Consider the following 128,223-nt stretch of genomic DNA (forward strand, 5'->3'; position numbering starts at 1 on the left):
TTAGATCCCTAGCCTGGGAACCTCCATATGCTGTGGGTGCAGCCCTAAAAAAGAAAGAAAGAAAGAAAGAAAGAAAGGAAAGAAGGAAGGAAGGAAGGAAGGAAGGAAGGAAGGAAGGAAGAAAGAAAGAAAGAAAGAAAGAAAGAAAGAAAGAAAGAAAGAAAGAAAGAAAGAAAGAAAGAAAGAAAGAAAGAAAATCCCTGCTGTCCCCCTTTCTATTTCTTATTCTTGTTCCTCAGAATTACCTTTAATTCATTTATCTATATAATTTATTTAGTTTTCAATTCATTTACTTTTTCTTTATACGTCATATTACAAGTATTTGATGCTTTTTGTTTAATTCACAACACATTTCTTTTTGCCAGCTACAGGGGAATAAGTGATTTAACTTAAAAAAAAAAATTCACCTCCTCCACATCATGCACATACACCTGATATTTTTTAATACTCTGAGACAGACAAATGATTAGAGTTTATTTTGGAGTATAAAATTATAATCAATAGCTGAGCCAAACTCCACTGATTGCATCTCTTTTATTTGATAAACAATCTCTTATAGACAAAAAACTTTTCCTTTTTTAAATGTGTTTCATTGGTTTCTTTGTTCTTATCAGTGATTTTTTTCCTCCAACTCTCTACCAGAAGTGATATCAGCTACCGAAATATTTTAACGCATTAGGTAAACAAAAATTACACTCTGTGTGTGTGTGTATGTACCTTCTCTCTTGAACTATGCTTCATTCAGCTACCTAGCTGGCTGATATATAGGCAGAGCTCGTATTTTGAGATATACTGTATGATTTCCTTTGCTTCTCAGCTGTTTGATCTTTACATTCCCAATCTTGGAGTTCCCACTGTGGCTCAGCAGGTTACAAACCTGACTAGTATCCATGAGGATGTGGGTTTGATCCCTGGCCTCACTGAGTGGGTTAAGGATCTGGCATTGCCATGAGCTGCAGTGTAGTTCACAGACACTGCTTGGATCCTGCATTGTTGTGGTTGTGGTGTAGGCCTGCAGCTGTAGCTCTGACTTGACCCCTAGCCTGGCAACTTCCATGTGACTCAGGTGTAGCCCTAAAAAGCAAAAAACAAACAAATAAAAAACATAAAAACTATCCCAATCTTGTTTAATTCCCTCATTTTAGTGGAACCTCTATCCAGTGAATTTCTGATAAAATGGGCCCAAAAGTAATAATTTTTTTGATACCCAAATATCTGGAAAAATCTTCCTTCTTCTCTAAGACTCTTCTACATATCTATTTCACCCTATATTCTGTTTCCTTAAATTGCTCTATCCCTACGTTCAGATGGTGATAACTGATTCATACCTCACTGAGAAGACTGAAACAATCAGAAGAAACTTTCCGTAGCCTTCATACCCCATCTATCTATCAACTTGAATCTCAGCTCACATACTGTTCATTCTCTCCTGTTACTAAAGATGCATTGTCTTTGTTCAAAGCAAAAGCTAAACTCCCCATAATTGCTTGATAAGCCTTAGATCCCATTCCATCTCAAATTCTTAAGGACATTGCTCCATAAATTTTCCCGTATTTTATCATCATTACTTTTTCTCTCTCTCTTCTGGATCATTTTTATCAGCATACAACCATGCTATTATTTCTCCCATCCAAAAGAAAAATCACTCTCTTTTTTCAACTACTATCTCATTTTTCATCTCTTCGTTATAGCAAAACCTGCTATTTTTAGAAAGTTATCTCAGCCTGTTTCCTCTCGAACCATCTCCAATTAGGTTTCTGCCCCATCAGTTCAAATTTACCATCGATAAACTTCCTCTATCAAATTAAAAAAGTATTTCTTGTTGTGAAATATAATGGACTTATTTCAGCCTTCCTTTATTGGCCATCAGTGGCATTTAACATACTGGATCACCCTCTCTTTCTGAAACACTTTCTTCTCTTGGCTTCTGTGACATTCTTCCAATCTAGTTTTTCTCCTACCTTTCTGGTCATTTCTTTAGCTAGTCAGTCTCCTTAGTTGGTTCATCTCACCAATCTAAAAATGTGTTTCTGGCATTGGTTCTTGAACTTTTTTTTTCTCCATGCTCATTTTCCAGTCAATCTTATATAATTCTCTTGTCGCTAACTGCCGTGTAGATGGTGAGGAAATTGATGCAGCAATATTTTCAAAAAAGGAGATGGGATAGGGTCTAGAGCATATCAAGCAGTTATGGAGAATTTAGATTTTGCTTGGAACAAGGATAATGCATCTTTTTTCCTATTCCCACTACCTACTGAGATCAGCTCAGCAGCTCAGCAGGTGAGGGCTGAAGAATGGGTGCTGTGAAAGTTAAAAAAAAGTTAACATAAAACAAGACACAGAGACATTTATCTTAATTAAAGGTGGGAACTGGAGGAATCAAGGTCTCAGGGACCAAGAGCCCCACCTCAAGAAACCACACTGCTTTTATTGTGCTCTTTAGGATCACATCAAGTGAGGAGGGGGTTGTAGGTGCAGGACATAGTTTTTTTATTATTATTTTAAAAGTCACTTAGCTGGTTAAGCTTTTATTCTGACCTTTAGGCATTTAACAATCATTAGCATTGAGGAAGCTTGGCTTCAGCTACCTATGCATAGCATTCTAGAGACTCACCATTCTCCTTGCTAATGCATATCCTTCTAATGACCCCTCAGAAACCCCTTGGGGCCCTGAGGCTCATCTTGCTCTTATTCTTTAGAGGACACATCATGCTGTGCAAATGGTGTGCCTATCTGCACAGGTCCGGCATGCCTAGACCAATGCATGATGTCCTCATTCAGCTGAACACATGAATAACTTATGCCTTTAGGTCTTTGTTTTTAAGCATAAGTCATTTGCCAGCACTGCAACTGTCTTTCAAGCAGGAATATAGGGTAAAGTAAAGCAGGTCAAGATGGAGTTTTCAGCATAGAAAATAGAAACAAAGAGGCTAAGAAAATATTGTAGAAACATGTCTCCCAACAGCTACCTATGCAATCGTGTATATTTTTTGTCTTCAACTACCCTGTACTTGATTGATGTTGACTATATCAGAACTTCTCTTCTGAATTCCATGTCTACATTTATGATGACCTCCTTGACATATCCTCTTCCATGATGATCAGGCTTCTCACATGTAACATTTCTTAAATGGATATTGTGATGGCTCAACAAACACATACACACTGTGATTTTTTTCCATTTCACTGAAAGATAACTCTTATTTCAGTTGTTCAAGTTAAAAATCTTGGCATTATTCTTAATAACTTTCTTGTTTTCATACTCTACATCCAGTCCATCATCAAATTTCAAGAGCTTTACTTTCAAAATTGCCAGGTCTCACCTATTTTTCGTCACTCACATTGCCATCACTCAGTCCAAACCACCTTCTTCTCTTGCCTGGACTATTACTACAGGCTCTTAATTGATGTTCTTGATTCCTTCCTTGCCATATGATTTATGCAAAAGTCTATATCTAAAATGCTCAAATTCTTCTGCTGGCTTTCCATTTCCCTCAGAGTTTACCCAGAGTCTTCACTATGATCTTCAATATTGAACACAACTCCACTTCCACCCTTAGCTTTCCAGTCTCTTGCCTTAAGCCTCTCTTCTTTTTATGGCTTCAAGCACACCGGCTTCTTCCTATAGCTTGAATACACTCTGTATGTGCAGTTCAAGTTCAAAACTTGTGTTCACTGTAGGATACCTTGGAATAGACTTATCCAAGAAAGTCTATTTCTAGACTACTCCCTTTAATTTTTTACTCATAAATATACTTTCAGGGAGATTTTATTGGTTGTCTTCAGCACTTATCGAGGTCCAAAATTCTCTATTTTTATTTATTTGTCTTCACTATTAAAATATAAGCTACATTAGAAAGATTTTGTCTATTTTAGATATATTTTCTCCTTACTTAGAACAATGCCTGAAGTCAACAGGTACTCAAACATACTTGAGTAAAGGATAAATGAATGAGTAATTTGGGTTGATACACTGCCCATATAAATAATTATAGATTGGGAATGTAACCCATCAAAATTTTGAAGAAAGTGCCTTACTATCTTCTAACTTATGGTATTGGTGTAAAGAAATAAAATGTGCCCCACCCCCCATTCTTTAGATAATATAAGGGCTTTCTCCTAAAACTTGAATGATTTTAGGATTTTAATCCTAATGTTCTAATGTTTTATATCACTGTGGGATTTTGTTTATCCACAGCTTGACACTTAGTGGTAGGCAATTTCAATCAAGAAGCAAATATATTTTAATTATGGTAAGTAAAATGCAATCCCTTGAAAATGTCTTCCTGGCACTTCCTCTACTCCCTGTCTCTAGAACTCTTAATAGCAAAATAGCACAATTCCAGTACTAGTTTCCTAATTTTTCTGTCTCTTCTATTTTCAATTTCTTGGTAGTTTTGTTCTCTAATATGACCTATTTTTTCAACTTTATATCCCAATACTTATCTTGATTTTTTTTGTTACTGTTATCATATTTTTTATTATCAAAGATGTCTTACATGGTCTTTGAAATTTTACTTTATATATTCTTTAAAATAGATAGAATATCATGGGTTTTTGTTCCTTTCATCAGAATGTTGAATATAGTTTTGTTTTTTTTTTTTTAAGGATCTTTTCTACTTCATTCATTGTCTGATCCACTGTGGTTCTTCCTTGTGTTAATTAGTCTTTCATGTTAGAAGATCTCAAATGTCTAGTGATTCCTGGTTCTCCAGCCATAATTGATAGTTTAGAGCTCTAAAATCCACCAGAATCTCTGCGAGGGTAACAGAGATTTAGATGGGAACATTTCTATAGACTAATCTGGCTGGGTCCCTGACTAAAAATACCTGAAATTCATTTTCTCTGATTAATTTCCTAAAGAGAAATCTTTCATTGTCCTTTCTGTGCTCAAGGATGAGGGTGTCTAAACCTTCTAGGAGGAACTGAGCATACTAATGCTGAGCTCTCTCAACTTTCAATGTGCAGGTTTCCACTCATCTCTGTTTTCAGCATGTGTTACTGCCATCAAATGTGTTTAGTGCCTTCAACATGATGCCTGTTCAAACATTCCAGATAGTAAACTTCCAGCCTAGATGCACCAAACAGGGAAATTTTAGCTCCAGATACATCCCCACTTTCAAGATTATCAGTGTGGATTTCTAGGTTACTGCCCGGCACATGGGTTTATTCCTAGGCCTTTTTTCCTGCCAGTTTAAGTCTCAGCTTTTTCTTAACTGATAAATCAGTTGCTACTTGTGCATTTATCACCAGCTTCCAGCGTTTTATTTACACTGCTTGTTACGTTGACCATGTGAGTTTTGTCTCCCCATCCCCCCTACTTTTTACTCTTCTTTTTCTTACATTATCCAACTTTCAGGAGGCTGTAGATAAAGCCTATGTATTAATTGGCTACGTTTCCCTACAGTTTGTATCACTTATAATCAGGAGACAAAAATGCTTATTCCCTGCCCCCATGCCCAAAAGAAAGCAGTGGTCATACAAAAGAAAGTTAGCGAAGCTGAAAGTTATATTTTAAAATCTGAATTCAAATAAAGTTTATACTTGAAGAGATGACCCTGTCCCTTTGTTCAGCATTATGGTAAATTTACGTAAATGTTTATACTATATTTAGTCAATATAAAACAACAAAAACAAATTGATAAAACATCCAAACAAACAAAAAACAATAGTATGGGTTAATGTTAACAATATATTATGAAAAAGCAGAATCTGAGAGTATAAAAAAAAGTTTTTAGAAAATCTTTTTTTATTTGTTCCCCAAATAGTAAATAAGGGCCTTTATAATAGGTCCTCAAGTGACACTCTTCCTTCCCCCAGAGAGATTAAAATAAAAGCCCATTTTATAGCACACTTTGTTATGGTATTACCTTAGATAGTGTGTCTTTTTGTAAATTGGCTTTAATTTTGGGAATCGATCCCATTAATGCATTAATGACTAAGCAGAATTCAAAATGTTAATTCAGTGCCAAATGTTCTGACTGTGTTAAATCTAAGTTGGCACATTATTTTCTTTACATACTGGGAACAATTTTTAAAATTAAATATGAAGGTCCTTTGGTAACTGTGTGAGAGTTCTTACACTGAACAAAATCTGAATGCTGTTACAGATTATAGGAACTTGCTTTTCAACAGTGTCGTCAGAAAAAAATTATGCTCTTTACTTCCATAGAGTGCCAAACTGGATTTTCTGATGTAATAATCCAGCTTATTATATGAGGCCTTATGCTACATCAATATTATTATGAACAAATAAACCAATTAAGGAAATAAATATAGAAGGTAAAAAAGCAGGAAAAGGAAAAAGAGAAGGTCTAATTTTATTTTTTCTATGAATTTTTACACGTCCTTGTAACAGGACAGCCCATTTCAAAGTGCACTGGCATGACATCATTTTCACTTTGTCCTTAAGAAGACTCCGTGGTTGGCAGAATATTATATGTCCTAATTTATAGAAATAGATATAAGGAAAACAAATAATAATATATGAGGAAAACATTGCTAAATTTGTATTCAATACAAACTTTTAAAAAACTAATTAGGTTTTTTCAGTAATGTGTACACATTCCTTTTTATGTATTTTAATTTGAACATCCTGTAATTTTAGATTTTAATACACAAAGGATGTTATTCTTTTAAAATCTTAAATATTTCTCAGTTTCCTAAATATCCACATTTATATGCTTAGCAGTTTGGTTTTTAACTATATCTGCTTTGGTCATCAGCATTTCAAGCATTTAAAACAAGAACTATTCTGATGTGTCTTAAAAGGTAGGATTTTAAGCCAATGGTTTTTAAAATTTCATTGAAGCAGGTAGTATAAGTTTCATTTTCCTCCCTGAACACCTACATTATTGCTATTCTAAAGTAGCTTAAAAGGCAGGGTGAAAACATTTTCCCACTGGTCTAGTGAAAGATTTATTTGAATTCTTTTTTTATTTGTAATTTTTAATACCTATAGTAGCAGTGACACACCTAGGCTTCCCATAGAGGCTGAAGCCTTGGGTCAGTCACATCTTTTGATGTGGAAACAGCTTCCTTAGGATCAAATAGAAGCGGCTCAGCCTTGAGTTCTGATATTTGTGCCTTTCTCCTACTGAAAAGTCCCTTTATGAAATAGCTATAGTTCAGAAGGGATTTGGGGGAAATACAGAACATTTGTTTTAACACAAGCACTTAGCCTGACACACTTGACTAGCTCTAAGGGACTGAAGAGTCAGCCAATGGAGGAATTTGCAATGTGAGTTATTTAGGGAAGCTTAGAAAAGAACACAGAGGATAGAAACCATTTTGGCTTTACTGAAGTCCTGCTTAGTCTAAAATACTTTCTATCATCTGGGTGAAAAATAGTTCAGGGTGAGTCAAGGAAAGGATAGTAAATAAACAAACAAAAGGCAAGGGCTCAGGAACGCATACCCAAGATCGGCTGAGATAGAAAACCCAATATGTGTGCCAATACGATCCTCTGAGTCTCAGTGAAAAAATGTTTAACTTAGGTCAGCAATTCCATCAGTAGTTGCTATTTTTCTCTAGCCACAAGCTACCTGACATAAATGCAGTGAAGTCCATCAAACATTCTTGAAAAGCTAAAACTTCAAAAGAGAACTGACAAAAAAAATATGAAACTTCATTTTGCAGGTGGATTTAAAAAGCCTGAACAGGGGTTGGAGGTAGACCTCCCATGTTGCATTGAAAAGCTTAAACAGGAGAAGAGAAAACAATTTGAGACTAAAATGGAATCATCACAGATGTCTTAGTTATTTAATGTTTTCTCCAATATAAATCATTTAAACTAATTCACCGTTGGTTATTCCTAAAATTCACTGTTTTGGAATAAGTTAAGAGCGAGACAGAGAGTGTCCACTTTGCTTTATTTCTCTCGCTTTTGTTGTTGTTGTTGTTTTTGCCATTCCTCATATATATGATGCGAGAAATTTGTTAAGGTTTTTGGTTTTCCAAAATGCCTCCTTATTTTCCCACCATTTTTTATCTGAAGGTTACAAAGTGTTGAAGCCAGTGTTTGTATTGATTTAGTTAATCAAAAAATTTATCTTCAATTTCCATTTGAATTTTAATGGATCAGTTAAAATAATTCTCATTCCTAATCTAAAAAGTCTTATTGTCAAGGTTACAACCACACAGATTTCTATTATAAATTTTTGCAACATCACATAATTAAATGATTATAAAATTCTGATTTATTGATGTAGCTTAATTCCAAACTCTTTACATCTTTGTTAAGGTAATACAGTTTATATTTCAAAACCTTTTAATCTTTCCAAGTGTTTGTTCCTAGGCTAGAATTATTATAAATGCCAGTTCCACTTCCTTTTGAAAGATAAGAATATTCACATTTTTTAATCAATCATTAGTTATCCTCTGGTAATGTGTCCATTTTATAATGATGGCTTGGAAAAGCTCATTTCATTAGTATCAGGAAAGTCTCAGAAGCACTTTCAGTGTCATAGTTCTTTACCTATTATCAAATAAAAGGAAAAAAATGCCATATTTTCCCTTGGGTTTTTCCTTTCTTTTTGTTGTATTGTTGATTGTATTTTTGTGTGAATGTGTGGCTTCAGGCATGCTGAACCTTGTTAATTTCAAAAAAAAAAACAGATTCCTTGGTAAGTCAGGTGGCTCAAATGGAGCAACTCAAGGAAGTGAAAAATGTTCATGTTTTATTTGATGCTTTTGAAATTTTCTATGTCAAGATGGTTTGCCCAAGGATATATTTTTCCACTTTCAGTAAGTTGTTTTGCCCCAACTGCCAACTTATTCCTTAGACACATTTCTCTTTATGGTGCTTTTTTCAAAATGCTTTGCTTAGTTCAGTTGAAGCTTGTGAAACCTCTTATATTTTTTTAAGTAATCATCCTTTAACTTGATTTTTAGAGTAAAAAAAACCTGATATATCACTTGAGATATTTCAGATGTTATCCAGCAGAAATTCTGTGCTTCCTTCATGATAACACGAGTTCACTAATCTAATTGTTGCATTTCAAAAAGCAAGTGATGATCCTAGGATTTTTCTTTCTTCCTTTTTTATTTTTTTCAAATTTACCCTTAAGAAATCTAAGTCAGTTATAATTTAAGTTTTAAAATTTTAGCAAAGTATACTTTGTTTCCTGTGGTAGTGTTTTCTGTATTGTCCCTTTAATAAATATCATGTATTTTTACCATGTACGAGAAAGTATAGCATATATTTACTGCCTACTCTGTGTCAGGTACCCTAAATGATTTAAAATACACATTCTCATTAAATCCTAAGGACATCATTGCAATATATTATGCCTATTTAACAATTTATCGACTATATTATTACTGATGTAGTTCAACCTATATGACACTGAATCAACTACATGTGAACATTTTCTAAGCACCAAAGGGAGTAGATGCTTAGTGGTGATATGGAGAAGTGATGTTGTGCATTAGTAAAGTAACTTTTTCAGCTTAGACAACAATGAGAAACTGATTCTTCTCCTTAAAATTTCATTTAAACATTTTCTTCTTATGTCAAATCACCACGAAGAAGACACACACATAAATATCAAGAAGGCAAAAAAAAGTGAGCATTTGAATAAAAGACAATTCAATTTCTAAGTAAAGAGTCATTCTAGGGATAATAAGTAAAACAGGTACAGTGGATCCTCATTTTTTCATCAATTCTGTATTTGAGAATTCTTTTCACTAAAATTTCTGTGTGACTCCTTAGGTCAATACTCATGCTTGTCTTACTGATTCTTTAGAGACATGTACAGAATGGCAAAAAGTTCAAATTACATGGCACACATTTCCAGCTAATGTCAAATAAGATAATCATTTACCTTTTTGTTTTAGTGCTCATGCTATAAACAAGTGACTTTTTTGTGATCTATTTAAGTGCCACAATTCTTTCATTTTTGTGCTTTTTGTTGATTATTTCACTTTTTAAATGTTCCCCAAGCCTAGTGCCAAAGTGCTGTCCATTGTCTCTAGGTCCAAGAAAGCTCTGATGTACCTTCTGGAGAAAATACATGTGTTAAATAAGCTTCATTCAGGCATGAGTTATAGTGATATTAGCTATGAGTTCGATGTTAATAAATCAACACTATATTAAATAAGATGTTTTAAAAGAAAGACACATAAAACAAAGTTATGTGTTGATTTGACAAAAATGTTATGACTAGAAATTTATAGGAACCTAATTCTGTATTTCTCCTAGGAACAATGTTTCAGTATTCACTATTGAAACAGCTTTTGTAGAGACTTTGTAGAACATAACTACTGGGAATAACAATAATTGACTATAGTTGGCATTCTTCCAAAACATCACAGTGGGTAAATATAGGTTTAAATGTACTCAAATAAAGAAACAGAACCTTGAGATTAGGCATCTTTTCAGTCTCCCCCACCAAATACTTTTTATCACTTGTTATACCCTCTAAAATGAGAAAACTTCACAGTAGGATTTTTTTTTTTTTTTTTTTTAAGAAAGATAAAGATCAAGGAGTTCCTGTCATGACGCTGTGGTTAACGAATCCGACTAGGAACCATGAGGTTGCGGGTTTGATCCCTGGCCTTGCTTAGTGGGTTAAGGATCCAGTGTTGCTGTGAACTGTGGTGTAGTCACAGATGCGGCTTGGATCCTGTGTTGCTGTGGCTCTGGCGTAGGCCAGCGGCTACAGCTCCAATTAGACACCTAGCCTGGGAACTTCCATATGCCTCAGGAAGTGGCCCTAGAAAAGGCAAAAAGACAAAAGAAGATAAAGAACAGCTGAATCTCGAGGAAGAAAATTCCAAATCAGATCAATAATTAAATAATGATATGGTCTTATTACTCAGTCTCTGCTTCTATTTTCTTTTTCTCCTCATTCTTATCATTTTTCTCCATCTCATGGCATCAGTATGCATCAGAACTTATTGATTATTCTTTGATAACGTCCCTCTTTTTCCTACTTGATCTTACTGTATAAGCTAGTCTTCACTATTTCACATATAGATTATAAGCAATCATAAAGATAATTTTCCATGAGCATAATATAGGTGATAATTTACAAGTACCTTTGAATTGTTTTCTTTGGTTTATCTGTTAATTATATTCTCATTTATACTATTTGTTTGTAAGTGAAATTATTTTAACATATATTTTTATAATAAAACATTAACTAAATTTAGTAAATTAACATAAGCAATGCTATATAAAAAGGTAACTCCCCATCTATGCATCTATGACAGAAATGGTTTATTGATGCTTCCTTTGCCAATTGTGGTTGAAGAAGGTAATAAAATTCAATAACATATTTCCCTCTAGTTCTGTTAGTGAAACAAAATATTTAGGACAAATATATTGTGATACATTAAATGTGTAGCACTGGTGCTATTTTAGATAATCTAGTCTAGATCCATTTTGGTAACTGCATTATATTAACCATCTATTTATTCTTGGTTCTCTTCATTGTGTTATGGAAAATTGACTAAAGAGAAGGATTAGATAATGACTTGCAGAAGGATGAACTATTTTTGGGAAATTTCAATCATGAAAACTATTTGGAGAAATAATAAATGTATACAGGGACTTTACATAATTTAGGTACCAGATTTATTTATCTAATAATAACATCCATGCTTTTTTATTTGTAAAAATTCCAAACCAATATATTTTGAGGCAAAGCCTTTGAACAATCACAAAGAGTTGTTTCATATTCTTTCTAAGTCCTGAGGAAAATACAAAAAGGTACATTTTTTTTTTCCTTTTAAAGTATATACTCTCTGGTTGAGGTAAGGCACAGTACAACAATTACTGGCAAGGCTTTTAAAGCTAGATCCACAAACAGTCATGTTTTTGGAAAGTCCCCACATTTCTCTGAATTTTTGTTTTCTCATCTATAAAATGGAGATAATAATCATAACTATTTCACTGTGCTATGGGGAGTTAATTGATAATCACAATGCCTAATATTTAATAGTTGCTTTAAAAGCATTTTATATTATAAGCTATTCTACTGTTGTTATCAACACTGGATGTTCTACAAACCAAAAGAAATTTAAATTTATCAGAATAATGTAATTATTCTATAAGAGGTAGAGAAGATGACTATTAAATATTGAGTGTTGAGCTGTGCTTTAAAATATAACCAGCTGAGGAGTGAATTGGAAATGTAATTTTACATTAAGTACAGGTATTTGCAGTTATGATGATTATGATTATTTTACCTAGGAATGAAACTGAAGATGGCTTTTAATCTAGAAAGAAATGAAGCATTTTTGGAAATTATTATCTTTATCCATTATGGCTCCTTGACCATATTGTATGAAATTGTATCTTGAAAGATAAAAAGAAAGTTGAAAGGGTTGAAAAGAGTAAAATTGATTATTCATATGTATATATCTTGAGATGTATATAGATATAGATATAGATATCCAGAAACCGCTGATTAAGGAAGGAAAGACTAATATACAGAAATGTTAGTAGTATATACTTCATAACTTTGCATTGCAGGAATATCAGTAGTTAAACCATTTTTCCTCTCTGTATGGAAAGGAGATTTTTCAACGTATCTAACTGATTGCCATCTCAAAAATAATGGAACTACATAAGCTCCATTTTTATATTTCTGTAGGAAAGCTGGCTAAAGACACTCTGGCATGAACATATGTGACTGACAGGTTATTGCACTCCATGGGCCTTATGACAAAATGAAATGATGACAAAGATGTAAAATAATAGGATATTTTGTTCAGCTTATGAAGCTATGCAAATTATATAAGCAGCAATGCTTCTCAAACCTTTATACTTATGAATCAAATGGAGATGTTGCTAAAATGCAGCAGGTATGGTTTGGGATCTGAAAATGTGCATTTTTTCACAAGTTCCCAGTTGGTGCAAATGTTGGGCTGTGAACCAACATTGTGATTAGCAAAAGCTTAGGAAATAGCATCAAGAAGTGGAATCAGACTAGTCTGTACCATATTCTTTTCTCATTCACATACTTAGCATAAATATATTCTCATATTTTGAAATCATTTACAAATATTTTTAGTTTTTGTTTTTCTTGATTACCAAAAAAAAAAGTGACCTTAAACTGGTAACTTCCCAGGTTGCTAAAGATAGTGGTAAGTGAACCAAATTACTAACTACATTAGCCAAGTATATTTTAGAGTAAAAGTTACATGTAGTTGTCTTAAACACACTTTGGAATAAGCAGAATGTTACGTAATAAATAGAGTTATTTGCTGCATTTTTAAATAATTCAAATCACGTTTCAAATCTATTTTAAGAAAATCCATGGTGGTGTTTTAAATCCTACTAATTGATAGAGTTTGGAACAATCAATGATACAGCTGAGCTGGAATTTGAGGAAGGACCATAAAAATAAGCAGCTATGTCCCAGAAGAAGCTAGAGTTAATCTATAAAATGAATGCTTGGTCATGGTTTCCAGACATTTCAATTCTAGTTCTTCTGCCAAATAGGCAATTGAAAGTAGGATTGTTTAGGTATTACTTTTTCTTATTTTAGGACAAGGAAGTCTAAGCTTAAATAGATTAACTCATTTGTCTAAGACCCAAAGCTAGCAGGAACAAATTTTGGATTCAAATCCAGGTAGGATAATTCCAAGTCCCTTACTCTTTTGACAAATGTGCTGGAGGTTATTGAAAAGGCTTCTGATACACTTATGCATTGAATTAGGCATTTGTAGCTTCCAATCTGATTTCTTTGAGAAATTTGGGGCCAAAGTGTATGCTTGTATTAGGTATCTCTCCTAAAATTCTATCTTCTGATACAACTCTTCCTCTTAATTTGTGACCACTTAAATAATATAATTTATTTTTTAGTAAAACATTTTAATTTTATATCCCTTTTATTGCATCCCACATCAAATCCTGGCAAATTTACATTGGTAAATAAATATTTGTTTTAAATTTCATTTTCACAATCAACGTATAATAATATATTCCCTGAATTCTTTTTTTATATATATAATGATCTTTATTTTTTTCCATTATAGCTGGTTTACAGTATTCTGTCAATTTTCTGCTGTACAGCATTGCGACCCAGTTACACGTACACGTATACATTCTTTTTTCTCACATTATCATGCTCCATCATAAGCGACCAGAATTCCCTGAATTATTGATCTCCTTTTTGTACTATCCATGATAGGTCAGTATTGACAAAGATAAATTTTAACTTTAAATGAAGTGAAAAATTAAAATAAATTCATTTTCTTTATATTTCATATTACATTAAAATATTTGGGGAGTGTTTAAAGAAAATAAAACTACCTTCTAAAACTATTCTATCCCCATTATGTAATATTCATGTTATTTTACATAAAGTAACATACTAGTTTTCCGTCTCCTTTTATATTTCATTAACAGTAATTAAATCAGTAATATAAGTATTAGAATTCTACCTATTTACCATTGTTAACAGTGATGGATTTCCCCTTTATCTCACAATGTAAAGAGAGTTACACAGTGAAAAAGAAACTTTGCTGCAGTGCAACAGAGCTCTACTTTTTTTTTCCTTTCCATTTGTTCAGAAGGGATTTTATTCAAAGCTCATTCTCTAATGTGGAAAGGAAAAATATAATAGTCATTTCCCACATATCTGACCCAGAAAATTAAAAATCTGATCTTTAGTGTGCAGTCAGGAAAAGGAAAAAAAAAATCTGTAGTTATTGACAAAGCCAAAATCATTCAGAATTCATATGTTTTTACATAGTAATTGGAGTTGTGACCTTAGCATAGAGTGAGAGATAAATATATTGACTTTCATCCATGGAAAATGTTGGCTTCTAACATAGACTATTTCTAAGTAGTATCGGCTATCTTTAAATGCCTACTTTTCTCTAGCAGCAGCATTAGCCCTGCTAGAAGTGTTCCTTAATGCGGTCTAATTGACAGTCTGAATGTGAGGCTGAGCCACCTCACTGCCTCTTATACTAACCATCCAAGCTGCTGTCCCTGGCCAGAGAACAGTTGACTGTTTCAATTACTCTGGGGTCATAAGATCATTGCCTGGTTACTTTTCAAATGATCACAATCACGTTTCCAAAGGTTCATTCTTATTGCTTTCTATGGGAAGTCATCACTTACATATGAAAGTAAAACAGTCTTTTTATGAAGCTAAAAATCTCTAAAGATATTAAAAATTTGATCAACTTATAACATCTGATAAAACAGGAATCATACAAGTTATCTATTTGGGGCATAATTATGTTTGATCAGGAAAGCATTTGTCACCATAGTATTTTCATTTTTATTGTATTCATCCTATTTGTATATCCATTTATGTAATAAAAATTTGTTTTTAAGAAGTAAGGCATAAAAGATAGGTAAATCTTTTTTTATAGAAATAGATATGTAAAAATTTTCTGTATTATTGGATATATACATGTACATTAAGTCCTAAAATTAAAAATTTAAACATAAGGTTGAAAAATTTATGAGAGACATTTTAAAAACCTTTATTTATATTCTCTTCATGAATCAGTCTTTTTATAATATTATATTGGCCAATATCTTTAAATTAACTTTAAATTAAGTATCATAGGTAGTTAACACTGGTAGGTAGTAGGGAAAATCTCAACTTTGTATATGAGGAGGGGATGGAAAACTTGCTTATTTCACATAATAAATTATTTACAAAACACATGTATTCCTAGTTGAAAAAAAACCCATTTATCACAGTCTAAATTTAGAGTGCCATCTAGTGATGAATAAGAGTTCACCAGCTATAGAATTAAGGAATATTGCTGCTTATATAATGTTAACTTCAATACAGATTTCTGTCTTAACCTGAACAATATGACTTAGGATATTCAATATTAATTTAGTGTACAGCATGATGATTTAATAAACTGTATGTAAATTCTAATACGTTTTTAACTTGAAAAAGATTTAAAACACATACAACATGTTTAACCTTAGCAACAGAAAAAATATTTTCATGTGAATTAAGAATCAAGTAGATCCCCATTGGCATTTGCATTAAAATACTTCCAATTAATTAACACTAACTAACCATATTAAGGGTCACCGATAATCCCCAACAAATGTTTGTTGATGGATTAAATCAGGGAATGAATAAAGAATAAATGTTTCAAAACTTATTGTTTCAAATGTCAATATAAAGCAGTAACAATGATAGTTTTAAGAATAAAACTCCTCTCTTTCAAAATTGGTCAGGTCAGCTTTGAGTGTTTTTTCCTTTTATTGGGTGATTAAGTGATTTTTTTTCCCCTAGAGTATTAAACTATATGATGTTTTTGAAATTAAACATCATTCACGAAAAGGAAAGCAAGGGATGTAAAGGTTGGCAAAGGAAAGGAAGAAAGGGGAAATGAGAATGAAATAAAGATCAAGGAAGAGAGAGCAGGAAAAGTCTGGGAAGGGAAGACAGCTTTATTGATGACTGCTCTGTGCCAGCTATTGTAACAGATGCTATAACATATATAACTCCATTTCTTTCCACCCCATTTGAGTAGGAGGGCAACTGAGACTTAGGAACTTACCCAACTGTTTCAAAATTTTATTTTTATCCTAACTTTATTATTCTTTGCAAGTGTTAAGTATTGTTCATTGTCAAAATCTATACCATAAATGTTTTTTAAAAGTTTACTAATATTTTGCAAGTTTTACTTATTTGGAGGTCTCAATTAGGTTTCAGATAGACATTTAGATCATAAGTTTATTATTTATATATTTTTCATGGGATTTTGGCAGTTAATTACAGGATTTGGGAAAAATAACAAAGGTGACAATTTTCAACCATGTATCTACTTCATATCTAGTTTATTATATTAAATTAGTATTTAAGCCCATTCATTTTGGTCTTGTTTACCTCATGCTGCTTGATTATGATATTTGTCCACAAATAAAATGATGTATTTTTACTATAGATTAAAATTGATGAACTAACCAAACAAATAAAAAAACACATAAACCATCCTAAAAGAGTCAAGTCCTTAAGCTATAGGATCCTCCAGTAGCCAGTGTCTGCTTCCCTTTAAAATCACTCAAAATGTTATGTAGGAAAGAGCAGTAGGTGTCAGAGAACTTCTAAGGTATAAGTGACTCCGCTGCCGCATAATCTCACTTGACACAGTAGCCATGTCCTAAATCACTATAATTAGTGAGATTTTACTGCTCATTCATGGATTCTGTTCAATGTAAAAGGCATTTTTCTTAACCTAATTAACGTGTTTTAAATAAATGACATGGGGTTCACATTATGCCCTAAATGAAAAAATAAACTTATATCTTATTTAATTTATTTTATTTTTTTAATTTTTAATTTTTTGGCCACACCCAAGGCATATGTAAGTTCCCAGGCTAAGGACAGAATCTGATCCAGAGCTGCAACCTACACCACAGCTGCAGTAACACTGGATCCTTAATCCACTGCACTGAGCAGGGGATCCAACCTGTGTCTCCTCAGAGACAAGCCAGATCATTAACTCACTTGTGCCACAGCAGGAACTCTCCCTTATATTTTAAAAGAGTTCTTTATCTGACCAAGTTTCTGAAAAAAATAATATAGTTGATGATTTCAGGGCAGTTTATTGAAGGGTACCAATAGGGTACCAATATCTATTTATACGCCAGAAAAATGGCTTCCACTCCTATCAAGCCAAATAGCATTGTTCTAATTTAGTATCAACCTCAATGTGATGATATTTCTGTGGAGATTTGCCAATAACCTGCTGTCATCATAGGAAGTAACTTTGGCTCAAGAATTTAGTCAGTGAGCAAGTCACGGGGGACATTCCAAAATGAGCAAGGCAGTCTCTGCCTTCAAGGATATGGAGAATTTTCTGTAGGCTATTACTTTATTCATTTCTCCTTGAGAAGAGGAAAAAGGAAGGTCATGCTAAATATGTTTTGTCTTAAAATGCACTTTTTCAGTAAATGAATCAGGGATATCTTGTACTTGTCAGTAAAAGATCGCCTTGAGCAAATTTTATTCCCTAGCAATAGTTGATATTTGTTGTGTTTCAGTTCTCATTTCTACCTATAATTGCCTTTTGGAGAATCACTGCTTCCCAATTTGTGTAACCTTGATAGAGCTGTTAATTTAGGTGCCTGTCCTCACAGTGCAGAATCTTAGGGGAGTCCCCAAAAGGTCCCTCCGTTAGATCAACTTTTTTCCCAACGTTTTCTCCACCTCCGGGGATAATTAATACCTAGTCAATCAGATGCTCTAGCCAAGGATCTTGAACATTTACCATGTAACCACGAACAGGGAAAAGGAAATGGCTTTGAGTTCATTCTTTGCAACAAGAAATTCAGCAAGCTTTCTGTCTCAACTGCATGATCATGAGTCCTTGCTAATCACAGTGTTAACAAGAGGATTGAGACTTGGGGATGATGCTTTGTACTTCATATTTAATCAGAAAATGACTCACTTGAACCCATGGAACCTCATTTGAATAAATTGTGGAGTTCCTGAAAGCAAGCAATACAGCTTCTAAGGGAAGGGAACGGATATTAATAAGAAAGCCATTTTCAGAGAGGTGGTTTTAAGAATTGCCTCCCACTCCAGATATGATATGACTGTATTCCTTGGCCCCTTTAGAGTTGAATGGGGCCTTGTGACTAAGTAAGACTGGGTGTGAGCAGAAGAGATAAGTGCTAGTTCTGGGTCACAATCTTGCTAATGCAAGATCCTCCAGGACATGCTTCGCCTGTCACTTAGTAACCAGCAAAGCTGAAATGTTAGCTCTTCTGTCAGTTCAGGTCCCTCAGGGATTATGTTGACGTATCATGACACCTCATGAAGACCATGTTAACTGAGTGTGGAGTAATCTTTTATTGTTGTGGCTACTGAGATTTAGGGGGTGGCATTTCAATATAAAACACCGTAACAAAACATACCCTGACAAACAAAATCAGCTACCTTCACTATCAACGTATGTCAGGGGCTCAGTTGAGCTGGAGAGAAAGCCCTGAGTTCTCAGCTGTCAATTAAAACAACAAGCCAAAATGAGAGTAACAGTCAAGGCTTTAATCACTTACCTTGAAACTATAAGCAAGAGGCTAAACCAGAGAAAGCTCTGCCTCTTCTTCCCTTTTTCCCCTATGGCTTAGATCAGCCCAATCGTGAACATGATATCACCCATGTGAGAACCTGGAACAAAAAAATTTTAGGAACTCAGGGGCCAGGGGTGAGAGAGAGGGAATGGCTAGGAGTGGAAAAGCACTGAGAACTGAGTCAGAGTGGACAAAAGTTTTCCCTCCCGTTACCGCAGTTAGAAAGCCTCAGCAGAGGACCTGAGGAAGGTTTTGGCCTAAGGCCCAGATAAAGAGGCTCAGAATAAGGCGACTGAGTTAGGAATGTAGATATACATCAGTGTAGTATGGCAGGCCAGGAGGTCTGAGTCCTTGCCTGCAACTCCCTTCAGGAACTGCAGTACACTGATTATGCACCAAGCCAATGTGGAGAGGGCAGCTTTCCTTCATGAAGCTGTCAGGAAAGATTTCCTAATTGTCTTTATTAGGTCTGAAAAATCACATACAGGATTTTTGGCTTGCAGCCAAACTCCTCACTATATATTTACAAGACCAGGAATGTATCTGCTTTGACACCAGAAGTAGGAATTGGTAATTATTATTAATTTCTAATGATTAGAGGTTTTTTTTTTTTTTTTTGGTGGCTTAAACAATCATTTTAATTTGCTCACAATTTTGAGGGTAAGGAATCTGGAAAGGGCTAACCTGAGTAGTTTACCTATGACTTTGTTGGTATCAGCTGGGGTAGCTGTGAAGCTGTGACTGAAGGATGTCCTCCCAAGAGGGTGTCTCCATTCACATATCTGTTGCCTCAGTTTTTGTTAATCTCTCTCTCTCTTTTTCTCTGCAAATTAAATTTAATAGTTATGGTATCACATTTTCTAGGGCCTTTGCATGTGCTGGGATTTCTAAAGTCTCTTACAACTTGGTGATCCCAGGGTAGTTACAATTTTTCTTCATGGTGGGTGGCTTCCAAGAGGCCGGAAGTAGAAGCTAACAGATCAGGGAAGGAAAACATCTAGAACTAACACAGAATCACACCTGCTATTTTTTTTTTTCTTTCTTTTTTGGCTGCGTTCCAAGGCGTGGAGAAGTTCAAGCCAGGAATCAAACTCAAGCCACAGCAATGACAATGCCAAATCCGAAATTGCTAGGCCACTAGGGAACTCCTTTTTTTTCCTTTTTTTTTGGGGGGGGGGAGTCAGTGCAGTCACAAAACTCACCCAGTTTTAAGTGGTTAGGGATTAAACTTTACCTCTTGCTGGAGGAATGGCAAATCACATTGTAATAACACATATGGAAACGGAGATATTGTTGTGGTTACCTTTGGAAAACAAATCTGCCGTGTATCCCACGTTGGTGAGTTTAGGAAGACTGGAATACTAACTAGCTCAAAGAACATCTGTAGCAAAGCATTTATATGTCCTAGGAGCAAAAATATATACACATTAACATAATGTAACATATACATATAATATGTTGTGTAAGAAGAAATAGGATGAAATGTTTATTTTAAGGGATAATGTTTATTTCTAAGGGAGGCTTTATTTTAATTTTCTATTGCTACTATAACAAATTCCTACAAAGTCAGTAGCCAATAAGAGTTCCTATTTTTTATCTCACGGATCTAGCTCAGAAGTCTAGGTGCAGAGTTCCTGCCATGGCTCAACGGAAATGAGTCTGACTAGCATCCATGCGAAGGCAGGTTTGATCCCTGGCCTTGCTCAGTGAGTTAAGGATCTGGTGTTGCCATGAGCTGCAGTGCAGGTCACAGATTCGGCTCAGATCCACAGTGCTGTGGCTGTAGTGTAGGCCAGCCGCTGTAACTCCCATTCGACCCCCGTTCTGGGAATCTCCATATGCCGGGGGTTTAGCCCTAAAAAAGACAAAAAAAAAAAAAAAAAAAAAAAAAAAAAGACGAAGAAGAAGAAGTCTAGGTGGATTTAACTAGTTTCTCTGCTCCAGGTCTTACAAGGCTGGAATCAAATTACCACAGATCTGAGTTGCCTACTAGACAATGGGGCAGGATCTATTTCTAAACTTATTCAGGTTTGTTGACTGAATTCAGTCTTTTGTATTTGTCAGATTGAAGCCTCTGTTCCCTTGCTGACTATTAGTTGGGGCCAATTTTTGCTCCCAGAAGCCGCACATGTTCCTTCTACTTTTTATGTGGATCACTCAAGCAACAAGAAATTGAATCATTGTTGTGCTTTCAACCTCTCTGACTCATTCTTTTTCCATCTCTCTCCAATTCCAGGTAGAAATGTATTTGTCTTTTAGGGACTCATGTGATTATAGTGCATCTATCCAAATAAACCAGAATGATCTCACTATCTTAAGGTCTGTAAATGTTAAGTATGTTTGCAAAATCCTTTTGCCTTATAACATATTCTTAGGTTACAGAGAGCAGGGTATGAATATATTTAGGGAGATATTCTACCTATCATAGAAATCGCCGGAGTTCCCGTTGTGGCACAGTGGTTAATGAATCCGACTAGGAACCATGAGGTTTCAGGTTCGATCCCTGGCCTCACCCAGTGGGTTAAGGACCTGGCGTTGCTGTGAGCTGTGTAGGTTGTAGACGCGGCTCGGATCCTGTGTTGCTGTGGCTCTGGTGTAGGCCAGTGGCTACAGCTCCAATTGGACCCCTAGCCTGGGAACCTCCATATGCCACAGGAGCGGCCCTAGAAAAAGGGAAAAAGACCAAAAAAAAAAAAAATCACAAAAATTTTTGATCTGTGTCCTGAGATGAAAAGGATATTTTAGTGCTATAGAAGTTGAAGATATGGTAGAATATGGACTGTATGTGAAGAAGTTTGAACTAAATTTGCTTTTCCAGGAAATAACATGATATTCTTTGTATTTTGAAGAGATACATTTACTGTGGATGTGAAGTATCTTTAGAGGAAACTGATTCAAGGCTTAAATATCAGAAAGAAATAATGTTATATATTACAGCTTACTCATAAGGTTAACAGAAAAAGAACAATTTCAATGGGTGGGAATGAAAGTATTTGGTGATCAAATTTTTCTTATAAAAAGATCTTGATTATATATGTAAGTTTATCTAAACATATGGGGAAGACATGGAAAAACAATACTTTTGGTTGGAATTATGATGACTTTGAAATGTAGTTAGGCTATCTTTAAAGAGATTATTTGAGGTAACCAGATGAATTAATAGCTCTTGAGTTCAAGAGAGAGATAAAATTTACAGAGGTACTGAAATTTTCTATTTCCTTTTAAAAAACATAATTTTTTAAAAAAAATTAAAAGACCCATATCTTCTAGAAGTCTAAAAGAAAATTTGGAAAGCATTATCCACTTTGCCTTAGTCCATCCAGGTTGCTAAAAGGAAACACTATAGACTGGGCAGCTTATAAGTGACAGGAATTTTTTTCTCATGGTTCTCGATGCAGGAAAATCCAAGATAAGGCAGCAGCCTGGTCAGGTGAGGGCACTCTTCCTCACAAGCTGGAAGGGGCAAGGGAACTCTCTAGGATTTTTTTTTTTTTTTTTTTTTAAGTACTAATCCAATTTATAAAGGCTCCACTCTTAAGGCCTAATAGATTTCCAAAGGCCTCATCTACCACTACCATCACTTTGAGGGTTAGAATTTCAATATATGAATTTTGAGAGGCCATGAACCTCCAGACCATAGCACACCTCTTCCCTGAACATATCCTTAGGGACACATTATATACTTTTTCTTGCTATAATAATTGTATTTTCTTCTAAGTGGTTGGTTTTAATAATGCTTGAACAAAAGCATGTCTTGAGGTCTTAATAATTCATCTTTTTAGCATTTAAATCCTCTTCTTAATTGCTGACTAATATTTTGGCTATACAAAATCCACAGTCTCTAGGTGTCTATTTTGCAGCATAAATAGAACTTGTTGTCTATCAGAATTTATTCCAAAATGGAAATAGCACTTTTAAGTGGAATGAGCCTACATACTTGGTAGAGTTTAAAGGGTAAAAAAAAAATTTAGTGAAATAAAATTTTATATCATACTTAAACACACTCACACACACACACACACACACCCTCATTTGAGTTTAAAATTGTGAAGAAGTAATAAAAAGATGTCATAGAATTAAAGAAAAGCCAAATATATTTATGTGGTCAATAGAATTTTGCAGTAGGGAAATTTTTTTCACCCTTCTTGCCTACTCAACTGCTCTCTGACTTCAGGGTTGTTCTGGTATAGATGCTCAAAAGAAATATCCTAAACTAGGGTGTTGCATTTTTATAACTAATAATATTATTTCCATTCCCCATTATTCTGTTTGCCAGTTTCCACATTTATGGAGCAATTATTTATGAATTTGCTAAACTTTTCCACAAAACTTTCTTTTTGAAAAGAATATACTGAATCTAAAAATGGACTGTATTCTAAGACCTGATATATGTGTATATAAAGATTTGAGCCTTTATAGGACAGTTTTGTCTCAGAAAATACATGCTAAAATATAGGTTATTATGGGAATTGTTTTATAGTAGGTGCATTTGATTTCTTTTTTCTTTTTCTTTTTCTTTTTCCTTTTTTTCTTTTTTTTTTTTTTTTTTTTTTGGCTTTTCTAGGGCTGCACCTGCGGCATATGGAGATTCCCAGGCTAGGGGTCTAATTGGAGCTGTAGCTGCCGGCCTACACCACAGCTACAGCAACACAGGATTCGAGCTGTGTCTGTGACCTACACCACAGCTCATGGCAACGCTGGATCCTTAACCCACTGAGAGAGGCCAGGGATCGAAACTGCAACCTCATGGTTCCTAGTCAGATTCGTTAACCACTGAGCCATAATGGGAACTCCAAATTTCTTTTTATACTTGTTTAGTTTTGGTAAATTTCTTTATTTCTTTTTTCTTCTAATTTTTTTTTTCTTTTTTAGGGCCACACTAGTGGCATATGGAAGTTCCCAGGCTAAGGGTCAAATCAGAGCCACAGCTGATGGGCTACATCACAGCTACAGCAATGCCAGATCCCCCACCTACTGAGCTAGACCAGGCATCGAACCTGTGTCCTCATGGATACTAGTTGGGTTTGTTACCACTGAGCCACCATGGGAACTCCTAGTTTTGGTTAATTCTGATTTTATTTGGATTTGTTTGTTTTCTTGCTGGTGTTTGTATGTTTTTGTCTTAGAGAATTACTATTTTGCAATGTGAAGAATATCAAAAAGAATGCTATGAAGTTTATAAACAACAATAAATAAAAAATTTGATTTATTATTTTGAATTAATAAAATTAATATTTGTAAAATTGGAACTTAATAGATAAGGTCTCCAGGGGCACAGAAGAAAAACCATGTGGACATTATCCACTGATAAACCTGTTATCATTGATGCTGCTGTTTACTAAAAGTCTCCAAGTCTTGGGAATACCTAGAACAGACCTTGGCCTTGGTATTCACCTAGGTATTTGCATGAGAACTATTGTAATATGCTTATGTTGATTAGTTACAATTATTTAGCATAAAATAACATTAATTTTGGACACATTGTATGCACTTCCTGTGTTTGATTTCACATAATGCTATCTAATTTTGACTGCAGATTTGTAATTATTTATCAAATGTTGACTGTTTCTATATCCACCTCCAAAATTTTCTTACATTTTATCCTATAATTACAGGGTCCATTTTTAGTTTTTGCTCCCATTTTTGCAATAAATAAATAAATAAAAAGTTTAAAAACAGGTGACTTATTTTTGCTAACCAGTTAATCCTGCTTCATGTTCTCATTCTTTAAATGAGTTCCATTTATTTACTGAAGTAGTTTCTTAATCTCCTGAAAAAAAGAAAAGAATTGAGGCAGAACTTGATTTGCATTATATTGATGTATTAACATCACACTTGACATATGACAGTTTATTTGGTTTACAAATGGATACAAACAATAACATCAAAATGCAGAGCAAAAATATTGGCAATATTGGCTATTATTTATACTGAACAACAGTGTTATTTAGAAGTTAGGAAAAAATCAATGTTACTTGGAATTCAGTAGAATACATTAAATCTCTTTTTGTTTATTTTGGCAATAAAAGTAAATTGCAGAATAAAGAAAAAATTCTGCACTCAAACACTAATCCACTTTCTATCTAAACTTATACATATGCATTTACACAGGCACACAAATCACTCACACATGTAAGATATCTAATGATTTTCTGTTGCTTAAAAGCTAGAATCTTATTTAATTCATAGAATGTTAAAGCTGGGAGAAACTTAAACTTTACATCATCTGAGCTTGTCTTTTCATTGTCAAGGTCATAAAATGAGAGTGATTTAAACTATAGAGTCAATTCGTCTTGCAAGCCCAGTTTCCATCTTACTATAATGGTTTGTCCCATCTATCTAGAAAACTCAGAAAGAATATAATAAAAGCACATTTCTGAAATCCCAAGATCATTTTAAGGGATAATGCTTTCTCCCACCTTCACTTCCCAGAAGCTTGTTATCTGATTTTGATCCTCAACATATTAGAGGCTTTGCTAACGGCTCTTTCTGATACTGAGTCATCCAACACAAAATTTCTCCTTTTAATGTATGAAGAACCTAGAATGAGTTTGGAAATTTAAATGCATTTGATGAAAGTGACACGTGTTTGTTTAATATTTTAAATATAGATAAATATATCTGCATTTAGTTTAGAGGGATATAGTTAGAAGAAAAAGGTCTTTGGATTTCCCTGGTGTCCTAAAGTAAGCTTTTCTAAAATGATAGCTACACGGAATTATCACTGCTATGGGTCTTCTTCAATTCCTGGCCCTGGAACTTTCTCTAGCCAAGGGTGGAGCCAGCCAACCAACCACACACACACACACACACACACACACACTCTCTCTCCTCACACACACACACACACACACCACACACACACACCTTCATTTTCTGCCCAGGAGAGGATGTCAAAAATAGAGTTGAATATCCATGCATAACCCCCCCCCAATGAGAGCAAGAAATAGAGATTATGAGCCTAAAATGCACGGAGTAAAAGCAAAAATAAAGAAACTGAGACGGAATTGTCAAAGAAGCACCAGAATAATCTGGGCAAACAAAGGGAGTAGAGCCCCCCGAGGGTCTAGAACTCAGTAAGGTTGATGGCACCATACGGTGATACAGTCGTAAAAGGACAGAAATGCTTTTCATTAAAGTTAGAAACTGGGATATTTTTAATTTCTTCAAAGAGAATATTTTAAATTCAAGCATGGCAGAATTGTGGAATTTTAAAATGTCAGTAGCAGTTGAGATCCAGGAAACTGGAGTCATAAAATGTGGTATCAATTTTCTGTAATTTGACTGAGAAATAAAAGAGAAAGGGAATTTGCAGGTCAGTAGCATAAACAGAGAAAATTGTTTTGTACTGTTTTTGTTGTTACTGAAATGGATACATACAAAAGAAATTGAAAGAGGATGGGTATCTAATAGAGACAGGATCCTTTTCCTGGAGAAAATCCATGAGGAAATAGGTGGTAAAATTATCAAAAGCACTGGCATGTGGAATAGGCTAAAGATCAAGAGGCCAGTTTCCCAAAGCAGGTAAATTTCTAATGTCTGAATCTATTCTTTGCCATGCTTAACAAAATTATCATCTTATAGATATAATTCAGATTTTGCAAGGTTGATTATGAATAAGTTTAATTAAAGATGAAGGAAAGAGAGGAAGAAGAGGAAGAGGAGGGCTAAAGAAGAAAAGAGAGGAGAAAAAGGAAAAGATTTCTGACACATTGACACACAGTCAGCTATGTAAGTAGAAATGTGCTGGAGTTTTAGAAGAGCACGTAGTGGATTGTAACTAAACTTTGAAGAACAAATACGGTTTGGATGAAAAGGAAGACAGGGACAGGGCTTGTTATGATCTGAAGTACTCAGGATAAAGTTCAAGAATAGCAAGGAATGCCAAAGGATATGGACAGTGTACAAGGTTAAATGATAAAGTTAATACAATTAGGATGCTAACATGTATTTCTGTTAAAGATGAAATTTACTTATCATCCCATATGCCATTTTTTATCTTATCTTAGAAGCAACTATATATATTAAAGTTCATTTCATTCTTTATTTTAAATGAATTCTATTGATCGGTATATCTCATTCTTTTAAAGGTACTTCTTTTCAGCATAGTGTAGAATATGCTAATACTCTTAAGAAATCCTAACAGCAGTCGTTCAATATAGAGTCAACATGGTTATTTGGTTGCTTTGATATACTTTAGATGTTCAGGAATTCAATATTGAAATAAAATAGAAAAGATTTTAAAGTTTATAAATGCATTCACTAGGCCTTTGTAATCATAAGTGGGTTAAACAATAAGTCTGCTGATAAAGTTAATTTCCAGAATGTTCATAGAAGAATTATTTTTAAATATAACAATAAAAGTTCATGAATGTATGCCTCTATAAATTAGAAAGCTGAATAGCAACAATAAAGCATGCCAATAAATTTTATCAAACATAGTTTCATTAATCCAAATTTCACTTCATAAGTTTATAAAACTAAGTTTCCCCAAATATTTTATTCAAAAAAGATGGAAGTAATGATTTAGAATTGTTCCACTGCAGGTAAGAAACCCAATATGGAAGACTTCTGGGAAATAGCGTGTGCTTCCTATAAACAAATGGGGAATTTGTAATTTTATGTTGACTTTATGATTTTAGATTTCATTAAATGCTTAGTTTTCTGATCATGGCTAGCAAGGATTATGATTTCTGTGTAAAGCTGTGTAAAGCTATCTTAATGTACCCAGCAGGTGTTGTCCTAATTTGGGGTAGCAAAATTGGTAGATTTTATGACTGAATACACAGGCACTTTCTTGGCTTTGAGAAAGCTAGGCTTTTACAATATATATATACATTGTATATATATACTGTGTATATATATATATGTATATATATATATATTTATATATTGCTAAGTATTTCTCAGGAATTTTTTTGGTGAGAAATATATTGTCCAATCAAAATTTGATTTGTAAACTTCTCAAGTGATCAGTAAGGATTCTGAATTCTTAAATTTTTTCTTCATCAATAAATGGATCTTTGTAACAAAGATGAGGATGATACCAGAAAGATGTGTAAGTTAACAATAATTTACAATAAAATGAATTATGATCAATAAAGGAATTAGAAAAACCCTCTTAATAATCCAAATAAAATACAGGACTACAGCTTTTCATGTTAGTAATGGGGGATGGTGAGAATGAAGAAAACAGTAGAGTTGTAACATAGAAAGAAAAAACACCTATACTTTTGAATTCTTGATATGTGCCAGACACTTTACACATTTCTCATTATTTATTATATGATCTTTAAATGCATAAATAATTATAAAGTGAGAATTCTAAGTCATTATGACAAAAAAGCTAGATAGGAGTAGAGCTTAAATCTAAATCTACTTTGATGTAACCATAACATTCCAAAGGATACTCAAAACACTGGAGGGTGCTTAAAGAAAAATGAAAATAAAAACTATATTTTCAACAAATTGGGAAAATAGAATCAAAATCATAAAAGGAGAAGAAGAAATAAATTTCCCTTCATTCTATCCCATGTAAAATAGTTGTGGGAGTTCCCTGGTGGTCTAGAGGTTAGGATTTAGCACTTTCACTGCTGTAGCCCAGGTTCAGTCCCTACTCTGGGAACTGAGATGCCCACATTGAGCCACTGCATGCTGCAGCCAAAAAGTAAAAAAAAAAAAAAAAAAAAATTAAAAAAATAAAACAAGATAGTTGCAACACAGGGACTGACTAAAAACCATTAAAATATCAAATATATATCATATAAAGATATACATATATGAAATGTATGTGCGGATACATGTGCATGTTCAAGTGTGTGCATACATATGGATGAGAATTTAGGCAGGATGGCCTATATGTTCAGTATTTCCATTTTCTAATCATTTAACATTATGATATTTGCAAAGCATCAGCTGAAATCTTTAACGTGTTTAGCATGTATTCTGTTTTACTAGGTAGCAGTTTCTAAATGAACAATTAATATAGCGTTGATATATAGCTAAATAGACTATTTTGAATTGTTTCAGCTAAAAGCCCAACTAAGTCACTCCAAACAGAAAATGCTTTGCCCCAAAATACAAAACAGTATTTTGTAAAATGAATTTCTCTCTCTTTTTCTTCTTGTAATATCTCCTGTGCTTTGACTGACACTTTGGGCTCACACATTTAAAACTGCTTTAGCAATAGTGAAAGCGTTTGGAAAATTAGGAATTGAGTAATAATCACTTGAAATAATATTTTCCCCAACACAGACATATTTACAAAAATTTTACTCATTCTGCTAAAACTCTTTAAATATACATTTCTGGATTTTTACATAACTTTTTTGTTTTTTTTGGCTGTGCCCTCAGAATGCAGAAGTTCCTGGGTCAGGGATCAAACCTGCACCACAGAGGAATCCTTTGACCCACTAGCCACCAGGGAACTCCTTATATAACTTTTAAAAAGGAGAAAAAAGAAAATGGCATCTTGATACCTTTAATTACAGTCAAATTTAGGACATGATATGTTCACCACAGAATTAGAATGAAAAAAAATTTGACAAAATTTTTTATTTAGACCTTAAGGTATTTGTCAAGTGCGCCACAACTGAGAGAAGCTGGGCCATGCCAATACAAACATATTTATTGAGTGCTTTTGCACTCTATCATTTAACTCATTTTACCTTTATTTTGGAAATATAGAAATGGAGGTAAAGATGAGTTTGTAACTTCTTCAAATGAAAGTCACGAAGTTAATACATGGATCTCAATCCAGTTTCCAAGGTACACAGGCTGCAGTGCTTGCTTTTCAATAGGAATGTGGTAACCAGGCATGGATATAGTATCAGCTGGTTGAAGATGGTACTATTTTCTTTATATTTCTTTTCCCAGTCCCTGCTTCCTGTTTTTATGCTGTCTTCCCATCTCACTCTAGGTAGACTAACAACTAAAAACACAGTGCAGGGACAGCATCTTCAGAATTCTCTTTTTATAGTAACTAGAATTGTGAAAGTTGCCATTCCAGTGAATACTTCAGTAGAAGTCAGGATGAAAAGAAATGAGAAACAGAAGTCCTGTAAAGATATTGATTCCTCCCAATGAACATAAACTGTGGCAGGAAATAACAGGACATTCCCATTCTCTATACTGCCAATATCTACATGGGGAGGAGTAAAAACAAGGCCAATCGTTGTCAGTTCTTCAATATGGCAAACTGCCAGTACTTTTAGGATCTTGAAGTTCAGACATTTAACAACCTGCTCTCCATTTAGGTAATTTAGTCCTTGTGAAAGGAAGACTGGCAGGAAGGAAAGAAAGTAAAGCACTCCGTTTAACCAAAGAAAAATAGATCTTGGGCACTAAGTGCACAGTCTTCTATCGTGTTATCCTGACAAGACATTTTCCTTTACACATGGAAAGAATCATTTACAGGAGAAAGGGTAATTGAGATATTGACCTTAACCACTCCTTGATCTTAGAAACCTGTCCACTTACTAGATAATGCCCATGGCTGCTGTGGCTACTTTATTGTTTTTTCAAAAAAAAAAGTTCCCTCTGGATTGTTAAAGAATGTCTACACAATATGAAATTCATAAACATATACTTAGGATAGATTCTGAACTAGAGATGACAGGCTTTTAACACATTTAGTAGGTGTTAGAAATAAAAGCAACATGGAGTTGCTACTTGTGAAGAAGTTACTTAAATCATTATCACCTAATCCCTTACACATTTTTCCACTCATGTTTTTGATCCTATGGTAACAAAGTGCAATCCTAGTCTCATAGGGAAATCCTTAAGAATAATTTAAAGATTGTGGGCCACACTAAAGCCAGATAACATTTCATTTTCAACTGTGAGTTGACAGAGCAACATTCTACAATATTTAAAATGGGTCTCCTCATTGTTAAGGATCCATTAAGTTGAAAGAAAACATATGTATTTATTCTTTAAATATTAGACAGCATGTCCATTTCTAAAAAAAAAAGACATGAACTGAAGTTTGACACAATAGCTTGAAAGCTTTCTTTATAAAAATCAGAACAGAAAGCTTTTTATAACAAAGACAGCACTCAGAACTCAATTATTTGTATAATATTTTTTAGAAGATTAAATAATGTGTTTGGGTAGGACTAGAGGAAATGGTTAATATACATAGGGCTATGGTTAATGTAAATGAAATGGCAAAGGAAAACTATTGATTGATCCTTTATGTCATTTGCTAAGAACTTAAATGGAATTATATACATATATATTTTGTTCTTATTAAATCCTCACAGAAGACCCACGGGAAACTTTATTACTTGACTTTTATTAATGAGAAAAAAGAGACTAAAAGATAAAATATGTTTTTACATGTCACAGATCATTGAAATTCAAAACCAGAATCTCTTACTTTAAGGCTTGTATTTTCTCCGGGTCATGAATTGTTATTAGTGTCACGTGTCTTTCAAACCATTGCTTCAGTCATATCCCTACATCATTATTTAGCTGGTCCAATCTTGGAAAAATTAAAAAAAATATATTTTAATCTCACCATTTTTCTTATTGCAAAATGGAAGTTATTATCCATGACCTATCAATATCATGTCTCTTTAAACAGCACTGTGACAAGATAAAGTGTAGGCATTTTACAAAATCTAAGATGATAGGAAGTATAAGATGTTGTCATATTTAGGAGTTCCCTTTGTGGCTCAGCAGAAACGAATCTGATTGGTAACCATGAGGGTTAAGGATCATGAGAGTTAAGAAACTCAGTGGCATAAGGATCCAACATTGCTGTGGTTGTGGTGTAGGCCAGCGGCTACAGCTCTGATTCAATCCCTAGCCTAGGAACCTCCGTATTCCACAGGTGTGGCCCTAAAAAGACAAAAAAAAAAAAAAAAAAAAAAAAAAGAAAAAGATGTTGTCATGTTTGAAATTGTTTTTAGCATTTAACAGAATTACACAAATGATGTCTGAGTTGTGTTCCTGATTAAGATTCATGAAATCTTCTCTGGGTAAGACATTGCTCACAAAGTAATAATCATAATAATAAGGCAATAAAGGAAAAAATGGTTATCTGATATTATCAGCATGTTTTAAACACTTTAAATATCTTATTTAGAATACATCTTTAACTTATACGCCAACATTCCATAATGAGAAATGAAGATGACAATATTTTCTGCCTTTTCCGTTTATGAATATTTCTAGACATGATAATCCTCTTTATTGTTAGACTTCTATTATATATCATGAAGGGCACTTTGAATCTCATTTTCTCAAAGAGAGAAACTCAAAAATGCTTTTGTTGATAGTATTTCTGACTTTACAAGGGAGAGTAACATATTCTAGGTAATGAAATCAATGTTTCTGGCATCTAAACTTTATACATTTTAACTTATATTTCATTGGCTTAATATTTGAGTATTTATGAATCATATATTCTTACTTCCCAATATTTGAACTATGTTTTGCTTAGTAACTATATAATAATAACAAAGATGTAGTAACCATACAATAATAATAATAATTATATATGGGAGTGTTTAATTTGCTTTATACTGGTTATTTTGGGGGAGTAGAAGGAGCTGTATGACACCAGATGATGAAGATTGTTTTACTGTGATTGCATTTTCTGCTCAATTTGTACTTGATTGGTAAAATTATAGATGAGGAAAATAAATTAATAGAGAGACAATGGTAAAATTCTGATAGGGGATGATGGCTTATAGCTAATGGAACTAGAAAGGCAGTGGTATCTTAGTGTAAGCCTTTACACGAAGGACCACAAGTGATAAAAGTTTCCAGGGTATCAGAGATAAAGCCATTCTTCCTACCTGTCCATAAAAGTCATCAGTGTTTGAGTACCAAGAATACTTAGAAATTTTAACAGCTTCAATATAAAGTAGACCGGGCATGAAAGCTAGTATGCCAGTAATGGACAGTGGAAACAATAAGGCTTCTCAAATAACTCTGTGAGCAGTAGACAGAGATAAATGCAGTCAAAATTAGAAAGGAGTAAGATAATAGACTTTAAGGTGAATAGAAGAGACAGGCTATTATTTTGAGCATACCTGAGAAACTTAATTTTGAACTTCTTAAGAATCAGAAGAACAGAGTAAGGAATGTCTAATTCCCAACAAAAAGGTTCTCAAGGGCACAATGATTTGAGCACAAAAAGGACATAGACATTATTTTATGGTCACAAGAAACATTCTAGTTAAAAGAGTAATAATAGTTACAACAATCATACCAGAAATTATTGAGGCATTGTTCTGAAGATTCAATATACACTTTCTGTTTTCATCTAGACACTAATCATGTGAAATACATATTACTCTTACTGTTTTACAGACGAAGAACTTGAAATTTAGAGAAGACAATTTTTCCAGAGCAAATAAATGGTAGTCAGGATTAAAATCAGTTGTTCTTATTCTAAAGATTGTTTTTTTAGTTAGCATTGCTACAAAAGTTGGTCTTGGTGCATTTTAACACATGAAAATACTTGTTTTGTACAACACACATTACAGTTTAAAGAAACTGACAAAAACTGTGTATCATATATGACAGTTTAAAGTAACTGACAAAAATTGATGACATGAAGACTGGAATTGGAATAAAGTAGAATACAAAGATAATAATATATATCCTCTCATGAAAAACTAGGATCAGGTAAAATTTTTTTAAAAAATGATTTTTACATGAAGCTCAAATAATTTTATATTTCATTGTCCAGAATTGCATCACGTGCCCACTTATATATGCAAGGAAGAAAGGGAAACGTATTTTTTTCCAGGTGGCTGCATTGGCAACCCGTATTCTCCATCACATAGTGCAAATGAAAAGTGGGCAGGGGAAATACAGATAGAAGATAGATGGGTAGTAGATAAAGGTAAATTCAGAAGCTATAAATTATAAATGCTTAAAGTATATATTTAATCACGGACATGGAGAACAGACCTGTGGTTGCCAAGGGGGTGGGAGAGGCAGTGGAATGGATTGAGAATTTGGGGTTAATAGATGTAAACTATTGCCTTTGGAATGGATAAGCAATGAGATCCTGCTTTATAGCAGTGGGAACTATGTCTAGTCACTTATGATGGAGCATAATAATGTGAAAAAAAAAGAATGTATATATGTATGTGTAACTGGGTCACCTTGTACAGTAGAAAATTGACAGAACACTGTAAACCAGCTATAATGGAAAAAATAAAAATCATTATAAATGAAAAAAAACTATATAGAAATAAAGCACACTAATTAAAATAGTGACATATTTTTCTCTTATTAAAATGCACAGCTTTTATTTTTTTTGTTGTTGCTATTGCTGTTTGCTCCTTAGTTAAGTTGTTGCTTGCTTGTTTATAATATCCACTATTGGTTAACACTTAAGGAATAGTATTTCAGACATCATTGGTGAGAAGATGATGTGGGACAAGCTCTGTCAATTCGGGAATTGACAGTGTGTATCAAACACTCAAATTATTCTCCATGGGGACAGAAATCCTGGCAGTTATCTGTCAGTGAGCTGAGATGAATACCAGCCTCTATACAGTTGGCTCTCCATATCTGTGAGTTCCACATCAGCAGATTTATTCAACCACGGGTCAAACATTTAAAAAAAAAAAAAATTCCAGAAAGTTCCAAAAGCAAACATTGAATTTGCTGCATGCTGACAACCATTTACATAGCACTGACACTGTATTGACAACTATTTACATAGCATTTACATTGTGTGAGGTATTATAAGTAATCTAGAAATAACTTCAAGTATATGGAAAGACACAGTTTTATATAAGGGACCTGAACATCCATGGATTTGGTATCTGAGAAGGTCCTGGAACCAATCCACCTCAGGACATTGAGGGATGACTGTAAACACATGCAACACATCTTCTTTAAGTGAATGAGCTGAATAAACCTAATTCTAGTAATTCTGATAGTAGAAAAGCATACTAAGGAATAAAACAGCTTTGCATAAAATATATGTAAAAAGAGTGCTAAATTTGGCCTTTTTTCCAAAACTGAAAATGGAAACAATATATGTATTCCAAAATATCAGACTGTTTGATTAAATTATGTTTTCTTCATACAACAGGATAGTAGAGATTTATTAAATATAGTGATACTTAGAAACAGGAAAATGTTAATTCAGAAAGAAAGAGGTTTCCAAATATTATACCTAATATGAGGTTAAAATGGCGAAAAACCATTCTATTTTATTTTTTTATGTTTTTGTATAAAATATTCTATTTTATATTGCTAATATAAAGTTAATGCCTACTGAGGGTTAAATAGTATTCTGAGGTTAATTTCATACTCACAACTGATTAATCTTCAACATCTTCAAGCTTATGAGGTCACTATTGCTAATAAAGTGTTAATTATTTTTAAATTTCATATCAACCCTATAAGGTCAGCTCAATTTTATTACCCTGGAGGCTGACTCAGAGAATGCTTAATAAACATGCTTTAGAATGCACAGTTAAAGCTGGCATAGATAGGGTTTGAACCCAGGGAATCAAGCTCAGAGCCATTCATCTTAAACATGCTCTATGCCTAAACAATAAACATTATAATTTATTTGGGTTTCACTCTGAATATTGAATTATAGTCATATTTATTTTTTCATAATGAACATACATTATTTTCATAACAGGAAAACTAAATTTTTAGAGTGTTCTTGAGAAATGTTTGGTTAAAGAGGAAGTTAAAAAGAAAAAAGGCATAAGATAATATGGAGACCTTGGCATAGAAGATGAATAGTATGCAAAATGGATTACAACTGTCAAGGAATCATTATGGCTAGTAACATTATTAGAGTCAGGTTGACAGTGGTCTAGAATGAGGGAATATTGTGTCAAGAAACATGAGAAGAACCACTGCTACTTTAGTGAGCTCTTATTCTGCGGTTAATGTTTCAAGCTATGGTTGACTTGATACTTTGTATTCTCTCCTCTCCATGTCTAATAAATGCCAATTAGCATATGAATATGAATTTCAGGTCATAGGATCAGAACTTGGTATATTATGTTGGATTTTAACGTAATTTCAAAAATAAAGTGCATAATCCATTCATGGGTAAAAATATGAAAAACACTCTGCTGATTTAAAAAAATAGAGAAAAAGCTAGGAAATATATTTATCTGTTGGCATTTTATTTAAAAATGGGATTATTAGAATGCAAAAATTCATGATTGAATATGCTTGACACTCTCTGCATTCAATAAAAAAGTCCAGATTAAATGTCCTTTATTTTCCTTTTAACCTCCAGTTCTCATTATATTGTGCTTAACTTTAATTTTATAAAGATGCACCCTATATAAAGAATACACAAATGATCTATTAAAATGTCACACATTCAAAAATTAGAAATCTAGAGAATACTTATCAATTTTTGTGTTGACCATAAATTCAACACTAGTATTTCCAGGAAGTAATTTTGCAACCCAAATATCAATGACTTGTTAATATATACATTCTTATTTTGAAATTAAATTCCAACAAAAATATACTGTATTTGGAAGTAAAATGCATATGATTTAAAATAAGAATCATTAGTTTTGAAATCAGGATACTATTTATATTTATTTTAATGACATACAATTATTTTATTAGAGACTCTTTCCAAATACAGCGTATAGAACTGTCTATATTTTATAATAATTTAAGTGATTGTAAAAAGCAAAATCCTTTTGTATCTGTAACTTAATGTCTCAGAGTTGACATAGGATATAGGGAAGACAAGGTTTCTTAACAACTGAAAGAGGCATTTTCAGATTTCACGTACATTTTTAAAAGGGTTTATATATTTATTTATATATTTATTCACACACACACACAAAAATGACAGAATGAAACCAGAAACATATTCTGATATACATTATTCAAAGTCCCTGAGAATGCTATAGTTACTTCTACTCCTACAGTGCAAGGAAAAGGAAGAAAAGTCAATCTCAGCAATTAAGTGATTGCTAAGAGCACTTTGCCTGAATCTCAGTGGGGAAGTGTGAAATTCTTTAATACCCAGGTTCATAACAGCAGAACAACATCAAATCTTGACCATGGTAACTGATGACATAGAGAGTGTCTTTGCATTCTAAAAGTTATCAATTTTAAACAGAAAGATTAAAAATTAAAAGAAGGGAATTCCTGCTGTGGCTCAGCAGGTTAAGAATACAACATAATATCCATGAGGATGCAGGTTAGATCCCTGGCCTTGCTCCTTGCAGCAAGATGCAAGTAGGTCACAGATCCTGCTTGGATGCTGTGTTGCTCTGGCTGTGGCATAGTCCTCAGTTCAGCAATTCAACCCCCTGCCTGGGAACTTCCATATGCTGCAGGTGTGGCTGTAAAAAGAAAAAAAATGAAAAAAAAATTAAAGGAGGCATTCTCATTTTGTGAGGAAACAGGGAATGACCTAGAACCTGCATAACAGAAATAAGTAGATCTTTGGAAGAAAAAAAAGAAAAAATATATAGAGCTAAAATTTTCATGCTGAGCTAATATTAGAGGATTTGTATTGTAATTCAAATCATTCCATTTTCTTGTATTTAAATTTTTCTGTAAATAGTCATGTTAAGGATCATAAAATTAATACAACTTCTTTATTCATCACTTAAAATGTATTTAGTTGTTCAAAGGCTGTTTTAAAAGTAAAAATTGCTTCTTTGAACATTCTTATATATTGATCCTGATGAAAAAGTGCAAGATACCAAACATTTTTTTTAATCTCAGGACAGCTTCATAATTTTTAAAATTATTAAAATTCTCCTAAAGATTTTATCTATATGACTTATATTTATCAATAATTAGTATAATAGAAATGGAAATACTAGCTTATTAATGTTATTTTATAATGATAACAATTATAATCTTATGCCCATTACATTTTATTGAAAATAACACATTATGTAAAACAATTAATGAGAATGGATCAGCAATGAGATCCTGCTGTACAGCCCTAGGAACTGTATCTAGTCACTTATGATGGAGCATGATAATGTGAGAAAAAGGAATGTATACATGTATGTGTGAATTGACACAACACTGTAAACAAGCTATGATTGAAAAAATAAAAATTATTATTAAAAAAATAAAATAAAGCAATGAGTGAGAAGAGTACCATTATTTTATGTCTTAACAGAAAAGAGCTGGATTCTCATTTTCATTCAGGCATTCATTCTATTGCAGTAAAAGTTTTTTGTTTTTTTCCTGCTTGAAGAATATAAAGAAAAGTTAGCCTTGTACAGAAATGATGTTGAAAAAAATGAGTAGTTTAAGAGCTTTTTTAGGATAACTATGGCTGTTTTTGATACGATATACCAACTTGACAAGTGGTAGTTTCTTAAAAATTGGTGATAATAAAGAAATAAGCATGTCAATAAACCTTTGAGGAGTTCCTATGTGGCGCAGTGGTTAACGAATCCGACTAGGAACCATGAGGTTGCGGGTTCGGTCCCTGCCCTTGCTCAGTGGGTTAACGATCCGGCGTTGCCAGTGAGCTGTGGTGTAGGTTGCAGACGCGGCTTGGATCCCACGTTGCTGTGGCTCTGGTGTAGGTCAGTGGCGACAGCTCCGATTCGACCCCTAGCCTGGGAACCTCCATATGCCGCGGGAGGGGCCCAAAGAAATAGCAAAAAGACAAAAAAAAAAAAAAAAAACCTTTGATACTTTGGTATAGTAAAATTAATTACTATCTTTGAATAGATTATTCACCCATATATGTTTCTGTATCATCATACATTGTTCATTTGGAATATATTTCTTCAATGAGTTATACAAATCTTCCTAATATTGACACATTTTATTATTCATTTTAAAAATAAGAAAAATAATAAGTGGTAATTGTTCTTATCTCCGTTAGCTTATCAGAAAATCCTAAAGTATTGGGAATATATAAAGGTCATGGTGATAGATACAGATTTCTACATTTCTAATACTTGCCTGAAGTGATATATGTTTTTTAACTGTAAGTATGTGGAGGTGAAGAAAATGACCATTGGTATAATTTGCTGTATCTACTTAGATTTGTGGTAACACTGGAACTTTTATTCACTATTATTTTTGCATCAACAGTGCAAATGTCAGTGTAATTATTCCAGGAAAGTAACCATTCGAAAGGATTATCCAGTACTTTTATATCTCAGCACTACTTGTGTTTATTGCCAATATTTTTTTATTGCCAAGCATTTTCATAAATCACTAGCTCTGCTGGTTAGTTTGTACATATTATGGACCAATGTAAGCAAACAACAAGTATCGCCACATCTGTGTATTAGTCTATTCATAAGTGCAATCCTAAAGACACAAGGCTGATTCAGTCTTCATGTTTTCAGGTAAATCAAAATTTGAAGATTTACTCTATCATTGAAAGGTACATTGACATAATTTGTTTATTAACTTCATCTGGCAGGACTCACCAGTGTCAAATGTGCAAGACTTAGTCTCTCAGCTTTTGTGTACTCTTATCCACCCAATGATATATGAAAGTTAACCCTTTGAGAGCTACATGACTTTTTCAAATGACTTTCATCTTTAAAAGAGCTCATCATTGGAGTTCCCGTCGCGGTGCAGTGGTTAACGAATCTGACTAGGAACCATGAGGTAGTGGGTTCGATCCCAGCCCTTGCTCAGTGGGTTAATGATCCGGCATTGCCCTGAGCTGTAGTGTAGGTCGCAGAAGTGGCTTGGATTCTGCGTTGCTGTGGCTCTGGCATAGGCTGGCAGCTACAGCTCCAATTAGACCCCTAGCCTGGGAAACTCCATATGCTGCGGGAGCGGCCCAAGAAATGGCAAAAAGACAAAAAAAAAACAAAAACAAAAAACAAACAAACAAAAAAAACTCATCATGTTTACCTTTTTATTTTTTATTTTTATTTTTTTCTACCTGTGGCATGTGCAAGTCCCTGGGCCAGGGATCCAACCAGAGCATTGTAGAAGCAACCGGATAGTTACGCTCTGGGCCCCAGGGGAGGTCCCATGCTGCCTTTAAAACCTTCAAGTTTTTTTTTTTTTTTTTTTTTTTTTAACTTAGAATAATTGGTTTCAAAATGATGCCACATTTTAACTGACAAATAATACTATTAAAAAAATCTGTGGTATAATATATAATATATAAGTCATATGATTACCACCTTATAAAGCTGAGAGAAGATGGTCTTTGTCATATTTTCTTTTCTTAGTTACAGTTGGCCCAGTTTATTTGGACTAGTTTCCTTTTTCCATGAGTCAGAATACTCACTAAAATGTCAAATTCATCTTTTTCAGTATCTGCAATCATACATGGTGAAGCAGTGGGTTGAGAAAACAGGCTGTTGAATCTCCCTTTTTAGGCCAACATTCCAGCATTAACTATAATAAAAAATAGATTGTAAATAAGTTTTCCTTTATTTTGGAGATAAAATATTTTTATTCTATTCAATTCTATCTATTTCAAATATAATTCAGCCTTTGGAAAGGTTTTTGAGTAATATTTTTAAAAAGACAAAGGCAAAGCAAGAATCTAAAGTATACTTGTTTATGTTTCCATATATTTACATTTACGAGTGACTCCTCAAATATTTAGAGGAATTTCTAGCATCTTACTCTTTGTATTCAGTTTTGTCCTTCTCTGATTTTATTTTATTCCTATATCGACCTTTTTTTTATTGAATGATTGGGATATTTTGTTGTTGTTTTATCTTCCCTCTCTTAATGTTTATTATTTGCTCTTAATATTTTGCGAAAATTTCTTTAGTTTAGATATTTGAATATACTTGACTTAACAGAATACACTCACATAAGGCTTTTATTGAAAGGCAAAGTGGCTGTTGTAGCAAGAGGAATAGAGTGCAAGCAAGTATTGAGAACTAAGTCTAGGAAGTGTAGAAGATACCAGGGAAATCTAAGACCCTTGAGCATTTACTGCAGCTAGGCTTATTAAATCAGTTAGTCCAGAAGCAAACCAGCAGTAATGAATATGATCTCCAGAGTATGCATAAAATACTTCCTTTCAATCAGTTATCCGTAAATGCATCAAACTTGACTATATTTATTTATCTTAGTCAACTAACTACTACTTATGTCTTCATATTGATTACTTATGTGTCAGGTGATGGTAGAACTAAAACCACTTAGAAATCTGCACATGGAATTTTCTTTATCATATGGAGATAGCAAATAATTCAAAATATTATGGTTTTCCAAGACCAGTTTTAGACTTAGTAAAATCATCAAGTGGCCACAAATATGTGTTACTTATGAAGTGCAAAATCATAATATTCACATTTTCTCATTTTTCTCTACATTATAATTGGATATCAATAAACCATGGAGCATGGCACTGTCTGAAGATATTCTATTGATAGTTTGAAGTGAGCAGTAGACACCTTAATGTGTAAGCTCTCTCCTTTCTTCTTATGAAGTTTACAAGAGAGAAATTATGAAACTGTCAGGACCTATCTTGGATAGCTTGAATAGTCTTGAACATGAAATACTTTTCTAAAATGTTGCCAGGTAAGTTAAATGTCAACCATTAATTTGAGTAGACAATTAAAACATCAGGATCAGTGTATGATCAAGTTCATGCAATGAGTGGATGCCTAAAACTCAGGAGAATAAAAACACAGGTTGGGGTTATATATTAGTTAAAAGATTTAAGTATTCTAAAGTTTGTAAACTGAAGAGGACCTCTGATATCACCTTTGTGAAATGATAGGGTAAAAATCTAGCCTTAGTTCCTTTTAAAAAACATTGGACTCTATTAATCAAAGGGCTTTTGGGATTTCTAAGCAGCTCTCAGGGTCCACTGACTGAGTATAAGATACCTAAAACATATTCATTATGTAGCTATGAGCCAGATAAAATTTAATAATTAAAACTAAAGTATGAACAATCATAAATTTATTTTTCTGAAAAAACCCACAATTATCTTATCCCCTAATATGCTAAACCTGGTAACAATACAACTACCAGAGATAATGTCAGTGTATTGAATAATTTTTCAACCATATACTGGTTTATTATAACAAATAAAAGATTCCATTTTCCTCATATTATTTACCCCCTCATGATTTCTTAGTTCCAAGTGACAAATCCAGATTTAACATCCAGATTTGGAAGGGGAATGGGTAGGAGAAGGGAATAGGAAGCAGTAGAAATTTACTGGTCTATTCACATGCAATCATTTTCTCAATATAATTTATCTCACATTGTTATTTATTATAAGTTTCTATCATTGTATCTGATAAGTCCTTAGACCCAGCAACCTTCTAGTCACCTAGTTAGATTATTTCAAGTACCAAGTTTTTTTCAGGTTTTCTTGCCCTTTTCACATAATTCTTCACAAATATTCAGATCAAGGTAAGGAATAATGCACACCAAAATTCTCTCCAAAATTCCTTCTTGGGTAGGCCTGAGACTTAGTGGGGAGGAGTTCTTAGGCCTCATGATAAGGACTATTTTTACCATCATTTCTACATCAAAGTTGTTTTACCATTTTCAAATGGTGGATTTTTTTGTGGGTTTCATTGAGCTTAATCCCATCGGAAAGGCACAAACCATGTGTAATCTTTAACAAGACTGCAGGGGCAAGAAGGAACAGTTTTTCTCTGTTCTTGTTCCTGTCTCTTCTGTATGGTAAGCATATTCAGCTTGGGATACTTCAAAGCTTACTTTTTGGTTCTTTAAAATAGTAGACTCTTGAAAACGAAAGGCCTTTCATTTTAAGGTTATTGTCCCTGCCTCAAGTATAAAAATCTAATTTGTAACACAAAGTTAACCATTCTGTTCTTTCTGAATTCATTTTTGGATCTCCCTTTACTGCATGTGCTTGAAAGCTATGAATATTCCAGATGCAATTTCAGGAAGATGGAGATGGAGGAGAAGAAATAGACGTGTAAGTAAAAACTTGGCTTATAGGTCCAAATTTTATTACAACATACTTCCATTTGCACAAATTTTATTTTTTTCAACCTAAGCATAACACATATGCAGAGAGCTTTGCACATTTTAAATATACATATACCATCCAACTGAGGAAGTGGAACATAAGCAGTATATTAAATGTGCGTGCATGTCAGAAGTTAACAACTATTATGATGTTTCTTTCTTTCTTTCTTTTTTTTTTTTTTTGTCTTTTGTCTTTTTAGGGCTGCACCTGCAGCATATGGAGGTTCCCAGGCAAGAAGTCTAATAGGAGATGTAGCTGCCGGCCTACACAGAGCCACAGCAACTCGGGATCCGAGCCATGTCTGCGACCTACACTACAGCTCAAAGCAAGGTCAGATACTTAACTCACTGAACAAGGCCAGGGATCAAACCCGCAACGTCGTGGTTCCTAGTCGGATTTGTTCCCACTGTGCCACGATGGGATGGGAACGCCATCAACTATTTCTAACAGATTAATACATATTTTGGTTTTCTCTGTATTTGAAATTTATATAAATTAATTGTATGTAGTTGTTCAGGTTTTAATAGTAAGAGCCAGATTTCCTTGAAGAAATTGTTGATAGAAATGTGGCCATCAAAGAAAATTCTGAGGAGGAATCAGAAAGAAGTAAGGAGCAATGCATACAAAGTTTCCATTTATTAGACAAGCACATACATTGTCACGAATGGAGTGCTACTAGAGATATGGACAGTAAGGGTACTTCTGTGATGTCTCAGATGGAAATAAGGACTATGTTTTTGGAAACTGGAGGAAAGGTGATTCTTAGAACCAAGTGGCAAAGAACTTGGCTGAATTATGCTCCATTATTTTGTGGAAAGTAAAACTTATAGTTGATGATCTTGGATATTTAGCCAAGGATGCTTGCCTGAAAATTGTGTTCTGTACCACCTGGATTCTCCTTGCTGTTTACGGTAAAATTGCAAGAGATAAGAAACAAGTTGAGAAATGAATTGCTACTCATAAAAAAAGAAGCAAGCACTTGATAGTTGGAAAATTCACATCCTGTCCAGATAGGATGCTCTGGACATAGGCCTAAGAATGTGGCTGGACAATCATTGCTAATGAGACAGATTATATGACTTGTGGATCAAATCAGCTCTCACAGAGGATTAAGGAATATAGATGTCATTAATCAGAAAGATATATGAAGAACTTTCCTGTTTGATGATCTGAACTCTTAAGAATTGCACAGGAGACTGACAAGGTAATTGAGAACTGTGCCAGAAGAATACTGCCAGACTGGCCTGATAAGCACAGGATGGGATGAAAAGAATAAAGAATGATTTTGAGGGGAGTTCTCGTGTGGCTTAGTGATGACGAATCTAACTAGTATCCATCAGAATGCAGGTTCATTCTCTGGCCTTGCTCAGTCGATTAAGGATCTGGTGTTGCTGTGGCTACTGCGCAAGCCCACAAGCCAGCAGCTATAGCTCCAATTCGACCCCTAGCCTAGGAACTTCCAGGGCAGGTGCAGCCCTAAAAAGACAAAACAAACAAACAAACAAACAAAAACCCTGAGGGCAGACCACTGATGAAGGAGGCAGTGCTGATAGTACTTCCTGGGGCAAAGAGGGTAAGACTGACACCATCGTGGGCCAAGAGCCTATAGGACAGAGAACTGAGCCACGTAGGATTCTTCCCAAGCCTTGCAATGAGTCCTGCTGGTTTTAAGACTTGCTTGGAATCTGAGTATCCTTTTCTTCTTATTTCTATCTTTTGGAATGAAAATATCTATCCAATGAGTATGCCAATGTTGTATTTTATAAGCATATAACTTGTTTTCTAATATCACAAGTTCATAAATGACAAGAAATTTTGTATCCAGATGGACCATACCCAGTGTCTCACCCATATCTGATTTAGATGAGTTTGAGTTGATTATATTTAGATGAAATTTTTGTATATTGAGTTAAATTGAAATGGGTTAAAACTTTTGAGGATGTCATAATGGAGTAAATGTATTTTGCACATGGGAAAGACATAACTTTTGGGAAAGGTATAGAGCAGACTCTTATGGGTTGAATTGTGTTCCCCCTCCAAAATATGATGAAGTCCTCAGATTAAAATAGACTCATTTATAAGCATAAAGACATGCATAATAACTATATCAAAATGATTTTTTTGTCTAAAATTCAGTATACATGACTATAGGTACAATCATGGTGATAGGTTTGATTTTTAATGTAAATCAAATTCTATAGGGGCTTGTCTATGTCTATACAATTTATAATATTCTCACTCCCAGAGTAAACTTAATTATAAGAATTTATTAAAATACTTAATAATGTAGTTTATTAACATAACTATTCAGTTTGACCACTGCAGCAAAGATAAATTGGTTGGCATATCATAATCATAGAGCCAGGAAAATTTTACTCAAAACTGCTTAGTATGATTCAGGTACAACCTGCAAAAGACAAGAATGAGCAAGAACTAAATCCTCAAGGTTTATTTTGAAATTTACAAATGGAGTTTTGCAATTGTCTCCTTCAAATGAATATATTTCTACTCATGTATTTTATAGATGGCCATAGATTTTATTTGCCAAATGGCAACTACACTAACAACTAGCAAACCAAAAAAAAGAAAACAAAACAAAACAAAAACAAGCAACGACCAGCCTCCTAGACTTTGTATTTTCAACTTGGTGCATTACCAAACTTTTTGTCAGAGATAGAGGTGCCTATTTTACAAGAGCTGTACATGGTATCTCTCATCATCCAGAAACTCCATTGTCTTTATCATCCTCTAGCAGTAGTCAAAGATAAAAGAACAAATAAAGCTTGGAAAATTATTTGAAGGATTAACTGCCATGACCTAAAATGTCATCCTTAATTTCCTTGACTATTAAAAATTCACTGACTAGAAACCATAGGTCATCATTTTCTTAACTCTTACCTGGTGAGACTAACAATTACATGTCCAATAACTGACTATCATATTTTAAAGGTTTATTTTATGATCAATATATAGCAATTTATGATCAGCAGGACTAGGCAGCTTTACCAAAGGAAAACCTCAGAAACAATGTAAGAATGCTCTTGAACTTCATTGGACAAGATCATATCAGGTCTTCAGAATCTAGTAATTATCTTTGAAAGCAGAGATTCCTGAATTTACATTTCCAGACTCACAATGGATCATACTCCCATGACTCTAATATCTTCAATGCCTATAAATGTAAAACTGGTACACTTTTGGGATTCTCTAAAGAATTCAGCATCTCTAAAAATGTTGGATCAAATATCTGACTTTGACTTCTGACTAAAAATTTTCAGCCATAGACTGAGAATGCAAGGGGCTACTAATTTTGTCTCTGCCCCCTTTTTTTAAAGTACAGCTATCATTAAACTATTTATTATAGTTTAAAATTATAAAATTTTAATTATCAAGGATGGAAAATTAAAAATTTTCCCTTTGTTTCTAATTTTTTTTTCCAAAAGTTAATCCCTGGTATTTGACAACACTTGACTGGTACAATAAAGAACTAAACAGAAAGAAATGAAAATTTGGAAACCTGGCTACTGTGGAACTTTCCAAACTGGGGAATTCAGATTTATATACATATATATTTTTCTGGCTAGGATTAAAAAAAATCAGTGTTTCTAAAGGAAGCATTTCAAAGTGTATTGATCATCTATTTCTTCTGTTCTTTAGCACTGCAATTCTATATTATATCTTATCCAGAGCCATGACTGATTTTATGTAGCCACTATTTGATGAGTGAATTCACCAGAAAAAAAAAAAAAAATTACTCTTGAGACTCAAACATTTCCAATGCTTATAGACCTCACTTGCTTTTCAGACTTCAAAATCTAGATAGAGGAGTTCCTGTCATGGTTCAGTGGTTAACGAACCCGACTAGTATCCACGAGGATATTGGTTCGATCCCTGGCCTTGCTCAGTGGATTAAGGATCTGGAAGTTGCTGTGAGCTGTGGTGTAGGTCGCAAATACAGCTTGGATCCTGCTTGTTGTGGCTGTGGTGTAGGCTGGAGGCCATAGCTCCTATTCTACCCCTAGCCTGGGAACCTCCATATGCCACAGGGGCGGCCCTAAAAAGACAAAAAAAAAAAAAAAAAAAATGTAGATAGAGGTGAGAATCTGTCTGACATTCAGGAATAGTATGTTTTCCCTGAGGCAAATGTTGGTAGAGAGGAATGACTGTAAAAGTTCCTAAAAATACTAAAGCTGTTTCACTATGACCTTTGAAAAACTTGTCTCCAAATATTCTTCCCCAATAAAATGTTCTCAAGCTGATCAATCAATAGCTGATAAACTATAATAACAACTTTGCTGCTCTGCCCTCCTGTCCTGTAATTAAGTTTCCGCAAATATTGGAAATTTCCATAGTGAACATTCTTAGAACAAAACTAAATTTTGACTGATCTTATTCCATCCATCATATATTTTTTCATGTGTGATTTCTTTTGTGATTTATTCATATAATATATTTAAACATCTTGCTTAACTCCCTAACTTTCATGTCAAAGTTGATCTATTTAGCAATATTTAATATAAGTTTAAGCAATGCCTTGGCTTGTTTTGGTCTCCTTCCACAACAGGTAATGGGCATTTGGGTTGGTCACCAGGAAAAAAGTAGAAAATGAACAAGGAACAGGAATATGAGTTACACAGCAAGTTTACAATTCTCCAAAGTAGATAGCCTAAAGATAAGTCTAGAAAGTATATTCTGTTTCTTCAATTTTAGCAAAGAAATCAAACAGAAATCCAAAGTACACTGTGTGTTTTGGGGTTTATCATAGACAACAGGCCAGGACATTGGGTTTTCTTGATGCTGGGTTGGAAAAATATATATTAATTATTTAATGACCAAAACAAGAAGAGGATGTAACAGTGGATAAAATTTTTATTGTAGATTTATGTAGGGCTAAATCATAGAAAAAAATAGTGTGATATTAACGATAATGGAACTTATTTCCTTATAGGTAATTCAAAAACACTAAGCTATTTACAGAAATAAAACTTAACCAGCTTCTGTTTACAGATGATTTTGGAAACAGAGTGAATGATGGTGTAGAAATATATTGGAAGAAGACAGTTTAGGGAAAGATGATGTATTCATGCTCATGGTAGTGTTTCAATGAACTGACAGTTTCCTAGACTCTAAATCTGAAAGCTAGCAAAAATTAGAGGGAAAAAAAATGTATCCCAAAATTATGCCTTCAGGTGATTCCTTCTCTTTGCAAAAGGACTCACCCTTTTTTTGAGGAACAATAATGAGATCAATGCAAACTAGTCCTCATATTTCAGACAAACGTTTGTTGGGATAAAGTACAAATCCAACTATCCATACTCACATCATGCTGAGTTATAAGAAAGCAATTCAGAACATGTCAAGGCAGCAGTTGTCATCTGTGTTTGTGTGTGTGAAATTCTTAGCCACAGACCCAATTGTAAAGTTAGAAAATCTCTTCCCAGTGCTATCACTTCTGCTTTCACTTCTTCCCTCAAGAAATTAATTATGCTTACTTAGCTTCCTTAGGATGATCAGGAACTTCTACTTTTGCTTCATTTATTCAATTTTAATGGCCTTAGGCAATGCCTATTTAGCCTATATCTCGTTTAGAGATGTTCCATCTCCTTTTTTCTTCCTCTTGAAAATACACCCTATTTGCTAAGTTATTTCCTGGGTAACATGTATGATTTAAGGCATATGACTTACAGCTTATCTGGAAAAGTAATGTGGTTTATTTGTTAATGTACTAACTCAGGAAACACTTGGCTCTTAAATCAAAGCACTATCTCTTAATAATGTGTAAATTACATAACAATCGACCCTAGATTTTATTCTAAGATTGTGCTTAATAGCTTTGAGATCACAGTCAGTGATTGGATAATTTATGGAATTGGTTTCATCATTTATAATATGAGAATAACTGATATTTATTTATGCATATATATAGTTTTTATAAAAATGTTGTGGAGAGTTCCCGTCGTGGCTCAGTGGTTAACCAATCTGACTAGGAACCATGAAGTTGGGGGTTCTATCCCTGGCCTTGTTCAGTGGGTTGAGGATCCGGCATTGCCGTGAGCTGTGGTGTAGGTTGCAGACATGGCTCAGATCACACGTTGCTGTGGCTCTGGTGTAGGCTGGTGGCTACAGCTCCGATTTGACCCCTAGCCTAGGAACCTCCATCTGCCATGGGAGCGGCCCAAGAAATGGCAAAAAGACCAAAAAAAAAAAAAAAAAAGTTGTGGTAATGGATAAGGTTATGTTTAAATGACTTAATATGTCTTTTTATTTATTTATTTATTTATTTTGCTTATACCTATTATTCTCATTGCAATAAGTTTTTCCAACAATATAGAAAAAAAATTGTGGTCACTAAACTGAGTAAAATCTATGTGTTCAGCTTCAAGTGTGTTCCACTGTAAACTATATCTGGAATTATAAATAACGAATCGATCATATTCAGAAAAAATAATTCTTTGTATAGATTTGCTCAAACTACTCCTTAAATATAAACCTAAGTTTTCTTTTAGGTTTGTAGGTTTTTTTGTTAATTTAGGTTTTGTTTTATCTTTATACACAGTTTTTAATAGTATCACTTTTGTACATATGTATTCACAGCTCTGTTTTTCTCAGTTCTTAAAATATTCCTGACATATGTCTCAAAGTCATTATCTTCATGACTACTTGAGAATTTAGGTCATGCTTCTTCTTTCTATCTTTGGGTGTCATTTTATATAAAAAACTCTCATGGAAAAAAATTTTGTCTCAGTGCTGTATAACAATTGTCCTGTATAAAAAAAAATGTGCCCTACATAAATTTCATGCTGTGATAGTTTTTTAAACTATAGCTAAGACATATGATGAAGATACTTAAAGTAATGAGACATTTACTTATTCAAGAATTATTAGCAATTAAATAGGAAGAATAATAGAAAATATTAGCCTCGATCACATTTTTAATGTTTCATACACATAACAAAATCATGAAATATGGTGTTTAATGAATCATAATGTGAACACCTATATAAACACCACCTTAGTCAAGAAATAATAAAATATCACCAGCAGATCATAGTCCTCTCCCCTCATCTCAAGATTTTTTCTGATAACAAACTAAGCTATTCCCAGAAGTCACTGTTATATTGACCCTTGTGATATTAATTTTTTTACCTGCCTTTACAGTTTCTCTATCCACAAAACAGTACTGCTTAATACTGTCTGTTATTGAACATTGTACACAGAGAATTCATACTCTATAGACAGTCATTTTTCTGTTCTTTCAAACCCAACAACACGTTTTTAACCTCTTCCACTTGTTTTATGCAACTACTTTATTTTCACTGAAATACAGTCTTGCTTTTCTCATTTTTAATTATCTTGACATTTATGAATTAGTCACAATGTATATATTAATTCTGTTGATCAATTTTTCTCTACTACTGAGAATCTTGCTATAATTATTCTTTTATACACATCCTGGTATGCTTGATTCTGCTAAGTTTATTATTATGAGATATGGGATAGCTTGATCTTAAAGCATTCATATGTTCTTCCTATATAAAACTGAACTATTTTCCAATGTAAGTTTCTACCATTAGTGCATACATGTTCAAATATTTCTACTTCCCATCACTCTTGGGCTTGTCAATCTTTTAAAATTGCTACCACACTAATGTATAGAAAAAGGAATCTTATGGTTTGGGCTTGATTTCTGTGATTATTAATGTGATTTAAGTAACTCTTCTGGTATTTATTGGCAGTTTGAATCTTTTTTATTTCAGAAATCCTCTTTTAGTCTTCTGTCCATTTTCCTATTGGATTGACACTGTTTTTCTTAAATATTTATAGCTGTATTTTTTCCAGGTTTTTTTTTGTTGTTTGTTTGTGGGTGTGTGGCAAAGTATGCATATTATAAACCACTTTTAAGTGCACAGTTCCAGAGATGGTAAATACATTTTTGTTTTTGTGTGACCATCACCGCTATCCACACCCAGAACTCTTTTTATCTTGCAAAACTGAGACTCTATACCCATTAAACACTAACTCTCCATTCTCTACTTCCCCAAGTCACAGGGAACAATCATTCTACTTTTTGTTTCTGATTTTAACTGTTTTACTTTTTTTTTTCTTTTTTCTTTTTTGCCTTTCCTAGGGCCATTCCCGCGGCATATGGAGGTTCCCAGGCTAGGGGTCGAATCGGAGCTGTAGCCACTGGCCTACGCCAGAGCCACAGCAACGCGGGATCCAAGCCTTGTGTGCAACCTACACCACAGCTCACAGCAATACCGGATCCCCAACCCACTGAGCAAGGCCAGGGATAGAACCCGCAACCTCATGGTTCCTAGTTGGATTCGTTAACCACTGTGCCACGATGGGAACTCCATGATTTTAACTATTTTAGATACCTTATATAAGTGGAATCATACAGTATTTGTGACTAGCTTAGCATGATGTCTTCAAGTTTCACCCATGTTGTAGCATTTGTCAGATTTTCCTAAGTCTGAATAATTTTCCATTATATCTATATACCACCTTTTGTTTTTGGAGTTATCTGTGAATATATACCTAGGTTGCTTTCACATTTTGGCTATTGTGAATAATGTTACTATGAACATAAGTGTACAAACACCTCTTCAATATCTTGCTTTCAGTTCTTTGAGGTGCAAACCCAGAAGTGTACTTGCTGGATAATATGGTAATTCTATTTTTAATTTATTGAGGAGTTGCCATTCTATTCTTCTCATTGGCTGTGCCATTTTACATTCCCATCATAGTGCAGAAAAGTTCTAATTTAGTTCAAATCAGAACAGTTCAAATTAGAAAAGTTCAAGTGAGAAAAGTTGAATTTATCCATATACTTGGTGATATTTGTCATTTTGTTTAAATAAGCCATCTAAATGTGTGAGGTGGTATATTATCATAGTTTTGATTTATATTTCCATAATGATTAGTGATGTTGAATATCTTTTAATATGTGTATTGGCTATACATACATCTTTGGAGAAATGTCTATTCAAGTATTTTGGCCATCTTTGAATTCAATTCTTTGTTTTTTGGTTTTTTTGCTGAATTTTAGGAGTCCTCTCTTATATTTTATAATAATTGCATTAAATCTGTAGAATGTTTTTTTGGGGGGTCAACAAAATTAAGTCAAGATGTTTTTCCATTTATGTCTGTACTTCATTTCGGTATTTTGTAGCTTTCATTGTACAAGCATTTAACCTTCTTGGTTAATCCCTAAGTATTTTATTTTGGTGCAATTGTTAAGTAGAATTGTTTTCTCAATTTTCTTTGGGATTATTCATTACTAGTGAACAGAAATAATGTACATTTGTGTATTGACTTTGTATCGTTCTACTTTCCTGAATTTGTGAAATCTTTAGGGTTTTTATATGTAAGAGCACACCATTTGTGAACTGAGATGATTTAACTTTTTCGTTTACAAATTGGATGCCATTTATTTCTTTCTTGCCTAACTGCTCTGGCTACAATTTCCTATGTTGAAAAGAATGGCAAAAGCACATAAACTTTCCTTGTTCCTGACCTTACAGAAAAAGCTTTCCATCTTTAATCATTTGGTGTCATGTTCACTTTTGATTTTTCATGATGGCTTTGATTATGTTGAGGTAGATTTTTTTCTTCTTCCAATTCCTAGTCTGTTGAGTGTTTTTATTACGAAAGGTTTTGAATTCTGTTAAATGTTTTTTTCTGCATCAGATGAGATGATCATGTGTTAATTTTTCCTTTATTGTGTTGCTGTAGTACATTCCATTGATGTTGACTAATTTTCATATGTTGAATTGTCCTTGCATTGCTAAGAGAAATCCTACTTGGTCATAGAGGCTTATCCTTTTAATATACTAATGAATTTGTACTGCTGGCATTTGTTGAATATTTTTGCATCAATGTTTATTAGGTATATTGGCAAATAGTTTTCTATTTTTGTGGTGCATTTGTCTGTCTTTGGAATCAGAGTAACGATGGCCTCAAATAATGAGTTAGGAAGTGTTCTGTCCTCTTCAATTTTTTGAAATCTTTGAGAATGACGGTGTTAGTTCTTCTTTAAATATTTGGTAGAATTCACCATTGAAACCATTTGGGTCCAAGGCTTTTTTTGTTGTTGGGAGATTTTTGATTAACGATTCAATCCCCTTACTAGTTATAGTTCCATTTGGATTTTACACCTCATCAAGATTCAGTCTTAATAATTTTTGTGTTTCTAGGAATTAATTTCATCTATCTATTGATTGACATGCAATTATTCATATTAATCTCTTATAATCCTTTTATTTCTGTAAAAATGATAGTAATGACATTTATTTCTGATTTTAGTAAAGTAAATCTTCTCTTTTATTTAATCCATCAAGCTACAAGTTTGTCAATTTTGTTAATCTTTTCTAATAACCAAGTTTTGTTTGCATTGATTTTTCTCTATTGCTTTTCTATTTTCTATTTTATCTCTGCTTTAATCCTTACCACTTCCTTCCTTCTCCTAACTTTGAGTTTAGTTTTTTCTTCTTTATCTAGTTGTTTAAGTTGCAAAATTACATTGTTGATGATCTTTCTTGTCTTTCAATGTGTTTATAGCTATAAATCTTCCCATTGGCACTACTTTCACTTCATCCCATAAATTTGGTATGCTGTGTTTTTGTTTTCGTAAATGTTTAAAGTATTTTCTAAATTGTGTTGAGATTTCTTCTTTGATCCATTAGTTCCTTAAGAAGTGTATTTCCATGTATTTGTGGGATTTTCATTTTTCATTCTGTTATTGATTTCTAATTTTATCCTATGTAGTTGGAGTAGGCACTTTGTGTGATATCTAAGCTTTATAATCTATAGAGACACTCTGAGGCTTAGCAGATGATCTCTCCTAGAAAATATTCCTTGTGCACTTTAGAAAACTGTGCATTTTATTGTTGCTGTGTAGCATGTCATATATAAATCTTTTAGATCTAGTTTCATTGAGTTGTTCAAGTCCTCTGTTTATTACTTATCTCTGTCTGGTTATTCTCTCCGTTATTGAGAATTATTAAAATCTTTAACTGTTTTTGTAGAAATGTCTATTTTTCACTTCAGTTCTATAAATTTTTCTGCTTTATATATTTTGATGATTTATTATTAGGCATATAAATATTTATAATTAATATCTTCTTGTGAACTTTTATTTATATAATATCCTTTTTGTCTCTTCAAAAATTTTTTAGAACTATTATGTCTGATATTAGTATAGACACCCTTAATCTCTTTCGTTTACTAGTTGCATATATTTTTCCATCCTTTTACTTTTAACCTATTTGTGTGTTTGGATCTAAAGTCAGTCTACTATAAATAGCATGTATGTGGATCACGGTTTTTTGTTTGTTTGTTGTTAATCATGCCAATTTTATCTTGATTGCTAAATTTATCTATTACTTAAATGTAATTAAGAAATTACTGATAAGGAGGAACTTAATTCTGTCAATTTGCTATTTCTTTTCAAGATGCCTTATAACCTTTTGTCCCTTATTTTCTGCATTCTTGTCTCCTTTTGCGTTTAGTTAATTTTTGGTAGTGAAAGATTTTCATTTTCTCATGTATATATTTTATACCTATGTACATTGTGGTTATCACAGGAATTGCATTTAATATCCTAAAGCTATAAAATCTAATTTGAATTTATACCAGCTTAACTGCAATTATATATAAAACTCTGCTCCTGTATAGCTCCTTATATTACACTTTCAGTTACCAGTGCCACATCTTGGATTAGTTTCCTTTTTTCCTTTAGTATTAACCAGCCAGTGATAAATGCCTCTCTTCTTAAAAGATAATTGTGTGTAGTACAGAAGTACAATTCAGCAATGATTTTCTTTCAATACACTAAAGATATTATCTACTCTCTCTTCCTCCTCTTTTACTGTAGAGAAGTCAATGCTCCTAAAATCATTTTTTTAAAATATTACTTGGTTTTAAGATTTTTATTTTATTTATTTTTTTTAGGTTTTTGGACCACTTATACTCTGAAAATGATGCGCAATTTATTGGAAAAGTAATTCAACAATGAGCTGATAGTCAAGCTATTCGATGGAAATTTCATGTTTCTCACTATCTGCCAGCATCTTGTACTGTTAAGTGTTGGAACAGCTTCCTTACAAATTAAACAGATTTCTAGTTCACCTCTTCATATTCTACCTCATTAGAGTATTTTGGTCATTGATTAGGCTCCTTTCAGAAAGAGATCATCCCATCAGCTAGAGATGGATGAGTGGATTCTACCCCACCCATTTCATTCCTGGAGATAATGCATCTTTCTTTCTCCTACCAGCAACCTCAGGCCAGCCTGGTTGATACTCTCTTCATGTGACAATATAGTCAAGAGAAGGCAAAAAGGATTCAGAATTACTTCCGATTAAGTTTTATGAAAATGCGTTATCTTCTTCCATCTGACCCTTTTGGGTTTGCTGTGAGCAGCTTATTGCGGAAAATTAACTATAGAAACTGAAATGGGACACACGGATGCTACTCAGCAGGTGTCTTCGATAAACAGGACAGATTGGACTCGATGCCCTCAGGCAGTCCCTCTAAAAACAAGAACTAGGTTCAGTTATTCAAACTGAATAACCGGATATCATAAAGTTCATCAATCAGCTGGAAGACTATGTTGAAGGCACTATCAACCTGTGCCCTGCACCTGATTAAATTCCAACAAAAGCAAACATTTTCTTTCCAGAGTACCATATGGACCTTTGGAATCATATTTCTTTTCTGAAAATCAAGGCTTAACTTCCTAACTTAACAAAACACAATGATTTCCACCTTGGAGATATCCTTAAGAGATCGCAAATATTTAAGAAAACCCCATCAGTAGATCATTTATCCTTAGTTGGCTTCAGCGATCTGTAGAGAATATGACTTCTATTTGGTTATTTGGAGATATTTCCTGGAGGGATACAAATTTATAATTTGTATGCACCCTATGGGCAGTTATTTCTTACAATGGAGTCATTCAATTAGAAAAGACAGTATAAAATCTATCCCTTCCTAGAGCTTAAGAGATTGATTACAAGACTTGGGTCATTGAAAGCATTCAGGTTAACTTCAAATCATTGGCCAGGGTTTGGATGAGTGATAGAATTGTCCTTGACTTCCTCCTTGCAGGCCAAAGTGGAGTTTGCATGATCACAAATATATTCTGCTGCATCATGAGAAGTGGCCCAAGCCAAGTGGAAAGATCAATACAGGAACTAAAGGAAAAACATACCTGACTTTTTGAGGTAGATGTTGATAGTTTATGGGGGGTTAGCTGGTTGTTATTATGCTTTTTTAATGTTTTACAACATTCCTGAAAAATTCTGTTATCGCCTTTTCTAACATTGCCTCCGTCTCCCATCTTTTTTCCTACAGCTCTCATTAAACAATATAAGACTTCTTCACTCTGTCCTACATGTCTTCATTACTGCTATACCGTACTTTTATTGCTTTAAGTTGAGTACTCTATCTAGATAAATTATTTTTACCTAACTTCCAATATTTTTTTCAGCCTGTTATCAAACGTATCCATGGAGTTTTTATTTGGTGACTGATTTTTTTTTTAATGCTTTCACAGGTTTTATGTGAATATTTTTCAAATAATCTAATTCATGTAACAATTTCTTGTTCTCTGCAGATATGTCCAAAGCTTGTCTTTTTTTTAACATCATAAAAATTATTTTTTGTAACCTGTGTCTAATAGTTTCAGTAGGTATAATGACTGCGAGGGTGTATTTTCACTGCCTACATTTCTGTTCGTTCTTTTGTTGTTGTTACTTATGTGATTTGTTATTTCTCTATTTTATATTAGTCACTATCCTTTAGAAATAATTTTTGGGCTTCTGAGCAGCTGAATGTGCCTCCTTTAGAGAAATTTCATGTTTGGTTCTTCCAGGTTCTTCTGGTACTGTGATTCAGACCAGATTCAACAGTTGAATTCCTTGGTTCTCCCAGAATATGGCCTTAGGTTGTTAAATCACATTGAGGTCTGTATTTGCTTTTAAGTTTCTGGGGTTGGGGATGGTGTTTATTTATTTTTGGCTTAAGTTAACCCTAAGAATGCAACCTTAGAGAATGTGCATTTGGATTAGTAACTACACAAGGCTTTATTCTTATATCTCAGTCTTCCTTGCCCTATTTGACTCCCAAAAGCAAGAGCTCAGTTTCTCCAAGGCTGGTATATGCCCATGGGTTCTAGATATTACTTAAGAGTGAATTCTTGCTTTCTCTTATGTTTTTGCCTGATAATTTCCTATTACTTTATCATCTCTTTGATATTTTCAGTAAGATTTGTAAAGGTATCTTATCCATACAGCATCTTCTGCTTGCTAGAAAATGTTTTACTTTTCTTTTTGTTTCATTACTGGTTTTAGTTTAGAGTTACTGGGCAGTTATCACACACCAGACATTGTGTAAAGTAGCTTTCTGTTTTTCTCCTTGCAACAATCCTATGGAATACATTTGAAAAAGAAGCCTGCTTAATGTTGGTAGGTGCAAAAAGAAAAAAAAAAAAATCTATGTGCCAGAAGCACATCAGCATGTGACATATGAAAACATTTTTTATTGAGATTTCTCAGTTACTCAATTGGCAAAAGGATACATATATATGTATAAACGCACACACACATCATTTTTTTTGGGGGGGGGGTCTTTTTAGGGCCACACCCGTGGCATATGGAGATTACCAGGCCAGGGGTTGGATCGGAGCTGTAGCTGCCAGCCTACATCACAGCCACAGCAACACAAGATTCGATCTGTGTCTGCAACCTACACCACAGCTCACGGCAATGCAGGATCCTTAACCCACTGAGCAAGGCCAGGGGTCAAACCTGCATCCTTGTGGATGCTAGTCAGATTCACTTGTGCTGAGCCTCAACGGGAATGCCTAACTATTCTTACATATAAAAGAACACTACATAAAATACACTTTTATGATGAGTCCTTTCATTGGTCTGGAAAAAATAATACTTGGAACTTTACCTATTATAACAATTGAAATAGCATATTCACATATAGTAGTAACACAGGCAGGCAGTAAGAAACAGCAAAATGCAATATGCAGATAGAGCGTGAAATTGGGAGTCATATTGTACTAAATTGAATCCCAACTTCATTGTATACTTAGCTATGGAGCTTCATTCAAGTAACATAACCTTTGTGTACCCATCTTGTCACCTATAAAATGACAGTGATAATACTGGTTTTAGATGCTATTATATAGTCAAAATTTTTATACGGTGGACATAAATATTAACCAGATCTTGCCATGTTATAGTCAATAATCCAGTCATTAATGTTGTTACAGTGTTATTTTATTATTTATGAAATAGGAATGAGTCCAGATTCATACCTTTACAATTAATTTTGTACCAAATAATGTAGATGTTTTGTTTCATAACAACTCCTGTCTTGGGCAGGGGTTGTAGGGCTCTTGTAACCAATTGCCGCTGGCTTACTAGTACTTAAAAATTCCTAAAAATCTGTTACTCATGCAGAAACAAACTTAAACCAGCAAAAAATATAATTACATAAACTGAAGGTGAGAGATCTGTATAAACAAGTATACAGATGGCTCCTGTTGAAATGAAACTAATGGAAAACCTTCCTAAAATTACAATAATTATCAAATGAATGCAATTCAAACACCAAACCCTTTATATAACTGAAGAAACATGGTTTTGTTTAAAAAAACAAAATAGACAATTTGAAAGAGAATGTTCACTGCTATGAAATGAATTAGTGTTCCAGAAAAGCAAGAGGAAGAAATAGTTGTAAAAAGAATTAAATAAATAAATAGTAGTAACAATCACACAACCCTGAAGCATGAGCTCAAAGAAATGGAAATCACAGAAAAAACAAAAATCACTTGAAGAATGGATCCAAGAGCTGAATAATGTAAATCAAAGGAATTTCATAAGACAGGTAAGTATAATTGGAGCAACACTCTACAGAAAGACTCCAATCTGGTAACTGAATGGATTAGTCTCTAGATAAACTAGTGACAATAAAACAGAGACACAAACATATGTCTTTTGAAATTCCTAAATATATAGATTAAAGTATAAAAGAAAAAAGTATTTCCTACTTTTTTTTTCTTTTTTTTTTTAACCTTAGTATGGAAAGAGAATCAGTCTTTTCCATTAAGAATTCACATTGGTAAACAGGGAAAAGAAAAATCAATAGAAAAATGTTTAAAGAAAAAGGTAATGGATTATTTACTCTTTTTCAGTTGTCTTTGTTTAGCATAACATATTGAGTATTAGTCTCAGATCAGGCACTTGAGTGTTAAATCGTGCTATGAATTCTTGCATTTTTGTCAAGATTTAAAATGAAAAAAAAGAGAAGACATTTTAAAATAGAGAAGATAAAATCTTCCTGGAGCAGGAAACAACAAAGAGTACTGATTGTAGATGATTTTTTTTTTTTTAATAAATGAGGGACTACATAGACATGTACACACACGGTATTCTTGACACAGAAACACATAAAATAACTTTTTTATTAACCTCAAATTAGGGTTTAAAAACTATGACAGCATAAGCTAGGGTTTGAATAGGTGTTAGAGCTGGAAAGTAAATGCATTCTAGACCCTCTAGCCTAGCAACCATCTCATAGAAGATGCAAAATAAATTACAGCTACAAAAAAGGAATTGAAACAAAGTTTCTGTGTGATGATATAAGAGATACCACTTTCTGAGTAAAGCAGGTGATTGGAGACTATTTTGTAGGCAGAAGGAACTCTTCACAGTCTTTTACTTTATGAGCAGTGGTCTCTACTATTATACACTTGATGTCTGCCATTGAGAATGTCTAACCGTTTAGCTAATTTCAATGGGGATACTAAATTAAAAAAAATCTGTATTGAAATTAGATGAAATAAAATTTCAACATTACTCCAGGGCAACAAGAGATATATCAGTAGACAATGGGGAGTCTGGATTGTAAAACTTCAGTTTCAGGTTGTTTCTGTGTGAATTTACAAAGATACTTTTGTAAGCCAAAGCTAGCTAAATGTTGCATTAACCAAACCCATGCCATGTATTATTTGTAAGATTTGCAAGATATATTTGCAACTATACGTACACACATGTTTTACATACAATATATACATGATTTATCTAAAAAAAAATATATAAATGTATTGATTTTAAATATGTTTTATTATATGTAGCTTTACTGCCACAGGGGGAAAAATATATATAAATGCATTGATTTTAAATATATTTAATTATATGTAGCTTTACTTCCACAGAAAGAGTTTAGTTATAAATTTAATTTATTTTTTAAGCTTGAAGTTTAGAAGTATCCTATTAGATACATCTAAATGTTGATCATATGGACCCATATCAAGATTACAGATTTAAAGTTCTGATGCCCAGTGAGAGATTATTAGGTTAAAAAAAAATACTATCATGAATAATATCCTATTCCTATTGGGCTTTTCACTTTTCATTAATAATGAGAGAAAACAAACATTATAGGGCAAGTGTAATGGAGAAGAAAAAGGTTGTTTTGTTTTTGTTCAATTTTTTTTTCCAATTCAGAGATAGAAATTCAATAACGAATGATCAATCCTGTTATTTCCCAATAGCTGCATTTCAGACAAACTGTCACTAAATGTATCCCAGTTCTATTTTATATATTCTCATATCTAGTATTGAGCTAAAGTCTCATCTTCCCCTGTGGCCACGTTAAAGAAGGGTAGAGGAATCTAGCAAAATAATAAGAATCTCTTGAAAAGTCAGAATGTTGAATTGATTTAATTTATTATATGATAACTTTGAGACCATCTGATTTCTTTAAATGCAAAGAAATTATGATAGAGGATTCAACTTAACTCCAAATAGAAGCCTTGTATTACTGGGGGAAAGGTCAGAGCTATAAATTAAAGGTAGATTGAAAAATGTGCATTACATGATCTTGGAAGGCAACACTAATCAATCATTGTATTTGTTTCCATCAAACATAAGATACTACTACCATTCAAGGCACTGCTTTTGGAGACCAGTATTAATAGAAGTTGACTATAAGATTAAATCTATTCACCACCCTGATTAAAGATATTAATGGGTCTTTGATTTGGCAACAATGACATACATTTTTGTTTTCTTTTTCCTTGCCTTTAAATTTTGTAAGTAGTAAATAAATGCAAATATTTATTTAAATATTTCATATGAAATTAGTCTCAGTGCATTTAGTTGCATGGTCCCTTATCCCAGTATGTTATTCCTCATTTCAACATGTCATATTCCAAATACTCCATCAAAACCTACTTTTGGAATGAATTTCCTTAGAAATACTGTATAGATTCCTACTCTTTACTGTTACAATCATACTACCCAGCCATTGAACCTAAAAAGTGACCTACATCTGAGGGTTCCCACAATGTACCTATATTTTCTTTTTTCTTTTTTGCTATTACTTGGGCCGCTCCCGCTGCATATGGAGGTTCCCAGGCTAGGGGTCCAATCGGACATGTGGCTGCCAGCCTACGCCAGAGCCACAGCAACGCAGGATCCGAGCCGCGTCTGTGACCTACACCACAGCTCACGGCAACACCGGATCGTTAACCCACTGAGCAAGGCCAGGGACCAAACCCGCAATCTCATGGTTCCTAGTCGGATTCATTAACCACTGTGCCATGACGGGAACTCCTCTATATTTTCTTTATAGGACATTATTTGTATGTACGCATGTATGTATATACGTAAGTATATATTATGTATTTCCCATCTTCATAGACAAAACATTTTGAGAAAAAAAATCTAATTTTTTTACTTATATTTCAAATGATACTTGATATACATCCTTTACATATTAAGGGACATTATCAAGTGAAAGAAATATCTCCTGTTGACCTATGATGTATTTAGCCTCTATTTGAAAAATTTATCAACAATTCCTACCTAATGCCAGACAATGAAGAATATTTTAGGTTAAAGAGAGTCAAATTTAAATATTCAAATATTTTCTGGCAAAATAACTTTGGAATAATAATGATTCAGTTGAAAAGTCAGCCCAAATCATCACCTATCAAAAAGTTACATAGAGTTAACAATCAGAACATACGAGCTGTTTGGAAAAAGAACTATTATACAAAAATACTTTTGTATCACAGGAGTAAAGAGATTGCAAGTGTTGCTTAATTGCTCTACAAGTATATTAACCCATTTGCTCTTTTTTTTTAATGTATATCTGTAGTTTGGTTTCTGATAAATTTTCACACTTTTAATAAGAAAGATGTTTGTGCTATCGAAATCTTACATTATATTTTAGTTCTGGGTACAATATATACAACATTAAAAACAAACATTTAAAAAGAATAAAGTCTTCATAGTTTTTTTTATATAAATATAAAACCTGTGTGGCACCAAGAAAATTGCACTGTAAGCATTATTATACATATCCCTTACCATTTTAGCAAAAGGATATATAGTTCTCTTGTTTCCAAATCAGTCTTATCCCACCTGATCCTATTAAAAACTCACACAACAGATCTAAGCATAAAGAGCTGAAACATTTGTATTGGTTTGGAAAGAATATATACCCACATGGGGGCAGAGCAAGTGAGGTTTTTATAGTTCCAAGTATGTTTTCTTATTGAATTTGCACCTGCTTAAAGCTCAGCCAGTTTATGGTACATGGGCCAGTTCTATTTTCCATTTTCTTTGTGAATTAAAAGTAAAATAAATGTGCAATTGAGCCTAGACAGCAGATGGTCTGCAATAGGTATAAACATATTGTACCATATGTCTGAATGGCACTTTCAGAAAGTATTTGGCACTGCTAAAATATTTCACTTTCAATAGACATATGAATATACATACACTACTACAATTAAAGATAAAGTGACTGATTCACTTCTTACCATGTGGGAGAATGGCTTAAGAATAGGTTGTGTACTCCATCTGGAAAACAGCAGTTTCCTTTGTTGACCCCTGATGGGATAGAGAAAAACAAAACCAACATAGGGTGATAAGTTTGTCGAGAAATTTGTACCTTCAAATGGCTATGAACAAGTAAGTACATGCAAATGTGGCTCCCTCTGGCTTCAGAACTTATCTCTCAGGTGGCTGGATGTTCTGGGAAGAAATCTGTATCTATCTGAAGCACCCCTCACACCTTTTATTGTCTTCTATCATTATCTTAATCCCATTCCCAGACACTTTCCATTCTTCACTGCAAAATGGAAAATTTAAAGTGACAAAGTTTAGTTAAATATTTCAACAGAGGGGAAAAACTGAAGTTTTGAAATGTTATCTACCTTGACTCATAGGACATATCACGGCAGCCAACAGCTGATCCAGGTTTTTAATCCCATGTTCAGAATGTCATATACGCTGTGCCTGAATATTTTAAAGATATGATATAGCTTACCTCTATATTAAGGAATGTCTTTTTTCTTCTTTTAGATGATAAATGAATGCATAGCTAGGGGTTTCTTCCCCCCGCCTTTTTTTTTTTTTTTTTTTTTTTTTGTAATTTTACATCTAGGTGAGTTTAGCCAAGGAAATGGATTCAGATGTTATCTCTATGCAATCACCACTCATTTACGATCCAGACCCGAATCTGCAACTAGCAGTTATAGGTCACAGGCCAACATGAAAACACACTGTCCTGATGAGCCTTATTCCAATCCAGGCTTCCATGGTACAGACTTTGGCCCTAATATTGTTATGGTTAAAAACTAGTTAAAATAGTCTCCATGATATTATGCGTAGTCTTAGCCTACACACTTGCTCTAACTGGCTTTTCAGAAATGATTTCTCCTTGCTTAATTGCTTTCTTTTACTAATGATTAGTTTCTAGTTAGAGTTATATTGCACACCTGGTATTTTCCTTTGAAACACTACCTAGCACCCCGTTCCTTTGGTAAGCAATCTTTATTCCTGAGAGGTCAAAGTGCAATAACCCCCAAAACCACAGAAACCTTCACTGGACCACCTGACACCAGCCTTGAGGATTCTGAAATGATCTATGGAAGAAGAATGGAGGCACCCTAATCCTTATCAACAGCCCTGTTTTTCAAGCTAAACCTTTAAGACCCCTTGCTGTCCCCTTCAAGGCAGTACACAGCTTTGAGGGCATTAGCCTGCTGTGGCCTCATTTGCCTGGCAATGAATCTGTTTCTTCTGCTTCACCTGAAACTCTGTCTCTGAGACTTAAATGGTGCTGGTATACAGAGGGCAGGTTTTGGCTACAATATGTGCACAAATCATGAACAAAGTTTTAGCCATTTTTGTCACTTACCTCTTTTCCAACAGCCGATTCAATTTATGGGTAGTTCTGTCACTAGCAATGCCCACTGGGGTCCCCAGGAAAACTAAGATAGAATCTAGGTGATAAAGTCTAACCTCTTCCTTTGGGTATAGTCTACTTTTACTTGCCTATGGTGGGTCTTGTGCAGAGGCCTTGCACCTAACTGTGGAACATGAGTTACCCAGGTAAAATCACTGTGCCTGACATTCCAACTCAGTGCACCTTATGGAGAAGCACTGTGCACAGATACCTCAGTGCAAGATGGCTGCCTACAGGCCGTGTGCAACTGGCATCTCAATCTGGGCCAAAATCAGCAGCACTTGGCGCCTGATTGGTGAGAACTCTGCCCCCTCTGCCACTGCAGGGAAACTTACAAGTCAGCCCTGACCACTGCCTTTTGGGGATAGCTTGTACTTGAACATGAGTTTGTATTTCTCCATTCTTTGATCAAAGAATAAACCTTCCCTTTGCTTCTAAAATAAACTTGTTCTCATTTTATTGGCTCATAGGACATCTGACAGAAGAACGCTTGTTGGGGACTTGATCTTGGAGAGACATCAGTGAGTGATGGCTTGAAGTAAGATTACAATTCTCTGCTCAGAAACTGAACCTGGGCAGCCAGGTTGAAAACCAGGAATCTTAGCCACTTGACTAGCTAGACTCTTAAAGCAGAACTGCCCTGATTCTTGCCCCCTGTTGAAAGCAAGAATGTTTCAAGGAAACAAAGACTATAAAAACTGGTATAAATTTTATCGTTAAAAATACAGTACAACATGTGGGAAAGCACACAGAGAATTCGTCTATTTATCTAAGCATCGGCAAAGCAGTAACACATATCCAAAGGAGCATGGGTGTCAGCGTCACCCTGAATGAGAAGCACACCAGAGAGGTGATTTAAATCACTTATATAGGACAGTTTCTCCAGGTCTTTATTTTCTTTGCCCAACTATCTTGTTTTATCTCTTACACCTGACCAGGCCCAGAGCCCTCTCCGATGTGCACGTGCATCTTTTGGCCAAGATAGATTCCAAAGCAAGGCATGATGGGAAGTTTATCTAGATTTATTATGGCCTGGCACTCCCTCCCTTTCTGAACCAGAGGGGTCTCTCTGCACCTGCATCGTTGGGGTCTCCCTGGTCCCAAGTATGGGAAAATATTATGTGACCTTTTGGTCTTTTGCCCAAGCAGGGCTTAGCCCCTTTTGATCCTGTTATTACCATTGTTTAAAAAATTCACAGAAGACAAGTACCAATTATTTGCCTTGTGCCTGTTGTTATTTCTATCTTGAAGTAGAGATAACCAGATGGCTGGTTGTAAATATTTATCCTGAGCTCACCTATCTCCTGCCTTAAGAAGTATAAACAAGAGGCTAGTTGTACTGATCTTCTGCCTCAGGAAGTGTAGACAAGAGGCTAGTAAACGTCTATCCAGGAGCTCATCTATCTCCTTCTTCAAAGTGACTCAAAGGGTGGTTAACAATTCCTTCTGATATTATCATAATGGCACTCTTAATGTTCATTTTCTTTATCACTTCCACAGACCTAGTTTCCAGCCTTGTCCTTAACTTTCTATTCTAAAATCAAACAGTTAACCTCTTAAATGGTTAATATTTTTACTACTGTTTGTATTTTTGCATTTGTGCTTTGCAGAATTAAATTTTATCTCCAAATTACATAAATAACACAGATTTTAACATATTAAAATATGAAAAGTGCAAGAGAGTGTAAATAAATGGCTATTATATATCTATTCAGGCATTTTTTTTTTTTTTTTGTCTTTTTAGGGCCGCTACCATGGCACATGGAGGTTCCCGGGCTAGGGGTCTAATCAGATCTGTAGCCACCAGCCTGCGCCAGAGCCACAGCAATACCAGATCCGAGCCACATCTGCAACCTACACCATAGCTGACGGCAACGCTGGATCCTTAACCCACTGATCGAGCCAGGGATCAAACCCGAAACCTCATAGTTCCTAGTCGAATTCATTAACCACTGAGCCATGAGGGGAACTCCTCCTCTTCAGGCATTTTTAAACTATTGGGGAGGTGGTGACTCCAGTGCAAGATGGTGACAGGAGAATCCTGAATTCACCTCTTTCCAGGGCCATACCAAATCTTCAGCTAAATATGGAACAACTTCCTCTGGGGGAAACACACAAACGCACACACACACACACACACACACACACAAATCTACAAACCATCTGAGCAAATCCTACACAAGAAGCCAATGAAAGAAGGCCCATATTGAAGTGGATAGAGGTGGCTGGGACACAATCTCTCTATAAACCTTATCCCTGGCTGTCGCAACATATGTTTCTACAATATTTTCTTAGCCTCTTTGCTGAAAACTCCATCTTGTCCTGCTTTACTTTACCCTATCTTCCTGCTTGAAAAACAGTCGCAGTGCTGGTAAATGACTTAAGCTTAAGAACAAAGACCTAAAGGCATAATTATTCATATGGTCAGCTCAATGAGGACGTAATGCCTTGGTCTAGGCACACTGGACCTGTGCAGATTGACATGCCATTTGCACAGCATGATATGTCCTCTGAAGAATAAGAGAAAGAGGAACCTCATGGCCCCAAGTGGTTTATGAGGGTTCGTTAGCAGAATATGCATTAGCAAAGAGAACCAAGGTGCAAACCTAGGCACCCGGGTTGCCACAGATAGGCATGTCATTTGTTGAAGCACAATGATGATTCTCTAGATGCTATGCATAGACAGCTGAAGCCAAGCTTTCTCAAATGCTAATGATTGTTAAATGCCTAAAGATCAGAGTAAAAGCTTAACCATCTACCAACTATGTGACTTTTAAAATAATAAAAGAACTTCTAAAGTAATAAAAAAAAAAAAACTATATTCTGCACCTATAGCCCCTCCTCACTTGACATAATCCCAAAAAGCACAATAAAAGCGATGTGGATTCCTTGAGGCAGCGCTCTTGGCCCCTGAGACCTTGAGACCCCCAGTTCCCACCTTTAATTAAGATAAATGTCTCTTGTGTCTTGTTTTATGTTAACTTTTTTCTTAAATTTCACAGCACCTGTTCTTCAGCCCTAACCTGCTGAGCTGGTCTCGGGATCTGGCACAGCTACCCACAATCAGGAGGAAACTACAAACCCAGAGCCTGTCCCTGAGGAGCCAAAGCTTTAAACCCCACATCAGACCCTGAAACTTTTAAGACCTGCACTTGAAAGATAAACCCCCAAAACTTGAAGCTTTGAAATCCAAAGGGCCTCAAATACACAACATTATATGGCTATAATAATTTGAGAAAGGGCTTCGAGATCTGTTTCCATGGCTTTAGGGCTCAGCTTGGAGGCAACAGGTGGAGAGGTTTATTTGCTAATCTTATAGCACTGGCCTGGGGCATCTAATTTAATGCGTGTTTAGAGGCTGGAAGTCACCATCTTCAAGGACTCCTTGCCTCCCTATAGCTTACACCTCCCAGAAAGGAATTTATGCACTCATCTGGAGTCTCAGTTTTTTCAACTGACATCTGGGAATTGCCTTCAAACCTCCAAACTGCCTGGCTCTGGTGGCCAACATGGCTTAGGCTTGTAGTCCCACAGGACTGTATATATTTGTATACTTAAAGCTGTTAGAAGCTGAGGGTCTGACTTCTAATCAGGCTGAATCTGGATATTGACTGAGATCCTCTCTTTAGGGACACTGAAATGTCTCAGCACACCCTCAACCACTGGGGGCCATTAAAAATAAAATAGGCTCTTTGGACAATTACAAAGGTTTGAGAGACAATCTAGAGCAAGGACAGGGTTAAACAAAAAAGTTCATCCCCTTCTTGCCACCACTTCAAGACTGAGAGGTGGCTGTTTTATCTAACACATAACGACTACCTGGAGAGTCAAGCAAAATGAAAAGGTAAAGAAATATGTTTGAAATAAAAGAAAGTGATAAAAACTTAAATTATGTTTTTTGATAGAACTAAATAGTAGCATGCAATAAATATGTTCTCTGGTTACTTTAATTCAGTTAAGGTTATATCCATAGAGATGTTTATAGTATATAATTTGAACTGCATAACCTAGAAATATTGAAAAATAAAGTTACGTATGTCACAAATGCACAAAATGTATGCCAATACCATTCTATCCTTATATAGGCATATAGTGAGTAATATAGAATATAAAATTAACAGTGTTAGTTTTCTTACCGCCTTATAACTTTACTTTTAAAGAATTAAATTACCTTATGGTATGTTTCTTCCTCATAACTGAAGAAACTGAATATCAGCCTATCATCATGTGCAAATATTTTTTAATGTAACAGTGTTCCAAATATTGTATTATGAATATAACTTAACATTGTATGCCATACAGACTTTATAATGATTCATTGATTAGTGTATAGTCTAGGCTACTGTGAAGAAATCAAATAGATTACATTTTGCTGCTATAAATCAATCTCGTTGCTGCTTCCTGGTTATATTTATGAATTTTTACATCTGCAAAAAATGTTTAATTTTTACATCTGTAAAAAATATTTATTTTTTACGGTATCTCTTCTAATCTTTAATGTCTAGTATTGGTAATATGTATATCATCTACAGTGTTTTGTATAATATAAAACAATATTGATGTAAGTACTGACAGACAATTCATCTTATAAACACATAATGTAAATTTACAGTATTGATATATACAATACAGTACTGTAACATTTTTTTACAGTTTTCCTTTCTCTAGTTTGATTAATTGTAAGAAGAAAATACAAAATATATGTTAATCAACTCTTTATATTATATATATAGGTAAGGCTTCCAGTCACCAGTAGACTATCAGTAGTTAAGTTTCGGTGGAGCCAGAAATTATATGTATAATACATGGTAAATTCACAAGGGGATATAAAATGTTTTCTCATTTTGGAAAAAAATTCTCAAATTTTCTTATAAAATAAATACATGTCTACTCTATCACATAAAAATTTCATTGATACATGAAAATAAAAGCATTTGTCCACAAAAAGATCTCTATATGAATTTCACAGTCACTTTATAAATAAAATTCAGTGCTGAAAGGTGAAAGTAGCTCAAATATTGTTTTTTTTTTTTTTTTTTTGCTTTTTAGGGCAGCACCCTCAGCACATAGAATTTCCCAGGCTAGGGGTTGAACCAGCTACAGCTGCTGGCTACAGCAAAAAGGGATCTGAGCCATATCTGTGAACCACACCACAGCTCACAGCAATGCCAGATACTTAACCCACTGAGCGAGGCCAGGGATCAAATCCACATCCTCATGGATACTAGTTGGATTTGTTTCCTCTGAGCCACAATGGAATTCCCTCAAATATTCTTCAGTAAGCAAACTGATTGGAAAAAAAAAAAAAAAAAAAACCAAACTCTTGAATCCCCTACATGTTACTAAAATTACAAAAGACGGTTTTCTCCTCTAAGAAATGCAAAAGTTGGAGTTCCCATTGTGGTGCAGCAGAAGTGAATCCGACTAGTAACCATGAGGTTGCAGGTCCAATCCCTGGCCTTGCTCAGGGGTTAAGGATTTGGCTTTGCTGTGAGCTCTGGCGTAGGTCACAGAGTTGACTCGGATCCTATGTTGCTGTGGCTTAGGCCAGAAGCTGTAGCTCCAGTCCGGCTTTGATTGGCTGGCTACCAACTGTTTCTGATCTGGTTGTGGGTTCAATCCCTGGCCTTGCTCATTGGGATAAGGATTAGGCTTTGCCATGAGCTGTGGTGTAGGTCGTAGACATGGCTGGGATTCTGCATTGCTGTGGGTGTGGTGCAGGCCAGAAGTTGTAGCTCCTATTTGACCCCTAGCCTGGGAACCTCCATATACCCTCCATTTGCCCTAAAAACCTAAAAAAAAAAAAAAAAAAAAGAAAAAAAAAAGAAGAAGAAAAAAGAAAAAAATGCAAAAGTTAAAGCAATTATGAAATTGGAACAGAAAGTTTATAGAACAGGATGATTCTTAATTCTGCTAAGAAAAAATATATATAAGTACAGTTAAGAAAACTCAGAAAATATTTAACAATAGAGAATCCTGGCTTATCAGTTATTAAGAGATACAAATAATTGTTGTGGTCTCTCCATATGGGTGGAAAAATAATTTTCCAGATTCAAAGCAAGGTGAAGAAAAGACAAGTTTATTGAGGCAAGAGACACGGTTAACATAGTGGGCTGACTTCCTGACAATCAGGAAGACCTGACCCTGGGATCATAGTCATGTCTGTTTTTACGGCCCAGAGACAAAGGACAGCGAGGAGAGGTCTTGACATACACCTGCCGATTGGCTGGGGAAGGATGGGGTATTCTGATACACCTGCTGATTGGTTGGGGGCATATATTGCCCCTACAGGGGCGGGGTAAGAAGTGAGCCACATTCCTTTCCTAGTAGGGGGCAGGAAGGAGTGGGCCAAGTTGCTGGGGTGGGGAGGTCCTTAGGAACATTGTAACAATTACAGTGAGACATGTGGGATGATAAGGGTCTGATAATTCTTATCTCAGCTGGAGGCTTTTTGAGTTTTACCTCCTTGGAGAGGCCTTGAAGTCCCACAGTAATTATGAATTTGATATTAATCCAGGAATAAAGAAACATAGATTATTATAATAAAATAAGGAAATGGAAAAGACATAAAATGAAGAGCAATTAGATTTTGTTTATGGGCATGTCAAGTGAATGAGATTTGGACAACTTGAATGTTATTAGGATAATTTGATAAACATTTAATCTAAAAATTAAAGTTTGATTCCCACAGAGAACTTTACTTGTGTTCTTACTCAGTTCAGGCACTATCAAGCAATCAATCAATCATAGACTGGGTAGCTTATAAACAAGAGACGTTTAGTTCTCACAGTTCTGGAGGCAGGGAAGTCCAAGAACAAGGTGCCAGGTACCTTCATTACATGGTGAGAACCCTCTTTCTGTTTCAAAGACAGCCATCCTTTTGCTGTCCTTACTTGGTGAAAGGGGCAAGCCAACTCTCTAAGGTCTCCTTTACGTGGCCACTAGTCCCATTCTTAGAGGTGCTCTCTTCATGCTTTAATCACCTCAAAAAGGCCCTGTCTCCTAATATCATTATCTTGAGGGGTTAGGGTTTATCTATGAAATATCAATCAGTTGATATAAGATGGAAAATTTTATTTGAGCCAAATTTGAGGATTTTGGGAGTTCCCGTCGTGGCTCAGTGGTTAACAAATCTGACCAAGAAGCATGGGGTTGCGGATTCGATCCCTGGCCTTGCTCAGTGGGTTAAGGATCTGGTGTTGCCGTGAGCTGTGGAGTAGGTCACAGATGCAACTCAGATCCCACGTTGCGGTGGCTCTGGCGTAGGCTGGAAGCTACAGCTCTGATTCGACCCCTAGCCTGGGAACCTCCATATGCTGTGGGAGAGGCCCTCAGAAAGACAAAAAGACAAAAAATAAAAAATAAATTTGAGGGTTATAACCTGGGAAGAGAATCTCAGAAAGCTCTGAGAAATGTTTCACTCATTAGAAGTCAAGGCACAGTTATACAAGTTTTTTGAGACTGAGGGCTGTACATTAAATAATATACTATTGACAGATTACAAAATCCAGATCTGTCATCATGGCCAATTGCAAGGATACTTAACCTGCTATACCCCAAAAGAACTCAAGTTTTTATTTTATTTTTATAAATTGATCATGAAAGACACAAGGAGTGAAAACTTCAGGTGATGTAATGCAATTAGTCAACAATCTTAGCAATATGAAAACCCCAGCTTCTGTCAGTCTCTGCTTGGCTAACCATTCTGTACACTGATCTCATCCTCAGGCTGGTTTCTTATTTACATGCAAGATGGCTGCTATGGACACCTGAGGCTAGAAGTAATTCATTCTTATTTGGCAAAACTGAGATTGAGTTCTTACAGATTTCCTTTAAGAACAAAAATTTAACAAAATCTCTATTCTCAGAAGTGCTTTTTACACTTGTCTCATCGGTTGACATTTTTCTTACGTGTAAAATCTCAAAATAATGATAATTGTTTTAGATGCAATCAAGTCAAGATAATAGGTATCAGGAAATTGATCAAAATTATTTTTATTAATGCTAGCACAAAATATCTAAGGTAATACTTTGATTTCTCTTTCTAAATGCAGACATAAAAATATTATCTGTTTGGTTTTTTTAAACTCCAGAGCTTCAGACATGGCACATAAACAATACCCCTTAATTTACTTGAAAAATATTTCTAATGTATTTTTTAATAGTTAAAAATCATCCTTTTTCTAAAATATCTTGTTATAACATTATCCAAAAAGAGCCTAGAGCAAGTATTTACTTAGTTGTGTAAATTTCAAATGAAGTGGGAGTAGGCTATCAACTTTTATTTAAATCTGAGGGAAACTTGGGTAGTTAAACTAGGAATAAAGAAAAAAAAATCTGAATTTTGGTCTTACATCTGAGACCAGTTAACTGCATGATCTTAAATTTTACTTGTTATTTAACCTTTGTCATTCTATTTCCTTATCTGATATACTGGGGGGGGGGGTTCACTATAAATTTACTTCCAGCTCTAAAATTCTGACTCTTTAAACATGTTCTGGCTATTTCCTTGACTTTGTATGAGTACAGAACAATCACATTTCTTTAGACATGAAAGACCACTGTGAATTGCAGTATAGAGGTATTTTTAACACTGGGCTATGTGTTATAAATATTGGCATTTAAAATTTTATTTGTTACCTATTATGCCAAATAGACTGGGAGACCCACACAAAAAAGCTTCCAAATGCAGTAAGGCATACACCACAATTTTTTTCAATCAGGAGGAAATCCATGTGCAAATAAACAGCAAAAAATTAAAACAAAACTATCTAAAACCTAAATACTATTTATAGAAGCACATAAACTATAAGAATTTTAGATTATTGAGAGATCTTTTTCAATATTTCTATCCTATGAAAATACTCTGCTCCTCAGGAGGAACTTGTGCATCTTGTGCATGCTTTATTTCATTTTGCCATCTTTGAAAGTTCCTTTTTTTTTTTTTTTTTGCTTTTTGGGGCTGCACTCACGGCATATGGAAGTTCCCAGGCTAGGGGTCAAATTGGAGCTACAGCCACTGGCTTACACCACAGCCACAGCAATGCAGTGTCTGAACTGCATCTGTGACCTACACCACAGCTCAAGGCAAAGCCAGATCCTTAATCCACGGAGCGAGGCCAGGGATCAATCCCATGTCCTCATGGATGCTAGTTGGGTTCATTAACTGCTGAGCCATGAAGGGAACTCCCTATATATATATTTCTATGTAAGAAATGCTTTTCAGATTGATGAGGTGAATAAATAAATAAATATCTTCATTTCAGTGACTGAATGTGACTGGGTATATTTATTGGCTTTTTTTCCAATCATATTGATAAAGTCTACAATGTTCTTATTCAATGATAGAGAATATGCAGATCTATATAAGCTGATATAAACAGATAATACAGCTAAAACCTAAAGTGACTTGCATTCATATGCAAAATATCCTCCTTACACTTTCTGTAGGTGACTGAAAAAGCTCTGAGTTTATGAAAGAAAAAAAAAATAGCAGAGTTAAAGGTGAGTGAATAAAGTCAAAGAGTTACATTTTGAGAATGTAATAGTCATTTTGATCAGCCTTCAAAATGGGATTTGTGATAACTGAGAGACCTTTTCTCACAATTATTGAAGAGAGATGAGTATGAAAATCTCCATCTTACAGAATAAGCCACCAAAGCATATGGCCTTGGATGACTGAATAAAATATCAATATTACTCGGGATTTAGAGTAGGGAAGAAAATGTAGAGATGGTCATTTGTGGCTGAGAATTAAGAAACAAAATAAGCTGCATCACATCAAGCCCTGAATAAAAGATCTATTTGTGAGTATGTAAATGGAATAAATAATTCTGTTATATGCTTACCCTAGAGCCCCCAGCTGTTAACATCTCATCTGCTTTGCCAGTATCTATATATCTATACCTACATCTATATATCGTTATCTGTCTATCATATATATATGTATTATATATTTTGAGAGCAGTTTGCAGAAATGATCCATTAGCCTGGATATGTTCGTGTCTATTACCTATAAACAAGGAAAACAGTATATAGATATCACGATCAGGAAATTAAACATCAACACACTTCAGTGACAAACAACAGATTCCATTTAAGTTTCACCACTGTCCCAATCATGGCATCCATAGCAAAGATCTAATATTACAGCACACATTATATTTACTTGTCACCTCTCTTTAATCACATTCATCCTGGAATGCTTTTGTAGTCTCTTCATTACTTTCATGATCTTGCTTTTATTAAAGTAGAATACTACAGGTAGTTATTTTATTGAATGCTACTTCAGTTCTTTTTTGACCAATATGTCATGATTAATTTCTGTTCAGCACTTTTAACAGCAATATCAGAGATGAGATGTGTATTCTCATTCCATCATGTCACTTGGAGCATGATAAAAAATTGTCCTATTGTGGGTCATGTTAACTCTGATCACCAAATCATGGTGATGTCTGACAGGTATTTTCATTCTCCTTGTCTTTTTAAATTATGTGTATTTTGTGAGACAACTTTTTGTGATGAAAATTATACTTTGTGTAAAACAGTGTAAATTTATACTCTGTGCAAAAATTCTGCTCTGTTTCACATTTTTACATACTACTTTTAACATCCATTGATAGCTGTCTTTATCAGTTGTTGCCGGGAGGGTTACCAACTGGTAATTTTCTAATTCCATAATTTCTTCTGTATTTACTAATTGGCATTTAACCTTAAAGATGATTTTTCTTCTTGATATTTGCATATTTATTCATTTATTAATATTGGTATTGACCTATGAATGCTTTTTTTTCTTTTTTTTTTTTTAGAGCTGTACCCACAGCATATGGAGGTTCCCAGGCTAGGAGTCTAATTGGAGCTGCAGCTGCTGGCCACAGCCACAGCCACAGCAGCGCCAGATCTGAGCTGTATCTGTGACCTACACCACAGCTCATGGCAATGCCTGATCCCTGACCCACTGAGAGAGGCAAGGGATTGAACCTGCAACCTCATGGTTCCTAGTCAGATTTGTTTCCGCTGTGCCACAAGGGAACCCCAACCTATGAATTCTTATTTAAGCAGGGAACAATGACCTGTTAAAATCTTTTGTGTGTGCGTGTGTTTGCTTTTAGTTGTTTTATATTTGTTTAGTGGGAGCCTCTTGAAACTAGAACTCCTGCCTCTTCAGTATGTCTCTCTCATTCTTTGATAATCTGCTTATTTTCTGACACAGTAAAATATTCCAGGCTCATCTTACTCTTTTTTTTTTCCCAGATTTGGGATGTGTATTGGTCCTTTCTCCAAAGATACTGAATTCCTTATTGTGGAGAAAGATATTTGGAATACTTCTAAATAGTTAGAAGTTCAAGATCTGTGTATTAGATTTGCTCATTGTTACAAGGGTATCACACTCCTTCCAGGTTTTACAGAGAACACACACACATACACACTCCACAGATGCACACACGTTTCTTTTTATACACAGGATCTGTGTTAAGCCTTATGAAAGAATAAATATCTTGCCCACAATCAAAAAGATAAAGAGAAATATACTTAGAGTCAATGTAGATTTCATACATTTAACTACTATTCTATAATGTTTGAAAATTTATATATTTTCATATATTTTAATATTTATTTTATAATATATTATTTTTATAATATTCATATATTATCATGTATATTATAATATTACACCTTATTTTGCCTAAATTAATTCCTGGGATCACTTTAAAACTGCATATAAAATTATATCACTATTCAATATATTTGAATTTTTATGTGTTTGGTAAGAAAAAGGTAAATAGAGGAAAAGAAATACTGTCTATCTTGAGACATATTAAAATAATGACGACAATGGTAATGATGGTGATAATAAAAACAAACAGGGTCTCTATGTGGATATTAATTGAATTGACTGTGGTTATCTTGAAAAGAGATCTATTAAGTACCTTTATGTAGGAACACATAAGTATAGCTTATTGCCTTCCTGATTGTTCATTTCCTCTTTGAATAGGTAGAAAATTATCAATATAGAACTCTGTCTTTGAAGATCATTTTAATCACCAATCACACATAGAATTTGTAAATTACCCTGTAAATTCCACAGTACATAAGAATTTAATAGAACTCACAAAGGCAAGTCCTTGGTGTCAGCTAAAATACAATACTTTTAGATGAAATTACTTTCTGAGCCATAGTTGAGGAAAGGCTAAGCAATTTTCTACAAACAACTATTATTGACTACTCTGATAGCAGCATGATGTTAAAAAGAAATTTATCATTCTATTTTAGGTTTCCAAATTTTCAGTTCATAGTCTAACACCATACCTATATCTGATTTCTATTAAGCTGGGAGATGAAGAGGGTTGGATGCTTTCAGAGACCATTAAATAGGAGTTTAGTTTTTGTCATTAATTCAGGCTTGATATACTATAATACATATAGTAAGAAAGGCAATTTATTTAGAATGCTTACTGTAGTTTTATCTTGTTTTTAATTTGAGGGGATTATGTATTTTCTATTGTTGATCTGATTAATTATGAGTTCTCATGTTAATTAAATGATTACTATAGAGCTATAAAATAACTAGATATAGTCTATCATATTCGTAGAATTTTGAAATTTTCAGTTTTAAAACTAAAGAGTGATTTAGAGAGTTGTCACAATTTATATGTTATTTTTAGCAATATAGCTTTTATTTGCAAAATATAGAATAAAATGTAAAAAATCACCAGCAATAATTTTAATAAACAAATATATGAGTAGATTTGTTGATTTTTTACTACATGTGAGGCACTGTTCTAGCCCTTTTCATAAGCATTTTGCTCATTTTGTAGAAAAGGAATCTCAGGCACAGGAAGTAAATAACTTACCTAAGATAACATGACTAGATTTAGCAGAGCTGAGATTCAAAAAGAATCTGTCAACATGATTGATTAACATTACACAATACATAGTTATTTAACATTGAGTAAGTATATGATCTTTTTTATATAATATGGTTATTGCTCAGGGTAATGATTTTTGTTTATGTTTTTGTTCTAGATAGAAATTAATTAATTTTTTTTTTTTTGTCTTTTTGCCTTTTCTAGGGCCACTCTCACGGCACATGGAGGTTCCCAGGCTAGGGGTCTAATCCAAGCTGTAGCCACCGGCCTACACCACAGTCACAGAAACACCAGATCCAAGCTGTGTCTATGACCTACACCACAGAATGCCAGATCTTTAACCCACCAAGTGAGGCCAGGGATCGAACCCGCAACCTCATGGTTCCTAATTGGATTCATTAACTACTGAGACACAATGGGAACTCCAGAAATTAAATTTTTAACTGAATTTTATTTATAATTGTACAATTATTATCACAATCCAGTTTTATAGCATTTCCATCCCAAACCCCTAGCACATCCCTCCCCCACCCCTCGACCTGTCTCCTTTGGAAATCATAAGTTTTTCAAAGTCTGTGAGTCGGTATATGTTCTTCTAAGAAGTTCATTGTATCCTTTTTTTATATTCCACACATAAGTGATAGCCTATGACATTGGTGTCTCACTGTCTTCAATTAATTTCTAAGTCCATCCATTTTGCTGCAAATGCCATGATTTCATTCCTTTTTATTGCTGAGTAATGTTCCATTGTGTATATGTACCACATCTTCTTTATCCACTCTTCTGTCAATGGTCATTTAGGTTGCTTTCATGTCTTGGCTATTGTATATAGTGCTTCAATGAATGCTGGAGTACATGTATCTTTTCAAGTCATAGTTTTCTCTGGATAGATGCCCAGGATTTGTATGGCTGGATCAAACGGTAATTCTAGTTTTAGTTTTTTGAGGAAAGAAACTTAATTTTTAAATGTCTTTACTCCACTTACAAAGACTTATTCTGGTTAACTATATGCATTAGTTAGCTGTTGCTATTGTGAAATACTACCACAAACTTAGTGACTTAAATAATGCAAATGTATCAATATTTTCTTTCATCTTATAGTCTGGAGGACAAAAATCTTAAATGGTTTTCACTGGGCTAAAATCTAGGTCTTCCTTTGAAAGTCTCCAAGAGAGTATCTGTTCCCTTGTTTTTTCCAGCTTCTAGAGGCTGAATGTAATCCTTGCCTTGCGGTCCCTTCCTCCATCTACAAGCTAACGGTTATGACACTCAGATCTTTCCTTCTCTGCTTCCGTTGCTTTATGTTTTCTGCTTTGACTCTCCTGCTTCCATTCTATTAGGATCCTATAATTATACAGAACTCACTGGAATTATTCAGTATAATCTTCCTGTTTCAAGATTCTTCATTTATCTGCAAAGTGCTTTATATGTAGCAGCAGATGGTAACAAGGGATATCATTGCAATGTGTCAACTCAAAGTACACAATACAAATATCTACAATGTACTTCCTAAATGTTCAAAGATTGTATCACTTTAAAATATGAATGAAATAAATCATAATAAATATATTTTTCCAAAGAATCACAGAAAAATAACTTTATTCTCTTAAAAATTTTATTTTTAGAACTTAGAAATAAAATTTTCTTCTGAGGAAAAATTGAAGGTTTTGAGAATCAACACAACATATGCCAAGTTCCTCAGCAAACACATAAACAATGATTCAAGAAAGAAATGTGAGAAGTATTTGTTGAAGGATTAGTTAGTGTGAAAAACTTTTAAAAAGTGCTGCATTTTAATGTTATGTGTCCATCCCTACTCAGAAATGTAAGATGATTTCTACAATTTTTGGTATTAAGAATGTATCTAATTGAAGAGTTGAGTGCATAGAGCTAACCTACACACACATAGCCCTGTAATAAAATCTAATTTCATGGAAAAATTGAATTAAATAAGTATATCCTATATCTCATAGCAATTACAGTTTTCATTATAAATAATTAAATTCTGGTTTATAGATAATTATTTTTGAGGCTGCTGGTGTGAGGTCATCCATAAGTGATATAGTCATTCTTGACATATTTTAAAATTAACTTTTTAAAGCCTACAACCCTTCAAGCTAGACTTTATAAATTTGAGAATTCATGGTGTTAACACTTAGAAGTTTAGCTAGGAGAAGACTTCTCCTAAATATTTATTTTACCATATACCATTTATCAAAAATCTTTTACTTTAATAAGCATAACAAATAGTGAAATACTGTTCATGTTAATTCTAGATAATCTCTTTGATTTCCTTTTTGCTGTTTTGTTCAAAGTTCATTCTGCAAGGAGGTGATATTCAAAGAGTTGAGTAAGCAGAATAAGGAAATAAAACTGTTTCAATTTTATATTTATATATATATACACACACATATATATATATATATACACTTTTTTTTTTTTTGGTCTTTTGCCATTTCTTGGGCCACTCCCGCGGCATATGGAGGTTCCTAGGCTAAGGTCTAATCGGAGCTGTAGGTGCTGGCGTACGCAAGAGCCACAGCAACGCGGGATCCGAGCCGCATCTGCAACCTACACCACAGCTCACGGCAATGCTGGGTCCTTAACCCACTGAGCAAGGCCAAGGATGGAACCTGCAACCTCATGGTTCCTAGTTGGATTTGTTAACCGCTGCACCGTGACGGGAACTCCTCAATTTTATATTTTCTGTTTTAAATATTTAAGACACAGTTCTTTTTATTAATAACATAATTTTCTATAATTTCTTTACATTATAAATAGCTTTACAATTAGTATCATGCTAAATAGAGTATAAACTCCACGGTACATTACATCTGTATTTTGTACACCATTGTGTAACTACATGTGGATTGTAACTGCTTAATTAGTAAGTGCTAAATAATGATATGTATATTATTCAGATATGTATATGTATTAGATGCATATGTAATTAAATGTATAAGGAGATTTTATCTTTTATTTTATCTGATATATATTAGAGAGTATATATTTATACATAAAGTTTTAACATATGATGCTCATTTATTATTTGCTAATTCATATATCATGTCCATTATCCATTCACTCATTACTATACATATGTGTATGTGCACACAGGAGTAATAAAAATAGACACATTTTATATATATATATATATATATATGCAAACACACACAAATAAAAATAATTAGAGAGTGTTCTCAATCACAGATCGTTTCTCAGCAGAAAGGAGAAAATCTTTAGGACAGATAGAGAACACATCTGCAAATCTGGATCAATCTCTTATTCTCTGCATCTATTCAAAATCCACCTAAATCTTCAATTTTAGGTTCTATAGAAATTTAAGGCATTTATATTAGTTTTGGAGGCTTCTAGGTAACATGTAAGCACAGGTATTTATATTGATTTGAGGATCCTCAGTTCACTACCAGCAGCATTTGATTTCAAAGGCTAGGAGTAATTTTGCTTTGCACTTACCAAAATAAGAAATGGACTACTTTTTAAGTTTCTACTATCTGTCCTTGAATTAAAAGTTTTCAAATTGTTTAGGCATCTACATTGCCTATCAGTTCCATTTTGTTTATTAGGATAACTTTAGGAAGTATGCTTTGTTTATTCTTTTTTTTTTTTTTTTTTTTTTTTTTAAGGGCTGCACCAGCAGCATGTTGAGGTTCCCTGGCTAGGGGTCAAATCAGATTTGTAGCTGCCGGCCTACACCACAGCCACAGCAAAGCAGGATATGAGCTGTGTCTGCAATCTCTATCACAGCTCATGGCAACACTGAATCCTTAACCCAGTGGGGGAGGCCAGGGATCAGACCAGCATCCTCATGGATACTAGTTGGGTTTGTTAACCGCTGAGCCACAATGAGAACTCCAAGTAATTTATTCTTTAGAACACTGGCATATGTGTGTGTGTGTTTGTGATTTATTTGATGACAAAGATTTCAACTTTATGATCAATTGTATATTGATACTTTAGGGTGTATCTCAAGTGGAAGTCAGAGAACACAGGAGTAATAAAAATAGACATTAAGTTATGATTTAGTAGCATTTATCAAAAAAAAAAAACAGTGGTGACAAGATGTTCATGTGGTGTAAAGGATATTTGCATCTACTTGGTTACTATTTCATCTTATATACTGAACTCCTGGTCTGCTTTTATCTTTAATTCTTGTATATATTCTTCATATCCTAATTCAAAAATTTCCTGGAGTTTGGAAGCTTTAATCCTTATAGCTAAGTCTGTTGCCTTACCAGGATACTGCCTCCATGTTATTACAAAGAGATATAACATAATAATCTCTCTCTTTTTTTTTTTGGCTTTTGTTTTTTGAGGGCCGCACCCCAGCATATGTAGGTTCCCAGGCTAGGGGTCGAATCAGAGCTGTTGCCACTGGCCTACGTCAGAGCCACAGCAACGCCAGATACGAGCTGCATCTGCGACCTACACCACAGCTCATGGCAATGCCGGATCCTTAACCCACTGAGCGAGGCCAGGGATGAAACCTGCAACCTCATGGTTCCTAGTCAGATTCATTAACCAATGAGCCACCACCGAAATGCCACGTAATAATCTCTTTAAAATGTGTGTATTTTATATGTTTGTTTAAAGTGCAATCACCAGTTTGACTATTTAGTGCCAGTAACATTCATTTTAATATTGTCACCAGTAAATTAAAAACAATCATAAACAAAGTTAATATATGTTTATAAAAATTCTAAATTAATATAACTAATAAAATAAATGACTAAACATTTCTATAATTTAAACTTGATATAAAGATATTTGTCCTATATTTCTGCAGTAACCTTGATTTTCAAATATTTTATTTTTCATCTATTATTTCATTTATTCATCCATTATTAAGGTACATATTTATATGTTAAATTGCATTTAATGAGAAGACTTGGGGAGTTCCTGATGTGGTGCAGCGGAAACGAATCCGACTAGGAACCATGAGGTTGCGGGTTCAATCCCTGGCCTCTCTCAGTGGGTTAAGTGGGTTAAGGATCTGGCGTTGCCATGAGCTGTGGTGTAGGTTGCAGACACAGGTCAGATCCTGAGTTGCTGTGGCTCTGGGGTAGTAGGGTGGCTACAGTTCTGATTGAACCCCTAAACCCCTAGCCTGGGAACCTCCATATGCTGTGGGTATGGCCCTAAAAAAAAAAAAAAGAGAGAGAGAGAGAGAGAGAAGACTTTATGGAATTTAAGAATGCTAGAAAAATTAATTATACTAGTAGAATGTAGTAATATACTGCATGCTGGATATGCTCATCAGGCTATATAGTATAAAGTAATGCAAAATATAACTGACAAAACATGGTATAATGGCATATTTTAAGTTAATATAAGAAATTGTAATGCTTAATTTTCATCAGAATATAATATAATCATGAAATTTAGGAATATTGATATAGTAACATTAAAGTACAACCTTCTACATAGAGAAATAACTAAATATTTTATAGGAGTGCTAAAATTCATACAAATATAGGCAATTTGAAAATAGAACAGTAAAACATTTTAAGGAAACACAAACTCTGAAAAATTACAATAGTCTTAAAAAAAAACCCTAAAGTACTTAAAGATGTTATTATTTTGAAAACATTTGGAATATTTGAGAGAGTAATTGAAAGAAGACAAAAGAATTCTCAATATCCACTTGATCATGAGTCAATAAAACACCAGGAAATCTAGTTTTATTATATGCTGTTTCCCACTAACAAAAGCAATCTGTAGGCTGGGAATGAGTTGTAGTGCACTGGATGCCTAAACAAATTGCAAAGGCAATAATCTGAGGTTCACATTTGAAGATATTGGCACTTTTTCTGAAGTTAAATGCAGTGAAGCCTATTACATTTGTGTCTTATTAACCAGCTTCAAATAGAGCTATGAAGCACTTTGTTCCCACTTTATGGGAAGCCCTGGAGACATTCTTTTGCTGCTAAAAGATCTGTCTTTGCCACATTGTTTGGTAAATTTCCATTTACTACAATGAATGAAATAAGGGGGATTTTGGGATGTGTTTAAAAAGAAAGAAAGCAATTGTACAATATGTTTTTTTCCCTAATTGGAAAGTGAGAAATAGCTCAAAACACAAATGCTACATGTCTATTTGCCCCTGGGGATTTGGACATTCAGAATGGACCACTGGGATCAAAAATTAAAACTCTGCAAGTCAAATGAAATTTTCAAGATAATGAATTTGCTTCACATTTGGTAAACAAAAGTTAAAATATTAAATGGTACATATGACTGTGACAATTTTCTATAATACAGTGCAGAAATAATATCTTTAAAATTGTACATTTTAATGAAATATTTGATTGATTCTTTTGAATCCAGACCGAAAGCACCTATTTCATTACCTCCCCCAAAAAAAACACCTCATTGGAAGTGTTGACACCGATTCCTAAAAAAACTAATAGACTGAAGTTTAGAAAACAAAAACAACCTTTTATCAGTTGTCTTTGGCTTCATGAGGTACCAATAAAGTGTTAAAAGCATTAGAGTAAATTTTCCTTTCCACCAGGGCACATGAATATTTTTAAAAATTGGTGAATTTTTAGATCAGAATTGTTTGGCAGAAACTTCAAACTCAACAGCTTCTTGAACACAACCCAGATCAAACTATTCACTTTTTTTGAATCTCAGGAATTCTTATGGGTTAAATAGACATTCTTGTTTAGAGAGCTTCTAAGAGGGCTAAGATGTAAAGTATTACATTGTATAATTCATTGCAAACAATCATAGAAGGTATTTAGTTACATCATGCTCTGCTTCTGTGCCCTATAATATATCACTTCACTCATGATATTTTCAGAGCATTCCAAATTTAGGAGCCATGCTTTATTCACTATTATATCCCTAACATTAACAAATGAAATTTTATTAATTATGCATTGAATGAATAAGTAAATAAATTCATTGAATGCATGATGAAAATCAAAATCTCTTTAATCTTTAGAATTCAATGTAAAATATCTTGGAAATAATCGGTATAGTAATTAGTACATTTACATTGGCTTCCATTAATCCTTCAAACAATAACAACAAAAATCCAACTGGGATCTGGTATTACAGAAAGTGCATTTTGCATTGAACATGTTTATATTTCTATAGGCACTCAATAATACATACTAACTTAAAAAAATACTGACACCCATTCTATGTTATTTCTGTGTTCCAAAAAATGAAAACTACTGACTCAGACAGGCTTTCCATTTAGTAGCTGAAGTTATTAGGGTCAATAGACATTAAATCCCTTTGATTTTTTTCACACAGGTAATTAACGGCAGAGCCAGGAACTGGTCCCCAGCCTCCTGGGAATCTAATCTGGTATGTTATTTTTTAGAGTGCTCTACTTCCTTATTTGGACTGTTCTTCTCAGTGAAAGCAAATACAAAGATGAAGAATGAATGGGACTGGGTGGGTTGATTGTCAAAATTTAGTGAATAACCTAGGGGTTCAAAGCTTTCAGAACAGTTCTGCTGAACATTCCCTGAAAGTTAATGGCATGATATTTTGTTCCCTTATAAATTATTGAAATACCAGCATACAATGGTCAAGGGCTTAGTCACAAAAGCATAACGTAGACATGGTTATAATAAGGCAATACAATTATTACTAAGAGGACTTAGTGTGAACAGTTTAAAAAGCAATACACAATAAAAGTGGAGATGTTGAGTTTATTTTTAAACTTCTGGGGATTATGAAAGGGGAAAAGAAATGATTTCAGATAAAGAAGGAGGAAGAAAATAATTACAGCTTTGCAAGGAAAAGAGGACAGACAGTTCAAAGATCAAATGGTAAAAACAACATAACAAAGAATTTTGATAGAGTTTGCATTACTGCAGCACAAAGAAGCTAAATAAAACATTGATGTCCTCAAAGTGTTTACTATTCAGAGGGGAGAATAAATACATGATAATATTTAAATACTGTCAGATTTTTTTATATGTTTGGTAATTATCTAAATATTATAACTTTTAATCCTTACAATAGCCTGATGAAGTATTTCTATTATTGTCCTCATTCTTTCTTGTGGAAACTCATAAATAGACTTTAAATAAATTGTCTGCAGTATCACAGATAAGAATTAACCTTGATAAAGTTCAAAACGGTCAGTCTGACTTTGGATAAATACATCCTAAACATTATGCCCTACTGCCTCTGAACTACTATGCTACACTGTCAGGACGTAAAGCCAACATGAGAGAAATTGTGATGTAAAACACATAGAAATAAAATAGTAAAGGAACATAGCGAAGTGTCAATTATTTTAACTGGGAATAGTGAAAGTTAAACTAAATTAATGGCACTATACAATTGGCTCAGGAAGTCCAAAGACAGAAAAGAGAGAGAAATATGTTGCATGGACAAGTACACAAAAAAGTAATTACTCAGAAACTAAATCCACATTGTGGCTATAATATTCTTTTCTTAAAAAAAATTACAGGTGATTTACAGTGTTCTGTCAATTTCGGTTATACAGCAAAGTAACCCACTTATAAATATACATACATCCATTATCTCATGTTATCTTTTATCATGCTCTATCACAAGTGATAGGATATAGTTCCCTCTGCTATACAGCAGGACCGCATTGCTTATCTACTCCAAATGCAATAGTTTGCATCTACTATCCCCAAACTCCCAGTCCATCCCATTTCCTTGCTCTCCCCCTTGGCAAACACAAGTCTGTTCTCCATGTCAATGAGCAAGCTTCTTTTCTGTAGGTAAGTTCATCTGTGCCATACTTTAGGTTCTACATATAAGTGATATGGTATTTGTCCTTCCTTTCTGACTTACTTCACTTAGTATGAGAATCTATAGTTTCATTCATATTGCTGCAAATGGCATTATTTTTCTTTTTTATGGCTTAGTAGTATTCCATGGTGTATATGTACCACGTCTGTTTAATCCATTCATCTGTCCTTAGACATTTCAGTTGCCTCCATGTTTTGGCGATTGTGAATAGTGCTGCAATGAACATAAGGATGCATGTATCTTTTTGAATGAAAGTTTTGTCTAGATATATGCCCAGGAGTTGGATTGCTAAATCATTTGGCAATTCTATATTTAATTTTCTGAGGAAACTCCATACTGTCTTCCATGGTGGTTGTACCAATATACATTCCTACCAACGGTGTAGGAAGGTTCCCTTTTCTCCACACTCTAGCATTTATTTGTAGACTTATTAATGACAGCCATTCTGACCAGTGTGAGGTGGTACCTCATTACAGTTTTGATTTGCATTTCTTTAATAATTAATGAGGTTGAGCATTTTTTCATGTGCTTGTTGGCCATTTTCATGTCTTCTTTGGAGAAGTATCTATTTAGGTCTTCTGCCCATTTTGCAATTGGATTCTTTGTTTTGTTGTTGTTGTTGTTGTTGAGTTGTATGAGCTGTTTGTTTGTTTTGGAGATTAAGCCTTTGTTTCTTGCCATTTGTGACTATTTCCTCACATTCTGTAGGTTGTCTTTTTGTTGTTTCTCTTTTTTATGGTTTTCTTTGCTGTGCAAAAGCTTTTCAGTTTGATTAGGTCCCTGGCTTATTTTTGTTTTTATATCTGTTGCCTTAGGACACTGGCCTAAGAAAATATTTGAACAATTGATGTCAGAGAATGTTTTGCCTATGTTTTCTTCTAGGAGTTTTATGGTGTCATGTCTTACGTTTAAGTCTCTAAGCTATTTTGATTTTATTTTTCCTGCATGGTGTGAGGGTGTGTTCTAGTTTCCTTGCTTTACATGCAGTTGTCTAATTTTCCCAGTACCACATGCTGAAGAGACCGTCTTTTCCCCATTTTATATTTTTGCTTCCTTTGCCAAAGATTAATTGTCCATAGGTGTCTGGGTTTCTTTCTGGGCTCTTTTGTTCCATTGCTCCATATGTCCGTTTTTGTATGAATACCACCTGCCTTGATTCCTGTAGCTTTGTAATGTGGTCTGAACTCTGGGAGAGTTGTGCCTCCTGTTTTGTTTCTGTCCTCAGGATTGCTTTGACAATTCTTGGTCTTCTATAGCCCCATATAAATTTGTGGATTATTTGTTCTAGTTCTGAGAAAATGTCATAGGTAATTTGAAAGGGATCACATTAAACCTGTAGACTTCTTTGGGTAGTATGGCCATTTTAACAGTATTCTTCTAATCCAGGAACATGGGATATCTTTCTATATTGAATTTTCTTTAATTTCATTGACGAATGTTTTATACTTCTCAGCATATAAGGCTTTTACCTCCTTAGTCAGGTTTATTCCTAGGTATTTAATTTTTGGTGGTGTGATTTTAAAAGTTATTGATTTTTATATTCATTTTCTAATATTTTATTGTTAATATACAGAAATGGAATCTATTTCTGAATATTAATCTTGTATCCTGTTACTTTGCTTAATTTGTTGATCAGTCCAAGTAGTTTTTCTGTGGAGTCTTTGGGTTTTCTATACACACCATCTTGTCATCTGCACATAGTGAAAATCTTCCCTTCCAAATTGGATACATTTTATTTATTTTGTTTGTCTGACTGAGCGGCTAGGACTTCCAATACTATGTTGAATAAAAGAAGTGAGAGTGGGCATCCTTATCTTGTTCCAGATTTTAGCAGGAAGACTTTCAGCTTTTCTCCATTGAGTATCATATTGAATGTGGGTTTGTTATAAATTCTTTTATTATGTTAAGATATTTGCCTCTGTAACCACACTGGTAAGAGTTTTTATCGTGAATGGATGCTGGATTTTGTCAAATGATTTTTCTGCATCTACTCAAATGATCACGTGGATTTTGACTTTTCTTTTGTTAATGTGGTGTATGACATTGATTGATTTGCATATGTTGAACCATCCTTGTATACTTGGGATGAATCATACTTGGTCATGGCGTAAGTTTTTTTAAGTGTTGAATTCAGTTGGCTAAAATTTTGTTGAGAATTTTTGCATCTATATTCATCAAAGATATTGGCCTATGATTTTCTTTTTTGGTAGTGTCTTTGTCTGGGTTTGGTATTAGGGTGATCGTGGCTTCATAAAATGTCTTTGGGAGTGATCCTTCTTAAAATCTTTTGGAAAAGTTTAAGGAGGATAGGTATAAGTTCTTCTTTGTATGTTGGTAAAAACTGGCTGTGAAGCCATCTGCCCTGGACTTTTGTTTGTAGGGAGTGTTTTTATTACATATTCAATTACATTTATAGTCATTGGTCTGTTCAAATGATCTATTTTTATTTATTTATTTATTTAGTCTTTTCTAGGGCTGCACCTGTGGCATGTGGAGGTTCCCAGGCTAGGGTCTAATTGGAGCTGTAGTCGCCGGCCTATGCCAGAGCCACAGCAGCATGGGATCCAAGCCACATCTGTGACCTACACCACTGCTCACAGCAATGCCAGATCCTTAACCCACTGAGTGAGGCCAGGGATGGAACCCGCAACTTCATGGTTCCTAGTCGGATTCATTGACTACTGAGCCACAATGGGAACTGCCAAATGATCTATTTTTTATTGATTCAGTTTGGTGGACTGCATGTCTCTAGAAAGTTGTACATTTATTCTAGGTTGTCAAATATGTTGGTATATAAATGTTCATAGTATTCTATTATTATCATTATTATATTTCTGCAGTAATCATTGAGATTTCTTATTTCTTATTTTGTTTATTTGAATTGTCTCTCCTTATTTGTGAGTCTGGCCAGAGGGTTGTCAATTTTGTTTACCCTTTCAAACAACCAGATCATAGTTTTATTGATTTTTTTTTATTGTTTTTAATCTCTATTTTATTGATTTCCTCTCTCCTATTATTATTGTATTCCAATCAGTTTCTCCTTTTATTAGTATTTGTTGTATGTATTTGGGTCCTCCTCTATTAGGGACATATATATTGACAAGCATAATTTACTTTTCTTGAATTCATCCTTTTATCATTGAATAGTGTCTTTTTTTATAGTATTTGTTTTGAAGCTTATTTTATCTGATATAAATATTGTGACTGGTGCTTTCCTATCATTTCCATTCACATGAAATATCTTTTCCATCCCTTTATTTTCAGTTTATGTGTGTCGTTTGCCCTAAGTTGAGTCTCTTGTAGGCAGCATAATGTAGGTTTCTTTTTTTTTTAATACAGTTTACCACTTTATGTCGTTTTATTGGTGCATTCAGTCTACTGACATTTAAGGTGGTTAGTATTAAAATGTTTTTATTGCCATTTTAAACCTTATTTTCCAGTTGACTTTGTTTCTCCTTTGTTCCTTTCTTTTTTTGGTTGGATATTTTCCTTTTATTTTATGCCTGGGTCCTCTTCCTTTGTTTTTGTGGATGTATTGTTTGGTTTTATTTGTGGTTGCCCTGTTTTTCAAGTATGTTAAACCCTTCCTATATCTGCTTGCTTTAGCCTGAGAGTCATACAGGTTCAAACACATTCTAAAAAAAAAAATCTAGATTTTCTTACTTTTTTCCCCCACATTTCATGATTTTGAGGTCCTTTTTCACATCTTCATGTTCATCCTTTTGCTGTTCCTTGTGTTTATCATCACATTTACAAATAGGTCTTATTATTTATTTTTTTCATTTTATATCTATGTACTGGGTTATTTTAGTGATTACTTTCCAATTGTGGTTTCCTCCATCCTATATCTTCTTACTTCTTTCCTATTTTGAGGAGATCTTTCAGTATTTCTTTTATAATGGGTTTAGTACTGTTGCATTCTTTTACATTTTTGGGGGGGGATTCTTTATTTCTCCTATTTTAAATGATAATATTGCTGGTTAGAGTATTCTAGGCTGCAAATGTTTCTCTTTTAGAACTTTGAATGTATCTTGCCTCTCTCTTCTGGCCTATAGTGTTTCTATAGAGATATCAGCTGATAGATTTATAGGGGTTCCCTTATAATTAACTCTTTGTTTTTCCCTTGCTGCCTTTAAATCCTCTTCTTATCTTTAACTTTTGCCATTTTTATTATAACATGTCTTAGTGTAGGTCTCATTTGGTCAAACTTGTTTGGGGCCCTCTGTGCTTCCTATATCTTGATATTTGTTTCCTTTAAATTTGGAAAGTTTTAAGCCATAATTTCTTCAAATATATTTTCAAGCCCCTTTTCTTTTTCTTCTCCTTCTGGAACCCATATTTTGAGTTTATTGACCTGTTTTATATCACCCATAGATCTCTTATATTGCTTTCCTGTTTTTTCATTTGTTTTTCTGTCTACTCTCCTAATTGGGTGTTTTCCATTATTCTATCTTCCAAATCACTATTCGATCCTCTGCATTATTCATTCTGCTCTTCAATACCTTTAACTCAGCTTGCATCTCTGCCAATCCTATTTCTAATATTTTTGGCTCCTCCTTATAGTTTCTAGATCCTTTCTAAAGTAACCTGCATTGCTATTCATACCCACTCTTAATTCCTTCAGCATTTTCATTACTTCCTTTTTGAACTCAGTGTCTATTAGGTTGCAAAGGTCTATTTCATTGTTTGCTCCTTCAGGGGAATTATCCTGTTCTTTTAACTGGGAATGGTCCCTGAGCTTCTTCATTTTGCTTATATTTTTATTATGCTGTGAATTAAGAGAAAACAACTATCTACTGTAGTCTTAGAGAGCTATTTCTATGTGAGAGCACCCCTGACTTAAAGGCTGCAATATATTGAACATACTAGGTACAACAAATGAGACGGTCAATGCTTAGTGAGTAAGGCCAAGAGCAAGAGAATAATTTTTAGGATATACCATCTGTAATAAAAGCTATGATGTCATATGAACTTTCTGCATCTTAGTTCCATTAGTTTATAAAATGGCTATCCCAAGAATGGCTGTTCTGTGAAATATTTGGCAAGGCTCAACAGGGCACTGAGAACTCCTAGGAGTGTTATGAAGCAATATCTTTCCCTCTCCTGCATATAATGTTTTAAATTTTCCTTATGAGAAGTATCTTCTGGCTTATGACTGGGCACTGTATAAATTGAAATATGATCACAAGACATCAAGAGGTCATGCAGCTTGACTTACATATTCGGTTGGGTGTCTTCTGACTACCAAATCATAAGACAGGCATTCACAGAAGCCATCGATCATTCTATGTAAATAATGTGTAAGAGAGCAGGTTCAAGCAGGTAAATAAGATTCAAGGGAGTTTAAAGAGCAGGTGGCTTGGATTCTTTATATATCTTCTCTTGTAACATATCTTCTTTTATATATCTTCTCTTTTATATATCTTCTTTTATATATCTTCCCTTGGCCTCTAGAACAGTTCTTTATGACAAACTGACTGAAGAGGAAATATGTTAGGCCTTTTGTACATATAATGTATCCAACCATAAAGAGATTAATGCAGTAATCGAATTTCAATCAGAAACATATCCTTGAAAGACAATAATGAATGAAAATCTCAGTGGGAAGAACATCAATATACAATATTTCTGTAATTCTTTGGATCAAGAAATAAATAGATGTGTAGATCTACATTATTAATATAAGGACAGTAGTTAGTGGTTTGTAAGATCAGAAACCTGGAAAGTGAGTGGAAAACAGAATTTGATAATTGGTGACAACAGGTTCAGAGGACTTATCAATATACCTATTGACATGAGAAGAGTATGAAGTTATTTGTCTACCATTGAATGTTGACCTAACAAAAGTTCATCTAATTCAGAAGAGGCTTTTAATAATCAGCTGGAGAACATGATCACTCCTTTTTATATCAGTCATTTTCTTTCTCCAACCACTTTGATACTTGTCACTTATTTATAAATTGGCCATGGTGGAAAAGATAGTTGTTCTGCATGGCCTAAACAATGTGGAATTTCCTAAGACATTCTTCTATGTCCACTGCTAAATGCCTAAATTTCCAACATCAGAGAATAAAATCTGAGAACCTGATATGACAACATTTCTAGGGATGAATTAACTGGATACCATCTCATGTGAAAGGCAGTAATTTTTCCTCACTGGTTTAGAAAGATACTTTGTTTATGGATTGGCTTTTCCTTCACATAATGTTTTATTAGCACCACCATTTATGGAACTGTTACTTCTGAACAAAGGAACTGTTTTCAAGAAATGAATTTAAAAATGGCCATGTACCATAAAATAAACAGGTTTTTCCAAATACTTTATCATCTCAAGCATCTACTTTGATAGAAAATAGGAATGACCTACTAAAGGCTCAGTTACAGCCAGCTGAGAATGAATACCATCAAAGTTTATTGTACTATCTTACAGATATGTGATCCATGGTAAAATAAGTATCAAAATATGGGCTATATTTTTCCATTGACAGAAAATATAGATCTTAGAATCGAGGAATGAGGGAGGATCAAATTATTGCTTTATTTTTTTTATTGCTGCCATGACAGATTGTCAGAAATTCAAACCTTCACTTAAAAAAGCACAAATTTGTTGTCTCACAATTCTGTCAGTCAGCAGTCAGGTGGGCTTGGCTAGTTTATTGGCTTAGTTCTAACAAGACTGAAATGAACAAGACTGAAATCAAAGTTCCAGCAGATCCACTCTTTTCCTGAGGCTCTGTAGACAAAGGCTCTATAGACAAATCCACTGCAAAGTTTATGCAGATTTTTTTTTTTTTTTTTTTTTTTTTTTTTTTTTTTTTTTTTTTTTTTTTGGTCAGAATGCAGTTCAACGTGGTTATAGAATTAAGGTCCCCACTTCCTTTCTGGCCGTTAGCCAGTGTTTCATCTTTTCATCTCAGGTAACCCACATACTCTGTCCTCCACGTCAAAACCAGTGATAATGAGCTGTATTCTCATGCATAAAATCTCAGTCTCTATGACCTCCCCTTATGCTACATTTCTCCTCTTCACCTCTTTGAATGACCCTTCTGCCTTCATTTTCTGTTTTTAAGGGCTCATATGAATACATTACGCACACCTAGATAATCCAAGTAATGCTTCCTGAGGTCATCTGCTTAGTAACCTTAATTCCATTACCAAAGCCCCTTCACAGAACTACTAAGATGATTGCTTGTTGGAAAAATAGGGGATGAATATCTTGGTTGGGGCAGTCATTTTTATAATTCTTCCTGTCACATTATTACACCTAATAATTCATTTAGAAAGCATTCTCTGTACCAGAAATGTTCATTTTACTCTTTCCACTATGGCATAGAAAAATGGCCCGTTGAACTGGAGGTTGAAGTCATCATTTGGTCATTTTGATCCCTTCATTCCATTGAATAGGCAAAGAAAGGAATAGTTTTGGGCAGATATGTTCAACTATGATACTACAGGGGTAATAGGCTGATGTCTGACATTGCAGTTTTATGTTACTTCAGTGTTGTATTTTTGCTTTTTCAGTCCTCCAATGCCTGTGAAAACAATTCCTTATACTTAATTCTCTGCTGAAATACCAAGTGTGATTTCTGTTTTTTGACACTGTATCTTCAGAGAGAGAGGACAAGAGTTAATAAATAAATAAAACAATATAATCAGGACAGGGTCACTTTGCTGTACAGTATAAATTAGGACAACATTGTAAATCAACTGTACTTTAATAAAAATTAAAAATTAGGTTAGAGAAAGTGAATGATGGGGAGAGACATACAGAGAAGAGAGACAGATATAAAGACAGAGAAAAGAAGGCAGGAAGGAAATCAGAAGAAACAAGGGAGGAAGGGAAGAGAAGGAAAGGAAGGAAGGGAGGGAGGGAGTGAGAAATTTTTTGTAGCAGAATTATGAAGGGAATAAAGCAAGATAATAGGATGGATGTTGACTGAGATGAGTAGTGATATTTCATACAGTATATTGGAAAAAAGACTTTAGGAATGAGATGCTTGAGCAAACACCTAGCAAAATAATTCAGGAATAAGATCAGGAGAAAAATCTTTTGTAAAGAGGGAGAGATAAGTATAAAGCAATCTAAGCATGGACACAGTTGGCATTAAACATGGCTGTGGGGCACTTACATGGAGAATAAACAAATAAAGGATGTAAAAGAAGAAGCATCTGAAGTATGGAGGAGGAAGATAATCAGACCAAGTCTCAAAAGTATTTTTTAATCTATGATAAATCTTATGGGGGAGAGTGTGCACACATGTACTAAACAAAAGTAGATCTAAAATAAAAAAAATAGAAATAGGCTATTTTGTCCTAAATTTAATGAAAATATAGACAATATATACTAGTTAAACTTATAATTATTGGCTAATCTGACATTCCAAATCTATTTTTATATACACTAATTGTTTAATTCATTTTCACCTCAGTTGAAGTAATATAAAATATAAAGTAAGGGAGGAGACCATTTCCTAAACACATACTTTTTTATAAATTATATTAGGAAGTAAAATAGATGCTCGAGAAATTTGTGTTAGGAGTTCCCTTCATGGCTCAGCGGTTAGTGAACCCTACTTGGGTCCATGAGGACACGGGTTCGATCCCAGGCCTCGCTCAGTGGGTTAAGGATCTGGTGTTACTGTGAGCTGTGGTGTAGGTCGCAGATGTGGGTTGTGGCTAAGGCACAGGCCAGCAGCTATAGCTCTGATTCGACCCCTAGCCTGGGAACCTCCATATGCCATGGATGTGGCCCTAAAAGACAAAAAAAAAAAAAAAAAAAAAAAAAAAGAATTTTGTGTTGGATTTAATTTCATCATTTAAAATTCAGGATTGAAATTTATACCTGACATTATTTGTTAATATTTTTTTTATTCCAAATAGGAAGAGATGTGTGATTACTATGTATTTAATAATGGATCTGAAAATCACAGTAATGGGAAATACTAACATAACTCAGAACTCGTGTTTCCTGCTATCTAGATCAGACCTCTGGCCAAAAACAAGTAGCAAGGAAATACAATCTGCTTGCTTATGACAGAAATGCTTGTACAAGTAATATCTGTTCCAGTAGGGGACATAAGAGCCTAGTGTGATACTGATAAATGTTATGGTGACTTCCTCCATCAGCTTAGTAAAGACATATCATTTTTAGCATGGAGCAAAACACAGTGTTATGCATGCTGCAAAGCAGAATTGATATGAGGATTTGAGCACTAGGAGAGCTGTTATGGAAATGCTTAATTCCCCATTCAAAGTTTTGAGCCTAAATATTGTTGAAATCCAGATGGCTGATTTAAAGCATACCACAAAGGAGAACTGTGGAATGTCCCTAAAGCATTGGAATGTAATTGAAGTATCATCTGACTTTTCATTTGCAAGGTAAGCAGTTCTTCATGCTATCCTTTTTATTTTTACATAAAAAAAACATTTCTTAGTGGGCCAGAAGGCTTAATAATGAAATAGAACTTTTGAAGCAATAACCGTCAAGTTGAGAAGTAGTTTTCCAGATAAGACAAGAAGAAGAAAATATAATAGATAAGAGGATGATGACCTCCAGCAAAATAAATCAGTTTCTTTTACTGTGGAGAGAATTTGATCAGTGAAGTTTAATTCTCTGGTGTGTATTAATCTATATAATTATGCAGTGCGTATGACATATATGCTTCATTGTGTCAGTGTAACTATTGCATTTTTGAGTGATATATTGAAAAAACTAGAGATTGATGAATCCAATTAATAAGATTAGCAGCAGCAGAGGAGAGAGCAAAAAATTCAACTGAAAGAAGGACAAAAGCTCGCTACCTGTTTTAACATCTATTGATAGATATTAATATCTAGAGAAGGTAACAGGTGAAACAATTGGAAATTCTTTGAAAATATAGTGTTTGCAAGTAAGAAAAAGAATGCCATTTTTAATGGCTTTCTTTATTATTTTATTTTCAATATGAAAGTCACAGCAGTAATCACTGTGACACTGGCTACATCAAATTGTTGCTATATAGTACATTGAATTACACATCCTCATTGATCCCCGAGATAACTGTCCTTGGTCCATCGAACCATTTTAGGATAGGGTAAACAGAGAATATGCTACCAATTCCCCCCACCCAATTTTTTTCCTAGGAAATAATGAAAGACATTTTTGCCAGAGAGAAGTTATTTTTCATATAAAATTTCTTGTGTAATTCATTTCATAATATAAATTGATTCGAATTCCTTGTCACATGAATTTCTGGTAAATTTGAAATAATAACGGTTCATATTTTTAATAACATTTTAAAATTTATGGTGTGCTCAGGTCAATTTAATTTAATGATTGTCAACATATTTGAGCACCTACATTATGTTTTGTGTTATTTTAGGTCTAAATATGTAAAGGTGAAACTCCGTTATCTTCAAGTTACAGTCCAGTGAGTCAGAAACCTAAATGAATGTAATTATGATATAAAATGAGAATATAGAGAATGAAGGTTTACAGAAAACACCTCAGGAGCAAAGAGAAACTTAGTTATATCTGTTTTATAATCTAGTTTTTTTTAGTGTTCCATGCCACATTGCCTATTAAGTGATGTTAACCTAGAAAAAAGATTGTCACATATTATTATGTGGGAAGGAAAAAAAGAAGTTCCAGATATTATATAATTCAATTATATAAAATCTATGTATATTTGTGTGTGTTTATGTTTTTCATAAAATCTATGATTGCAAAAATTTTACATTATTTTCCACACATCTATCCATGCTGCTGAGGAGACTGATTCTTAGAAGGGCTCTAGAACTCCAAGAAGTGTTCTTCATTATTTTGAGTCCAGTCAGGGAAATATAGACTATACTAATTATACTAGCAGGGAAATTTGTTAGAGGGATTGGTTAAAGAGATAGTGGAGAACTCCAAAATATAAAAATGAAGAAAAAGTAACAGAAATTTTAATTCGGAGAGCAGCCTTTTCCCTAGTGTTGGGGAAACAAGAAAGATTGGCTGCTATTGCCAGACCCCGGAAACTTGGAGGAAGGGCATACAGAGCTGAGGAAGATTCCGTCCAGTGGGTGTTGACATGGCAGAAAAAATTTCATGAACCTAATTCTGTGAGTATAAGAGAAAGCTAGAAGCCAGAACTGATGACAGGAAGAAGGTCCAAGCTAGGACAATGCTGTTAGGAACAGCCTTATAAGAGAAATTTCCTTCTTCCATATTCTACTGATCATCATTTTCTCTATAATACTCACTGTGGGCAGAACCAAATCTAAGAGAAAATCAGCTGCCAGAAAAGGTATAGTTTGTAGAATTCTCATCCTACCATGAGAGAGTAGAGAAGGATGGATTTATATCTGAGACAAATTTTTAGTAACTCACTGAATTCTTTAAATATTCGTCACTAAATGTTACATTGTTTTATTTGGAGAATATAATGATAAGAGATGTGTTGAAAAGGCACTTCATCTTTCTATAATTATGTATTTATTCTTCTTAATATTGATATCTACAATTATCTGGGGTTCCAAGAATTGCCACAAAATAAGATGGAGCTGTTGATTTCCTGGACTGAGAATTTTCTTGCCATAAATTAATTTGTCTCATATTTACAGTCATAAAGATGTTATTTTTTATCCTAATTCTCCTGAATTAACTGCATTTCTAGTTGTCAAAACTTTTCTCCTAAAACAAGGTCTAATAAAAATCAGATTTTTAATGTATTTATTTACTCTGCATGTAGTGTGTATTAGGGCAAGTGACTCTAAAAGGGTTAAAAAGGAAAGATAAGCTAGGTAAATAAAATAGTTTCCCTAGTGCAATTTGATCTAAAAGAAATGATAGGAATAAAGCTTTAAAAATTTTAATAATACTATTTAGTGTGGTAGTAAGCTTTCAAGTTCTTAAGAAAAGGAAAGATAAGTTAAGGAGATTGGTCCAAGCCTGGGAGATATTTACCATAAACCTTTGAATAGGAGTTAGTTTAAATGGAGAGTATATTATATACATCTAAGAGAACCATAAAAGAAACTGATAGCTTTTAGAAAATGATCTAGAAATATTTTCTTCTCTGTGACCATGAATTTAAATGGTCAAGGAATCAAATTAAGGACTTAGCAATAAAATATAATAAATTGTACACTGAACATGCTGGACTTAGGAACACAATAGTCAATTTTAGTAAATAAGACCACAGCTCACTGGATACTGGTTTTTCAGAGCAAAAATCCTTTTTTCAAGTAGGATGCAGAGGGGGTTAGTTTGTCAAACACTGAGGCTTCCAAACTCTAGGTAATTTGAGTTGCCAAATCTATTTTTAAAGACTTTTTAAAATAAAATATTCTGTTAATATGGGAAATTTAAAACTACTACCATGGACTCGTTGCTAGAAGTGCAATTATTTTCAGGGCTAGATTTTGTGCCTACTTTTTTTTTTTTTAAGGACTTTTTTTTTTTTAAGGACTAAGAGGAATTTTTAAAAATGATGTCTTTCAACTTCCATGTGGCTCTTCCTAGCAATTAGAAAATAGGCTGGAGAATTGTGTGACTTCTACTACATCTGAAAATAGAACACTATTGGTGATATGAAGTATTCTATGATGGTTAATTTTAAGTGTAAATATATTTGGCCATGTTTTGGTCAAATGTTATAATGGGTGTTTCTGTGGCATGTTTTTGGATGAGATTTACATTTAATTTGGTGGACTTCAGAAATGCAGATTGCCCTCCCTAATATGGGTGGGCCTCATTCTGTCTGTTGAGGTCCTCAGGAAGAATAAAAGACTGACTTCCTCTGCAAGAGGGAATTCTGCCAGCTGACCATCTTCACATTTGATCTGCAACATCAGATCTCCCTGGTTCTCCAGCAGATTGCCTTTGAACTGCAATTCTTTCCTAAACCTCCAATATACCAGCCTCATTCAGATTTTGAACTTTTCAAGCCTCCACAATTGCACTGAATGACAAAATTCCTTTAAATAATTATCATACTGGTTCTATTTCTGTGAGAACTTGACTAATAGACTTCTAGTGAATAAATCCCTTATTTGTCTAATTTATCAAGACTGGGAAAATTCTTAGTTTCTTTCATTTTCTCCATTTTCACAATATAATTATTAAAAAATCATGTGTTGTTTTTGTTTTTCCCTATGCCTCTGGAAAATCACTGCAAATATTCAATTTTCTATATCCTTTCTGCTTTTATCATGCATTCTCACAATTCTAAATCTTGTCCTGCACCTTTCTTCTTGTCAGGAATGCCCTTCCCAATCTTATTTTCCTATTTCACTGCTGCGTATTCTTCAAGTATTGATTCAGGCTTGAGTTCCTTGCATAAGCATCTTCTGATAATCAACAAAGAGTAAATGATACTACTCTATCATTTTTTTAAAAACCACTCCTCTTATTTCTCCACTTTCCCTGTCTGAGTCTCAGCTCTTCTGCAAACTGGGAAAAGGTTATAATTTTGCCATGCATCTCTGAATCCTCAGGCTTAACCCAATGCCTGTGACATACCAGGCATTCACTCAAACATTGCTGATAATTACATGGAAAAAAATACAGGATAGTTCGTGGATGGACACTGAATAGAAAGATAGCTGAGAAAGACCCTCTATATAATCTGGATATTATTTGAATTAAACTTTGTGTAATCTTTAATTGCATAGTGGTCAACAGTATGTTAATATGAATCTTATAGATTCAAATCCCATTTCCAACACTGCTAATTTAGCTTCCTTTGTCTTAATTCCCTTTATTGTATATTAAGGTAATAATAGTATAAAGCTTGTGTTTTTATGAGACTTAAGCTTGAAAATATTCCTAAAGCACTTATCCAAAGACTAGAAAATTATAAATGAAAAAAATACTAAGATTAAGCAAAGTACATTCAATTTAAGCATTATTTTAAAGGTCTTTGGTTTTCCTTTAGTGCATTTACTATAAATGTCATATAAAAGTTGAATCTAGATGTCTTATTACTTTAGTTACATACCCTCTCCCCTAACCCTCTCCAACTTTCTGTGTTTAACTATATAGGAAACATAATTTCTCTACTATATCTTGTTATCTCTGCCTTAGTGCATTTACCCACAATTTTCTCTGAACACAACACTTCTCTCTTTTTACTTTTTTCTTTCATAACTTAACTTCTATGAGAATGTCTTCCCTAAAGTCTAAACCAGTCAATGTCTTTCTAATAGAATAGAAATACTTGTTTAAAGTTTGTGATTCCTGCTAGACTTAAGCTTTGTGAGAGCAAGGTCTCTGCAAGTTTTTTATAACACACAAATCTAGCATTTCATAATCTATATAATATACAGAATGCATTAAATGAATATTTTAAACAAGTATATAAATATTTATTTTCTCTGAACAATGATATCTTTATGGATGACAGAATTTGACAAATGCAAAAATTAAATACTATGCCCCTCTTTTATGGTTGGAAAGCAATATAAATAAGATACTGGAGAAATTTTATAGCTGGAATATCTTCATTCCTGAGATGAAAAAAATTCCTATAGAAAAAATTTCGCTCAACTTTATTTGGAAAATTTTATCATGCCCTTAAGACTGTCTTACCTTAGGAAGAAAAGTAACCCACTGCACTAAAGGGTTTAGTTGTTTAAAAAATTGAATAAAAAGTATTCTCCTGTTATAATAAGAAAAATAGTTTTGTTTTACTAATATCAGAGATGAATATGTCTCAGCATGAAATATCTAGGCTTCACTGAGAGAGAGCCATTGTTACTTCACCCCCGACTGCTTTTCTAAATGCCTTAACATCTTCAGCTGTATGTAGGCAGTATATTCATCCAAGAGTTACAGGTAGTTATATAGTCAGACACAACTTCACTAGCCTCTTCAATTCAAGTTTTTATTTTTATCTATCCAAAATATGTGATAATCAGTACCTCAATAATTGAGAAAACATAATATTCTCATGATTTATCATATTGAAATACTTTTTAAAAATTGTTTATCTTATTCTTTTTTAAAGTACAGTTGATTTATAAGGTTGTGCCAACTTCTGCTGTATAGCAGTGACCAAGGCATATCTATACATATATATATACACATACACACTCTTACTCTTATATTATCTTCCATCATGGCTTATCCCAAGAGAATGGGTATAGTTCTCTGTGCTATACAGTAGGACCTCATTATTTATCCATTCTAAATGTAATAGTTTGTATATACTAACTCCCAACTCCCATTCCATTCCACTTCCTCCCCCTTCCCCTTGGCAACCACAAGTCTGTCCTCAATGTCTGTGAGTCTGCCTCTGTTTTGTAGATAGGTTTATTTGTGCCATATTCTAGAATCCACATATAAGTGACATTATATGGTATTTGTCTTTCTGACTTCACTTAGTATGAGAATCTCCAGTTGCATCCATGTTGCTGCAAGTGGCATTATTTTGTTCTTTTTTTATACCTGAGTATTATTCCATTGTATACATGTACCACAACTTCTTAATCCATTCATATGTCCTTAGACATTCTTGTTGCTTCCACATCTTGGCTATTGTGAATAATGCTGCAGTGAATGTAGGGGTGCATGTATTTTTTGAATTGTGGTTTTGTCTGGATATATGCCCAGGAATGGAATTTCTGGGCCATAGAGAAATTCTATGTTTAGCTCTCTGAAGAACCGCTATGCTATTTTCCATAGTGGTTGTACTGAATTACATTCCCACCAAGGGTTCCTTTTTTTCCACACCCTCTTTAGCATTTGTTATTTGTAGATTTATTTATGATGTCCATTGTGACTTGTGTGAGAATTTGCATTTCTCTAATAACTAGTGATGTTGAGCATTTCTTTCTGTGCCTGTTGGCCATCTGCATATCGTCTTTGGAGCAATATCTATTTAGGTCTTCTGCCCGTTTAATAATTGGGTTTGTTGGTTTTTAGGGTTGAGTTGTATGAGTTGTTTATATATTTTGGAGATTAAGCACTTGGTTGCATCATTTGCAACTATTTTCTACCATTCTACAATTTGTCTTTTTTTTTATGAATCCCTTTGCTGTGTGAAAGATTTTAAGTTTGATTAGGTCTCATTTATTTATTTGGTTTTTATTTCTACTGCCTTGGGAGACTGACCTAAGAAAACATTTGTATGGTTGATGTCAGAGAATGTTTTGCCTATGTTCTTTTCTAGGAGTTCTATGGTGTTATGTCTTATGTTTAGGTCTTTAAGCCATTTTGAGTTTATTTTTGTGCATGGTGTTAGGGTATGTTCTACTTTCACTGATTTACATGCAGCTGTCCAGTTTTCCCATCACTACTTGCTAAAGAGACTATATTTATTCTGTTCTACCTATCTGTATGTCTGTTTCTGTACCAGTACCACACTGTCTTGATTACTGTAGCTTTGTAATGTGGTCTGAAGTCTGGGAGAGTTGTGCCTCCTGTTTTGTTTCTGTCTTCAGGATTGCTTTGACAATTCTTGGTCTTCTCTAGTCCCATATAAATCTGCAGATTTTTTTTCTAGTTCTGTGAAAAATGTCATGGGTAATTTAAAAGGGATCACATTAAAGCTGTAGCCTGCTTTGTGTAGTAGGGCCATTTTAACAATATTAATTCTTCTAATCCAGAAACATGGGATATGTTTCCGTTTCTTTGAATCCTCTTTAAATTTTTTGATTAAAGGTCTATTCCTACGTATTTGATATTTTGGGGTGCAATTTTAAAAGGTATTTTTTATATTCCTTTGTTAATATTTCATTGTTGGTACAAAGAAATGCAACTGACTTCTGAAGGTTAATCTCATATCCTGCTATTTTGCTAAACTCATTTATCAGTTTGAGCAGTTTTTGTGTGGAATCTTTAGGGTTTTCTACATATAGAACCATGTCATCTATATATAGTGACAATCTTACTTCTTTTTCAAATTGGATACCTTTTATTTCTTTTGTTTGTCTAATTGCAGTGTCTAGGGCTTCCAATACTATACTAAATAAAATGGTTAGGGTGGGCATCCTTGTCTATTCCAGATTTTAGCAGTAAGGCTTTCGGCTTATCTCTGTTAAGTATTATATTAGCTGTGGGTTTGTTATAAATGGTTTTTATTATGCTGAGATTTGTTTTCTCTATACCCACTTTGCTAAGAGTTTTTACCATGAATAGATGTTGGATTTGGTCAAATGCCTTTTCGGTATCTATTGAGATAATATGGCTTTTGACTTTTCTGTTGTTAATGTGGTGTGTGACATTGAGTAATGTGCATATGTTGAAGCATCCTTTTGAATTTGGGATGAATCCAACTTGGTCATGGTTTGTGATTTTTATGTCATTGGATTCAGTTGCCTTAACTTTTGTTGAGAATTTTTCCATCTATATTCATCAAAGATATTGGCCTATAATTTTATTTTTTGTAATATCATTGGTTTTAATATTAGGGTGACGGTGGTTTCATAGAATATCTTTGGGAGAATTCATTCTTCTTCATTCTTTTGGAATAGTTTAAGGACAGGCATACGTTATTTGTATGTTTGGTAGAATTTGCCTGTGAAGCCATCTTATCCTGGACTTTTGTTTATAGGGAGTCTTTTTATTTTATTACATATTCAATTTAATTTATAGTGATTGGTCTGTTCTAATGATCTATTTCTTAATTAAGTTTTGGTGGGCTATATGTCTCTAGGAAGTTGTTCATTTCTCTATGTTGTCAAATTTATTGGCATATATTTATTCATAGAATTCCCTTATGATTTTCTTTTTTGTATTTGTGGAGTATCAGTTGAGATTTCTCTTTTTTCATTCTTATTTTGTTCATTTGGGTTCTCTCTCTTCTTGGTGAGTCTGGCCAGAACTTAGCCAATTTTTTTTTTTTTTTTTTTTTTTTACCTTTAAAAAAACTAAATCCTGGTCTTTTTTTTTTGTTCTATTTTTTAATCTCTATTTTACTGATTTGCTCTCTGCTTTATGATTTCCTTCCTTCTGCTGACTTTAAGTTTTGTTCTTCTGTTTCTAATTCTTTTACATTATCTTCTATCATGGTCTATCCCGAAGAGATTGGATAAAAGTTCCCTCTGCTATACAATAGAAAGGACCTCATTGCTTTTCCATCCTAAATGCAATGGTTTTGCAACTACTGACCTCAAACTCCCTGTCCATCCCACTCCCTACCCCTACCCTCCCTCTCGGCACTGCAATTTTATCTTCAATTTATTACCATCATTACTTCAGAAATTGAAAAAAAAAACACTCTCCACATATATTTTAAATTTCCATATTGACTTGAAATCAAATATTTTCCCGAAGAATTTTAAGTCAATAAAACTATGTTTTTTAAGCACAATATAATGTATTCTCTATATTAAAACTTTTAATAAATTAACCTGATTTAATTGGAACCTACCAGATCCATATATTTTAGGCATGTAGGTATATCCTATTAGTTTACGCCACATCATTGGAAGAATTAATAGAGCCACAAATATAATTGCATGGAAGTTATCATAACAGAACAACATGAGATTATCACTACGCATTTCTGCATAGTGGTATATATAATCAGTGACTTGGCACCTCCTATATTACAAATCACAAGGGATTCAAAGGAGTTCCTCATCACTGATTTGAGAAGTGAACATTTAAACAAAGTTTCATTTCTGCTAAATGATAGTATGCAGGAGATGCAATGAGAACAAACAGAATGTTCACTTATCTCTACATGAATAAGTCAGGAAAGATGTAATGGACCTGACTTTGGAAGGGTGAGCAAGACAACATCAGTATCAGATTACTAGTGATCCATTTATTTATCCACATTACACAAAGTTATACTGCCTATGAACATAAACAACAGTTTCCAGAGTTAATGAAATATGTTTGGTGGGTATTGCACCAAAGAAGAGCAATTAACACAGATTACCTGATATAAAACATCTGAATTGATGAAATAATTAATGATCAAGTGGCATTAGAAAGCCTCTTTACCAAATGCTGGCCATTTCCCATTGCCTCTAAAAACATGCTAAATTTTATACAGTGGTGAAATGGTGGCAGAAGTTCTCTCCAAAAAAGTCTGAAGTATTTCTGCTTTCCCTTTTCTTCCAGGTGAACAGATCACTTAAGGTCAGGTGTTTGTGCTTTCCCGAGTTTATGTTGTGCTAAAGCACCATGGTGGGTCAGCTGACTATAAAAAAACTGTTAAAGTGTGGAAATCTGAAAGGATTCTAGGCTCAGTTTTCTTTAAAATTGATCCATGTGTACTTCAAATTTTCGAATGAATGAACAAATTCTGGAATAGTGTTTATGCAAAATTTACCACTCAAGACTCCAACTCATGTATGATGAAAAACCCATGCATGAAGAAAAGTCTTTGGTGCCACATTTAAAATCCAATATGTGAATATGCATTTACATGTTTTAAGCAAACAAAATAATGATTAAGTAAAACTTCTTGAGTCTCAATTATAACTATTATTTATTAACCTAGCAATTCTTGAGTAGATATGATTAGGTAAAATTGTTCCTACCTTGTTAATTATTGTGGTTTTGAAGGTATAAGTGATAAACCAATAATCAAATCATTTAATTAACTTTGAGCAGGTTACCTGATGTGAAATTCTATCCAGTAATTTGATCTAATCTGTGGACAGCTGTCCACCTCTTAACAAGACAATTTTAAGTGTACAGATGTGTGATAATGCATTTTAAAGAGTTAGATTAAAATACAACATATTAGTGTTTATATTCTCTAAAATGTCCCTTAAATGTAAATAATAGCACAGTTCCCTTTTAAAAATAGATTTTAATGACTGTTATCCTCTACACAAAAATCTAGATTTTCCTTTTTGCATACAAAAATGCATGAAGAATCAGTTATTGTTGTGTTATCACTGGACATTTTCAGGTTATAAGCTTTAATAATTTTAATAATTCTTAGTTTTGTTACTACTTGAATTGTGTATCATCTGGAAAGCTAAATCTCATGGATAAACACAGCTTTCCCCTGCAGTATACTGAATTAATAATATGTTCTAAGTTATTTAAACAGGTGTTTGTTTTTAAAATTTAAATTTTCCAAAAGGGGGAATCACAGACAACCAACCAACACAAAACAATAACCTGTCGTGGCTTTACACAGCTGTATTTCTCTCATTTCCATGGAAATCAGGAGTTATTCTTTTATTTCCGACCATCTGCAAACCCCATTTAAGGTCAAAAGCAGGTGTTGTGTACACAATGGCATAATATTCTTCTTTCCAGAAACAAGAACACAATTAAGAAAGTAAGAAGAAAACAATTCCAAATTGCCTTTATACATACAGGATTTGTACAATGTGAAATTTTATAAAAACATGGTAAAAACAGTCCCTAAGAATAAATTTCTGAGTTTTTGGTTTTTTAACTCTAGGTTAGTCAAATATAATTACTATAATAATTTTTTTTTGTTTATTTTTACTATTTTTCTGGAATGCTTCCAGCAGTTGTTATGGAGAATGGAAATATACAGTTGCACTGGTGAAAGATGGAAAATGATCAATCTGTCCCCAAATTTCTATTATATTATGACAAGCATGTAAAATTCAATAGTCCTATCAGGACTGTGGATTTCATGTATGCTATGTTCTCTTTCACTGTTCATAGGTTTGATATTGACTGCTCTCTTTCTAGACTGATCATACTTTCCTAATTTTAACTAACTCACATTTCAAAAAAATGCATTGTAATGCTATTGTTTATATTGTCTCATTTTGTAATCTGGTTTTTAAGATGTACAGTGTTTTTCTCTACATTTAATCTAATACTGAACAGCACAAGGATTAAATAGCTATTTTTAAATGGTTCTTAAGTTTTTTTAAAATAGATCAGTATGAAATCTACCATATCACCTAAATCTCATTTTAGCCAATAACTTTAATCTTTCCTGAACTCATAATTGAATTAAAAATAGCTGCTGGTAAATTCAGATTTCATCTTCCTTGCCTTTATTACCTGTTAGAGATGTGAGTAGAAAAGTTTTTATTTTTATGCAGCTATATGAGAAAGCTAATGACAACATAATAAATTCTTCATGTACTCAAGGTGTTATAATTTAGAAGGTTCTTATAATGAGATTATGACTTTCATGTTCTTCAGTGGAAAATTTATGTAGTAGATTATATAGTAGATTTATTGAGATAAAGCTCTTGTTTTCCCCATTCAACAATTTCACTTCCTATGATATAAAAAGTCAGGGTTCATATATTAGAGTTCCTTTTTTCCAGTTTTAAGTTTTGTGTTATATAAAATCAAAAGTTTCATGGAAACTCACTTGGAATACACTTTATATTTTAATATTAAACTTTAAAATATGCTTAAAATTAAAAATAATTCTTATCAAATAAGGTGGCCAGCAATGTAAAGACGTAATAAAATGGAATAAGAAATTCAGATAGATAATATAATAAATATATGGATAAGATTTTTTTTTTTTTGCCTCTTAAGGGCCACACCTGTAGCAGATGGAAGTTCCCAGGCGAGGCACTGAATTGGAGCTGCAGCTCTGGCCTAAGCCACAGCTACAGCAATGTCAGATCCAATCCACATCTGCAACCTAAGGATTGTGGCAACCCTGGATCCTTAATCCACTGAGTGAATCCTCATCCTCACAGTCACTACGTCATGTGCTTAACTCACCGAGCCACAGTGGGAACTCCAGATAAGATTTTTTTTACTGCCTGTCAGAGCTGGTGCCATCATCTGCCACCTTGCCACAGACTAGCGGTCTGAAAGAAGAGCTGACTGTTTTCTTATTCCCTTATGCATGCTCTCTGTGGTGTGCATGTGTTGACTGCGACATTTTTGAAGAAATTGCATACAAGTTTTACTATCAAGAAACCACATTTTGTTGAAAGATGCTACTTTAAGTTAATGAATTAATAATTTCCTAGGGGATATGAGTCACAAAAACAGTTTTTGAATTCAGGTTACATGTGGAGAAAGATGAAGGACAAAAAAGAATAAACACAAATAGAAACTTAAGTATCTTTTATATAGCTATACTTCCAAATATGAAGGAGAAAATATGCCTGGCATATGCCAAGCAGCCAGTCAGCTAGAGGATTGGTATATCTTATCTACCTTCACCTCAAAATGACCAAGACAAATAGATAATTTGATATTGCAAGCAAGTAACTTGCCCCACTGTAATGTAGCAAAGAAATGACAAAGAAAATATTCCAAGACTACAAAGCCTTAAAAGCAATGTTTCTAAAAGTCACCATTCTTTAAAAGACTGAGTTTGTATCAGCAGCTTTTTCAAAAGTGTTTTAGAATCGTCTGAATGTGAAAACATATAGGTCTGAGATGTTTTAACATTTCCCTATCTTTCCTTGTTAAAACATTGTGTTAATTTATTATTTTTAAACAAATTTTAAATGCTTCCAATCTTATTAGCATTGCTTCTACTGTAATCATATAGAACCTAAAAGGCAGTGAGATAAATATTTTGCTCATATTGATTATGATTAAATTTGGATTGAGGACACATCATTGCCTACATCTGGACTCATTTCACTCTTCAAAATTTATAGAAACCAACATTCTCATAATCAGTGCTAATATTGCCTACAGAGAACATCTTTTGGATTTTTTTGGCTCTATTTTCTATTTATTTCTCATTTTATGGCCAACATATTTACTTCTATATTCTAGTTCTTATTCTTCTGGGCTGTTGATATTACTCCTGTTTTTGCCTATTTATATTCCTTTAATATACTAGAATGGTGTTTAACAGCAATGATTTGACAGCAATGATTTGATAGTGTAATTGGTATTTGCAAGCTGTAGTCTTGTCTCTATTACTTACTAACTGTGATACTGGGAAAGATACTTAAACTGTAAAGCATTCAATTTCCTCATCTGTAAGTAGGGGAAATTAAATTATTTCTTTCATAAGGCTGTTATGAGAATTCAATTAGAAAATGCATTAAAGGGTTAGCTCAGTTTGTGGCACATTGCATTTAATATATATCTTAGTAATATTAAGTGGTTATTGAATTGTGTCAGACTCAGCTTAATATAAAACATCAATTTTTTCTGATCTCATGGTAATTTATACAACATCTCTTGCAAGATCATTATAAGACATTATACCTAGCAGAGCTGATACACTTGGCCACCTAGGCTATAAGTATGAAACTCCAGGTAGTGGAGGTAGTACAAGGTATGGCTCCCTAAACCTAGCCAGCTTGTAACAGAGTAAAGCCAGAAACTCCCCAACTCAAAATCAGATCTTGTTTCCAAATCAATCATACCTAATGTGACAGACGTATTTAATTGCCTATCCAGAAGCCATTCTTTTCTTTTTCTTTCTTGCTAAATAATTTAGTTGTAGCTTAGGAATGTGAAGGTGCTATGTAGAAGAAAAATGGATCTATTCCCAGGGGCTGGCTGAACTAAACTAACTGTGGCCATCATATTCTCCTTTGCCAGAAATTGGTTGAAGAAGATGGGTAAGTTGATCTAGCTCTGGCCAAAGATATATTAAGGGTATTAGGCTGTTTAGGCCAATGGAAAAAGATTTCCACTACAACTGAAAAAAATTTGTGGAGAAAACACTCTTTCCTTGCTTTGGATGCAGTCGTGTAAGCAAGTATAGTCAGCAGGTAATGTAGCTGTCATATATATATGACAAGCTTTTATCAAACTTATGGATAAAAGAAGAGATTCTAGAAATGGCAAACGGGAGATGTAGAATGCCAAGAGGTCCTACCTAAATTAAAATTTTTAAGAATTAATAGCACCTACCTCCCATTTCTTGTTACGTGAAATTTTGGTTAGAATTTCTATTGACTGCAAGTAGAAACATCCTGATGCATTAATTAACTTGACTTCTTTGTCTTCATTTTTCTCTTATACCAATGAATTTCACAAGGTGAGTATTAACTCTCATTTTTCTATTTACATCCTGCTCTTTTCTTCTGATTCTCTGATTTTTTATTATTACATTTTTCAATGTAAAAGTACAAATAACTTTTAAATAATTATACATTTTAATCTCTACATTAGATCTCATTTATGCCCTCATCTATGATGGGGATAGCATGTCTTAAAGGATTATCACGGAGACTGTCGAACAATCACAGATGTATTCTAAGCCTTTGGTAAACTGGTGATATCTTCTAGTTGGTAAACATATATTAAATATATTTTTAAGAATTTTATGTACTCAAAAAAACTAAAGAGCTTTTTTAAAATAAAAGCTTTTAAAAATATGAACTTTAAAAAATATAAGGTAAATAATCATTTCTTCTGCAACTATTTGTCAAATGCCAACAATATCTTGACATAATAGTACTAAATGTACAGTAAATTATAAGGATCAGCTGTTTGTAAGGTAGAGAAATTGACAATAAGTAACAAATTTCAATTACATATCTATAGTAATAAAAATGTTACGATACTTCCTCAATACAAGAGAAATTTCATTTCTATCAGAAAAAAACAAAATTTACCCAATGTCTCCAGACAAATGAGGCATTTTAGTCTGGCTTTACCTTGGTGTATATTAGCTAGTGATTGGTTGCTCAATGATAATATTTTCTGACATAACATTGATATCTCTTTCTCTGCTTTGGTTGTCTTTTTAGGGCCTCAGGTGCAGCATATGGAAGTTTTCAGGTTAGGGGTCGAATCAGAAATGCAGCTGCTGCCCTACACCACAGCCATGGCAATGTGGGATCCGAGCTGCATCTGCAACCTACACCACAGCTCATGGAAATGCCAGATTCTTAACCCACTGAGCAAGGTCAGGGATTGAACCCATGTCTTAATGGATACTGGCCAGGTTGTCACTGGCCTAATGGATACTGGCTGAGGCACAACGGGAACTCCCCTTTTTTGCTTTTTGTATAAAATAAAACATGTTTTTTATTATAGTAGAAAAATAATTTTTACTTATATAAAAAAAAGCATTTTCAATATTGGCAATAGAGTGATGTACTGAGAAACCAATTTGAGTGGCTGTAAGAAGCCTGTTTCTTATTCCAGTCATTCTTTATCCTCCCTTCCCTGTGCCACCCACCTCTACTCCCTGCCCACTGCCCAGCCACCAACAAGATGCAGTAAAGGATAAATGAGAAGAGATCTGACATTTATAGAGTGTCTGCTATGAGGCAGGCATTTTACTTGGTTCAGCGTAGCTCACCTCATTATGAGCCTCACTCATCAACTCAAATGAGTGAGTTGATATTTTTTCACTTTTCCTTGTGGGGTTTGAAGTTCAGAGAGGCATAAAGAAAGATAACAGGAAAGTGTAGCACAGTTTATTAAATACAGTATTTGGCAACATGGAAATTCCTTTTCTTTTCTTATTTTAAGCTCTGGACACTAATATGTCCATTTCTCTACTTTTTCACAGCTATCTCATATAAATCATGATATATTATAAATTAACTTTGGGCACCTAACCAGTAATTCAAACACTAGATTTCAGGTAACTCACCTTCAAATGCTCCTTGGTATTTTATAAAAGTTTAAAGTAGTATATCAATACATTATATATCTATATTGTGTTTGGAATGCACATTTCACTTTCACATGGCTCATGTTATTTATTCTTTCAACTAATTATGATAGAAAAGTTATTATAAATTAATAAATGACAAGGCTAAGGCTCAGAGAGGAAGATATTTGATGCTGAATTCAAATATTAACTTTTACCTTTTCTGCTCAGTAAGTTAATTGCTCATAGATGCTCCCACACTAAGTTATATATTATTATAACACATTAATAATGTTATTCCAATAAAAATATATTTATTGAAATTATGTTCTATGCCAGACTGTGTGCAAAACTTGTTACGCCATTTAATATTCACAGCAATCCTCTATTACTATTATCATTCTCATTATTTTCAATATTATGATCATTGATGAAATTTCTCAAGAGCCAATCAGTAGCAGAGCTTGGGTTCAAGCATGACATTTGAGTCTAGAACCTCCAAATGATTAAATATCCTAATATTTTATCACATTTTATGATCTGATTAGTACATTATCAAATAGTAAAAAAAAAGAAATGTAAGTATGTTTTCAGTACAGAGCCTATTGCCTATGTATTGGTAGATTAAAAATATTTTAAAATAATCTGTAACAATGTATTTTTGTCAGCTTTGCAATATATTGAAATTGAGTGGGTGATTAAATTCAGCTATGACAAGAGGGTAAACTCTATGGAAATTTTTATTCATCCTGTTTGCTATATCCCACCATCTGGCAGTTATTTATTTAATATTGTTGATTAGGTAGTGGTATTTCACTATAATGGGGTAAATACAAGGAACCAATACTGAGTGATTTGGAAAGAAAGTCATATGTAGAAACTAGATTGAAGAAGGGAATTCAAAAGCTGGAGCAGAGAACAGTGAGCTACACGTTGGAAACTACTCACTGTGAACATGGAAGATGTTGACCACTCCTGCTTCTCTTCTAGAGGAGTTCCTGCTTCAGAAGTTTTCAAAAAATGTGGAGTCGAGAGATCTTAGGATGGCACTCCACATTGCAGAAACTGTGAAAACAGAAAAATGGTCAAATGAGGGTTTTTTGTTGGAAAAAAAAACCAAAAAACACATAAGTTTTCAATAGCTGTGGTGCCAGGAATGGGTATTAAGGTAATTTGGATTTTCAAATTTCTTATTGACTTTATGAAGGGCAGTCACTTTATATTTGGTTTACATGCTGTGTGTGTAATGTTTTCTTATTTAAATTCCTCAATATAATTGTCTTGCAAAATTACTTGAAATATTTTGGGAAATTTTGTAAAAGATGGAAAAGATGGGTATGAACCACAGCAGAAATGCATTAACAAACATTTCATTTTTCTTGAAAAATGCTGAGCTACAAAAACATAGACTGTGTGATAAGTTCCTGACAAATATTTGCTTCCAGTTAATACAAACATATCAAACAGGACAAGGTACAACTTTGAAGCAGGCAGTTTTCAAATTGGAATGTATCAACTTTACTATTGTTTTTCTTCTGAAAAAAATATAACCCTTTTGCTAAGGATTTTTCAAAGACACCAAAACAGATGATGACACTAAAATCATTTAACTTAGCTGCTCATTATTATTAAGGACATTCTGCTTTAAAATTTATGTCATAAAATGTAAATTGTTAAAACTGGACCACTAACAAAAATCGAAATAGAAGATGGATAAGATAGTTTAAAAAAATTACTATTAATTTGAGCAATTTTATTGAAATTTAAATAACATTCATAAAAGAAGGAAGGCAGTTCCTGTACAGCGCAGTGGGTTAAGGATATGGCATTGTTGCAACTATTGCATGGGTTCAATCCCCGGTCTGAGAACTTCCTGGTTATAGTATCTTTTCACTTTCAGAACTTAATTTTGTACCTATAGTCACAAATAGTGAAATACTGACTTAATGATAGAGCAATATTCTTTTGTTAATTGATAAATTCAAATGATATGGTTTCATATTTTGCATCATTCTCGTAACTGATTTAAAAAGTATAGTGAGGAGTTCCCGTCGTGGCACAGTGGTTAACGAATCTGACTGGGAACCATGAGGTTGCATGTTTGATCCCTGGCCTTGTTGGTGGGTTAAGGATCTGGCGTTGCCCGTGAGCTGTGGTGTAGGTCACAGACGTGGCTCGAATCCTGCATTGGTGTGGCTCTAGCGAAGGCCAGTGGCTACAGCTCTGATTAGACCCCTAGCCTGGGAACCTCCATATGCCACAGGAGCAGCCCTAGAAAAGGCAAAAAGACCAATAAAAAAAAAAAAGTATAGTGATGCCAATATAAAATTTTAAACATTGTACTATAATAAGATAGTAAAATAGAAAATTCATGAAGTATTAAAATACAGACTTATTCCAGTACTCAGTTTCTTATCATCTTCCAATATTTGAAATGCTTTTAGTTTATCTTGTGACTAATAACTCTTTTAAATAAATTCACTCTAATTCAATTAATAAATCATTTGGAATGTGAAAAAATAATATAACTTCTGCATACAGACTATGTAGAATACTTTCACAGTTTAATCCTTAAAGGTGGACAGGTTAAATGTTTTAGCTCACCTACTGAAACTAACCCTTTAACTACTTTTTTTCCCAAAAAATAACCAATGGAACCAAAATATTGTTATGCATATTTGAAACACATTTAGGCCTTGGATATACATTATAAGGTGGTCATATTTTTGGAACCCAGCAATTGAAACCCATAAATATGAGACAATAGCTGATAAGTAGTCTGAAAATAGATAAAGTACTTGATACCTGGGAAATCCTGCAAAATGTTTCATTTACTGAATTTCTACCACATGCTTATTACCATATAAAAATAAACACTTCTGAATGACTTAGTTCTTATAGACAAATATAATAGTGGCAGGATATTGTAATACATATTGCATTTTGATGAATGTTATGAAAAATACATGAAGGACACTGAGGCACAAATTATCCAAGTTTTTACAGAAAAATTTCAATATTACTGAAGAAGTAATACAAGTAAGAATAATAATTATGAATCAAACGTGTTTGAATAGGAAGGCACATGATCTATATCCATGGATGCAAGTTTAAAGAAGAATGTTATTAGAAATATTAAAACTATCGAGTAAATGCTCCCCCTCCCTCTTTTTCGTCGCATTTAACAAATAATTTCATATATAAATTGAGTAGATGCAAATGTGGATGCTCACAAATTTGAGTAAATCAATGTCAGACACTGATTTTGAGTTAATTTATCAATCATTCACCAAAGGTAGGAAGAGTTCATTTTTTAAAATTTTGGTTGTGTTGGCTAAATAATTTAGCAAAGCATAAACTCTTACAGGAATGAACAAAAACTGTACTAGATTTTTAGTGTTTAGCACAGTTTTATGTTAAATAATTCAATTATTTAACTTCAATGGTAAAATCCAAAATGTGCCTAGTAAAAAAATTCTGTAAAGTTTCCCCAATAAAAAGCTATCAGACTACATTAAAAATTACTTTATAGTCTTTTGAGTTATAAATGATTAGAGAATCAGGATTTTTGTTGGAATTTAGCTCTTGCAGAGTCTTGATTTTATCTAAAATGGAAAAAAAAATGAAATTCATAGATAGTTAACTGTGTCATAATCACAAATTATGTGTATTTTTCTGCAGTCATTGGTGAAAAAAGTCCAATATCATTGGTGTTATAAACTGCTTAACTAGAAAATGTTTTGTTGTTATGTTACTGAAATTTGTAATTAATAACATTGAATTTGTAATTAATAACATAGTGGGGAACATAAAAACTAATAGTAAGAGGAAATCTTTAGAAGCTAATTGAGTTGATAGAAGAAATAATTGGACAATTGAAGAATTGTTAATTCAAATGATTGAAGAAATGCATATACACATATACCACTCACAAATACAATGCTTGTTTGGTTTTTGGTATAGTTCAAAGATTACAAATAATTTCATGACTGTATAGAAAATATCAATAAATAAAAGCTTTCTTTTCCTATGTAATTCATTATGTTTGGAGACGATATACTTCCAAATATTATTTGAGGTTATCTACTGCATATCCAGAATCTAATAATGTTATAATTTTACTTATTGATTTTGCATTTATGAAATGAGCATATTCTCAAATTTCTCAATTCTTTGCATGTATACAGGAAAACTGGGCTTTTGAGACAGGCCTCAGCTGGATTATTGGTACTGTTCATTATAACCTTGTAAGCTTGAGTTATCTAATCAACATTTCCAGGTATTTAACTTAAAAATGGCAACATTTACATTTTATACTTAATGAAAATCAAATTAAATAGCATGTAAAATTCACTAGCTCAGAGTAAACTTTTATATGTTTTTCTTTTCAAAGAATGATACAATGAGAATTATGATAAAATGAATAGTTATGAAAGATTTGGGAGGTTTTTGTTTGTTTGTTTTTGGCCATGCCTGTGACATGTAGAAGTTCCTGAGCTGGGGTCAAACTCATGCCACAGCCACAACCTGAACCACAGCAGTGACAGTGCCATATCTTTAACCTGCTACACCACAAGAGAACCCAATGAAAGCTTTTTTTTTTTTAAGTGAAGAAACAATGTAGAAAACTTAGGATAATAATAAAAATTATTACATTACGCCTACATACACAGTCTCTTAAATTTATATTGTAGGTCAATGGAATAATTATGACATTTTGACATTATAGTAACTCAAGTTAAGTGACTGTCTTTCAATTAAGTATAATAGAACTTTGAAAAAAAAATCACACAAACTCAATTGGAGTGTCTGAAAAATACAGAGAGCAACATAATATAATAATTTAACTTATCTGTCATAAAATAATTGTATGGAATTTATAAATTTTAAAATTAAAAAAATGTAATGTTGGAGTTCCCATTGTGGTGCAGCAGAGAAGAGCCTGACTAGTATCCATGAGGATTTTGGTTCAATCCTTGGCCTCACACAGTGGGTTAAAGATCTGGCATTGCCCTGAGCTGTGGTGTAGGTTGTAGACTCATCTTGGATCTGGCATTGCTGTGGCTATGGTGTTCACCAGCAGCTACAGCAGCTCTGATTCGACTCCTTGCCTGGGAACTACCATATGCCATGAGTGCAACCCTAAAAAGCAAAAAAAAAAAAAAAAAAAAAAAAAAAGTAATGTTGCTATCCACTTATCCAAAATTACTGAATTTAAATTATGATTTTGGTGATTTTTAATTAACAACTATACACCTATATCTATTAGTAAGTATTTATAAATATATCTATCAAGAGATAGATCAACATCAATGTAGGTATACTCTGACAGAAAAAACATTTACAGTTTGGTATTTGTCATAATTTAAAAATGTATATTTAACCTAGGTTTTATCATTGACTAGTAAATTAATTATAAACAAATATACTTTTTATATTTCCCTTTTAAGATAGGACTCCCGAGATATGTGGCAAGTGTCAGACTGGGTACATCTGTGTAAAACCTGTCAGAGGCTGTTAAGAACTTTTAATAGAACCTTTGTGGAGAGTTCTATCCCATTAGTTTGACCCAGAGCTTGAAATACCTGAATATGTTGCTTCTGCTCTGGCTGGAGAGTATTCCCCATGTCCTCTCTATTGAGTTATTCCCGCACCAGTGGAGTCTAATATAGGTCCACTGTCCCGTACCGTCCTGGTGGGATCCTTGAGTCTCCTGGCGCGCTCTATTTTTCCTCCTTCTGCAGTTGCAGCTCCGTTGTGTAGACTCGCACTTCTGTCACGTCGGACTTTGATCACGTTGGGGTCACTACTTGTCGGGGTATGTCCGCGACAGCGCTCCACGTCCTGCGTGGAGCCGGTCGCAGCTTAAAGAGAGAGGAGACTTGGGTTCCCTGACAAGAAGCCCAAACAATGAATAGGCCTTTCGGCTGTCCTTTTATTGACCAAGAAAACACGTGCCCATAAACCTGTTCCCAGTTAAAGTTTAAACAATCAAGCAGGAATAGATACAGGTTAAAGAGATTAAACAGATAAAATCAAGCAGGTCATAAACCGCATAGCTGGAGACCTAATAGAGACAAGTAGGGAGGGATTTGTATCCTATCAAGCACAGCATTCTCTGCAAGAGGCTTTACAGCATTCCATCAAGCCTCTTATTCTACTAGAAACAATAGGTGGCATTCCACTGAGACTTACATAGTTATAGGAAGCACTGTGCTTAAGCTATTTTCCTATATCTTTCCCCACATCAGATATTTTAGAGCCCTTTATCAATATGATAAATACAACTTTATACCAAACTTTAGATCACATTTTTAATTCTACAAAATACCAATATTTGTTTGTTAGATAATTCAAGATATTTATAAAGATTTTTAAATAAAGATCATGACATGATAGCAAATTCCTTCAGGCCTGTGCACATGGATTGTCTTTTTTCACCTGAAGAATTATCATAATGAATACTAGATAATTTATGGAATAAAATAACTATGCATATAACCCTATACTCTAGACTTGCTATAATTAGCTAGCTGAGAAGTAATTTTTAAAATAGTTCATATCCCAAAAAATTAGTTCATTCCCTTTTTGTACATTAAATTTAGAGAAAAATAAATACTTCTTCAAACCTATGGGAAAATAGCATGTATAGAAGCTAAGATAAATTTATAAAAATTTGTAAATACTGGCTCATAAATGTCAGGATAATGAACACCAAGTTAACCCAAGATGTAGTTTAAAATCACGCCTGTTTTATTTTACTCTTTACATAAAGAAGCTCCCAAATCACTAAGGCAACATGCAACAAAACATTATTTAATTGATCTCTATTATAATGTCATTCTGATAACAAAACTTCATTCAATAACTGAACAATCATTTTCAGTACAGTACTCATAAACAGTACTGAAGGAAATCCAAAAACAATAAAGGTGTTCATTAGTGAAATAGATACTAACCTAATCTACTGCAAAGCAAAATTAAGTGGTATGGGAAACACAAAGCATCTCTATAGCAGCAGAGAAATGAAGCAATTAATTTCCCTTGGAAAGAAAACAAGAAGCCAGTTTCAAAACTGAAAGCTCACTTATGAAATGAGTTAAAGAAAAAATTGGTAACTTTATCTACGCTCATTAAAATTACAGTTTGTAGAGTATACTGTTAGAACCTGATCCAGGTTAAACAATGTCTTTAACTTCATGAATGCTGTGACTATTTTTCTTTTTTTCCACAGGGATTTTAGTATAAACTTGAAGAAGTTCCAAGTACTACTAGTCTGATATCATTTTAAGTTACAATTTGGTTGCATTTTATAAAAATACATAGTAATAAAATAATCTTCCCAGTTGACTAAATACCTTCCACATTACATCCAGCTGATAAAAAAAGTAAAACGGTGTTAGATCAGAGACATACTAGAACTAATGACAAATCATTACTCTTTCTCTGATCTCTGTATTTTCTAGGGGTTTTAAAATAAAATTCCATAAATATAATTCACATATTTTGTTGTATGGCAGTTCTGGTCAGTGCATTGTACTGAATCCCCCCCCACCCCAACCATACTCCCACACAAACACATGGATATGCTGGATCAAATGTGAGGAAAAAAAGTCAGATATTTATTTCACCATGGTTGAAATCAAACAGAGAAATAAATAACAGAAAACAAATAATAAATTTAAACAGAAAAGCAATAGTTACTGGGGGTGGATACTTGTCCTAACAAATGGGGCTGGCTGGGTTCTGAAACCTTCAGAAAGCAGTCAGTTTCCTATTGTTGCTTTGTTTCTTTTGTAAAGGCACCATCTTTCTAGTCAGTCTATAAATAGTGTGTGTCATTTTTACCACACATTATTTAGTAAATATTGCATCCCTACTACTTGCCAAATGCCCCAGTCCGATGGCTTCTCCATTAGGTTAATTTTACTTATTATTTTATTTCAATAATGAGTTAACTTGTCTTCTCAGGTTTGATTCCTTCAATAGGATTCTCTGCTTGGTCATCAAAATAATATTCATAAAACATAAATCTGAAAAAAATTCAATTCTTTCCTTTTTTTCTTATTTTTTATGGCTCTCCATTTTCTTTCTTTTCTTTCTTTCTTTTTGTTTTCTTTTTTTTTGTCTTTTTACAGCCAGTTTATGGAAGTTCCCAGGCTAGGGGCTGAATAAGAGCTGCTGTGGCATAAGCTACAGCCATGGCATCACCAGATCTGAGCCACATCTGTGACCTACAATGCAGCTTGCAGCAAAGCAAGTGAGCCAGGTCAGAGATTGAATGCACATCCTCACCGAGAAAAACACCAGTCCTTACCCTACTGGAGTCACAATGAGAACTCCTCTATTAACTTTCAAATAAGAGCTCCACCTTTAACAGACACATAACATCATAATCTCCTCCCATGTCACTTCTCCAGATTTCATTCCTCTTCTTCCATTTTCTTCCCAGCTTTGTCCAAACATTGTAGTTTTACCATTGCAATCTTCTTCCCTCTGTGTTACACGCATCCACACTTTTGTGCCTCCATTACCATGAGAATGCCCACTCTTGTGATTTTTATCTTGTGTACACTGGTATCCTTGTACCTCAGGTTTGCTCAAGGATTTCATGTTCATTAGAAGGCCTTCTCCCTCTCCATTTAGTCCCCCATACTGACTCTCGAATGCATCCTCTTGTTGTTTCTCTGCTATGGTGCTCACACCACTATTAAAGAATTTACAAATGGAATGAATCATAGCTGCCTAGTTTCATAGTCTTCCTCATGCTATTACTGCATCTGCTGATACAGCATAGATACTCCATTAATAAGTATTGAATCAGTAGATGGATTACATTACCATGAACGATACTGGGAAGGAAAGCTCTTTAAGATCTTCATCAATGCAATTTGTTCTCTCTGGACTTTGGTTTATTATTTGGCTAGTTATAGAAGACTGAATGAGCTGATCTTTAAGACTCTTGCGTAGTCCTTATAATGGCCTACAAATTCCTCTAAGATCTGATCATCACGTCTCTGATCTCACTCTCTATTCATTTCTGTTTCAGTTACAGATCTCTTTTTTTTGTTCCCCCAATATACCAGGCATACATCCAACAGAACAGTTGTAATGTCTACTTTTTCAGGCCTATATGCTTTCCCTCCTTATCTGCATGGCTCACTCTTCATTTCCTTCTCATTGATATCTACCCTAAAACTAACATTTTTAATAAACAACATAGAGAATAGAATAGGATATCTCTAATAAAGATATATAAAGTATATATATATTGTTTTCTTTTATATACTTTCTCTTTGTAACTAACACAAAAGTTCATCTACTATTTAGCATATTTATTATTGTTTAACAAAATCTTCTGGAATAGCAGCTCCTTGAGGGTATAAATCTCTGCACAGGAATGTCTTTTAGGTGCCTAGTAAATTTCTTATCATATCTAATTATTTATTGACTGCATGACGACAGGTAACACTTAGTTCTATGAGTAAAAAACCTTAGTTCAAAACCTTGGGCTGTGTTTCAAAAATTTTTACCATCAGTTTGAAAATGATCCTTCAGCCTTGTCTACACTATTTCTATTTAAAAACACCTTCTTCCCTCAGTCTCCTACACTGGCATCAGAGGAGGTGGCATTCAAAGAAGTATAATTACTGCTTTTCCAGTAATCTTTACATAGTATCACTCTTGCATCTGACTTTGTTCAACTTGCCTAAACAGAATGCTAATCCCTCTAAATTTTAAACATATCTTACTCAATTCATTAAGTCTGTAAAGTCTGTCTCAAATTGAAATTAGAATGAGAATATTTTTCTCACTCATATCCTTAGCTAGAAGTTCTTTCTCCCTTTCCAAAACTACTGAAGCATTTATTAGTATAATGTATTTGATTTTAATGATTAAAGCTAATACAAATTGCTACTTTGAGTAATAGTAGCTTATTTTATCAATTAAGTTACAACGATACATAGATATAATTTATATTCATGATCTATGTATATGCTATAGTTTTCACTGTTTTTGTTTTCCATAATTAAAAATCACAAAGGCATTATATAAATTAAAATACATTTGTAAAATACAGTAAGTTACACATGTCACTTAATCCACAAGGAAGTATTCATTTTCATTATTTTGTAGTTTTTTAATTGCTAAATAAAAATATGTACTTTTGATTTCTCTCAATGGGATGGAAGGAAGAAGAAGATTATATCTTGAAATGAGTGAGATATAATTAGGATGCTGCTAATTATTTTAATGGCTACCAATCAAGGATCCACTAAAGCTCAGTAAGTTCTTGTGCAAGGTTAATGGCTATAGAAATTAATGCGATTTATTTCCTAATTCAAACTGAAAAGTCATAGAAAGTTTTCCTGTCCTCTGTTGAGGACCACATGTTCCAGCAACAATTATTAAAGCATATTAATATAATGAATTCAGACCTCTTATCTGAAATCTTCATTTAGAAAGGTACCACACTTAATAAGCATAACAATATTTTAAAATTAAAAAATAATTATAATCACATTCATGTAAAGCATTCTATTCTATTCTATTCTATTCTAACACAGCACTCCAGCTATCCAAAAAGAGGTTTGTTCCTAACATACTGTCTACTTACTTTCCCAATTAAAAAAAAAGCCACATTCATCTCAGATCAAACCTGGTATTCAAGATGAATTTGAATTAAATGTTCTTTATCATTATTTCCCATATCAGAGTGTTATCCCTTAAATGCTTAGACAAGTTTATATGCTTTCACTAAAGGTGAAATCTCTCCCAAATTATTGTTCAAGTATGAGAAATATTTTTTTTACAAATTCAAGTGGAGGGGTCCCATTCAATCTTTTGTTTCCAATGATCTATTCTTTGGAGAAGACACTTCTTCAACTATCTCGTTTAACATATCCTTTCCCTACTTGCGTGGTCTCTCGCCTTTTCTTTCTGAGGTTTAGATAATACTGTCACACTGGAGAAGTGTTTCTTCATCTACAGGGATTACAAATACCAAATTGTGTGTGTGTGTCTGTGTGTGTATTATATTGTTTTCATTCCCAGGTTTCAGTGACTTTAAGAAGTTGGCTCAAAGGTCATCAAGTTTGTCACATATTGCAGGATATTCTTTTTATAAAAGGCTGAATAATATTCCATTGCGTTCACATCTTCTGTATCCATTCATCCACTGATAATCATTTAAGTTGTTTCCATGTCTTGACTATTGTGAACAATGCAGAAAAAAACAGTGGTGCATAGATCACCTGGACATAGTAATTTCATTTCCTTTGGATATATATTCAGAATTAGGATTGCTGGATAATACATTTAAAAAAAAATTTTTTTTGAGAGTCTCCATACAGTTTTCCATAGAGGCTGTATCAATATACATTCCCAACAAAAGTGTACAGGAGGAATCTTCACCAATAGTTGTTATCACTTTTCTTTTTGGCTGTAGTCAATCTGACAGGTGTGATATGATATCTCATTTGGGTTTTGACTTTCCTGGTGATTAGCGATGTTGAGTATCTTTTCATGTACAGTCAGGTTCCACATCCACAGATTCAAGCAACCATGGGTCCTGCACTGTTTACGATCCATGGTTGGTTGAATCTGTGGATGCAGAACTCAATGATGCAGAGGGCCAACTTTGGGACTTAAGCATCCATGGATTTTAGTATCTCTGTTGGGTCCTGGGACCATATCACTCATGGATACAGAGAAACAACTGTAATTGTTGGCCACCTGTATAACTTTGAAATTATCTTTTCAGGTCCTTTGGCGATTTTTTAATCAGATAATTTGCATTTACTTTTGAATTGTTTAATAGAATATTTAGTATATGTTTTTACTTCTGCTTTTACAAAGAAATGCTGAATTATACATATTTGTATTAAAACCATAAACACAATTTCTAAATAAATTTTACTTATACAAAAGTATTTACAGTCAATGGACACTTTTAAAAAACATTTTGCTAATTTGAGTAATAAAAACTAAAGGCCTCTAGATAAAAAAATGTAAAAAGCAAGCATTTAGAGTTTTTTAAGAGAAATAATATTTTAAACAATCAGAGCTACTAGATATTTTTTTGAGACACCAGGTATGATGGCTCCTTCTTAAATTTCTAGTCTCTAAGTCAATATTTAGGGCATCTACTCTTGCTCTGACATTTTCTAATCTCTGGTAATATAGCAGTGAACAGAAATCTTCCCATCCTAGAGTTCTTGTTTTAGTGGAGAAGCTAGATGATAAATAATACCTAAAATAAATAGTATCTCAAATGGTGTTATTACAGAGAAAAACATAGCAGCAGGAGAAACAAGCACAAAATGAAAAGTCTAAGGTACTACAATTTTAAATAGAGTTGTAAGGGAAAGATTCACAATGATTTTGGAGCAAAGATTTGAAAAAAAAGTGAGGAAATTGACCATCTGGTACTAAGGGGGAAAATATTTCAGATAGAATATATATTGCAGAATCTGTGTTCTTTGTATAAGGAAATCACTAATATTGTCAATAATTCATGTCAATATAAACTGTTCCAAACTTAATATTCAATTGAAGTATGCAACCTCTATAAGATAATTATTTTCATTTTGTTATCTGCTGAACTCCTAGTACATATAAGTCTATCGAGCACTCAATAACTACTTGGTGAATAAATATCATTTTAAATATTATTAGCCAAATTATTTATCCAATGGAGTTTTTTTTTTGTTGTTGTTTGGTTTTTTTTTTTTTTTTTTTTTTTGCCTTTTCTAGGGCTGCTCCTGCAGCATATGGAGGTTCCCAGGCTAGGGGTCTAATTGGAGCTGTAGCCACCGGCCTATGCCAGAGCCACAGCAATGCGGGATCCGAGCTGTGTCTGCAACCTACACCACAGCTCATGGCAATGCCGGATCCTTAACCCCCTGAGCAAGGGCAGGGATCGAACCCGCAACCTCATGGTTCCTAGTCGGATTCGTTAACCACTGCACCACAATGGGAACTCCCAATTGAAATATTTTCCTTGGCATTATTTGATACTGTCTATGAAAACTGTTATAAGCTACAAGTTATAAGACACCCAACCGTGAATGGCATTCACTGGGTAAAGATTGTATAACATGCATATCAAGTTGTATTAGGGTATTTAGTTGGAGAGTTGGTTAAGCAGTTCAGTGATTTCATCAATAACACAGGATTTTTCTTTATTGTCCTAATGGGTCAGGATTTCCCTACTCCTGTTTGCCAGATTGCTACAGCATACCTGAACATTTTCTTGCCATATAACAAAGTGCTAAGACATAGGGCAGGCAGGTGTATTCCATTTGCACCTTGCACTATTTATCAGTCAACTAAATCCCTACAAGCTCCCTAGGAAAACAATCTTTTCAGGAGGATAAACACATATTACTCACTCCTCCCTATCTACCAGCTATCATATATCCCAGGAAAGTCTGTATCTGTCCTTTTCTGCCTCTACCTTGAGAAGCAGGCTCTATCAGCTCAGAACTAAGAGGAGTAAGACTGTTATGTATGTGACCGTCACTGATTGCCACAATATGACAGGAGTGTGATGGTCCGCTAGGCTCCTTTGTATAAGCTAATTAAATCTAGGAGCAAATCATTTTATGTTGGAGGCTCTATAATTGAAGAAAAAAAATAGAGTATGTAAAATCAGTTACATTATTGAAAAATTCTTGTTTTACGCACAAAAAGCATTTCCAAAATGAAACAAAAAAGGTATGAAGAGTGATCATTTCCAGGGATCCAAGTGAGGGTCAGAACTGGGAGGTTTTAAGTAGATTATTTTCTTACTTCCAGTTGTGGGTTTTGGTGGGGAGGGTTCTAGTTGTATTACTGTTTCAAATGATATGATGTTATCACCCAAGAATATTCTGTATCTACTTATCCCATAGGATCTGTAGTTTCTTCCTATCAGTGGAGTGTATTTTTCATGTGACTTGCTTTTGGCCACACAGTGGGTACTGAAATAATGTTTTCTGAGTAGATGCTTAAGAACATACCAGTATTTCCAGCAATAGTCTTGTTCATTTCTCTCCTTCAGAAGAAAATTAGGACCCAATTAAACACTAGTTTTCAGTCTGAGTTCCAAAATGAGGAGATATTTAAAGCAAGAGCAAAGTCACTGCTGACTCACAGGACATTAATAAGATATAATCATAAACAATGAAGTCTTGGGATCATTTGTTATGGTGGCCTTACCTAAATAAATACTGAAAAAAAATATGTTTATAATTAAAATTCAGTGAAATTGAACCTCAGAAATTTTATATTTTTAAAAACTTTTCGAGTCAGCCAATAGTATATATTAGAGCTATTTATTTAATTAGATTGACTAAATATTTGGAAATAATGGACAAACAATAAAAATTATGATTTTGGATAATAAATGTAGCTACTAATATGGCATTTTTTAAGTCTTAGTTTATTCCATAATTCAATATATTTTGCCTACATTACTTCAACATTATCATGAAAATCCTAAAAAGGGATTAACTTGTATGTAAACTTCTACATGCTTTGCTTAATTGTGCTTCACTTTATTACACTTTATTAACATTCCGTCGTGGTGCAGTGGTTAACGAATCCAACTAGGAACCATGAGGTTGCGGGTTCGATCCCTGCCCTTGCTCAGTGGGTTAAGGATCTGGGGTTGCCGTGAGCTGTGGTGTAGGTCGCAGACGCGGCTCGGATCCTGAGTTGCTGTGCCTCTGGCATAGGCTGGCAGCTACAGCTCCGATTCGACCCCTAGCCTGGGAGCTTCCAATACGCCGTGGGAGAGGCCCAAGAAAAGGCAAAAAGACAAAAAAAAAAAAGAAAGAAAGAAAGAAAGAAAGTTTGTAGCAACTCTGCATTGAGCAAGTCTATAGGGGCCATTTTTCCAACAGCTTTTGTTCACTCTGAGTCTCTGTGTGACATTTCGGTAATTCTTGCAATATTTCAGAATTTTTCATTATTATTAAATTTGTTTTTGTGATCTGTGATAAGTGGTCTTTGATATTATTACTATAACTTGTGAAGACTCAGATGATGTCTAAAATTTTTCAGCAATAAAGTATGTTTCATTACCTACATTGTTTAACATTATGCTATCACATTTAATGAACTACAATACAGTGTAAACATAACTTTTTTATGTACAAAGAAATAAAAAAAAGGTGTGACTTACCTTATTGTGGTGGTCCAGAACTACGCCCTAATATTTTTGTGTATGCATGTACTTCAAATTATTACAATTCAAAGGGGAGAATTTTTAAAAAATATTAGTAACAGGATGGTGCATGGGTAATTGAAGAAACCTGGAGGAGCTCCAGATGATTATAATGAAGTCACAGTGGTTAGGGGATGCCACAGATGGAAGGATTTTGGCATCACTGACATTGCAACATGCTTTCTAGAAAATGCTTTAGTGTTGTCCATGTTGCACTTCACCAGAAATATTTATTAAAAGCAATGATTCTTTGTTTTTCTGGCATATTTCAAGCAAAATGTTGGTGTGTTTACATTCCATAAAAAAAATGTTCAAGATGGAAATAAAAGGGGAAAAATTATAAAATAATTATGTTCTTGCTGGTTACAAAATAACTGAAAAAAATTTAAAAAAATTTTAGAGTAGTTTAAGGTTCACAGAAAAATTGAAGGGAAAGTACAGAGATTTCCCATAAACTTCTGCCTCTACACATGCTTCACCAATGTCCCCCGCAAGAATGGTACATTTGTGACAGCTGATGAACCTACACTGACATCTCATTATCATCCAAAGCCTAGAGTTTCCATGTTTCACTCTTGTTGTTGTACATCCTGAGTTTGGACAAAAGTATAATGACATGTATCCACCATTAAAATGTTCTACAGTGTATTTTCACTGCCTTAAAAATGTCCTGTATCCACCTATTAATCCTTCTTCCCGATCCACAATCTCTGCGACCACTGGTATTTTTTTTCTCCATAATTTTATCTTTTCCGGAGTTCTGTATTGTTGGAATCACACAGTATTTAGCTTTTTCAGATTGGCTTCTTTCACATAAGTCAATGACTTATCTTATTCTCTTGACATTGGTTTTTGTAGAGCAGAAGTTTTTAATTTTAATGAGTCTAGCTTATCAATTTTATTTTTCGTGGTTCATATTTTTGGTACTGTGTCTAAAAATTCATCACCATATCTGCAATCATATAGATTTTCTATGTTATCGTCTAGAATTTTTATCATTGTGAGTTTTAGATTTAAGTGTGTGATTCATTTTGAGTTAATTTTTGTTACGGGTGTAAGTTCATTCTTTTCCCATGTGATGTCCAGTTGTTTCATCAATAATTGTTAAAAAAAAAAAAACCTACATTTACCACAGTGTACTACTTTGCTTCTTTGTCAAAGATCATTTTACAGTATTTGAAATATTAGTAGTCTTTTAAATTTGCCTCTAATTCACCATTAGTGTATTTTTCCTAACCTGTGTCGGCATTGTTCATACTGATGCATTCATTATATTCCTCTTATTGTGATTATGAGTAAAATAATTACAGAAAAATTCATTATTTATGTGTGCATTGTTGGCATATTATAAAGTTAATACAGTTACTGATAAATTTAAATCAATTTAATGTACCATTAGAATTTAAAATATGGACATTTTAGAAGGGTTACTTGCTTTTGTATTTTGCAGGTATCTGGACTACTTGCCTATAAGGAGGAGTGGAATCTTCTGTTCTATCTCACCTGTTGACAATGAGCACATCTTTGAAGACCATAATGGATACTGAAGGGAGAAAAATCCTGGATTGAGTATCTCTGTAAATTCATACAGTTAATATCAGATACTTGTCCCAAAATTTATGTTTGCTAGTGTAAGTACAAGCATTACATTTAATAGATGGCATAAAATATTTTAACTGATTTGGTGATTTATCCAAATTACAATGTTACACAGTTTTTAAGAAGTAAAATAAGGAACTGCTGCCGCATATTTTTTTTTC

General features: G+C 33.8%; 1 long non-coding RNA gene across 2 annotated transcripts; it reads right to left on the reverse strand.

Annotated features, from left to right (window-relative positions):
* LOC102163438 lies at positions 17,286-117,211 on the reverse strand. Of its 2 annotated transcripts, XR_002336716.1 has the most exons (7): positions 116,838-117,211; positions 112,201-112,317; positions 62,767-62,836; positions 24,714-24,785; positions 20,319-20,419; positions 19,713-19,838; positions 17,286-19,112 (listed from the first exon to the last, which is right to left on the reverse strand). It is a non-coding gene; the product is annotated as an uncharacterized LOC102163438 (long non-coding RNA). The 2 variants fall into 2 exon arrangements; XR_002336715.1 differs by lacking the exon at positions 24,714-24,785 and having other exon boundaries at positions 116,838-117,208.

This window comes from Sus scrofa, chromosome 11 (assembly GCF_000003025.6).
Source record: "Sus scrofa isolate TJ Tabasco breed Duroc chromosome 11, Sscrofa11.1, whole genome shotgun sequence".
Lineage (NCBI taxonomy): Eukaryota > Metazoa > Chordata > Mammalia > Artiodactyla > Suidae > Sus > Sus scrofa.